At 35.1% G+C, this 144,179-nt stretch overlaps 2 protein-coding genes across 2 annotated transcripts in view; one reads left to right on the forward strand and one right to left on the reverse strand.

Moving 5' to 3' along the window:
* Positions 1-8,992: 8,992 nt before the first annotated feature.
* On the reverse strand, positions 8,993-118,648 carry ARAP2 (ArfGAP with RhoGAP domain, ankyrin repeat and PH domain 2). Its single transcript, XM_031504565.2, has 33 exons — positions 118,557-118,648; positions 117,251-118,266; positions 111,000-111,070; positions 109,992-110,071; positions 105,239-105,321; positions 104,097-104,444; positions 101,022-101,091; positions 95,817-95,937; positions 93,011-93,192; positions 66,935-67,050; positions 65,489-65,688; positions 64,644-64,729; positions 63,788-63,970; positions 61,947-62,121; positions 60,365-60,499; positions 56,670-56,814; positions 54,348-54,450; positions 53,523-53,721; positions 51,440-51,503; positions 43,762-43,925; positions 42,089-42,301; positions 40,401-40,506; positions 38,414-38,561; positions 37,644-37,712; positions 35,389-35,463; positions 34,265-34,382; positions 29,666-29,794; positions 23,902-24,041; positions 19,279-19,361; positions 17,839-17,874; positions 17,299-17,362; positions 12,658-12,789; positions 8,993-9,344 (listed from the first exon to the last, which is right to left on the reverse strand). Exons 2-33 carry the CDS (start codon positions 118,147-118,149, stop codon positions 8,994-8,996), a joined length of 5,088 nt encoding a protein of 1,695 aa, XP_031360425.2. The 5' UTR covers positions 118,150-118,266; positions 118,557-118,648; the 3' UTR covers position 8,993.
* Positions 118,649-133,739: 15,091 nt separating this feature from the next.
* DTHD1 (death domain containing 1) overlaps positions 133,740-144,179 on the forward strand; it is a 13,703-nt gene continuing 3,263 nt past the window's right edge. The window contains exons 1-8 of the mRNA XM_021533203.2: positions 133,740-134,016; positions 136,728-137,424; positions 137,929-138,256; positions 138,910-139,089; positions 139,885-140,129; positions 140,923-141,087; positions 141,633-141,922; positions 143,070-143,314. Of these exons, the coding sequence (XP_021388878.2) occupies positions 133,740-134,016; positions 136,728-137,424; positions 137,929-138,256; positions 138,910-139,089; positions 139,885-140,129; positions 140,923-141,087; positions 141,633-141,922; positions 143,070-143,314 (2,427 nt within the window). The remainder of the gene's footprint in view (positions 134,017-136,727; positions 137,425-137,928; positions 138,257-138,909; positions 139,090-139,884; positions 140,130-140,922; positions 141,088-141,632; positions 141,923-143,069; positions 143,315-144,179) is intronic.

Genomic DNA, 144,179 nt, shown 5'->3' on the forward strand with positions numbered 1-144,179 from the left:
ATTCTGAAACCTCTTTAAAGCAACACACCTCCTTCACCTGTAAATGGTTAGGGCAACACCAAATAAACTGATGAGAAATTCTTCTCTTCCACTGTGAAACTGGAGTTCCACAACTTAAAATAAAGCAGAAACAAATATCAGGGAACAGGAGAACAAGCATTTGGTTTTAAAAAGGAACATAAAAAGTGGCAACATGTCTCTTTCTTCAATTGTGTAAAATGTCTGGCATGCTGAATGGGGGAGGTGTCAGCCTTCATAGGAAAGCTTTCTCATGGTTCAGTTAACTGTTAAGTTAACTGATTGTGAAACAAACTAAATAATACTTTTAAAATAATAAATCCAGTTTGTTTCTAGAAATCCATAGCAAAAAGTTCTGATTCAGGGAAAGAAAAAAGTTTCTAGTCTACATATTAGTTCAAAAGTTGTTACTGAAAGCAGATGGTGATGTGAACTCTAGCTTCTTCATAAACTACAGTTATTGTCTGAAAATGGAATATATAAATAGCAATGTTCATGAGACATTTTTTACTCAGAATAAAGCCTATATAATTTTGCTTGCATTCAGAATTTTTACACCTGTTGGCCTACTAGACATTTTATCTTGATAATAAAAATATAGTGGGAGAAAGTAAGTAATTTTTTCAATCCAAGTAGCATATAAACTGGCCTTCTGTTTAAGACCTAATCATAAATACAGCTACATTCTTTCACTGTGCAATTTCTTTTCACAGTTCATTAATTGCAGAGAGATAACTTGAACGGTGAGTTTACAATCTTATAATAGGATCCTTTAAGGCCATGAGGGAAGGATCCATTTTTATGTGTTCGTCTCACTAATGATACATTAGGGAATAGAAAAGTGAATATCAAGAGCTAAAGCTGAAAACATTTCTAAAAAGAGGCAGTATACACTATACTATACTTTTGGAAGCAACAGACGTGTCTTTAATTTTTACTACTTATTTTTCATCTTTGAGCAGCTGACAACAGCCAGGATAAAGATTCTCTTAATAGTAAGGAGCCTGAGTGCACCAGAAAACAATTTGACCACTCTTTGTTTAACAAATAATAATAAAAAAATAAAGGTGTTGAAAATGGAGGTGCTAGGGTGAAATAAGGTAATACAACAATATTTCTTATCTATTCATTGCTTTTGCTTAGTGCAATCAGGAAAAAAACGAGTGCTGTGCCTGCTTAAAAAGCTCGAACAAAAACTTGAAAGTAAAACTTGAATGCATAATGTTAGTTGATTTGTAAAATATCTTTGAATCACCTTTTAATTGTAATGAAAGTTTTAGTATGAAAACTAAAGTGATATAAGAGCATCATCAAAAAACGTCACCAACAGGTAGCATATGACATGATTTAACATTTCCTGGTTTGTTACACACCTTCAAACACACCACACTGTCCACCAGAGATCAAATATCTGGCTATATGACATGTCTGATTAGCTAAAAAAAAACCAAATCACATCAAACCTCCAGTATCTGTGAGGATGGAGCTTCTATTTAAGGTAAACATTTGAAAGATTTCAACACTGTTACAAGTTAACGAAAATCTGGACAAAAATCCAGACAAAAAAACTTTGTCCATTTAAAACATGGCTGTTCATTTCAGAATATATCAAAAAAACAAATCAGGTTAGTTCCACAAAAAAACTATTATTTGGCCATAGATTTCATTAGTCTCTCTCAAAAAGTCCAGAGTGGCAATAAAACTGCAAACTCAAAGAAAATTTACTTACTATTAAGATATGGTTTTGGCATGGCTCAGGAGTGCAAGTCTCAGGTACAGGTCAGAGCACCTGCTTAAAAGTGGAAAATCATTGTGCTCTTTACAGAACTACAGTGTCCACAGGCTGGAAGAGAATTACAGAAAGTCCTAAATTCTACTACTTTGAACTGCCTCACAATATCTGAAATAAAAATTTGATGAAACCATGTAGACAACATTCACCTTTGAGGTCCTCAGCAAAACACAGGTGCAACAGCTCACCATTGAATTCTGACCTGAAGTCAAGTACTTTGAAAGATTTGTTTGATCACCATAACCCACCTGATGGAAAAAGAATTATTCTAAGGTGAATAGCATCCATCTACTACAAAACCGATTTGAATTTCAACATCAGTGCCTCTACCTCTGTTTTGTTAAATGGTTCTCAAAAATAATTCAATAAAGGAAGCTTTTGCAAACACATTAAAGAGGAAGGTTATTTGTTGTAGGTGGTTTGTGGTTTTATTTTTTTGTAATAGAATTTTCAAGATTAATTTCTGACTGTATATTTGGAATTCTAAGCTAATATCTTTTCTTGAAACCAAAGAATTCTGGAGAAATAGGAGATGGCTGCAAGAGACTCAACTGGAGATAAATTAACTGCTAACTGCAGAAATATCAGATTTTCTATAAATAATTTCTCATCGCTGTCCATAACCAATCAAGGTTGTAATATTTAAGCAATCAACACATTCAGTGCTGTTGAATCTCAATAGCAATATTTTATGTAATGTAACTGCAAGGTTATTTTTATAAACTCCAAGAGTAAATGGTAAATAATGTAAACTTGTATTTTTTGTTAATTCAGTCATAGGTGGAAAACTTTTGATTTTTTTTCACAACCAACATTAAAAAAGATCAATAATCATCACAATATATGCATCCCAGAAATACTATTCAGAGAGAACTAAACAAGTTAATGCTGTTATGATACAGCTAGCATAAAAGAAAGCAAACTTTTATACAAGGTAATTTTAAAAAATTACCTCTAGTACCATTTTTGTATCAAGATTTATGTTTTGAAAAATAAACTTTCTAAATTAGACTTGGTTACTAATACTGAAAATCCAAAGAAATCTCAAGCTAGTGAGAACTTTTTTCTAAAATCTGGAAGGAAAAAAACCTGTGAAAATGCATTTATTATTTAATGAGTAAAACCAGAAACTATCTTAAACTAATGGTCAGATTTATTGCAATGTTAGAGATGCTTCATATTTGACTTTCTGTTTTCTAGTTTTTAGAACAGATCCTATGCAAACATTTTCAAACCTCATTTACCTGGCCAAGCTGCATTATATGAGATCAAGAAGTGACAGAAAGGGAACCAATCCTACTATCTCTAGGTTATGGACAAAGTGTACTCTTGTTCCCCTCAATGATTTAACCAAGACTCCAAGACACATTCTCCTACATCAAAATTCTGTAATCTCTCATGAAACCTGATTTCCTCTAGAAGGAAAGCCTGTAAGGATTCTCATGTGAAAAATGTTCTACTTGTAACAGCTTGGGAAAACCACAGAATTTTTATATGCAGTTTAAAATATTTATCATTTAATGAGCTTTAATAGTCTGAATATGCAGGATGAATGAGTAAACAGTGGGAAAAAGAGACAATCTGAAAGCAAATGTAAGTGCTGGACACAATAAACTAAAGGCTAATGGCTACAATTTGAAGAAATATTTGAAGATATGGCATTTCAATCATGCTCTAATTTAAATAGACACATAAAGCCAATATAGTCAAATACAAAAAAATTACTTGCTTTTAAATGAAACATATTGTAAATGTGGATGGAGAGAAAACAATGTAATAAAACTCATACATAAAGCAAACCTCAACCTATTAGTTCTGAAACTGTCTGCAGTACTGGACAAACCAATGTTAATTAAATTCTGAAAGAAAACACTTTATGTAGCCAAAGGTATAGTTTGCAAGAAACTGTTATTACCAGGCACAAGCAATTATTATAGAATCATTACGGAACTGAACTAAAATAATTTAGAAAGGCAGAGAGAATACATTTCCTTTAGTTTGCCTTCTGACTGGCTGAGGAATACAAATGTAAGTATGTAGATCTTCAGAGGAGTGAGTGACAGAACTTTGGAATACCTATTGGCCAACATCTAAATCTCTCATGGTTATTTAAGCAAAATCCCTTTCTCTGCGGTAGCACTGAGAACAGCTCCAACAGAACTTAAAAAAAAGGTTAAGGCAACCTTAACGTGATGGTCTGGACTGTAATGAACATACTACCTGCAAACAGCAGAAAAATAAATATTTAGAGATGTCATGGGATCCAACCAGACATGGCTAGAGTTTGAACCATTTATTAGACCAGAGTGTGAGTGTGTATATAAGATACCTTAAAGATTAGGATATTACAGACTCTAAGATGCAGAACAGTCTAGAGCAAAAAGAAGCAGGATTCAAGCAAGTTCAGGTAGACTAAGCAAAATTCTGAAGTGCAGTGAAAGTACAGGTAAGCAGGAAGATACAGTTGTTTATTTGGCCTTAACATCCACATCCTCCTTCCTCATCACAGATCATAATGAATATATAGTGAAAAATGAGTGGCAAAGCATAACAGGAATATGCTCAAAGAAATTTCAGCAAAGACAATAACTAAACATACCTAAACCAATATGCTACAGCAGTGGTAAGAGCTAAAATAGCAGGATTTTTTTTCCCCCTTTACTGAGCTGCAGATGGATTCCGTTTTCAGTGGAGCCACAAGTAAAGCAGTGTAATCTCCAAACTGACTGTTTTCTGCCTTTCTAAATAGAACAGCCTAATCTCAAGAAACAGTGAGTTTGACAAATACATCATTTTTTGACAGCACAGAGAATTTCTCCAGTGGTTCAGAAGCAGGAATACTGTACTGGAGAATTCTGACTCTCCCCAGGAAATCCTGCCACTTCTTGCCCAGTTTTGCAAGTTAGTACATATTCTTGCAAACAATTCAACTTGGAATATACTCAATCCTTCTATCAAGGTAGCCTGTTTCTATAGTTCAGTTTTCTCAATGCAATTTATTGAATCCAAATTTTTCTCTTAAGTAGCCCAAATCAAAATAATTTTTAAAGCATTCTATGTTCTAAACAGGGACTCAAGTCAGTACTTGTTTTTGATTTTCTTTTTTTTTTTTTTCCCCAGTTTCCATTTGGACTCAAGCAGAAATGAAGCTGATGTAGCTCAAATTCAAGCAAAGCCTGATAGCTGACTCTCACACTGAAATAGACTGCACTGGAAAACATGATTTAAAAATCAGAGTGGTGATATAACAGGGTGCAGGTACCAGCTCCGTCCCCAGCAGAGCATGTAAATATTTTCTTAGACTTCCATTCTGGAATTTGAGTTGTGGAGATGGTGGAAACCTGGCAGCACTCATAGGAACACAAACCGTGCCAGCACTGTATCAGGGGAGACAAAAATCATAGCAGCGAGATAAAATTCCTGTAACTTTTACTCTCAGATAAACCCTGTATCTCCAGAGCAGGCTAAAACTATCCCCATACATGACAGAAAAAGGCACCCCAGGGGTGCCTCTGGCAAATAGAGCTAGAGGCATCCTAACAACTTGCCTTAGGCAGAACAGCCCAGAGCTCTTTCCAAAAAAGAAACAAAAATCAATGATATGGCCAAGCCTTTCCCATTAACTGAAGAAATCTTTGGGGATATCCTTTCCCCACTGGACCGATTCTCGGATAACATTTGCAAAACCTTTTAATGCAAAAATTGCATCTCAACCCCAGTAACTCAGTAAAGGCAAGTTCTGCACAAGCACACTCTGTATGTCCCAGCTGGTGAAACTGACCCCACACTAAGGCAATCTCCACTGAGGCACAAAACCTATTAGTCAAACTGCTCTTTTGAACTGGCATCCCAAAATAGTACCTCAGAAAGAGATCTGTTTTGAAGAAAAAAATCTAAAATAGCAGACAATATCCAGCTTAAGTAAAGAAAAAGAAAATGAAGAATCTAGCTCATATTTCTTCTTGGGTTTTCACTTGCTTCCCTCACTCATCCTAATAAATGTGGAAAAAAAATCCCACACACAAACAGAACACTGGCGTTATCTTAACAACAAAAACAATGGTTACATGTCAACTTTACACCTACCTGTCATGACTGTAGAAGTTTAATGAGGTAATGATGAACTTGAGATTTACTAAGATTTATTAAGATATTAATCTTAGTCTTCTAAATGTTATAGGCCCATACATAAAATACCAGTCGCCCATTTAACTTCATTTTGCAGATTTTTAACATTCTTTCTTTTTTTTTTTTTTTTCTGAAAAAATCCATCACCCAGTTCTGAGAAACAGCATTTATTCAATTACAATTCTCTAAAAATTACACTTTACCAGTTCTTAACATGGCACAGGAAAAACAAAATATCAATAACCATTAAGATATCACAACAAACCACATTTATTCTGCAGATCTTAGATCAGTCTGAAACGTGTAGTGCAACAATAATGTGTCAGATGTTTTGTTCAAAACTTTGGCACCTATATAAAATAATTTATTGCAAATTGAATTTCTACTTCCCCAAATGAATTTTACTTGTGTTAAGACTGTCACCATTCAGTGTGCCTCTGTGAATGCGCACATAAATGTGTTTGTATATGTATAAATATAACACCAAATTTAAACACATTTTATTACACATCTTCTTGATTTTTATGGCCTGTTAGCAGCAGCTATACAGATATTTTACCTGTGACATGGTTTTGAAATAGAACAAATGTTTCTGTAGTCCTTAGAACCAATAAAAATACACAAACCATTTTCTTCATGGATATATTCACTCCAATGCACAAAACTCTTCCACTGCTCCATTTATTCCATTAGTGTAGTGGCTTAAATGATGCATGAAGCATCATTTCAGCAGTGAAGTGAATGTCATTCTTAAGGTCCCAATAAAAAGATAAACAATATAAGAACCATAACTCAATACTGAGAAATAACTGCAAATAAAAGTACAACTGTAAATAGTACATTCAAGTCCAGCCTGACAGAAAGTAAAGCAATTTCTCCTGCTGACAGTAGTCCCCCCTTCAAATCAGCATTTAAGGATGTTTATTAACATTAAGCACCAGCTTTAATCAATAAAATTTGAGTTCAGGCTGATATGCTTTCTTGAGACAGAGCCTCAATGATTAGAAGAAGCTCAATTACAAAGTGAAGGTAGCAAAACAGTCAATAGGGCACTGGAACAATTAAAATCTACAAACTTGTTTCAGTTTTAACAACTGGTAAAATAAGGTAGATGCAAAGTCTGAAAGACTAGACTTGCTTTGTCAGTGCTACATTCCAGAATAATAAATACTACTATAAAATATTTGAGTTTGATCTCATTTTCTCTGTGCTTCCTAGCAGAGTTGCCAGACACATTATTTGAGTCACTTGTCTAATTTCTTCAATCAAACAAATTATTTTTCCAATTAAGCCATTCAATGTAATCAAGAGTGGAAGTAAATGATGTGAGAAATGTTAGGGCACCTGTGACTACCAAAAATAGAGGCAGGAGTAAGTGAGCATACTGCTTCTCTGCTTCCTCTCTCCTACTCTAAGAGATCTGGCCAATTCCAATCAAACACTAAAGGCATCAGTAAGTTCTTAAAAGGCTGGTGAAAATCTGTGGCAGTGTGACTAGTCAGACCACAAAAGGGACAGCAGCAAAAATGAGCAGATGCACTTATTAATGTCTCCCTTGAAGCAAAGGTGCTTTGTGAGCTCATTAGAGATCTGGTCTGCTGCTTAACCAGACAGCATCTACAACACCTGAGAACAGCCTCAGCACAGCAGTGCCTTCTGCCCATCCACGTGCTATGGAACAAAGTAAAATCAGCATTCCCAAGGGATAAGTGAAGATAAAATCTATAACTAAAAATTTCATTCCTTGAATAGGTTTTGTTTTGAAAAGGAATGCTGAATTTTAAACTTAAGGAACTCTGGATCTAAAAATCAAAGTAGCTGTACTTTGGTACTTCACTATCTTCAGGAACTGCTACCTTATATGCAGAAGGCAGCAAGCAAGGCTGTTTTCTCAACCCTGGCACCAGCCCTCTCACTCAGAAGAGCAGTGGTAAAGTTGTAGGACAAGCATTTGCTAGTCCCTGCAAACAGAATACTATTAACTTGGTCCTCATGGTAAAGAGAGGGGTAAATCTCTTCCCCCCTTTATAATTTGGCACTTCTTAACACTTGGTATGTTGGTACTGTTCTGATTTGTTTGTGTGGACACCATTTTTTCTTAAAGGATTTTACTTCTCATTTAAATACTAAATATTCATGGCAGGTCAGCAACTTTGTTAGCACCAAGCAAGCTCCATCCAAAGAGCAACAGAAAACCCTGCCTTTGTCACCCTGAGCTGAGCAAGGCCTGCTTAAAAAAGTACTTCAGCCCACTGAGATAGTGCTATTCTCCCAATTCACATACCCATTAGACATTGCTGTGAAGACTTTTTTTTTTGTTCTCTTCAACAGTTTCATTACTTAGATGTAATAATCAGATGTACACCCTAGAGACACAGCTTCAAGATACAAGAATTAATACATTGCCTCAACTACTACATTTCTCTCCCTTTTGATTCCTTCACATGATGCCTTGCCAGAGAACAATTCTCTGGAAGCAAAAACTAATTTTCTTCTTAAAAACAAAACTACAAATTAAAAAAACCAAACCAACAAAACCAACAAAAATCAATTTCAAATCAGATGTTACTAATTTTTTATACTGTTAAACAATTAAAAATATTGCAGGCCAACAGCATGAATTTCAGAGTATCTTGTCTTTTAAAAATATCTCTCCAGTATTCACAAGGTGGGACAGAGTATAAACAGCAAAACTTTTTGACAATCCTTAAAATCCTTGTATCAAATAAAATCTGAAACAAACAACAACAAAATAGACAAACCCTGGTGTCCTTGCACTGCACAGAAAACTTCCAAACTTCAGGAGTTTTACATAATCAGTTGTCCCAGTTCAGTCTTAAATTATAACACTGGGCATACACATACACAAAATCAATAGCTGCATATAAACAAATTCTATTTCCTTCTGCACTGTACAAATTAGATACATCAAAACAGACTACTTTTGAACAGAAAATACACACAATATATATGTATACACATATACATAATACAAGAATATATATATATATATATATATATATATATATAAGTATTACACTTCAGGCTCAGGAATTCAGCTGGAGGTTTCATGAAGTGCTCTGTTCTTCTGCAACACAGTATTTAGTTCCTGAATCACATGTGATGGCAATTTACTATCTAGTTCCAAAGTAGATTTGTTTGTTTTGTTTTTATTTTTCTTCAGTGTCTTATGTGGTATTTGGTATAATTCAGTCATCCCTGAGCCTGCATCGTCCTCAGAAGTCAAGTTTTGACGTATTTTTGTATGATTTCGCCCTTTCTCCTCCTTTCTTTCCAAACATAGTGCCACAATAGATGCTTTTTCTTTCAAGTTTTTTGTTTCTCCCAGAAGTTCATTATCATGACATTCACCAAATCTTGATTTTCCACCTTGTAGATCTATATTCTTACCAAACAAGCAAAAAGAAATAAAGTTCATTCAAAAAGTTCATTCACACCATATTAAAAAAAATATGCTTCGACTGCTGTTTTTGCTTAGTTTCACATAAGTTTTAAAGAAAAAAATTAATTTTACTCAAGAGCTGAGACAGCAAAGTCGGTTTTAAATTACCACAATTGTCATAGTATCATTTAGTAAGCATTTTTAGTGAGCAAATTCTCAATTAGCAATACTTCTGAAATTTACATAAATCATGCACCATGCCAATGAAGACATGAAGATTTATTTTCATATAATCACAATTTGATTTTTCATTCTACCACAGTAGACTAAATTTTAGCATTTTACAGCAGCTCTGTATACTATTAAAGACCTAGAACTGTTTGGAGGAATTAATACAACTGTATATTGCAGTTTTGATAATCTAATGGCTGAGCAACATGAATACATGAGAGAGAACTTTAAACAATCATGAAAACATTTTGAGCAGCTGTTAAATACTAACTAATATGTTATAAAGACTGGCTTCTTTTAATTTGCATATTGGTGGTCTGTTTTCAAGTTCTTAAGCTGTAGAAAATTAAAGGTAAACCAGATGCAGCATCTAATTTTGCATTGTTATATCCTGGTGGTGCAGCAGTAGGTAGAACATTCCTTTTGTGGGAAACCCTGGTAATTCTAAAGGAAAATTAGGTCCTGGAATACATTTTTCATGTGTGCCATCTTTCTTGACAACCAGAAGGCTGAGAAAGCTGAGGGAGACTTTGAGTCTTTTTGTATTTCCTGTGTGGAACTTGTTCAGTTCTACTGCATTTTTTATGTAGTTATTCACCCACAGCATATGAGCAACTTGTTCCTTGGCATCTTAATACCTCCTATATGTTAAAACAAACATTAAAAACTACTCAAACATTAGAGAGGAGCAAGTTTAGATACACAGAATTATAGAATGGTTTTGGCCTTTCTTGTATGACCTATTGTAAGTCAGTATGCTATTTGATCGTGCTTGAAAGAAAAGACTTTTCCTCCTGCAGATACACAGCAATATATTTCTATTTCAATTAAATAATTCTATATGAAAAATACACATATTTCAAATGCACTATCCACATGTGCAACAAGTAGAGTAGAAATAACCAAAATGTTTTGGTTCTATTTGTTATTAGGATTCTTAGTTATTGAGTCTCTCAAACCTTTGATATTATACATTTATCTTGATAACAGACAATAAAACTGCTTCCAACAATGAGGAAAAATCAGACATTCAATATAGACATTTTAGCAAAAAATATTAATATTAAACTCAATTTCTGGGTATTTTTGAGCTTATAGCAGTTTGGGTTTTTTCCCCCCTCAGTCATCTTTCTCTCACAAAGATCTTACTTTTTTCTATGTTTGGAAAATTTTCAGTCTCTTCTCCTGTCTGTATAAATTGATGACATTTCTACTACAAGTTTACTCATTGATCTGTAAATAGACCTCCGTTTTCCATAAACCAGCATATTTCAGAAAATGCTTGTTTCTGGTATTACTTTCTAATCTCTTAAAACTGAGATACTCTTGCATGTCAAAAGAGTACTCAAATTGATGGAAAAACTGAAGGCATGGTCTCCCAATGGTACATTTTTTTAAATTGACTCCACTGCTGTATAATATTTCTTCTTAATAAACTGTATCATATATATACATATACCTTCTACCACTGTTTTACTGTTCATTCCAGATTTAGCTTTCCATGTAAAAAAAGCATTAGTTTTTATTTTTCATTATGCATTTTTATGTTAACCTTCCTAAAGTATGCAAACACCTTTTCCATAAAAATTCTCAAGATTTAGTCATGCCATAAATAATGAAGACCATGGATTTCTGATTTTAAGTTTAAATTGAGACCTCCTCAAATTTGCGGTGTACAAAACATTGAGTCCTCCCTAGTAAAGCAAATTATCCAAAAAAAAAAAAAAAAGATACATACAGTACTATAAAGCATTAAGGATTTTTAATCATAAAGCTCAAAATCCAATAAGACTTTAATCCTGAAATCTCTGCATTTGTAGCCATCTCAAAGAATGTACTAGAGGTTTCAAGTGTACTTGCATAAAGAACAGGTAAGAGACACACCTAAGGGTTATGAAGTTTTTTGACTGACAAGAAATAAGATTTACTTTCATCAAAGAAGTATGAAAATACAAGCATCAGAAAGAACTTATTAAAAATTGCAAAAATACTTTTTGAGAGAAGGTTAAAAAGGATAAATTAAAATACAAAAGCTTGCAAACAAATTACAAAATACTTATATTCACATGGTTTTATACTCTTGTAGTCAGGCAGAGCAGAAATTCTTTCTTCAAGTGTAACACAAGATGGAGTTGTCTTTTATAGAAAGCATTATGCCTGCCTCTTGCTTTTGGTTTACTATGGAAAAAGTCAACTTTACCACTCTGTACCTGAACCACCATCTCTGTTAGTGGGGATAATATATCCCATATTAATTCCTCCTTTCAAAATGTTCTAAAATGTGCAAGAAATTATACTGCTGCAGTCCAAGAACCAAGCTATTGTTTCAACACTTATTCACTGCTGCAGTCAGGTTAGTTACTACTAGTATTCCCAAGTAGAACAGTGCCTCCATTGCTTCATCTCAGCTGAATTAAGGCAAGTAAGTTCTCTCCACAGAGATCAGTATCCCTATGTGGATACCAGAAAGTAATCTCAACCTAATATGATAAGGTTCAGATACATCACTAGTGCACGTAATGTAGTAACAAAGCTCAGTCTATTCAGAGAGTTGTAACTAAAGCCTCTCATTCTTCTTTGGGACTAATAATAGTACGACTTAAATGTATCAACATTAGTTCCATCTGAGCTTTTCCATTATATTCACAGAGTAGAAAACTAAAAATGTGCAGCTTTTTAGAGAGAAGAAAAAATACCATAAGATACACATGCAGGACAGTTTTCGAGGATCTTATTAAAAATAAAATCCATACTGTAATAATGTGCATAATATTTCCAGCTAAAAGTCTTATTTACTCCTAATGAACAATCTCTACTCAAAAAAAAAAAAACCAAAACCAAGCACAAATAAAAGTCCATTGTGATTTACTGAACATCCAGAGAGGTTATGCAACTTGAGACTACAATAGCTTTCTTACATTAAATTGTCCTAAATGTTCCTTTAATGACAAAATATTGGAAGGGGCATTGATAATAAGAGCATCTGCATTTTATATTTATTCAGCTCTAGGGAGTTAATTATTATTGGACTGCTTATTACAGCATTGTGGTTAAAAGTTCTATATCAAGTTTAAAACCCACTTACCTCTGTATTCCCTCTGATTTTACAAGTGCTCTTCTCCTGATGAATGGGAATTAGTGGTAAGCCTCTGATCTTTGGACTTTTAGTTATGGACTGTTTTCTTGCTTTCCCAGCAGGTGGCCATATATCTGCATGCTGAAAAACGAAATGATTTCTTATTTTCCATGTACAATTTCATAAATATACAAAATTCTTTGGTATGTAAAACTCCCTTGGAAAAAGCTATATACTGCACAATACCATGCCCTCCTCTTGAGAGAGAAAGGGAAAAACACTATGATGCTTAAAATTACATTAATATTTCATAAGTGCTGCACAATGTTGAGTGAAAAGAACCAAAACGTCTCTACATAATTCTCATGTATCAAACACTTTTTTTTCCTTAATATTATTCTCATTTTCCCCAAAAAATAGAAAATATCATCAAATGTGACATACATATTGACTTGTTTTACAATTTCAAAATTCCACAGAAGCATGCTTTCAGGAGTCCCAACAAAAGTTTCTGAAATAAGATAAAACTATCTCAATGTGCAAGCATTTAAAGATGTGTTTCTTGGTGAACAAAGAACAAAGTGCAGGGTACAACACTTGGGCCACAACAACCCAAGTTGCAGTGCTAGAGGCTGGGGCAGAGTGGCTGGAATGTGGCCCAATGGAAAAGGACCTGGGACTGCTGGTCCACAGCTGCTGAACATGAGCCAGGGTGTGCCCAGGTGGCCAAGGCCAATGGAATCCTGGCCTGTGTCAGCAACAGTGTGGCCAGCAGGACCAGGGCAGTGATTGTTCCCCTGTACTCAGCACTGGTGAGGCCACGCCTCAAACCCAGTGCCCAGTTTTGGGCCCCTCACTGCAAGAAGGACTTTGAGCGGCTGGAGCGTGTCCAGAGAAGGGCAATGGAGCAGGGGAAGGGTGTGGAGCACAAGGCTTGTGGGGAGCAGCTGAGGGAGCTGGGGGCTTCAGCCTGGAGAAAAGGAGGCGCAGGGGGACTGACGGGTCTCTACAATTGCTGACAGGAGGCTGTAGCCAGATGGGGATGCACTAGAGGAGGCTTAGGTTGGATATTGGGAAGAGTTTCTGCCCAAAAAGGGCGACTAGACATTGGAATGTCACCAGTCACCATACCTGAAGGTGTTTAAGAAAAGACTATATGTGTCACTCAGTGCCATGGTCTGGTTGACAAGGTAGTGTTGGGTCAATAGCTTTGACTCAATGATCTCAAAGTTCCTTTCCAAATCAATTGATTCTGCAATTCTGTGAAAATTTGTATTAATAATTTATACAAAATAATTGCTTAACCTATGGTAACAACTTTGTGTTATCCAAAGCACAATCTACAAATCTGGTTTCAACAGTAGTCTTTGCCTTAGCTCGATTGAAATAGGCCAGTTTTGGGGAAAAATGTGAAGTTTCACTGTGAATGAAAAACAAGACTGGGAAGAGAAGGGAAGTAAAAAAACATAAATTACTTACTGATCATTTCAAATTTGAGCACATGAGCTCACAGTCCTCAGGTAATGCTAATAAAAACCAGAAGGACAGATTTGAGGAGAAGGTATTTGGAGACTATTTTACTGAAAAATCATCAACAGGAGATTTTGTGAATCAAAGAGAATGTTCAAGGCCTACAGCTAAATCAGCACAACTCCAAAGTAAACTGGCAAGCCAAGACTGCAAATCCATTAAGCAAGTCTGTTGAAGACTGTATTTTAAAAAACAGCTGTGGGGCTATGATCATACTTGTACATGGTCTGCAAGTAAAAAGAGCATTACCATTAACACCGATCAGAATCAGTGATTGCTGACTCATGATGGTTGACTAGAAATCAAAAGCTTTGGTTCCAAATTTAGAAAAAGTATATTATAGGCTCATATCTTCATAGAGTAAAAAATTCTCATATATGATGTGACCAGAGTGATGCAAAAGTCTGTGATACAAGTTCTCTCCAGTGAAGAGTTCTCTCCATTGAGAACATTTTCTTCCAATAAAACGACAAGTTATTATCTGAACGAGCAGCTCTTGCCAACCAAAATCAGTTTATTGTGGATCTAGATACAACAAACAAACACAACCCAGAAAGTGATGGAGAAATTTTAATCAGCTTCTGAAGAAAACTGTCTGCCTTAATTCCCAGCAAGCCTAAGGAAACCATTCCTGTCAGCTAAGCAGCCTGATTTCCCTTTTGTGCCTGTGACATTTCTTAGAATAGAACTCTGAGAAAGTATATCAGAAATACTAGCAACATATTAGGCCACATAAAAAATGTATTTATTCATAGTTTTGACCCCTCTGTTCAACTGCACCTCATGGTAGTATAATGAGCCTCCAGCTGATCAAAGGCAAGAAAACTGGAAAAAAACTATTGTGTCCATCTTCATTCCAATTAATTACTTCCAATTGTATGCTATGAACACTCTTAAGAGATTTTGTACATAACTATTATAGAATTCAAGAATCATGCTTTTCAGGATGGTTTTGCATAGAACTGAAAGAAACCTTTCTCCTACTTGAAACACTTAGTATGTACCAGCTTGAAATGGAAGATTAATAACCTCTGCGTTAACTTCATTGCCTGTATCAAAGTACTCTTGTCACTAGATTACAGCAGTACCTACACTTTGCTATTTATATACTCTGCACTATTTATACTACAGGAATAAACATTATCAGACAACAGGGAAAAATAGTAACAGTACTACTATCTTACTGATATTAATTACTAATAAAACTTTAGTCTGCTCAAGCACTGAGGAGCACAGTAATATTGGTTTATGTCCCTCTTAATTGCACAAGATCATTAAATGTCACTGTATTAAGACTTCAAAACCAATTTTACAGTATTTTTTAATTTCCAATCTAAGTTATTCCACTCACAAAGATGTCCTGCCTGCAGTCTCTCTAACATGTGTGTTCAAATACATTGACAACATATAAAGTAAAAAAACAAGCTGACTTCCCTAGAGATGGTCTCAACTAAAAAATTATAACTAGAAATAATCTCAGTTGACATTCGCAGTTTTCTGGTTTAGAAATGGGATAATGTGGTAACAGTTGTCTGCTGCTGTATGGTATAAGACTTTTTAGAAATTTTACAGCAAGCTTTACCAATACAAGGCATTGCATTCTTAAGGAGACTTTCTCTGTAACGAAGTAGTAGATTGCAATAAGAACAATACACTAAATCTGCATCATTAACACATCATTTCTCATGTAGCCTATCAACTGACAACTTTACTGATGTCCAGAACACTGGTAAAAAAAAATCAACAATTTCCAGAAAAAAATCAAGCCAAACAAAAAAACCTTTCTATATACTACTGCTAATTCATTGCAGTTTCATTTATTGGAATAAAGCCTTAAAAATAATAGTATGAATTCATTTTAATGTACATGAAATAATTTAATTTTTTTTTTCTGTTAGGAAAAATTATCCTGGGCATTGAGTAATGGCTTCCAGTATTTTATCTATATTGTTAAAGAAACATTCTACATCTGCCTGAGTAGAATCCTAAGACTGTCCTTCACTGTGATTTTATGTCAAAAGGACTTCAACAGTTACCAAGCTTGCATGAGTTACTTCTAAGTTTCCTGTATCAATAACCTCTGAGCCTATTTGTTGTGATACTGCTCATGTTATGCCCATGAGATGTATTCCAGATGTTTCCATAGAAACAACAACTGTCACTTCAGCTAAGGGAGCTGAATAAGACAAGAATTTGGAAGTCTTGCTTTCAAGGCATGCATTATACTTCTGGCACTACTATCTATGAAAGTCAGATTCTGTTTTAGAAAGTCACTAAGTCTGTATTTCAACAGTCTTGTGCTCATCCTACTTTATGCAACACAAAGCTCCCAGGTAATCATAAATCTAGCAATGTTTATTCACAGTGATATCCTGCAGAGCTCCTTGAACATCATGGGGAAAAAGAAAAATCTGACACAGATACAAAATCCTGTTAAAACCTTAAACTATGTTCCAGTCTCCTGTCAGGCAAAATTCTTCCCACCTCACTTGCTTCCACTTCTCCAATGCAAATATTAAACTCCATTTCCAAGGATGTGTTGTATGCTACTCAAACATATACTCTCCTTACAATCTCACAGCAAGCAGAAGAGTACTTAATTCAGGATAAAGCCTTCCCAACACAATGAATTGCCAATGTTAATTAAACAAACCTGGATACCAGAGAAATAAAGCCATATTGGCACAGCTCTTCAATTGGGCTACTTCACACGACTAATGTAATGCTTTTAAACATTACACCCTTCTTTCATGACTACTTTAGCAGCATCCAAACTAGTGAGCAGAGAAATAGCACTTGGCTGGTGCACACAGACACACCCTTTAGGTCAATGGCCAAAATTTCACCCACAAGAGCTTTCCGTGAAGGAAATAATTGTCCTTCATTACCAAACTTCTCTACAACACAGCAGGGTGGGATGGGGAGATGATACCACAATCTAATGTTCATACTCACTCTCAGAGCACTCACAGTCTTCATGGATTAAAACACATCTTTTGGCATTTTTAGTGCATGAAGTATTCCAGAAACTTTGGAACCCAACCTTATATATAGCACATGTATATTTAAAGGGATTTTCATAACAGCAGAATAAATTACATTTTCTGATCAGGTTAGTACCTGTGCCATAAAAATGCTGATCATCCATTCCATCTGCACATCTTGTCCATCACAACATATATACCTAGAACACATCATTAACATAATTAACATGAAAAACAATGAAGACTCCTGCTACACTTAAACATAATAAAAAATAGGTTTCTAAACTACATCAAATAGTGCTTAAATTCATTCATGCTATCTATAAGTATTATTAACACCCAGAAAAAATGGGCATATATAAATACTTCAAATTATCACTTTACCTACTTTGAAGACAATACCTGTGTTTCCTTTTAAGCATGTGCACAGGATTAAAGTCTATCATTCTAACTTTATGACTATCATTTCTGGCCACAGAAAGAAGCCAGACACCTAGACCCAAAAGATGAACCAAACATATCAACTAAGAAAATTTCTTTACTTAAAAACACAAAAACAAAATTCAACATGAAAGCAAAATAATGTCCATTAGTTTTCAAACACTCTTATTTGCAATTGAGTAATGTAACAAATATTAGTGAAGTTAAACCAAGCATGTGTTTCATGTTTACCTACCACTGGTGTTTTTCAGAAAATACTGCAAGTCCCCAGCTGAAAGAAAAATTTTCCAAAATTAGTTCCATAGACAGGGATATATTCCTCAAACTGCAGAGATTAATTACCTTTATATAGTCCTCTTAATTTGAAAAAAAATAATTTGCAAAGTCTAAATGTGTACTGCAAATCCAGAATAAAGTTGTAGGTTTGAGGATGGATTTTGCTCATTTTCTTAGAATTGATTCACAGTTAATGAACTCCCTGTCCTAGGCAAAGGGTTATAGTAAACACTGCAGATGACAGCTGACTACTTTCCTCATTTTTGCTGTGGCTGTGCTTTCTAAAAGGTGCTGGAAATAAAACTGCCTGGAAAAGAGTCCACTACAGTGTGGAAATCAGAGAGAGAAAAGAGCTATGACTGTACTATAAACAAAAGAAATAACATGATTTTACAGGGATTTAATAATTACTAGGGAAATTAAAATGGAGTGGGTGCATAATGAAGCCTCTGAGGTGAAGCAGACACTTCTGGAGATTCAAAAGAGACATGGTAAACTCTTATTTTTAAAGCAGACTAAAAGAAAACCTCAAGGCAAAAAAAAAAAAAAAAAAAAAAAAAACAGCAAAGACACATTTACATAATGTTTTTACTCCTATTTTGGACTAATCTCCTACTCATTCTGCACTTGAATTAAAAAAAAAAAAAAAAAAAAAAAAAAGAAAACACGCAAAAAAAGCCACCAACGTTTTCTTTAACACAGATAAACTTTGAAATTCACAGACCTTTTTCGGGTGTTTTGATTTGCCAATTGTAAAGGAAATGTTCAAGCAGATCTGTTTAAAGGCTACAGCCAACCTAGACTCCCTCTGGGATAAGATCCTATGTGCATTGTCTCAGTATCTCAAAGCTTTGACCAAACAAGAACTGGAAACATCTGAGAAAAACAGGTGTCATTTTTCACTGCTCTTTTCCTGAGAGATAGTCACTCATGTTTGTAAAGGGCACTGTCATCTTCAGCTAGCAGAAACATCAAAATAAAGATCCTGAAAAAGGAAAATCCTCTGCTGAACAACAGGAACTGCCAGTAAGGGCCATGACTAACTGGTTTTCTCTTCTCTCTTTTTACTTGGTGCAAAGAAAGTGTGTCCACCAATGACATGCAGGACATATGCCACAAAATAAAGTGAGCCAGAAGCAACCATATCCACAAGAGATAACAAATGCTCTTTAGATTACGAAGAGCCAATCAATAAAGTAATTTACTAGCACACATTAGTTAACATGGAACATGAAAACAAATATAGGAACACAACAAATAATATTACAGGGGATAATTTAATTCAGCATACTGCTATAGGCTTCTTGACTTTTCCTTGTTCCACAATGTTCTATGCTACCCTTTATTGATGATACTACAACACTTTTTACTCAGTGTTTACTTTCTTTTCTGTTCTTACTTTGTTGGTGGCTTCATTTTCTTTTTCACTCCAAGATAAAGCTTCAGAGAATTGACAGGCAACACTTTTTCAGGTTTGCTAGCCTGCAAATAAAGTAAGATTCTAATTATTGTATCAGGAATGTGCCAAAGAGAAAATGCCACATGACTGATTTCACAGTTCAGTTTCTTTCACAGAGAGCACTCCTCTTTTCTACCAGATCATTAAAATATTTTGTCTCTTTCTTTGCCATTAACAAAGTGTACCAGTCACTATTACTGAAAGCAGACTGATTAAGAACTTATGGGTCACATGAAATCACAAAATTATAACACAATTAGAATAATGAGATATGGTGCTGTATATGAACACAAAATCTTCAAGAGACAGGAAGATGGGAAATGGGATTGTCCTCTGTTAAATAACCTCTCCTATGGAATGAGGAGAATTTTCTTCAGATCAGAGAATGGTTTGGGACTTTGGTGTTTGTAATGGACTTGAAAATCTAGTTCCAACCCTCCTCCCATGAACAGGAACATCTTTCACTAGGCCAGGCTGCTCAGAGGCCCATCTAGCCTGACTTTTAACACCTCCAGGGATGGTGCATCCCCAGCTTTTCTGGGTAACCTGTTCCAGTGCCACACCACCCTCACAGTAAAGAAATTTTCCTAATGCCCAATCTAAATGTACACTCAGTTTGAAGGCATTCCATGTTGTTCTGCAGCATTACACTCTTCTAAAATATCCCTTTCCATCTTTCTTCTAGGCTCCTTTCAGGTACTAGAAGGCCACAAGTAGGTCTCTTTTCCAGTCTGAACAAACACAGTTCTCTCAGCTTTCCTTCATAGACAAGGTGCTCCACCCCTGTAATTGACCTGGTAGACTCCCTAGGACTCAATCCACCAGGCCCATGTCCTCCCTGTGCTGGGGCCCAGAGCTGGCTGCAGCACCTCAGGTGGGCTCTCAGCAGAGCAGAGCAGAGGGACAGAATCCCCTCCCTCCCCTGCTGCCCACGGGGCTCTGGGTGCAGCCCAGGACACGTTTGGCTCTCTGGGCTGTGAGTGCCATGGCTGGGTCATGTCCAGCCTCTCACCCACAGCACCACCAAATCCTCCTTGGTAGGGCTGCTCTGCATCTGTTCATCACCCAGCCTGTGTTGGTATAATGAGTTGACCCAAACAAGGTGCAACACTTTGCACTTGATCATGTTAAAACTGCTCAGATTCCCATGGCTTACTTTTCATTCTTGCCCAGGCCCTTCTGGATAGCATCCTGTCCCCCAGGTGTATCAACCACACCCCCAGTTTGGTGTCTCTGCAAATTTGCTGAAGATGCATTCAATCCCCCTTTCTGTGTCAATAAGGAATACATTAAGTAGCACTAATCCCAGTAAGGACCTCTGAAGAACACCATGTATCACTGATGTCCATCAGGACTCTGACCCATTGACCACTACCCTCTGGATGTGACCATCTAACCACTTTCTTATCCAATTAACAGTCCACTCCATCAATTCCATCCCTCTCCAATTTAGAGAAAAGAATATGTGAGGGACCGTGTCAAAGGCTTTAGAGAATTTCAGATAAATGGCAGCTGCAACTCTTCTCTTGTCCACTGACATAGTCAATTCATCAGAGAAGGCTTAGGACTAAGTTGGTCAGGCAGGACTTGATGAAGCTGTGCTGACTGACTCAAACACACAATCCCTAGTTTAGACAGTGCTTCATCCATTAGGTCACTGGGGCCACTAAATCAGGACAAAAAAAAAAACCCAACAAAAAAAAAAGCCCAACAAATTATGTCTTCAAACAACACACAGAAGTGTCTGGATAACATATTCTGACTTTTATGGGACAGGGGATGGGGAAGGCACAGCTTTGTTCTTCCTTGTATCTGCATAAAGGGCAGCCCAATGAGACAGAAGGAATCCACTTGGTTTCTGCAGAACACCAACATTAGGACTTTCAGAGGAACCTATACATGACAACAAAATGGCACAATAGGAATCTCATTAAATTTAACAATGATATATTCAAACTCCTGCACAGGTCAAGGGAAAAACCTCTTCAATGACAGAGAGTGGGAGGCAGTTTTGCTGACGGGGACCAGAGCATGCTGGTACATGCCCAAGCTGGGCATATCCTAACAGCAAAGGTGGTGTAATTTTCCTGAGCTAGCAGAAGCAGTGTGAGTAAGTGGAGGAAAGTGATTGTCCTCCTTTCCTTATTATCTTTTGGGTCCTTGAGACAAAAAAAAGAGAATCAGTAATCTGGAGAGGGTTCAGCAGGGGCCCACCAAGCCATCTGGGGGTTGAAGCACTTACCCTGGAGGAGAGGCTGACCTAACAGCAGCCCCCCAGTGCCTACAGGGAAGTTACAAAGCAGACCAAACGAGGCTTTTTTATTGTGAGAAGACTACATCTAAGGACAGACAAACTTTCCCCCATGAGGACAGTCAGGTACTGCAGCAGGCTGCTCAGAAAGGTTGTGCTATCTGTCCTCAGGGTTTTCAAAGACTTTAACTGACTAAAGCCACACACATGATCTGACTTAAGGTGCTATCCCTGCTGTGCACAGGAACCTGGACAAGGATTTCCTGAGGTCCCTTGCTTGCTCCTTCTTGAACAAACTCCCTTTAGTCAATGTACTGAAGACATAGACCCACAGGTATGAGAACTGAATGTTACTGGAAGATGAAATGCTGAAAGGAAACAATAGATGCACAATATTACAGAGAAAAACTAATATTTAACACAACACAAAAGCATTCCTTTAGTTCTTTTAGGTCAAGTGTTTTAGCTCTCAATTTAGAAAAAACTACACCAAACAACTTAACAAATCTTATAATCCTAGTACACAAAGCTACTCCCTAATGTTTACTGTCCCTGGATTCTCAATTTCCCATTCTGCAGCTTTCAATTTCTAACATTCCAGTGTGGAAAAAAAGAGACGCGTAAGAGAACTTAAGAAAACAACAAAACACACAACAGTTTTATGGTTGGTATTCTTGTGTAACTTCCTGCTCAAAAGAAGGGTACTGCTGGGATGAAAAAATATCCCTGCCGAACATACTATTAAGTTAAACAACTGTATATTTCTCACAATAATGCACCCTAAGGGAGCCATTGCTTTGTCTGTGAGCTTATCTCTTAGCAACAGAACATTAAAGGGGTAAATTATTTCAGTCAATTAGTACAATATAGTAATTTAGCATACAGTATTCATGGAAGCTTTCAATGTTTTTGATAATTGCTCTTGAACAAGAGAAACACTGAACAGAATGTATCTCCACCTGCATATACAAAGTTAATTTGCTATTAATGAGAATTTATAAATTAATTAGTACATGTGGCCTTATTAACTACAATTTTCCATCTGCAATGTCAAGCTTTCTTACTATTCATTTCTAAATATGACTACAATTAAACCAAGATTATTCATGGTAGACTAATATCTCTCAAAAAAAGTAAAACAAACTCGTATAGTATTTGATCAGAATGCTATTGCCATTTGCATTAAAAAAAATAAAGTCATTTACAAGAAAGTGTTCAAAGCTCCTCCTGAGATGGGGAATTCAATTTTTTATAAATTAGAATAGCTTAAAAAAGGAGATTATAAAGTGGTAAAACAATCCTGTCATAAATTCTTTCCAAGATACTAATTAAGGTTTTATGGGCACATTAATTTATTCTCACATATGTGCCAATTTGAGTTTTAGCACTAAGTTATAAGACACTATTTGTCACATTCTGGGGTCATTCTAATTAAGATTGTATCCACAGTTTCACAAGAAGACAGAGTGCATTAGCTTATGTGAGCAAGGGATATGTCTTAAAAAAAGTACTTTAGGAAGGTCAGCAATATACATCTAAATTTTTTGGATGGGAAAAAAACTAGCAGTCAGCAAAAATAAAAGCACTTGAAACTTTGATTTTTTTTTTTTTTAAACCAGAAGTTATTGGAACTAAAGTATAGTTCTTTATTAATACTATTTGGCTTTATACTTTAATATAAGCTGCATGCACTCAAACCCACTGTTTTAAGAAAACTCCCCTGAAATATTTAAAAATGAACCCTTCCTGCTATTAATCACAACTAAATTCACTTCTATGGAATTCTGAGGTATAAGTAACCAAATTATCCATACTAGTTTTTAGAGGACTGAGAATACATCTGAAAAATGTTATGGGAAGCAGGGAAGTATTTTCCTAGTGTATTGAGAGTTATTGTTTCCTATAATCTCTTCTATCATGAGAGGTGTATGTATAAGAACCCTGTTGTTTGAATTTTTAAGAGCTTTGTGTGAAATAAATGGCATGAACTCATTTAATTTCCATATTACTTCTGCTGCAGCTTTCTACAGCAGGTTTTCAAATAATTTAATGTCAGCACAAAAATCCCATTGTTCTATTTTTAATTTTTAAAGCTTATAGTCATGCATAACTACAATAGTTAAATGACAAACACACACAAACTCCTCCTATTCACACCTGTGAAACAGCAAGACAAAAATCTTATACATCAGCCCCAGATTCTAGAAGTTACCATTTAATATGAGAAATGTTCATCTGTTTGTTGGTCTTTTCTTTTTCCAACAAAAAAGAAAGCTAAATGCAAAGTTTGTTAGAGAGTTTGTCTGCTGTACCTTCATATCCTTATACAGAAGCAAGTTTCCTTCCCGTAACACAAAGTAACGGTCTTGAAATTTGTTTCCAGACAGTAGTTTTGATGGCTCTTCCTTGTACTTCAGATTGCCTGCTTTCACGCTATTTTTCTCATTTTTCTCTATCAAGAAAAAAAAAAGCATTTTTTTAGAAGATTTTACAACAGTGGAAGCTCCTAGTTTTTAAGTATTACCGCATATCAAAAAACTAACATTACATTGGCAAAATTGATTTGGTATTATGCTATATATAAAAAAAAAGGATATTAATTATATAACATAAATACACATATATACACTATATACACATATATACACAATATACTACAGTTCAATTCATATAGCATATGAATATATTCTATATTCATAAGGAAGGCATTCTTAAATATACACACCATTATTATTTTAATGACTGGTGGGAATAATAGTCTTCTCTGTTTCATTTGTATGATAACATGCAAAGAATCTACCAACAAACTTTAATTCAAAGAATGCTTTCAGCGTATAATGTGTAGTTAAAACTAGGAGTATGACATGGATACTTTTAATCTCTGTGCTTGAGAGGCAAAACATTTCAATAAAGATCAGATTTGGTAATGAGTCTGTCTGGATTTTTTTGTTTGTGTTAAAATACACACAAACTCACATATATTTGGTAAAATTAATAAAAAACTCAAAAAAAATACCACTTCCCACACAAACCCAAACAGTAACTTTGCAGTCAGCTTTATATATAAAGCATTTATCTTTGTCCTGAGAAAGTTTTTATTTAAAAATAAAAATATTAGAGCTATCAAAGGCTTTCAGTGTTAAAGATCAGATTTTTCAGTGCATTCTCAGCAATTTAAAATCCTAAATAAAAAAATGCAAACTAGTACATATCAACTACTGTACCACCACTTCTAGGTATTTTCAGGTTTCCCTTGCTGCTCAATATCTGTATACTTTTTCACTACTTTGTCCGTTTTTCCCAGTAAGTACCCTTCCCCAGCAAAAACTTGTGGACAACAATTACAGTCATTGCCATGCTGCTATGACACATGCATATAAACTGTAACTCAAATTAAAATGGCAGTTAAATGTGAGGAAAAACAAGGGAAAATACAATAATTCCTACTGTCTTTATGACAGAACACAGAATTCAGCAGAATTCTGAAGTATTCTTCTCTCCCTGAGGTAAGCAGTGCTGGAAGCAGACTGCAGACATAAGAGAGCAGGCAGCCAGATGTAGCCTTCTCCTCCATTCCACTCAATACCATTTCACCTTGAAGAGGGAGCCAGATTAACAGGGCTACATGTAAGATTATTACATAATATTATTCCTTTACCCTCAAACACTACATGCCTACTATTTATGCCATATGTTGGCTTTCACCATCTATTACTTTTAGTTAAGTGTAGGCACCTCCTGTAAATCATGCATTTATTTAGGAAATACTGAACCAACTTGTTTAAGAGTCACAGCATGATACCACTAGCTTTTTACTATATTACTTTCAAGATAAGAAATTAAACTGTGATGTAAAGGGGGTGTAATGTGTATTGAAAATCTCATCCTTATCCAATTACTCAATTGGCTTTTTTCATTAAAATTCCACTTAGACTTTGAGCATCTGATATCAAAACTTTATTATTAAGAAGCAGTGCATTATAAAATATCAAAAAATAAGACTCTAAATCCAGAATCAATGCATTTCAGCAATTAAAATCAGAAATTACTTAGAAGTCCTCAGTTATATGTGCAAATATCTATGCACAGTTAAAAAAAACCCTGATGTATTGTCTCTTTGCCAATAAGAATATTTATTTTGTATTCAGAATAGAATATGAATCCTTATCCACACAATCATAAACACTTTTTATCTTTTTTTTTTTCTTTAACTATAGAAAATGTAGCAGAGGACTTAATGAGAGTAGCAGGATACATCTACATTTGTACCAAGCTGGAAGATTTTTACATTTCTGCACACAGCTCACAACATAACAAAAACTCATTCTAAACTTCCCAGCACTCTTATGGCAGCAAGTCTGTCAAACACTTGATACTTAAAAAGATATTAGAATAGCCTGAAGGAAGAGAAAATAATTCTCTAAACTGATGATACTCCATATACTTTAGAAGCCAGCATTTCATTAAATAAATCTAAGACAACTGGGATGTATCCTAATCAGAATGTATTTTTCAGACACAAAATTTACAAAATATGCTAAACTTGCTAGAACTTTGCAACTAGGAAGTAGGTAAACTTAATCCATGGACGATCAATCCCACCTATGGTTTAGAAGCTTGCATTTCAAAGAATCTCTCTGAATAACAGCCCCTGTTCTCAGAAATCAATACTTACAATTCAAATTATACAACACTGTACTAGAAAAATTTCAAGGACCTATATACACAGAATTTATAGTAAATTTAACAAATAAATAATATCTGGTTTTCTAACAAATAAAACTTTAATATGAGAAGTTTTTTTGGTAAGGAGAAGAAAATAGGTCTTGAAATAGAATTAAGCTGTCCTGAGTATCTTTTATACCAAAATACAGTGCACACCTTGCCCTACTGAGCAGTACTTGAAACAGTGTTCCTACAACAAGCATGAAAAGCTATGGAATAAATTGTCAGGAACTACCAACTAAAAGCTGTAATAAAGCAGTAGACTCACCACAAATTTGCTGAAACATATCAATACAAATGAACTAACTATTTTTTCCTTGAAAAGGAAAGCTGGTTTCCATACATGAGAAAACATACATCTAGACTTCAGTGTAAGGTTTGGATCATAGAATCACAGAAGAGTCTGAGTAGGGAGGGACCCACCAGGATCACAGAATCCAACTCTTGGGTCAGTGCCCCACATGGGCATCAAACCCACAACCTTGGTGTTATTGGCACCCTGTTCTGAACAACTGAGCTCATCTCAGTTGCAGAACATGAGAAAATAGTTTAAAATGGACAAGATGAGAGTAAGTATCAAAATTAAGAATGTACTATGTATAAGGGAAAAGGTGCACTAATAGCAAAGACTGTGATAAGTTGCCAAAATGAAATGAGGCTGAAAGAGCTGTTCCTTAGGCTCACTATTGAACCAACATTATTTCAAAAAACATTACAGACTCAGGAAGAAAAAGGGGAAAAGTGACGAGAATGAAAATCTCTCAAGTCATATTAACAGAAAAAAAAAAATCTGGAATATAAGTATTAGTCTTTCAGATTACTACATAAAGCAGGGAAGCAAGGAATATTCATGGGATTAAATTATAAACATTAAATGATCAGAGTCCTATCCATTTTACTGCAAAGTAGGAGGACATCCATCCACCCAGTTGCCCATTTGTATGAGCTGAATCCACTCTTAAAAAACATACTTGAAATCATAGTGGTTGGACATCTATCTGGCTTCAGCCCAAATTATTCAGTAACAAGAAGTTAACTACATATGGAGTGTAAGAGACAGAAAAGATTGAGGTCTCCCCCTCTTCTCTCAAGCTAGCAGTTATTTCTTGTGCACTTTGAGATGGAGAGCCTCGCCATAACTGTAAGTGCCTTGTACCCTAAACACTGGGAACATCCTTTCCCCAATGAACTCGTTCAGTATATTTTCTCATTCTGACATTCCATGCAGTGATGGATTCAAAAGATTACTCTGCCACGTGAAGTTTGCAGACATCAACACTGTAAGTCTGCAATATAGCAGAAATTTTCCTTTTCAAACCACTGAGAAAACCAACATAATTTATTTGATAAGGTTTTAATTACTTTAAAACAAACATTAAAAACATCAATAAATGTAAACAGTCAAAAGACAGTGTGTCTACACTAAGATCGAACTGAATGGAATTGATACAAACAATTACTGTAATAAGCGGGGGAAACAAAGGGATGTAAAATCCAGGAGAGAGGAAGGAGTGCAAATAGCAGCAGATCTCTTCTTTACTACATTTTGTAAATTGACACTAGCCTAATCTTTATGTGTCTCTTAGAGCAGTGATTTACACAATCCTTATGGCCCATTTCCTCTTCTGATCTCAACACATACCTAGTGAGGTGATGGGAGTTCATATATCAAGCTTTTAATGAAGTAGGCCATTTCTCTCCATTCATGATCTGCTATCACACATTTATGGACAGTGAAACCCAACCAATAAAAGTCATGAGCAGCACACTTGTTCAGGTTTGTTCACATTTGTGAAATATGCTTTTACAGGCATAAAGCATGGTGGAAGAAGGCCTCTACTTTCAGAAGAATAAGCACAGTAGCATAAATTTTACTTCTTGAAATCAAGACGAGATCTATAGAATGGAAAGATTAACATTTTCATGTATGAGAAATAGAGGAAAAGATATATATATTTGAATGAGTCATTAGATAAAATAAGATGAAGATTAAACCAGGCATCATGTGTTACCATCACACATTATATGGTGATAGCACAAAGGATTTCAACTGCTTGAAAACAGGATATAATTTTTGAACTTCTAAACTTCCACTTCTCGCAAAGCAGATAATACATATTACACAGGAGACTTAAAGCCAGGTATTATGTGGAAAAAAAATAGACTAAGGAAATGTGTAAACTGTGTATATTCACTATATACTTGATCTGTATTTTAAAAGTCAGCCCCCTTTTAAAGGCCATATACTCTCTGAATTGTTCAGTTGCTTGAGTATGTCATTCAAATGAGTATGTCACCTGGAATGGGGCAACCCTGGATGCCTCTGGACAGGCTGGGGAATGAGATGCTGGAAAGCAGTGCCACAGAAAGGGATCTGGGGGCCCTGGTCAACAGAAAGTTGAATGGAGTCACCAGCCAGATGGGCCAACCCTGTCCTGGGTTGCATCAGGCACAGCATCACTAGCTGGCCAAGGGAGGGGATTGTCCTGCTCTGCTCTGCACTGGGGTAGCCTCACCTCCAGTGCTGGGGGCAATTTTGGGAACCACAATATAAGAAGGCTATAATCCTATTAGAGAGTGTCCAAAGGAGGGCAACAAAGATGGTGAAGGGCCTTCAGGGGAAGCCCTCAAGTATAAGGAGTGGCTGAGGGCACTTGGTCTGCTCAGTCTGGAGAAGACTGAGGGAAGACCTCACTGCAGTCAAAAACTTTGTTGTGAGGGGAAGCAGAGAGGCAGACACTGATAAGAGATCAGGATAACAGAATGATCTGAAGTTATAGAAGGGAAGTTTAGGTTGGGTATCAGGAAAGCTTCCCCCAGAAGGTCATTGAGCACTGGAAAAGGCTCCCCAGGGAAGTGGTCACAGCACCAGTCTGAGAGTTCAAGAAGCATTTGGACAATGCTCTCAGGAACAGGTGTTATTCCTGGGACTGTCCTGTGTAAGGTGAGGAGTTGGACTTTGATTATCCTTCTGGGTTCCTTCTAACTCAGAATATTCCATGAAATTAGCTTTGTAGTTTGGAGGCAACAAATTAGATAAGAGAAATTTCTATTAGTATACCATAGTTATAGAAATATATTCCAATGATATGTCCTAGATAAGAGCAGTTTCAAGCTTCACAGAAGTTCACAAAGTGTGAACTAACTGAAGAATTTCTGTACACTTTTATGTTTCAATGAAACAAACATCCATAATCTCTGTGTTTCCATAGGGAGTCACCACAACACTCTGTAAATCTGTAACTTTTATGAAGTAGCAGTAATTCAGTTGTTCTGGGACACTTTGCTCCACTGAAAACAATTGTCATCCTCATATTTCCATGTAAAGTAACTAAATAAAAAAATACATACCACTGTAGAGATTCGCCATGTCTGCTGTTAGAAATCTCTTTATTATTAGGTATGCAGTGCCAGGCTCTGGTAGTGAACTCCAGTGAAGAACTTGTTCTAGTACATTCTCTGTATAATGCAGAGGACGCTCTGAAAAATGCCAAAGAAACACAACACAAAAATCTAGAATTAAAGTAAAAAGAAAACCCAACAATACTGGAGGCCCTCACATGTTATATTTGCCTGTACACAAGGTCTCATTGACTTTGAACTATAGAAGAAAAATACTGCTTTCAAAATAAGACAATTAGGCACTTCACTGACAATACCTTTGCTGGCAGTGTTTTCACAGGTAATGAATATAAAACTAAACAAGCAGTAGTCAAATGTTCAATGACCCTTTTGTAATGTTAAATTTTTAATGTAAAGACACTAAAGCACTGCTTTCAAATGAAATATAGAAGTTAGGACCTATTACAATGCATGCCTAAATATGATCAAGCAGAACTGAGACCTTCTGCTATACTGTGCTTACTGGCCTATGCTCAGTATGAAAATGAAACATCAGAGCTACCAATTCTCTGCATTCAAAGAACCAAAGAATTTGGAGTGATCACAGTGAAAAAAAATGCCTCCAACTGGTATGCATTATACTGTCTGTTATTGATCAAAACAGACTAAAACATTAGTTAGATCTGGTTTCATTAGATTCTTTTTACTAGAGGGGAAACACTGAAACATCTGGTTTCATTAGATTCTTTTTACTAGAGGGGAAACACTGAAACATCTGGTTTCATTAGATTCTTTTTACTAGAGGGGAAAAGCATGTGGTCTTACTAGATCTTCTCCCTGTTGCAGTGGCTAGGGAATATCCAAACTTGCACCTGTGTATTTCAATCTTGTACAAGAAGTGCAGCAAGATTTAACTACCACTGAAGGCATGACTAGACTGTATGCGTGCACTGGAAAACTTCAGATGCTCAAACACACATTTTTTGATAGGCATCATCCATCCTAGAAGAGAAACTGAGTCCTAGCCCAGAATTGGAAAACTGCAGGGATAAGAAAGCCCAGCCAGTACTCCATGCAAACCCCAGTTCACCTATCAAATGAAGGCAAAAAAGATCTTGCAAATTGTCCCTAAATCTGCATTATCAGATCAGCAGAAATCTGTCACATGAACAGCACAGCCTGATGCAACACTGATGTGAGTGGGGGAAGACACATTCACACCCCTGAAGGCTTTCACCTGCTCAGCACCAAGCTGAGCTTACCTGCTGTAATTCATGAACCCACAAAAACCTTAACAATGGCTTTGTGGGTTCAAATGTCATTTTATCTCCAAAGAGAGATAAAATATATCTGTGTTCCATTTGCATACTAATTTATGTGGGTCAGGTCTTGAGAAGAGCTGGGTACGACTCCTGAAAAGTCACACCTCTGTGACACTCTCATGTTGGGTCACACAGTCTAGCCATGTCCCTTGAGTACTGAAGGGCAAAGTATGCAGCCATAATCTCATTTTTCATTCCTGCTATGGTAGATGAATATGAAATGTCAACAGCTGCTTTGGGACTCTCCAGCACTACAGTCTAGCAGATAGTATTTTCTAGAACACCTGAACATTGGAGCCTCAGAAAGCAGCAGCCACAAATAACCCACTTACACGACAGAAAAAAACACTGCTATTTTGGGATGAAAAAATACCTACACAACCTGTAAGAGATGTGATACCACCCATATAAAGATTTCATTATTCAGACATGACACCAAAGCAGCCTAACAACAGCATCACTCTGAAAATAGCAGCCCAACCCCTATATTAACACCACTTCTTCCAGATCTTTTGTTTTAAATGGTCAAACTTCTGAATTTTTTGGGAAACTTTGGTCTCTGATGTGATAAAGCTTGAACACTTGATGCTTTTGTACAAGAGAGAAAATCCACTTTAAGGAGAAGAACTTTATAAATCAAAGGCAAGAGACTGGCAAATCACCACATTTTCATAGAACACCAGCACTCCCACAGTAAACACCTACTGTTTTATTTAGAGTTACATTTAAGACCATCTGTCATCATGGATTACATGGTACATAAATCATGCTGAAAACCATTAGCTATTTTACTGGTAACACACTTCATTTACAAACTATCCATCAATCACATATTATTAAAAAATTATATACACCATATTTTGTAAAAGCATATGGTATTAAATATTTTGCATTAGGCTTGATAAAATCATTAATTATTGCAGCTTTTCTATATGCAAATAATTTAGCTGATTTTTTAATATTGCGATTCTAGTATCTTGAACAGCAACAGTCAACACATACATTCAATTACCCTTTCTTTCACTTAGGTCATCATATGCTAGTAAATATTCTAAACCAGTCGTTTTCACCTTAAACAACATTAGTAGAAAATTACTTTCTATAAAATATTATTCTAATTTTCTTGCTTTCTCAGGGATTGCTCTCCTGACAGTATATATTAAAAAGTAAAATAAAAACTTTAAAAGTAAAAAAAAATCAGGTTTGAATGTAACAAGCAGAATACCACCATGTACTGGACAGGTAACAGACCACACCAGGAAAAATACAGAAAATTAATTTTTATCTGAAAGACATTATGATTACCGATGTACATTTGAAACAAATATGCAAACTTTTTTTCTGTCATTATGTGTAAATATTTCAACTAATTTGTAAATGCTTCATGGCGTTTGTCAAATGACACTAGTAGAATTAACTTGCAGGAGCAAGGACTCAAGTAGCGTTTTAGCTCTTCAGTGTCACATTTGGACCAAGTATTTTCCACAACTAATTTTGTCTGTGCTCCCGCCCTCTGCAAACCTGTTAGGTTCAGCCATAGGAGTCTACCTGAGTGTCTCTTTACAACAACATTATTTTTATTTTGAAAAAGCTATTCACTTGTTCTGATGCACTGATTCTTCCAGAAAGGGATCCATGAAGAACACAGTTCATCAACACAATTGCTATTGACAGAAGTCAGGTGATGAATTAGGACTTAATTTAGTTTGCTTTTTGGTTGTTTGTTTTGGATGTAAAACACTGGTGTACTATTTCACTCTGTGTTGAAAACTCTTCTTTCAGTAGGATACACTCTAACGTCCTGCCCATATTTATTGTGCTATGTAGGGTCTGTAGTGTCTCACTCCTAATTTTGTTTGTCTTCCATAGTCATTAGTTCAGACAACATTTGAATACCCCACTAAAACATCAGTTGTTGCACCTAAATACCTGAAGAAGCTGTTGTGGGGTCTGTTTATTTACTTTTTTGTTCTTTTGGCCATATCTAGTTTAATTTTTATGTTTCTGTAAGTGTCATATATCAAGTTTAAGAAAATAAAATTCAATTTTTTTTCCCATTATTCAGTCTAAAGAAATATGATTTGTACTGTACTAGTAGGAATTATCAGGACTCTTCTAAAGATAAGAGATGCTAGCATTCTTTTTCAGTTGTAACCCAAATCTATTAATCTGGAAATGAACTCTGCATTACATCTCTATACAGCATCACCAGAAGGCTGTAAGATATAAAGAGGGCCCAGGATAATTTATTTTCAGATGAAAGGGAGAATACACTTCCATCCTAGTTTTTTATACTGCCAGGCTCAGACTGAGTACATAAGTAATATTAGTAAAATGCATCTGAAAATCAAATACACAAAAGTAATAAAAAATATTTGAACAATATTTAGTAATCTTATTTTGTCCACTTTCTTTTTTTTTTTTCTTGACTTGAAAACAGGTATCTTCACTACAGAAATATACAGATTCACAGTCTTCCTCTGTAACATGAAAATATTTAAGAGCAGCAACTTAGTAGGAAATGAAAATAGGTGTTACCTATTTCTGTACCCATATACTCTTCAAAATTTCCCTAAGATTACCTTAGGGAATATTAATCAAAATATCTTTTAATTAACAAAATCCCTATTGCTTTATGTTATTTTAGTTATGTTTAACAATAAAATTCTCCAGCATTTTAAACATGCTCCAGCATGTATAAAGTATACCCAATGTTAAAGCCTCTTTACCATTCATGGTGTGGCCATGTGATATTTGCTTTTGTTAGCAGCAAAGCCATATTTCAAACAAATTTACACACTTTAAAGTGTGTAAAGAATTACACACTTTATGCCTCCTTTTTGTACCTACATATATTAAATATTTGAATAAGCAAAAGAAAAAAGATCCTTTCTCCTAAGTATGATGTGTTTTCTCATTTAATTTTTGGAAAGCTTTATTGCTTATAAAATCAAGTGCTGACATCCTTATGAAAATAGGGTTTTACTCTTAAGACTTACTAGTAAGACCTACTTTTCTATAGCTGATGATTAATGAACTGCAAAGCACTGGAATATAAAGAACACCTTCTCAGCCCTTAATTTATAAGTAGTTTTAAAACAATTCATCACATCTTTTCTGGCAAAGTGAAGAAAGAAATCATGCAGATGCCACAACAATCAAATGTAAAACATTGGCATGAAAGTGATTTTTTGTTTCCATGAAGTCTTTAAACTTTTGATGATATTAAATATTGAAAAACTAAGATAAAAGCTGATTGACATGTATACATTTAAGTGTCACTAACCTAATTCTCCATTTTCAAGTACTTCAAAAGCAGTCCAGATATCATCTTTGCTGGGAATAATTTTTTTGATTCCTAAAACATCATTAGTTAATTCCTCTGCTTCCATCAAAGGTGATACCTGTAATACAAATTGAGTCAGTTTACAATACATTTCAATTACTGATTTCTGATAGAGTTTTTCAAAGTCTTCCTCCCTGCAATTGCCCTAAGGGAAAATAAAAATTACAGTAAATATATGAGCTGGAAACCCATAAAATATCCTTCAGATTCAAGCAGGTTTTCCTTCTTTTGTTCTCTAAGACTGAAGTTATATTTTAAAGATGACTCTTAAATTGGTAGCTTTAAAATTGTTCTCTTTACTCCAGAAAAATATGGGAAAAAAATAGCTTTGATATATTTTCTTGGGTGTGGGAAGATAAATATTAGAGAAGCACCATTTTTTTTTTTATCTTAGCAATGCATATTCCCATTTTTATTCCTATTTTAAAAAGCATTTCTTATGTGCATATGTCCATCTATGTATACCACATACCCCATATATGTACAAACAAAAGTGTTTGAGAGCCATATGCTGAACAGAACAAAAAGGGAAAAAAAAAAGAGAAGTGTAATAAAAAATAACAGAATACTACTACATGGAGATGCAGGTGTTTAAATACACTGCTAAACAGAAAGGTCAAAAATCTCTATTATAGTTAGTAACAAGCTTTGGTTTCTTAACACTTAAAGAAGAGAGCCACAGCAACAAGAAAGGAGGAATGTCATTTTAGTGGTCATAACTAAAAATCAAATAAAACCAACATTCATTGTGTATTTGTTAATGTAGAGTTGGGAAAATTTATACTGTTTTATACTACAGCAAAACTAAAACAGGACATCTCCACTTTAAAATAGTATCATTTTTCTTAGAATTTTTCTCAAAAATGCAAAAATGCATAAAAATCAGTCTTTACATAATTTAGGCAACAGAGTAAATTCTAAAACAAAATATTCAAAAGAACAGTGATAAACATAAATTCATACTTTCATTGTGTTCTTATACAAAAACATATATTAAAATAAATGTGATACACTTCCAAAAAAAGTGCTTTATAAAAATCACTGTATAATTTTTACACACTAACCCTGATTATAATACTGCAGTCTGGCTCCTTTCTTTCCACATAAACTTCAATAAGCAAATCTCCAGCCTGGGAAACCTAAAAAGAAAGAATTTAAAAATTTGATTGTTAAAAATTAACATTTTAAGTAAGGAGAATATAATTATTTATCACAGATTCAGGAGAAAAATCCAACCCCTGAATAACTCCTACATAATCATATCAAACAAAACTAACATTAATTTACAAATATAGATTCAAGAGCAGGAAAATTAAGAGAGACATGGCATAAATGGAAATTTTAAATTTACATTTAAGACTACAAAGACTAAGACATGAGTGTATCTCAGTGTCTTAAACTTCCAGACCCGTAACTCTGATTTGAAGGTTACTCAGGTTCACTTTAGAATCAAAACAGATTAACAGAATTTAAAATAATGAAAAAGGACTGTAACTCCAAAATTACTTAGTTAAAAGTGAGATGAAAAATTACAAATAACAGACTATTTTCAGTCACACAGCCATATGGACATATCAAGAAAATAAAAATTCATTACTACAAATAATTATTTATGATTTTTAATCACAATAAAAACTTGTCATTACCTAATTAAAGAAAGAATTAAAACAAATACTCTTGATATCAACCTCTGTTAAATATAACTCTTCAAATTTGTTGGAGAAAAGGCTAGACTTTGCACACAAGGCTAATGGGGAATAATCAGCTAAAGTAAATTTATGACATGTATAATAATTTCATATACTCAAATATTATTTAAGAATGTCTAACAACAAATAACTCAAATTAGAAAGGAAATAATCCAACATCTTATGATCACAATAAAAAGTATGATTTATGAGAAGGGATGTAACAGTTTTCCATTGTTACTAGGTTTGCTCATCTATGACAATAAAATTACCTTCATGGATGAGAAATTATTTTTCTAAAGTTAAAAGTGTCTCATATTTTGCCTGCTCTAATTCCCTTTTAGTACAGTCATAAGCATCTTCAAAAGATTGCAATTCATCTCCAGTACCAAAAAGTATTTCCTAAAAAATAAGTGACGATCAGAGCATAGGGAGAAAAATTAAGGCAGAAACAGGGACTCACCAGGTGTACCATTCTATTAATAGGCAAATATAAAGAATTAATAATCAAATTAACACTAAGATAACAATTTGTGTCTTCATTTTTGAGAACAGTATTTAATTATTTATATACTACTACAAACAGAGGAAAAGGTTAAGAAAAGTATATAGAAAGACATATATTCATATATATATATATATATATAAACAGTTGAACTTTGGGATACATTTTGACCAATTTACAGAAGCTAAGATTACATTTCTATAGAAAAATAAGTGGCAGTGCTGAATTTTAAAGAACATTAACATTTTGAAAAACAGCAACTTTTAAGTTAGTTTCATCTTTGAGAATAGAAAACTAATGGAAGCATTTGTGAGGAAAAGCATTACAAAGCTACTTTGAAGAAAGCTGCTTAATTATAGTGGCACAGACTCAAAAAGGCTCATTTAGTTATAAAATTTGCTTTTCAGATGATATTACAGAAAAAGGTTGGAAATAAGAATGAAGCTGACACATGATTTCCACTGGGCTCACATAAACAACCGTATGGAGAGAAAATGTGATGTAAATTACTGCAACATCTGGCATAAGTATATGGTGGACAGAAAATGAAAAACAACTAATGAAGTGCCACCTGGAACAGAACTTCAGTGACATTTCAGACATGTGAACTTTGAGTAATTCAGCAGAAATTCAGTTGAGTTGTTCTCTGAACATTCTGCATCACCAGAGATAGTAATACTGGGGCAACCTATATGTTCCAAAGTATTAAGTATCTACATCACTGATGTTCCCACATATATGCACACATTTTGATGCCATGATGCCCAACTATCAGTTGTTAAATGTAAAGAATTCTTACAATTCTTAATCGTATCTGCTTGAGGCCTAAGTTGCAATTACCCATGACATTTACACAATTACAGTGCTGCTGTTACATCATCAATTGCACCACATCATTAGTTTTAACCCTAACTGGAAGCCTGTAGCAAACTGCTGCAGAGAACTGATGAGGAGAGTAAGAAGGTGAGCTGAGCCACTTTATCTCACACCTGGTTCAAGCATGACTTAGCAACTGTGCAGTGCCTGGGGTGATGCTGCCTCAGCGATGAACAGAAGAACACCCACACCTAAGTACAGAGATGTCAAGGCCTCACTCCCTTTTATCCATGCCTAACTGGACACTTACCTGAGTGTCTTTCCACTTGGTAATAAAACTGTTCTCTATGTCCATTTGTTTGACTTGGTCTTCATTTATCTGTATAAATAAATAATTTTGGAGTGATTAATAATAGTTATGGTAACAATTGCCAATACCACCAATCATCTTCTTATAGAAATGGGAATGCAAAATATTCTATCAATCAGAAACAGCTCTTCATTGATGGGACTCATAAACTTAATGGAATACTGAACATTGAAACAGAAGGGAATCAATGAAAAACTGCAAAACAATGTTATAGTGGCACAGTCAACTCCAAATCAAAATGGCCAATACAAAGTGCTGTTAGTAGTAGCTTTTCTGTCCAATTGGATTTAACATTATTACTGGGTCTAAGGAACCAAACAAATTGTAATCACAGCTCGGAGACTAAGAACACAAAATCCTTCCATGCTTCAGTTCTGATCAGACCTATAAAATTTGATTAGAAGCATTATTTTAATAATCATAATCATAAAATTTTCTTAAATTTAGTAAGCTTTTGACAGCAAGGAGAATGAGCATCATTTTGGAAAACAGTAGCTCATAGCATCCCATAAACAGTCTTTCCTACACAGGTTAAACTAACTGGGAAATAAAATCTAAAGCAGGCCAAAGAAAAACATCCACTGAATTAGAGTTCAAAAATCCTGTAAAGCCTCAGCTCTTGAACTAGTAGGAAGACCATTTTAAAGCAGACTTTTGTAATTTTGAATCTCTAACATCTGAGCAGGTAAGATATATATGAATATACCTACATGAAAAAGTTGCACATAATTTTTAATTAGATCTTCAATTACATTGACTTCTTCACTAGTTTGGCCTTTAGTTTGAAATAAGCAAGAGGAAAACACCACAGCTAAATTCTGAGGGTTCATTTGGTTAATTTCAGAACACTTCTGTACCCTGTTGAAGGAAAAAATAAACGTATTTAGACAGTTTCATTGTTCCTTTGATTGTCTGAGGCTACTTTACAGAATATGGAGAGCACTGAAGAAAAGGTAATCACATGAAATGCAATGAAAACATGTACTATTACTTATTTATTCAATGTGTGTTTATACTCTATTTCTCATTACAAAAATTAAAACTTTCTAACTGCATTTCAAGTGATATCAAAGCTACTTAGAATAGAAAACAACAAAACCAGAATAGAATACCTGAGTTAGAAGGGACCTATAACAATCACCTAGTCCAACTGCTGGATCGCTTAAGGGCTGACCAAAAGCTGAAGCATCTTGCTGTGGACACTGTCCATCTGCAGTGACAGGTTTGGATCATCCATCATCACTCTTAAAAGCCTGTTACAATATTTGACCACCCTTTTAGTAAGAAATGCTTCCTAATTTCACGTTGGTATTTCTCTGGATGCAGTTTTGAACTATTTCCATGCACCCTACCACTGGATACCAGGGAGAAGAGATCAGCACCTCCCTCTCCCCTTCCACTCCTCAGGAAGCTGCACAGAGCAATGAGGCCACCCCTCAGCCTCCTTTTGTCTGGAGTAGAAAAGCCCAGAGTCCTCAGCCACTCCCCACAGGCAATTTCTTCCAGCCCTTTCACAGGCATTGTTGTCTTCCTCTGGATGCATTCAAACACCTTTAACTGCAGACGCCAGAACTGCACACAGCGCTCCAGTTTCACTATATTATGTACTGCAAGTACATCCTACAAACTTGAGATCAAAGATCAAACAAACTGTGGAAAAAAATTAGGTCCTTCTTACTTCCTATCCCTATGGTAAAGCTTTCATATCAGTTCTGCTGTTTACATAACATGCCCTCTTTTAAAGGCAAATACTTTAAACTACCATAGAATTTTGGCTATTAAATGCATAAATTCATACTACTTTCAGAACAGATGCAACATCATATTAATATCTCTAACTAAACAGCTTAGAAACTTCTTAAACCCAATATGTAGTACAATCTTTATCCAAATAAGGACACCAATCAATTTCATAATCACATAAATATTTTTAAATTACATTGGCTATGTACCTATCTAATAATTGTAATATGTACCTGTCATAACTTCTGAACACAACATCCTGTAAAGAGAACTTTCTACACATTCTATACTCCCTGCAATTCACCAAAAATACAATTTGACTTGTTCAATAGATGATATAACATAGACCAGTATTATTTAACTCTGACACCTCAGAATCATCCTGTCACTTATTTTTTACACATTTTCTGCCCCTTATTTGATCTAGAAATAAGTCATGACCTTTGGTGCTTAAACAAGTTTGTATTTTGGATATTCTCTACCACCTACCTCAGTTGTAAAATGAAGCACTGATGAGAAACAGAAAGGGTATGTAATTCTCAAAGTTATTATGTGCAAAACAGATTGTGGAGAAGGACATTTTCACTGAAAAAAATATTTTAATTTCAAGAACCATTTGCAATAATCCTCTGGAAGACTAGCAGACTGGAGTAAAATAAAATTTCATAAAGAAGCTACATCAAAAATTACCCTATTTGGACACATACACTGGCAGCCCTCTCTCTCTGCAAGGCTGTTCCAATCCATTGATTTTTATAGATAATCTACTGCTAAAATACAACCAAAGAAAAAACACATTATCAATTAAAGGAATTCAAAAGTAATTAATTGCTGTAACTAGATAAGTTTTTGTGATTACTAGCTAATGAAACAAGCTACATTTCATATATTGTAGAGTTGTACTGAGAATGCATAATAAGAATTTCTCTGCTACAATGCACTATTTGCAATGACCTGTAAAGATGTTCAATTAAAGCAGCCAAAGTTGCTCTATTGACTGGTGGAAGACTCCGAATAAAAGCTCTGTACTTCCTCACACGCTCCTTTTCATTCTGTGTATCTGCCAGAAAATAATAATCGTTAAGCATTAATAACAATGCACACTAAAAACCAACAGCAGTTCTCATTAACTGTATCAGCATCATCTAGTCTTTTAAAATTACTATTTACCAAATCAACCTCTTTTTCAAAAAGTCAATGCTGACAATGTACTATTAAAAAAATCTACTATTGTACACCAGTTCAGAGAAACACCAATAAAGAGAGACAGTTCTATATTCAAGCACCATTTGCCACTGTTTAAGACTAAGGCCCAGAACAGCAATTGCATTTTCTCTCAAAGTATATTTAATTTGTAGTTTGTGCATGTACATGTATGAGTGCAACAGTGTATGCACATATGCCTATGTACTTCTAAGAGTTACCAGTAATGAGAAAGGAAAAGATATTTTTATATTTTAAATATGTGCTGGACAAGTGTGTGAAGGCACAAAGTAGTTTAAGGATCTAAGAATACGTAAGACTGATTAGAAAAGAGCGAGGGGAAAGGGCTGATAAATAAGCCACATATAGCTGAACAATGGCATGGCCAATGGCAGGAATTCCAGTTTTGGGAATGACAGTATCTGAAACACAGCCACAGCTCTCTACCTTAAGTCTGCTGCCCCATGCTGCCCCCTTATGCTCAGGGCATAAACAAAGTTAATGCAGATTGTATTTAGCTAGTTTTCTTTTCCCCCTCAGTCCCTTGCTTCTCTCAAGTTTCTCAAAAGAAAACACAGAAATCTTCTGGATGATTGATGGTGCTCTCCACTAACTACTGACTACGTTTTGGTGTCTTTGGTAAGGAAGAAAAAGTAAGTAACAAAACAACAGTTTAAAGGCCTTCTACTCCATTTCCTTAAATGTTTTAGTATTTCTAGAAGTTCCTTCTGTATCACTTAACAGGACAGGATTTTCTGTTGTAAAGCTGAAGAAGAATTTTAGCCATGTATACATATCAGGAAGGGGAATCATTGTAACACCAGTAAAAAGACCTGACAAATCTAAACTGCCTCAGAACTTATGTTTTCTGATGCAATTAATCATGTGGTAAGTGAATAAACGCTTAATATTTTTTTCCTGTAGTCTCTGAAATTGAGTTTAAAGGTTGAAAATATGTAATATTTTAATTTCCTGAAACTCTAGTGGCTCATATTAAAGCAACATCCATATAGTTGAACCTAAGTAAAATCAAATAGGAATATGCTTTTAATATTTCTTAATAAAGACAAAATGTGCCACACAGAAATATGCATATGTAACTCCTGTTCATTAAGATAGAAATTCATGCTCTGTCAGCATTTCCCATGCATCTCTTACTGCCGTGCCTGCAATTTTATAGCTCAGTTTGGCAAGGAAACCGCTTGTTTCTTGTAGTTTGCAAATATTTCAATATAGAGACTAACATTTTAAAAGAACATTATAAAAATCATCTCTGATTAACATGCGTCTATTGCAGCCGTGCCCCAAATATTTTTTCCTCACAACATTGTTTTGCCAGTTATGAAATAACATAGGTCAACACAGGGTAAGTAAATTAACAGCTCCCTCAAATTTGATACTGGAAATACATATAACATTTATTGTATTGAATACCTTACCTAATGCAGAGATCCAGAATGGATAAAGTTCTTTAGTGAGAAGGGCATCATCTATTTGAGAAAGAAAACTTTTCAGTACATCCGTCACATCTTCAAGTTGATGTTTTCCTGCTCTTAGTTTAACATTTCTTGCATCTTTTTTGAAGCTTTCCAGCAGTTCGGCCACATTGGAAGAATCCCCATTCTTAAGATAGATTTGCTTGCTACCTAAACCTAAGGCACAAAAATACAGAAGAGAAAAATAAATTAATGTAAAATTAAGTATTCTTTCAAAAAATTCAGACATCACTATATGAAAATTATATGTGGCTGCCAAACAATTATATGTGGTTGCATTTCCTAACAGGATCTTTCTAATCTTTTACATATGCTCCCTTTATTAGAGAAAACACTGCCAAGTCTTCTTATACCCAAGTAGACCTCTTTGCAAAAATACTCATCATAATAGTAAGCAAGCCTGGGATCACTATTGCAAGAGTAATCTACAGGCACTTCAAATCCCCAAATCTCTTCAGGGCTTCCTAAAACAGTACTTTCAAAAGGCACAGTAAAGAGAAGAAGTTTTGATTATAGATATTATATTGCACATAAAACACAGCTGCTTTCATGAGAAAACTCCTTTTATTTTATTACTCTATGGATGAACTCAGTTTAAGACTGAGAGTATTATTGCATTCATCCAACCTGAAATATTTTATTCTTAAAAGCCTCAGGTTAGTAGAAAATACCCTTTTTTCTGATTTTTCTCATTTCTGGAAGACATCAGTCAGCTACTATTCTTATATGTAAAAAAAAATCACTAAAGTCAAATTAAAAAGAAAATGTATAGTTTAAAACAAAGTCATGACTACCTTCAATCACTACATGTTACTGTAGTCAAAACTTTTGTTTTTTAAAACTTTAGTTCTATTGCTAATAATTAAAAATAATTTAACAAAAGCTTTATTTCTTACTTTTAGGCTCTAGGTGTAACCCTAATACTACTATTTACAATAGTGCTGTGTTACCCTATCCAAAGGTTATTTAGTTGAACTTCCATGACTCAAATAGAAATTAGGGATCTCATACTGAAAGAGGTTATAGACACATTATCCCAAAGACAGACATGTACAGGGTTGAAATGCATGTAGCAATCTCACAAGAAAACTCATGAATTTGCACTAGTAAAAGTACACAAACATCATCTGCATGTAACCTAATGCCACAGAAAGTTATGCTCGTAAAATTTACTTAAATAAATGGCAACCAACTATACATCCTTAGGTTATTTCACTGCAAAAACAGCAGCCTAAGACTGAACTCAACTCCACAGTTAATGCCAGCTTCCAAGATGTGTTCAGACCACAGCTTTTCCAGATTTGCAGACTTTGTTTTCTGGGCTGAGTTGTCTGCACTGGGGCAGTGGACCCCAAGGCTGAGTTTTGTAAGGCAAACAACACAAAATTTAAAATAGAAAAGTGTCTATAAAGGGCATTTACCATGATGTATTTCCCCAAAATGGCCATTCTCACATGTGGTAGTGTATTGCACCATCTCATTAAAGAACAGCAAGGCTAATGAGGGGCATAGTTATACTTTAAGTAATATATAAACTCATTCAATAGGACTTGGTACTAGGGGCGCTTAGGCATTACACAAATGATCTTAGCTTGAATAAAATCCACTCTACTTACCATACTGTGTAACAAACGCTATGCAGCTGTTCACTATAATAGGGACATCATTTTTGCTGAGCTGCTGATCTTGTAGTGCATTACCATCTGTACCTGCTGCTTTTTCAATTGCAGTATACCAGACCATGAAATCCAGCTTTGTATGGCCATGGATGTATAGCGTTCTGAAAATTATAAAAATATTTTGAGTTCAGGAAAGAAATTAAAAACTAATGTTATTGTACCATGGCAACAAAGCAGATGTTCAGAAAAGAAAAAAAATATATATATATACTTGGAGTAAGACATCATGGCACCTTTCACCACATAAAGCTGTGACAGTAGTCTATTGTTACAGCATCTTTTTTTTCCAAATTCATCTGTATTACCAGTGCCATAAAAAATGAAAGAAGATCCACAAACACTGTCACAAGCCTTTGAAAGAACCTGCCAGTATTTTAATAACTGTTCTTCAGTTTTGCTCCTACATTATGCATTCATATGTCCAAGCCATGGCTAAGAAGGAAACAAATTTAGAGACAACTTTCAACACTGTAAAAAGCTTTCCTTCTTTTGTATTCACACCTCAAAACACCCCAGACACCCACCAACCTCTGTCTATAGAGTAGCTGAGACATACTTCTCTCCTTACACAAATATCAAAATGATCACCCACTACCACAAAGCTAAGGAACATATATGAAAAAGCTATGAGCTGAAGCAGAATTAGTTAATGCAGCACTTTGCCTGTGTCTCAAAGCCCAGCCTTGTTCCGACTCTTTAAGCATGCTAGAGTAATCTCCTGTGTGGCACCCTGACAAGCTGGCTTCTAAGAGAAAATATCAAAATTGAAAAGTTTAAGGGGGTATGTCCAACCATATGCATGTGTGTAATAAACAGCTGTTTAAAGTGTTAAAATAGTAAGCAAACTTTTGTACATGTGTTGTCTTATCTTTCACTAAAGACATGTAAGGGATCAATTTTCTCTAATGACCATTTTTTTGCTAATTAGGATAAGTCAAAATGCTCTACTGAACTTCTACAAAAACAGTTTCATGTAAAGAGAAAATATATTTACTTTGATCATCATTTTATATGATGAGGGAATACTTAATTTCATTTCTTTTTGTTAATATCTTTCAATTTTGCTTTTATAAATGTTTCCATTCCAGCACTCTTATCTTGGTAGGAAGTGGGGATGCAATCAGTGTATTACATATACACAGCCAGGATCTAAACTTTTCTCAGGATCCACCATACAGACTGAGCCATAAAGCAGCAGAGTAGATGAAACTAAAATATTTCATCCCACTGGACCACATTTTTAGGAAGTCTTTATGTTAATGACCACATATGCTTGTATAGTAGAAATACAGTCTCTCTCTTCCACTAAGAAAAAAAAAATAATTTTCAAAAACTTCTATTTTTGCAGCAAAAGGAGTGTGCCTAATTCAGTGCTGTCGAAAGCTTCCTTAAGACTCGTCAAAACAGGTAGTTCTCAACCAATGCCTTCCAAAGAATACATCACCACATTTTCTGGTATTGCAACTGCCATACATATATAAGGAAAGTAAAAGGTTTTAAGTGAGTAGAAAAAAGTTTGACAGTGCAAGATACTTTAATCATTTCCTACTATTATTCACAGACCAGAAGAGGTTAGGACAATGATTTATAAAGATTTATGGTGCTTTCCAACACAAGAAATGTACATACATATGAAAATTACTGGAGGTTTGTTTCCCCGCAGAACAAAAGGATAAGTGGAAGTCTCAACAGATTATTTTTTATCCAAAAAATTATGATATATACAGAAAGCACATAGTGTAAAGTGAAAATATTATTACTTCTAAACAAGAAAAGGGCAACTCTGCTGCATATCAATGAATTGATACCAGAGGAGGAGAGAAAAAAAATACTGTACTAAACTTCAAAGGTCATATGAACTTATCAACATTTTTCATAGAGATACGAAAGTCTAATCATGTGCCTGCCAATCAATTGTTGTGATATATGAAATACCTAAGCTATGTGGAAAAGATCACCTTGTATTTTATGGATCTTTCCATCTTCCCTTCAATGTATCACATTAGAAAAAATATTTCAGAAATACAGAGTGATGTTCTCATTGTTTTCTAAAATTTAAGAAGCTGTTGAGCTCAATTCAGTTACAGGGGAAGAGGCTACTTAATAATTAGCAAAGAAATGTGGTATTTGTTGAAGTTGTAGTCCCATGGGACCAACACAGGCATGAAAGAGAACTTGCTGGTAAGAAATATAAATATGAAAATCATACCACTATCACAGAACCTGGATTGTTCATAGAAGGCAACTAATTATTTTTGAAAAAATTATACTTGCCCAGTCAAAAATTTTCAGAGTGGCATCATCAAAAAGTAAGATAAAACAGAGACACATTTGCACCACAAGAGCAAAGAAGGGAGAAAAAAAAAAATAAACTAGTGCCAGACACATTTGAGAACTCAGTCAATTTCCCATGGAAGTGGCTTAAAAAGCTCATCTCAAACCTCAATCATTTTTGGCTGACAGAGAACACACCTGGAATAAATTTAAAACAGAAAAACATAAAACAATTTAAAAATAAGATGTTTAAAGCAGTCCTTCTCAGTTTAGTCCTTCCAGACAAATGTAACAATTTTTTCCCCCCTAATTGGAAAGAATTTTTTATCTCCTTGAACCTGGAAGTAATGAAAAGAAAAGGGGAAATAATTCCCAGCAGAAGAGCAGAACTTTCCTCAAGCACAGTAGAAATCTTCTACAGAACTTCATGAAACAATGGAGATAACTTTGCAGATTTAACCTCTGTGTGTTCATCTCTTTCATAGAGTTTTCAGACAGAATTAGTAAAAAATGCATGCATTTCTCACTGAACTAATTGTCATTATCAAAATATAAAGTAATATTAAATCCAAGGCTTAAGACTAAGTATAAACACAGGCTAAAATATAGTGATGTCCCATGCAGCACAAAACTGAGGAATTTAAAGAACTTATAGAAACAATCAGGATTGAAAGAATTTGTACTGTAATGTTTATGAAGATCTACCATGCAGATTACCAACTATTTTCCACTCAAGCAAAATGCATTCCTTCAATACAAATGCACTGCCTTCTATAGTATGTTTACAAATGTGCTATTTTTTCAATTCTAAAAATTGCTAAAGTTCTCACATTTCATAACAAATAGTTAGCAATAATGACATGGTGAAAAATGAAGAATTTTTACTATGCCATGTGAAGCACATACATAGCCAAAAAATTAATAATTTAAGTACTCAAACAAACAAGGCAGTCTGCCAATGTAGATTTCTGCCTTAGTGAATTGAGAGAATTGAATTGGCACAAGTGACTGCAGCAGATCTATGAGTCTCAACACTGAGGAAGCTACAATTACCTACACAGCTTTATTGTTGACTATCAGCATGTCCTTCTGCCCCAGCAGTCAGACAGGCAACAAATGTGACCACACTTCATCCACAAGAGTGCAAAGGCTTCTCTTTAACCCATCCTGAAAAGTCCTCTAGCTTTAGCTATATCTATAAGCTTTGCTGCACAGCTGTGCAATGGGAAGCAGTGCTAATCGGTGATTTTGGGTAACAGGGGCAGAGAGAGTGAGGAACAGACATTGGCACAACTCAGTGCCTTCTGGCAATTACCACATGACTCTAATAATTTACCTGTCTGAAAACAGAGGTACTAAGAATGTAAATATCAATATGAAATTATTTTAGAAAATCAAATTGCAACTGAAGTATGGATCTTCCATTAAAAATTACTGTTAAATGTAACCAAGCAGTATTTCTTCAAGGGACTCTTCAAAAGGTCTTACATCCAGCACACTATATTGGAAGTACAAGTCCTTTCACCTGACTCTTAAGTTTATATTAATTCTGGATTTTAGAATTTTGTGCCCATAACTGCATTTTATGAGAAAACTTACTGCTATCATCAAAGGGTTAAGAAGAAAGCACTGAATGAGCCATCAGCCTAAAGAAATTGTGCCAGTATGTAGGGAAGGTTTATTATCCATAATAAGAAAAAGCTAACAACATCAGAAGCATAACAGGGGGAAAAAGCACCATCTGGATTACATTAAGGTCTGAAAACATTCACTGACACCTAGAGAGAGCTTAAATTATTTCAGAAGAATATAAGAAATGTTTGAAACTGAACTATCTGCATAACTGTTTCTTTAAAGTGCAGCATTAGAGATTTTGCATTAAATTCTACATATATAGAAGATATATTCCAAATATATAGAACATATATTTAAAAACTACTGTATACAGATGTTTTCAGACAACTTTCTTCTTTTCATTGTGCAGATCCCTCTGTTGGCCTCTGCTGAACTACATGGGAATAGTTGTTTCACCAATATGCTATGCAACTTCTGTTTGGATAGCAACAGGAGGTCAAGTATCACCAGTCACTTCAAGCATTTTAAAAATGCAGAGATCAAGAGAAAAAATCTAAACTGAATATGGATCAAATCAGATGACAACTCTGAGTGACAAAGGGAAGCCTCAAACACAGAAAACCTTAAAATGGTTTGCCACTTCTAGCAAGAAGTCAAGAAGCATTTTAACTACGAAACTAGAATATTTCACAATGAAAGTGAAAAGCAAGGAGAGGCAAATGGCCATCTGATTAGAGTGTAAAACTATATAGCACAGTGTTGTAAGAAGTCAAGATTTCCAGCGGAGTTAGATACAGTTCTAGCAGTGCAGATAATATGCTCCATAGAGACCAGAATGCAATAAAATTCCAGTAGGTGTTTAAAAAGAGCATGTTCTGTAATTTACTTTAGTGAAGATACACAAATACAGGCATTAACATGCATGAGATTTGAAAAAAAAATAATGCAGAATTAAAAGTCATCTAGCATTATCATGAAAATTTACACTGAGCTTCAAAACATTGAGTACATTGAGTTTCAAAAAAGACAACGATCTTTAAAAAAGATGAAGTCTTGTGGTTTCAGAGATCTTTTATTGTGGTTCAGCCTCTGATGATATGCTATTACCTGGTATGACTGCCACCTCTTATTTCTGAGCTGGTAGACATCATCAGCTGAACATGTCATATAGAGAATAAATGAACAGCAGGGTGCCAAGCAGAAAGCAGCGTAAATGAAGGGGTGGTAAAAAAAGAAAAGGTAGGAGTGGATTGTACTAATATTTAAGACATTTTGGGAAAATCTCACATGCCTTTTTTGGTAGTATTGTCTCTGAATTCTTGTATTTTATACAAGCTCTAAAGTACTACGTACATTATATCCCAAAATTAAGTGTAAATTCTTCTTCTGAGTAGATATGTATCAGATTAAGGTTAAATTTTTGTATCCCAAATTTATTATGTTTTTAAGAATTAAGAATTCATAGATTTATTACATTGTAATAATTTTGGCAGTAAGACTTTAAGTTTTTATAGTTTCTGACAATGTTTATTTGCATATGCAATCATTCATAAGTGAGAAGTCTATTTGTAACAACTGCAGTCATTCTTTTACCTACAGTAATTAAAAGAAAAGGTGTGAAACAGAAATATTTGACACACATAAATGTGCGACTTTTCCTAATTAAGCAGCCCAAAGACTGAGACGTGAAGCAAAAGCCATAAGTATTTGTAAGAAATGGAAAGTCAGCAGAAAAATACCTCAAGGAATTTTCATTAAATTTTCTAATAAAGTTTAACGAGACACGTTAAGATATTCCTCACATTTACTTTTTATGCAAAGGAGGGTGGCTTTTTTGGTTTGGTTTATGGTTGTTGGGTTGTTTTTTTTCTCCTGAACTCCTAATTCTGGAAAAATCTTACTTGTTTTATTTAATTCTTTCAATATTACTCTCTATTTATTTTATAATTTAGCATGGATTTAAGTGACTAACAAATTAACAAGTCATCAGCTACAGAGAGTCTCTTTCAAGGGCTCAATTTGCGCCAGAGTTGACATTAGACAAGCACTGATACAAAATAACAGACAGAATAGGAAAACCTAGAAACTTTGACATTTCATTTAGTTGATGCTGATGACATCTCAAGGATATTAATTTATCTAGAGCTTGGAGGAGCACAAAGAGGATTAGTGGCTTTATTTCCATTTACAGTAATTGAGTCTAAAGACAAAGGTGATTTTGTGTTTAATCATCTTCCACACACACATTAAATTGCTTATCACGTTAAAATGCCATCTAATACAACTGCACTGCACACTTCGATAGTTCTGAAGTAATATCCTAAAAAGCAATCACCATGCTAAGGCCTATACACCCATATGGCTTTCCATGCTTAAGATATTGTGAAGACTATGCATTTAAATTCTTTATGGCAGACTTCAGTAAAGAAAAATTAAATATATTCATGTCCACCTTAAATCAGCCAGTGTCCCTGTTGAAATTATTTTCAAATAGTCCAGAATTTCCCTTAAACTACTAAAGTGGTTCAGGGAAAACCTACCCTCACTTGAAAGAAATATTCTAATGAAATAAATAATAAACCCGGACTTGGAGTTAAAAGTTTTGCTCAGCATTAATACCTGTGAAATTATATGCATGGTTTATATCCATCTTTTGTACTGCACCTTGAAGAGGATACCTCAGGTTCCCTGTTTGGTGTATATAGCTTACTTAATGGTGTATCTTTCAAGATGCCTTTTTGAAAAAACACAAACCAAAACAAATAAACCAACAAACAAACAAAAACCCAAAACAAAACAGAATGCCCTCCCAAAAAGACAAGAAAAAATGTTTCCTTCTAACCTGCATAGCCTTACTCAGCTCTGAAACATATACAATACCCTAGAAAGAGTTAAAATTCAGAACACACAAGTTACAATGCATTTCTGACAAGATATTCCAACTCTGAATAGATATCAAAGGTATCTAGGAAGTTTTTTTGTTTGCCGAAGAGAAAAACACCCTTCATTTATTAACCTAATATTGGCTGCTCAAAAGATTATAAACACTGTACCACTGAAGACAGACTCTTGCCCAATAACCTGCCATTGAAATAAAAATAGCCTCAACCTATTAAAAACTAAGAATTTTCTTCCACTATTTTTACTTTCATCTTTGAATTTGTTGAATATTTGAGGCAGAAATACCTACCTCATCTTAAGTTCCAACCTCCTCTATCACTCTAAATATAACACAGTCATCTCAGCCAAATATTACCTACTTGGAAGAAAATATGGATCATGTTTGCTTTGTAAGTATGCTTTTCCTAGACAGTATATTTTTAACTGAGATCAGATATTACAATAAGATTACCAGCGGACTCATTCATATCCTCTCAAACCTGATCTAGGCAGATTGAGATACAGAATTCTGAGACATAAGAATGATTAAAATCTCAAGTAGTTTGTAGTAAAAGCTCCGAAGAGGTACTCTTTTTTTTACAAGTAAAAGGAGTTCGCTCCTTTTGAAGAAATCATTATTGGCAGACTAATCTGGGAATAATTTTGTAAGTGGGAAAACAGTTTTTAATTAAATAGTGCTTGTTAACATTTTGTGACACAGACATAAAATGTAATTAATGCATAAAGTTATTCCCTCCTTTAAAAACTCTTCAAATTTACTTTCTTGCTAGCAAGCCTAAGTGAAAAAACTCCAGAACTTATCAACAATAATGCTAAGATATCACTATGAAAGCAGATCAAATATTTTTTCAGATGGGAACCTCACCTTCCTTTTTCAACGAGCAGCAGGACATCTATTCTCTCTCCATTTTGCATCACACTGCTGGTTGCTGAAAACAAAACACATACACATTCATATGACCTTTACAGACATATATTTATAGACAAACACATACATGCCTGCACATACAGACAGACATGTCTTTTTCAAAATGATCTCCAGTGGCAAAAGGAGCATGGAATTCCTAAACTCTGCAAATAAAGAATGCTGCTGATGCAGAAACAAAACTCCACAAAATACCACACCACATTTGCATTTAAAAGAAAAATTAACACAAAATATTATCAAGAAAGTTTAAATGTACTTTTTAATGTGAAAACATGCTACAGTGTTTTATTATACTCAACTTGTAAATACAAGTTGTAGAAGACAATGATTCAAAAGTAAGCCAGATTTTGGAATCCATTAACTTTTTGCACTTTAATGGCTGCACATATTTACAATAAGATAATGCAAGTTATCTGTTTAGCATGAAGATCAGTGCTACCCTTCTTTATGTTGCCTTATGTTATCCCTGCTAAAAAAAGCAGCTTGTAAAACACCGACATTGTACATAACACATCAAATACATCTGGACAGCTTTCAGTTGCACCACTGAAAAACTATACCATGCACTAAACTAAAACCAGTAAATTAAATGTAACCTACTTACTAATTTGAAATTCTGAAAACTTAATTTCTCAAAGTGTGTGTCATATATAATCCACACCTTATTTCCCAGAGAGAGTAAAGTCCTAAATAGCAATGAAAATCTATAAACACATTGCATGTTATATGCTGGTTTTGTATCACACATACTCCCAGTCACATCTATATTTACTAAGTCAAATACCAAGAAGGTAAGTTGCTATACTTTCACAAATGATTTGTTAGTTTTCAAGTTTTATTTACAAAAATTAGTATTAATAGTGGAGCAGATATATTCTGGAGAAAGCAGAAATCAAAGAAAAGATTATGGATACATAATATTTCCAAGAAATACAACCAATATTAAAAACCCCAAGCAAAACAAATTCTCAACTGAAAGTCAAAAGTGTTTTATTTTTATACATGAGATATAATATACACAGATTTTGCATGCTCTTATGATTCTGGCAGAGGCAATTACAGTTGCATCATAAAAAAAATATCAGGAACAGTTCTCCTTTTGCCTAATCTTTTAATTCTGAATTAAGATCAAAAGTATTCACAAATTAAAAGAAACCTAGAGGCATAAAAACATTCCTGATTGATTAAAAACCACCTTCATGGTGTCATTTACACCAAATATAAGATGGCAGTAAATAAACAGTAGAAAACTCAATGGCATTTAGGCAGGCTCCTGCAAAACAGTCCACAATCTGTCAGCATTTGTAAAGAGTATCATCAACAAAGAGAAAAATTATCTTCTCTATGTTACTTTATTATAAATCTCAAATTATATGTATTTTTCTATGTAACATATTGCCTTGTTCAATATAAATACAAGTAGGGCAGATATGCTTAAAAGTGGGTTCAGAGCATAATTACAAACTATGATATAAAATTGGTCATAGAAGACCATTTGTACAAATATTCTTATCTCCACATATCGTGATATTGAGCAAATAACATTTTTACTATTGGAAAAAAAGTCTATTAGTCTGTGAAATAGTTTTCCAAGAGAACTATAATTTTCCAGTATGTTTGAGTATTTTAAAACTAGACCTGTCAATCATCTCAAGAATGTGTTCTGCCCTGTGAGTGAGTATTCTGCCCTGTCAAAAATATGAGACAATAATCCCAAAAGGTTGTATATTATTATTCAATTCTGTACTCTTGTAAGAAAGATACTGCTGAAACTGGAACAAAAACTGTCATCATTCATTTTAAAGCTGTGAAAAATTTCTCTGGCATGTGCCAAAAAGTAGGAAAAAAACCCCAAGACAGAAATTAACCAACCCCATATTTAGATAAAAATTGAACATCTGACTCATGTGAAGGGATAGTTACTAAGCTTCCCAATATTTATTACTTTGAAAGGTACTAGAAATTTCCTTAACGGTGAATTAATCCCAAAGAACATTTTCTGAATACTAGATGTTCTTACTTAGTTCTTGCAATCTTCTTAAATATATGGAATCTTCTTCAGCATCCTCCATTTCAAGACAGAAATAAAGGCTCGACTTCTCTATAGCAAACCAGCCTTTTCTCCACTGATCCAGGTTATGGCAATCTTTGTAGTACAGCTGCCCAATAAGGTCACAGTCTCGCTCCAACAATGATTCAGCCACAGGGGGAACAAAATGCTACCAAAGAAAATGGGGTGAGTCAGATGAAGAAAAAAACCCTCTGCCCCTAAAAAACAAAATCAAAATATTGCAAATCTACAGGAATCTAGGATGAAGATCACAGAAAAAAAACCACAAAACTTTGAGATATAAAACCCACATTCATAATCCCATAGATACACTAAAATTAAAATGTAAAATCAAGTTTAGCATTTTTTCCATTCATGCTCTACAATTCAGAAATTTTTGCTTTTAAACTACCATTGATTTAATTAGTAATTTGAGTCTTAACATTTGGAATAGTATAAAATATGACTTCACTTTATTAATTCCATTTCAGCAAATAAATTTAATAGAATTGCAACCATAAAAAGCTGAAATATACAGTATACTACTTTATACTTATATTCTTAAGGTCAGCTTTAAAATGCTGCTTCAATTCCTTTCACATTTTATTTTACTATCTTGTTTCAAACATTAAATCACAAAAGTTATTTCTTCCTGCTGCTCAAGAAACCTTTACATGCAGCAGAGATCAGTATTCATCAATAATGGCTTCTCAAAGGTTTTAAGATAACAATGGCACTTTATTATTTGTGCAAAGGCTCCTGACCTAACCTGAAGAAGATAATTATCAGTATTACCTTAGCTATTGCTGAAGTCCATTTTCTTTGTGAATGTGCAGTTTCAGCTCCAAACAGAAAAACACGTTCTGACAGTAAGTACATTTCAAATGTAAAGATGTCTCTAAAGCAAGTAGGATAAGAAACACAGATGTATTAAGTCTCCAAAAGAACAAACATATAAGTGTCTTATTTCACTATTTTTTCATTCTTTCATACGTATGGAATGGAATCCATCTGCATTTCTCCTCCAATATTACAAGTACAGCCTAGGTTATAACAAAGCACTTTAAAATACAACAGGATCAAAATACTTTGCAGGTCAATAGCACATATTTAGAGGCTATGGTGTAATAGGTTTTTGAATAATTCCAAAATGCATAAAACTGTTTACATATAGTCATTAAAAATGCATAGGGAATTCTTTTCTTTTGCAAGCTCGTGTTATTTGATCAAGCACATTTTTGTGATGCATTCAGATTTTTTGTATGTTTAATATAAGCTGAACAACTAGTTGAATGGGAAGCTGTAAACAAGATGAAATGGTGGTTTATAGGGACTTTTAGTTGTCATTTGGTCTAATCTCCTGCTCAAAGACGGATTATCACAATGAGAAGCCAGTCATGGATGGAGAGTACTATTCTTGTCACCAACTTGTTCCTGCCCTCCACCTGCCCTTTAATTGAAGAGCCTTTTCCTGTCAGACAGCCTGAATGTGCTGGAGTGAAAGACATGGTCACTGTGTATCACCTGCCATCAGTAAGAAGAGTAGGAATATTTTGAAGTTGCTGTAGCTCAAGAAACACTTAAAAGTTTTCTTGAGGGAGGTTATTGGTTATTTTTCCTTTTAAAAATTATATCACTATTTAAGTGGATGACCCTGTTTATTCAATTTTTAATGGACAAATAAGAAGAAAACGCAAACCAGTTTAAATTGGTGTGGAATCTGGAAAGCAAATAGCGTGCTGAAGTTGGGGTCAGTCACTCTTTAATTTACAAATTCTGGTTCACCAATTCATAGTATGATTTTGTCTGTGACCTCAGTAGATGCCTAATGGCAAATGGCATTTGGCATTCTTTTTCCTTTCAATGCTGAAGACTGAGATTTGTCTAAAAGTGGAGAACTGAGCATGAGTCACTTCTATAATTTTCAATAACCACATTGAAAATTATATATACACTTAGGTCTGACTAACAGAACAGGCATTTTTAAAGACCAGCTGTTTCACTACATGAAATATCAAATCTAAATAAAATTTCTCATAAAATTCCTCAATCACAGGAAAGCACAACAGGAAGTTAGGTATTTTCAAAGAGTGAAGTATTCAGCCAACATGGTTTTCAATTTACTTATTACCCTAAATGGAACCATTTGGAAATGCAACAAACTATAGGTTAGATTTGGAGATTGAAGAAAAAAGTGATCTTTTTTCTGGGTATCATAGAGGTGCTGCAGAATAGAAGGTCACTTCTCTGTATTTGATAGCATATTAAAATATCACCATGTTTCAGGATTTCTCTCCCATGTAGTAGTCCAAGTCCTTTACTCCCATTATCTTTTTCAGAAGTTTACTCAATAGACTATGCTTTCTTTGCAGACAATTTTGTTTTGTAACTAAAAGCATTACAGTATTATACTATAGAAAGTTATTTTTATTTTAGGTGCACATACACAGGTTCAAAAACAAAAAGATAGTGTTATGAAGTCTGTTAGACAAATACAAAGCATATCGCACAAATGTTACACTAAAGAATTTGAGTATCATTGGAATCAGATTTAGGTCACTCTCCATGTGATGTTTTTCATGTAAAAATGGGATGTGAGAGAGTTATAAAAGAACAAACAAGACCTCCCATCCCACCAGAAATAAAAGCTGGTTTCTTCAAATTAAAAATTTAATCAGTTACACTGTTGTTCTCATCTACAGAGCAGCGAAAGGATTTTCAAAAACCAATACCTCTGTGACCAAATCCAGAAGCAATGTGGAGAGCTCTTGTCTGCTGCATTAGAAGGAAGAAGCAATGCAAGAATTTTGGCTTGGGGCAGAGGTCAATCCCAGAAAGAAAAATTAGTATTAATTGTTAAATTTATCATCATGTAACCTTTCAAGCACTGAGAATATGCATTACAGATTTAAAAATAAACAGATGTATCTAATTTAAGCTGCCCTTTTAAATTACCCTAATATTTTCATTATATCACTATAAAAAAATCCCTAGATATCACATAGCACTAATGTCTTGAAGCCAAATAAAACCAGATTTTTTTCTAAAATGCCTATTTAAAATTCAAGAAAAAATGAACAGTTTTTTTACTGAAATACAAATACAAATAGAGCTTACCCTCTATTTAAAAAGAAGTCTGACTTGTGCACTACAAGACAGATAACTTCATTGATGTCAATCATACCATTAGGAGTGGTAGTTTTATCATTTTCATAGTAGCTCAGAAAGCCACTTTCCAAAGTGCACCATCTTTTGTTGCAATCTGTGATTAAAGAAATAATAGGAAGGTCAGATTTCCTTAAGTTTTGGGGTTTTTTTAAATAAGCAAATACAAGATGGAGAAAAAAGTCTGCAGAGCACCTTCAATATATCATTTGGTATATTTACTTACAACTGTTTACTTCCTCTAATACCTAAAATATGAATACAACACATGACATAGCATAGTAATGTCCATTTGCTACTGAAAATAATCACTAATTCATTCTAGCTTATGTCTAGCTCTTAGAACAAAATCTGACATGCATCTGTTTCCACTGCTGCAGAGTGGATCCTAAAAGAAAATAGTATTTTAATTTTCCACAGTCTAAAAATTACTGTACAGCAGAGAATTTGGTAAAACAGATCCATAAAAAAAAAAAAATTGGCAAAAAAAATCCACAAAAATCAAACAAAAAAAACCGCCTGAAATTTGCAAATACTATGTTATCTGATATTTTATCCAATTGCATTTTCTGTTCTTTTCTATATGGTTTATATTGATTTTATAAATATTTTGGTACTATTTAATATTTCTTTGTATCATGCTATTTGCTATCGAGTACTATCTAGATTCTGTCTAAATACACATGTTAAGTACTAAAATAAACATAATATAATGTATAGGTTTAAAGGAGTTGAGCACCAAATTTTAAGGTTTTGAATGTTCAGGGTTTTTGTCCCCCAGTTTTCCCTCCACCGTCTTCCAAAACCTATTCTACAAAACAGCTCACTACTTCAATATTCATTAAACTATTAAACTCTCAAGGACAATTTTGGAATATCGAGGCTTTTTAAAGGGCTCCACAAAACCTTTTACACTAGAAATGAAAGCAAAATCAAACTCGAGCCCCTAAACCTCTAAGCTTTACTTTTTGATCCACTGCATCAGAATAGCACCAGCATTTGAGCTCTCTTCCTGCTGATATCAACAGCTGTTAATTAACAACAACTCTCCTCAAAATGCATGCACCCCTGCTGAAAACACTGATGCCTCTATAATGAGCAGTACACACAGAGCTGGCTCTCTCCTGTACTGAGACACACATAATGAAAAACAGGGCTGCACTTCCAGGTGTTCCACCTGGCTGGTATAAAACCTTGGTTAATTCGCAGCACTGAATGATTTTGTCAGCGCCCTTTTACTGTTAGGGCCAAATCTACAAAGGGGTAACAATTTCCTGTGACAACAAGCGAGCACTTAAATTTTCAGCCCTTGGTGCTGAAGGCAAGGCTGTCAACTGCCTCAGAGATCCCTAACACTGAAGAAGAACTTAATTCTAATGATTAAAATCCTCAGGATTCTGAGTTGGAGCCCTGTCCACACGCAGCATTAAAAACCAAACTAACAAACAAAAGCCCCCAAATTTTTCTAAATGCTGTGAGAAAATGGTGCTCCCTCTCTGGCCTGCAGAGGCCCCAATTACTTCACAGCAAGTCAGAACCACTTCAACAGGAGTTCTCTTCTCTAAAACTAGATAGGTCAGATTTTTCACGTAACATGACCTTGTTTGAATATCTACAGGCGGAGGAGGGAACTGAAATTTTCTCCCACATATTAATACTCTAACCCTCAAATTACTTCTTAAAGAGAGTAAGAAGGGAAAATAATGTTTCCACTTACAGTAATTTGCAATATGAGTATTACTTCATGTTAGTGAGATTTAGAAACAATTCTGGATGTAGTGAAAGAAGAGAAAAAGAAAGATTATATATTTTATGTTTTGAATAGCAAGTACTTCTGTCATACTGCTTCTTAAACATGGCCAAGATAGATTAGAGTCTAAGGACGGAGTAGTTTCTCACCCAAAGTTGCAGGGGGTTTTGTTGTTTTTTAAAGGATGCCATTACATCTCGCTCCCTTGTTCCATTTGTCTACTTGAACTGCAAATGGTCAGGGAAACCTATCTTCCTATGTATCTGTAAAGAGCCCATCCCAGAAACACCAGTCCTGACAAACCCATGGGTAATTCAACATCAATACAAAAACAAAGCAAACAAAGGCCCATGCCCAAAAAAGCAAACAAGAGAGTGTCTACAATCTTCAAGACACAATCACAGTTTCAGAGAACAAAACCTGAGCTGAGAGAAATCTGGTTCCTTTCCATTTATTATATGTTCTCTCAAGTAGTAAGTGCAATGCTAAGCAACAGGCTGCAAACTTTCAAAGCAGCTTCATTTCTGTCCAATAAAGACTTGAAATGGAAGACAATCAAAATTTCTTGCCTGAGGGCTTTCCTCATAAATTTTAAGACATCCTAGTAACTCAGTTGCAGTGCATCTCCCCCAAAAAGGACTACAGAAGCCACTCTGTGAGCACTTTCAGCCAAATCTTCCATCTATACAGGTATTTACAAATATGCCACTTCTCATATGCCTTTGTGTTGGAAGAGATTGCCTTGTGTCTGCTCTCCACTTGGCTAGGCACTGACTTCTGGGGTTTTTTATAAATTTCTTTATGTCTATATACAGATCTGTATGTCTATATACAGATACCCACAGCATGGAAGATCAGGTCTGAATTTGGAGCAAGTGGTAATAAGGTTTGCAGTTATTACATTGTTTCCCAAATAAACTCAGAGCAATTTCAGAGCAATCCAAATTAACTCTATCCCAGCAGCAGTCCTCTGTCAAAAGAGACATGTTTGTTAAGAACTGCAAAGTTGCTAGGAAATGCATGTGATCAGGCATTAATTCTGTTATCACCCAATGCTTTTAAGAATTTGGAGCCACACTAACATATAGAGTCTTCAAAAGCATATTTAAACAGTTCTATGCTTTAGTATGCTTTTACTGTCCACTAAGAATCTTAAATGCATATGCCATGAGAATATGGACATAATCATACAAAAATATGTATACACCAGTGCAGGACGGCCTGTAAGGATTTCAGAAGCAATAAATTCAAGAATAAATCACCACAGATTTTAAAAAGCCATGTTATTGTTTAGATGGAAGAAAAATGTAGGAAGGCAAATGGGAACAAAAAGGGAAAAATTATCTGATAATATCTCTCTCAGAAAAAAAAAAGAAAAACAGAAGACTGATATGCACAGGAGGCCATGTATATCTACTGTGATATGCATGCACTATCACCCAACAAAGCTCAAGTTTTCATAGAGTCATTGTAGACAATCATTTCTACTTGGAAGACTTTGTAAATTTGTGAGCTTGAGAAATACCCTACTAAAAATTCTGTGCTACTTGTAAATTTCTGTAATAGAATCATTTTAGATGAAAATTAATTCTTGGCATTGATCTAAATATAATTAAAGCAAGAAGTGTTTATGTTTGTTTTTTATTTATCAATTACTGCGTTAACTGAGCAATTTTTCAGAAGCTCAGTTTTCTTCCTGTGTCAACTACTGAATGAAGAGATCAAGACAAACGGTATTTTCTTTATCTGAAAGAGGTCTACTTAATCCAAAGAAGATATTTCCTATCAAAGACATTTTATCTCAAAAAAAGTAATGCAAGAAGTTAAAAAGAATAAAATTAATCTAAATCATACATATTCATGCATTATTCAAATACATAAATTAAAAGTTAAATACCTTCTTTTAATTTCTTCTCTGTAGGAAGCTTAGCTGCATTAGAAGAAACTTTGTACAAGAATTCACAAAGAAAGGTGGAATGTGAAGAATCTTCAGAGAAGCCACTTTCAAAACAAGGATCATAGTTTGGGAAATCTATTCATAGACAAAGGAGTAAAAGACATACAGATCTTCAGTTATATCAGTTAATGCATGTCTTTAAATATGTGGTTACTCTGCAGTATCTTTACTACAACACTGATAAAACTTACTGGTTTCATTTTTATAATTAGAAAGCATATTCATTAAGAAAACTGGTTCACATTTGTTACAATTGTGACCACCTTGGCCACCGTCAACCACTGCTGGTCAAGGTAATATAAAATACTGTTTTCTGATATACCAAACTTTGATTTTCATCCCTTGTGTAACATAATTCAACAGAAGGAGACTGCTCCTCTTGAGGGCTTATATAGAGTTTACCAGAAACTCTGGCAGCAGAGAAGCAACAATTCTGGGAATCATCATCAATATACACTGATCTCCCCTTCCCTAAAGATAAGAACATGATGGTGCTGCCTTGGCTGGAGGCCCAAAAGTAGAAAAGACAGCGCCAAGACAAGCAAACTTCTCTCTCTATAACCTTAGGACCATAGGCAGCAAAAAAACCACCCCATCTACATGTCTGCACCTGACTGAACTCAACATGATCCAGTGCTTGGCACTGGCTTAAGCAATACTCAGGCAGAAGTTAAGACACTGCTTGCCCTTGGAAGCCATAATTCATTCCTAATTAATGCTTTTTTTGTTCAGCCTATGCAGTGTCACTTTGCAGAGTGATACAAGCCAATGGAAAGTCGACCCAGGACTACATCCACATAACCTTTTTGTTTTCCCAGTGTAGATCTGCATGTGAACTTTCAGCCCCTGATGGTTTCAGATACTGTCCAGTGCTTTTAAAAGAAAAGCTCAATCACACCCATGCACCTCAATATCATCAATATATTACTGCTAAGAGCAGCTTTCTGTTTCCAACAGCCTCATAGCAGGCACACACTGCAAACAGAACTCTTCACTTCCAAGCCAATGTTTATCATTTGCTCCAATCTGCAACAGAAGCTGTGATGGGAAAAATAGGTTTCTGGATAGATCATACTGCAAGTTCAAGAGGTGAGTTTTATTCTGGGAGGGCAGTTTGTGTGTGCAGTAGGGGTAGATATCAAATTAAATGTTCTTTAAGGAAAAGCAAAAGCGCTAGATGAATTCTTTAGACATATGTTAAATTTATGTACCCATTTTTTTTTCCTGGTAAAAGACTAATAATATTCGAAGAGAAAATAATGGGTTTTTTTCTGTGCTATAATTAAGGGTATGAGATATATGACTTATAACTATGTAGTCTAAGTCCTAAGTATGATGTCTGAGCAAAACAGCAAACCTGCACATAATTGAAACTGTACACTAATAAAATACAGTTAATGCTATCACAACTGCCCTTCTGATATACCACTATTCTTCAAAGCAAAGCCAATTCTGCTTCTGAATTATTTCCTTCTCTTTTTCATAATAAAAAATTAGACCAAAAGAAAGAAATGCATCATACCTGAGAACTTATTATGGTACAGAAATTCCATCTGCAGTCTTTGTCCAGCTTTCTTGGCCAATAAGTATGGGGTGCTGTAAACAGGGTCTCCAGTGGCACACATAGCATCAGCCCCACTGAAGAGCAACATCAGAGTTTCTAGCACATCTTGCTTGACTACAGCAGCACACAGGGCCTTATCACAGAGAGGGGGAAACAGGAAGTCTCTTTAAATTAGAAAGTGACTGGCAACAAATACATGCAATGTAGGCGCAAATCCTTTCAACTCTGATATAGCTAGACCATAAACATTGAGAAGTATCAGAAACCACAAAGTATGATCTAAATCTAGAAAAATTCAGCAACAAAAATATCCCAAATTATCACCCCAAACCCAGCAAAATGTTGCTTTCACAAACTCCACTTGGGAAGGATAACATGAGTAAATAGAATTGGAGGGCAACCTTGCTGTTTATTTACATCAAACTACTGAAGAAAAAGTCTTACTATTTCAGACCCCAGAAGTTCAACAAAAGAGATGAGATTTGATTCTTAAACTCCATTCCTAGGACACATATTGAAATTCCTAGGTAATTTTTTAGAAACCACCATCAGTCAGTAATGCAAACTACTCTTTTTATCAAGATATATTATTAAGATATATCAAGATTTAAAAATATTAAGATTTTTTTTACTCTTTTTATTAAGCTGTATCTTGATACTTGTTCATTTTCCTTGAAATTGAAACATCTCACCACACTCTAAATCATGAGTGTTTCCTTTTATTTTTGTATACACAAACATGATAAACTTACTTTTTTATTTCTACAAGACTGGTCCAAAAACCTTAAAGCCAAAAATAGCTACACAATTACAGCAACCTCTTCCATTAAAATTTCTATGATTTAAGTTATTTAGTCAAAGATAATTTTTTTCTTAAATGATTAAAGCAAAAGTCAATCAAAATCCTAAGATTACTCCTATAAAATTTAGCCGTTTTAATAAAACACATAAGAACCCTGGAGGCACAAGATAAGAGAGAAGACAATTCAATAAAATTTCTAGAATTACTTAGCAATGACTGCCTTATTACATAATTTCATGTCTCTACAGAGAATTTGGTAACTATCTCCAGTATTGAAATGATTATTTGACATATATCCTTCCCAAAAAAAACAAACCCCACAATCTCTGTATATCCTTTGAGACAATTTGACTAATGTAATTGAGTCCATTAAATTGCAAAATGCATTAAAACTCTTCTGTATTCATTAATCCTGAAAAATCATTATTCAAACCATCAGATCTTAGAATTCAGTCAAATGGACAACAAACTTTACAGAGACACTGATAATTAAAGTTCTGTTTTACAACACTAAAGAATTTGTTATTTTTGTAAAAGTAGAGAACACGTATTTTCAATCATTAATTTCAGCTTTTCCATTTCCAATATGCTATAAGCATATGTGTTTAGGAGCTATTTTCACCACTGATAACAATGAATTATCTACTGTATTTGAATGTTAGATGTCAGACAAACATATAGAAAGTAATCTAAAGAAGTGAAGTAGAAATTTGCATCCCTACACTACAGTTATGTTAAAATAAAGATCCATATTTTTATGGTTAAGGAAAACATAGGAAGAACTACAACAACCTTCTTCAAATAAATTAACAAGAAAAACAAACTAGGTAGTCATGCAATGGCTCCTGCAAAGGATCCTAAATAACCCTCATTCAGCTGTGTCAGAATGACACTCAGGACACTGAACTAATTTCTCATCAGTTTAACATGATGACCAAATTGCACATAGATACAATACAATCCAAAACACAGTACGGGTTCAACAATGCTATATTACCTTATTCAACTGTTCCTTGGTTTTGTAGTGGAAAGGTGTTTTCCTGAATTTTCCCTCTTTATATTTTTGTGTAATGAATGCTATCCTTTTTTCTGCAGGGTCATCAATATGCAATTCTTCATCTGGAGGAAGATTTCCAGCCCAAAAACTGTTTGCCCTCTTATTTCCAATGATGATAAAGAGCTGAATGAGATACAGGGAATAAATCAGCAAAATAGTATGAAGGACATGAAGCTAGCCTCTGAACAGTTTTCAGCTGCTAAAAGTTGAAAAAGAAAGTTATTGCAGAAAAGAAAATTTCCTTCAGGAGTCAGAAGCCTCTCTCAGTCACTGCCTATGGTCATCTACAGATGAATAATAAAGCCCACAGTCATCATTTACCATCAATAGCAGCTAAGCTTTACAAGACTAATCAGTTATAACATTTCATTATATATCAGAAAAAATTAAAGTTCAGAGAAGAGTAGCATATGTTTTAAAGAAAACACTGATGGCTCCAACCCTTTCTATTAGGACCACTTTTTAACAACCCAAGCGCCTAAGCTGGTAGTGACAATTTTCCTCTCTTTTCCCCTTTCTTCATCATGAGAACTCTCCAAAAGCATTTATTTCTTTTTCCCCCAAAATATTAGATACTTGGAGAAATACTAAGTGAAATTGTACATTTTGTTAGCAAAACAAGTTAATATTTGGAATTACAGAGGTACGTGATGAACAGAAACATCAGCTTTACTGTAACAGCACCATATTGTTTAGTACTTGTATGTTCAGTTTTCTTGTGAGTAAAGCAGTAAATTCCTCCTTTTCATGCAGTAAGTTTCAAGATGGAAAAAAGAGTTAGAATATCACAACATACCTCAATAAGTTCATTGCTCCAAATGCTGGCATCCATTTTTAGACTCCGGACCTTCGAATCTCTTGGTCCTAAAGATCTGTGTTGTCCTGAAAATCCAAGAGCATTACTTAACTAAGGCACTTAAACAGGGTTTCTCTTCTGCTTAGATAACAAAAAATGTGATGATGCCAGATTTATTCTACTTGATATTTTTATAAAAGGTTGGGTTTGACATTTGAATATTAAATAAAAGCGTCAAAAATACATATTTTTTTTTTTTAAAGTTATTTCAGTTGATAGTAATGAATAAACAAAGTAGGCTGTCTCATGTAGACTATTTCTGGGATAGTTTGGCTTGAAAGAAAGCCTAGAATTATAAAATATTTCCTTGAATCTACCGCTTAAGTGCATATTTCAATATAAAACATGACAGAACTATATTTAGAGTAGTATCTGAAAAATTTTACTATTGGCAGTAAAATATGAACAGATGAAATAAAATTAATACCCAAAATTTATACACTAAAATTGTTATTCTTTGGCATCTAGCCTTGCAAAAGCCATTCCTTTCCAATAAAGTGTTAGAGTGTCTCAATTTACACTAATTGTGAAGGATGATTCACCTGAGAGAACTCAATCACCACAGACATGTCATTTATGCATGGAAGTGCTATACAATAAGGATGACCTTGGTATTAAAAAAAAGTTATGCTCACATTTTGTTTTTTTCAAACCTTCCACAAGAAAAACACTTCAAAAATTTTAAAAAAAACAACAAAACAAATAACTGCCAATTCAAGGACATACATAGATATGCAAATATGACATTTTGTAGAACCCACATAGCTTGTCATTAATTACTCTACCTGCGCACTTCTTACAAATTACAACACAAAGATTGATGGATGCCCAGTCAGGACCGGGAGCTTTACAGTCAGCGCAGCTCCTGTTGGACTCATTGAACCAAATCTTCTCAGCTACTTCATAATCAGATAGAGTTTCTGCTATTGATTGCTGAAGTGCTTCAATCCAGTCTTGTTTCTCTTTTTCTGACTCTGCTGTAAAGCTGAAACAATTGACTTTTCTGTGTTATTGATCTTTATTTTAAAGCCCAATTAAACATGGTCTGTAGCCTCCTTATTTATTACATTTACACTTGAAATCACAGTCAAAAATCTTCCTCCACACAGACATAAATCCTAAGATGGAATGTATTATTTCGTATTTTTAAATTCAATGAAATTCCCTCTGTTTTAGTATTGTTTTCAACAAAAGCACTACTAGTATAAGGTACTATAGTATACACTACTAGTATAAGTACTAGTATAAGGTACTATAGTATACACTACTAGTATAGTATACACTACTAGTATAAGCTTTTGTAACATTATGTAACATCCCTGAGTTAATTTCAATCCTTTTATGTTACCAATTACCAAAATTAAATACTGAACTTTAATGAAAGCATAGAATGACATAAGGAAACATGAAGAATTAAATGAGAATTAAAAAAACTACTGAGAATTTTTTAAATTACTGAGAACTAAAAAAAATACTTGCTTTTCATTTAAATTTATCTTTTTAAAATTAAATAGTAAACAAACATCAACATGCCTTAAGAAAAAAAACAAAGAACTAGCTATCTACCAAGCAGCAACAGATTCAAATTGCTGAACAAGACTATTTTACCTGCTAGTTGACTGAGAGGGAAAGTATTTCCTAACATTTACAATCCCAGGAGAACAAAGAAATTCCCTCCTTCATTACAACATTTAAGAAACAGTACAACACTTAACAAAAGGCTTTTATTAGCATGCACTTTCATTTTCTTAAAAATCATTACAAGTCTCAGCAATCAGCCAAAGAGAAACTTTCGACTACTTTCAACCAAGGATATCTACAAGGGATAGCACATGAAAGCTTCTTTTCAAATAAACTGCATAAGACTAAATGGATGCAGCATTATTCCACTATTGAAATTTATTATTCTTTAGGATGAAGTCAATTTGTGAAAGTGGAGGAATTAATTTCTCTTTTTTTTTTTCCATTTGCTCTTGCACAGAACAAACAAAGAAGACTACATAAAAGTATGAACATGTGGGTATAATATACCTAGTCAGGAGCTAACAGATGAAGCACTCAACTAAACAAATCAAAGAAAATCCTCCTATTTTCCTAAACATTGCTGAACATCCTTAATAAAAACATTACCTTTTCATCCTAACTAGCTACAGCACTGCAGTACGAAACAAGTATTTGTTTTGTGCCTTAGTTAATTGCATATTTTGTAAAGTAAATATTCAAGTTCTTACCTAAAGCTTTTATAAGGAGTAATTATTTCAAAAGATTGCTTTGCAGCCCGATCCACTTGTTTTACATTTGCCACATTCATAGGGATTAAAGTGATACCAAATCCTGTCTTAAAGTCCTATGAAAAAGATAATAAAAGTTTAGGTTATCATTCAAGGATAAAACATATAAAGAAAAATTATTTCCTCATGGTCTGGAAAAAACAAGATCACTAACAGACATCTTTACCACAACATATAAGCTACTTCTAATTAATTAATGGATAAACAAACCTCCACTAAATTTTGTCCAAACAATAACTTTCCAACTGCTAGAATTGATTGTTGGTAGGAGTAAAAATGTATGCTCGAATTATTAATAAATGAAAGAATAATAATAAAAAGAAAAGTTTAAGCAATAGATTGCATTAAAATGTGAATGCAAAATTCTGGTAGGATGTAGCTTAAATCATGCTTAAGTGTCTAAATAAACTTTATACATCTAAATCCTTCTCACTGACAGCAGTTTTTCATGCTTTAAAGCTAAGTATTTTAACAAACTAAATATGTTTAAAATTCCTTCTTAAACCTTTGGTTCTTCAAGCTTTTGATGTAGTACACAGCTAAACATGTCTTTGAAAAAAGGTCCTATACAGCTGAAAAAATAGACAAAGGGTGAGTTTTGACTCAATTATAAGAAAGTATTTTTACCTTAAACCGAGCAAAATTATTAGGGTTTTTTCCTTGCTGCGTGGAAAAATGTACTAAAAATAAAAACTTTTGTATTGACAGAATTAGGAAATAAAATGTGAGCTCACACTGAGCTCCTGTGAGAGCCTCTCAAAATGTATGGATTTTGGAAAATCAGATGAATACATACGTTATTATCTATTTGAAATACCATCAGCATTTCCTTCTTTAAATTTATTTACATGTTCATCTCAAGGCAGTCACTTCCACAAGTTTAATTTCTGGAAATATTAGCATAGTTCTTGCAAACAGTAAATAAATCTGAAACAAAACCAAGTTGTATCACCCAAGCAAAGAGCCAAATTCAAATATCTTACCATTTACATGTTCACTGTTACCTCTCACATAACAAGTAGTTGGGTACAGACTGATAAAAATAAAAGCACTGAAAGGTAAAAGCTTCAGAGTTGCCTGCCTCTGAAGAAAGGATTGTTTTTCTAGTTAATGTATATTTAAACCTGCATCACTGACAAGTTTCTTAAGAGTCACATATTTTTGAGCACTAAAGCCTACATGGAGAACATACTTCACAAAACTCTTTATCATTTTATTTCCCTATTTCAGGTATGAGCAACTAAAACTATAGTTTTAGCCAGGATTGCTAAGGCTATATCTGACAAAATACACATACACGTGTGTGTCTATGCACAAGCAGAAGTATCAATTGTATCACACGAGGTATTGAATAGCATAGTGCCCCAAAAAGCATAATAACATCCATTATGAGATTTTTAGAATGACAGAATTCCTGTTATTCAAATATACTGTGAGATAAGTTAGCTAATGCTTCCTTGCCAGACTTCTTATTAAGAATTTATTTTTGTTGTTTTTTGGTTTTTTTTACATGCCATTACCTTTGACAGTAACAGTGAGGAACTAGGTGTGGATTCTGACAGAAACCTTTATAAAAAGCAGCTTTTCAATATCTAGTATATCTTAGCCACTCCTCATATAATTTATTTTAGAAAATAGAAAAAAAATATAAATATTTTTAAATATTTCCCCTTTTCTTCTACTCTCTTATCCTGTAACATAGACATTTTTATTCTCTCTCCTCATCTTCAGCCCCCACTCCATTTGCCTATAAATCAAGGGGGTTCATATTGACACACCTGTCTCAGAAGAGAGCAGAGAGTTCTGTTAAGCCTACACAGTCCCTAATTCACCCTCTATGGGAAAAGAGTGAGTAGAAAAACTCCTTTTGAGTGTGAACTTGACAGCATCCTCTGTAGCAGTGAAGCATTCTTAACTTCACATCACCCGTGAGAAAAAGAGGAGCAAGAAATACTAAAAAAGAAGAGATTGAGGATAGAAAAAACCAAAACTTTTATTTCTATAGGGAAATGAAAAAAGAAACCTAACTAAAACAACCCAAAACCAACACCTTTGTAGAATTAAATGGTTTATGCTTCTGAGATGTAAATTGGTTGCAAGTTTCATTTGTTGATTCAAGTATTTCATATTATTTAAAATAATTTGCCTTAAGAAATCCTGGTTTTCAAATGAGAGGTAATAAGCCCATCCCTGAACCTGCACAGTGGATTCTTTGTTTATTAAATAACAGCTGAAAAACCACCAGAAGACATGGTTAAAAGGTGCTCAATACACTTCTAGGTCCGGATTAAAGTTCACTGAAGGTAAATGATTAACAAAGATGACCAAAAGTTCCCCAGTAGAGCAGCATCCCTTTAGTCACTTCCTACTGGTGACAGTCATAAAAATAATGCAAATAAGAAAAGGTACAGGCTCATCTTCTCAAAAACACTCCCAGCAATCTAAGCACTTAAAAGCTCCTAATCAAACAGTTGCATCAAAAAAATTATACTTACTAACCAATGACAGAAATAACCTCAAAGAATTAAAAAGTCCAACAACATGCTTTGAGGTCTCTGCAGGATCTTACTTCATAAATTTCCTAAATACTGGTTGTAAAAAAAAGGAAGTGATTTTGTATATCTATATTGCCACCTGATAACTAAGAATTTTCAATTTTTTGCCTGACAACAGAATTTCATTACATAAGAGGAAAGAAACTATAACTAAACTTCATTCACCTAATTATTCCATAATGTTCCTTCTTGAAAATCTTTATTCTATATTGCTTTCAAACTCTTTCTTATGCCTTCCAGCAGCTGGTTGCACCTCCTTCCCTTGGAGCAAAATTGAGCAAGCTGCATGGAAGCAACCTGCCACATGAAGATCACACACAAACATTAACATCTGTGAAAACAGACGCCAACTTTGTTGTACTACACTCAACAATACAGAACCAAGAAAGCACTCTAGAAACCAAGTGCATTAATTTGAAAGTCTTTATGTGCAGCACCAACCCTCCAAAATTTGCACATGTGCCCACTGTCTGAACAATCCCATTAAAGAAAAAGTCATTATGCTTTACATTCAGCAAGGGCATGAGAACTTACAATACTGAATTCCAGTGTGAGGAATGTCAGGAACATTAAGAAATTAGAATCTACTTTTCAGAACAGACTATAGTGGCCAGTTAAGCAATTTCATTGGTACATTAGAGTGAAGTTATTTCTATAATGGTCCAAACAAACTGCACAACACTTGGCAGAAAACTGGCTTTGTGAGTGACAGGCACACTAGAATCTAATTTTCAGTGCTCAGAATTATATGCTTTCAGGAGTGCAGTCTTCTTCTCTACTTCAGAAACAGAAGTAGGAATTGGTACAGGGAAGAAAGAAGTGCTCCACTTTGAAAGATGAATTCATTCACTTTGAGTGCACAGAAGGACAATAGGGCCATTACAGAACTATAAAAAAATATTGACAGCAAAAGCAAGCGCAACTTTTCAGAATAAGAATTGTCTTGCTTCTACCCACTGAAAGCTCATTGTTTCAGATACACTGAACTGAACTACGCTTTCTCACAACAGAAGAAAAGTTTAAGATTCAAAAATGCACAGAGAAAGATGAGGGTTGGGATTTTTTTGGGGTTTTTTAAATTTAAATTTAGGTATGACTTAAATGTCTCTAGTTATACTATCTTCATGAATTCTAATAAAGATTGAAACATGAGTTGACAATAAGAACTTTTAAAAAACCCAAAAAGAATCTTTATAGATACATTAATAGATCGAAAGTATTCACTAAACAGCACAATTAACTGAAAGCTAAAAATACAAAGATGAGTACTGGCTTTCTGATTAGCTGTTGTTCCTTCCTGAAGGGTGAATGATTATAATGTGGGAGTGTTGCTGTCATTATCACCCCTGTCTGAAAAAGACTTAACTTATGAAAATCTGCCATCTGTATATAAATAATGAAATTTTTTAACCTCTATTTTTAAACGTACCTTTAACATGTATCTATAAAATGCCTCTCAGTGTACAAAACTGCCTTCTTTATTATCTTTTCATAGGCAAAAGCTGCCTTGTGACAGGCTTTACTAACATTTCTTCTATTTTGGATGAAATTCAAGGAGATTCAAAATTCAGTCTCATACCTCTTCTAACATACTGCCACTGTTTTACAGAGACAGAAATAAACACCAAAGCTACGGAACACTAAAGTATATATGTATAAAATCATGCAACTATATCTGAACAAGTGAAATTTTCAGAGCTGCTGGACACCTAACTTTTGGTATGTTGTCTTAAAAAGCCAGACTTGGGCACCTTTCTGCATGCAAATCATAAATAAACTTGTAATCAGAGGCTGAACCTTGTGACTCTCAGTGAACACACTTTCACCAAAAAATGGCACTTTTAAAAAAGCTCTTCTCCTACCCAGAGAGTATACTGGAATTTATTTTACTTCTTATTTTTTCCCTTCCACTTGGTTTCATTCCAGTAACACTAGGGCTGGAATTCTTACTGGTTTAGTCAAACCAAAATTCATCTGAACACAGAAGTTCTAGAGATGCTGCTTGTGTTCCCCAACATTTACTGTTTCAGCAGTTATTATCATGTCTTTGCATGCACTGTCTTTTATGGATCTAACATTAGGTCCTCAGTGTATGAAGTTGATTAAAAAAAAAATCTTTGCATCAAGAAAACATCTCAGAGAAATGAAACCAAAAAAATGCAGCCACAATAACTTTACCCATACTCCTCGCATAAAAAGTTAACTAACTTAAAATACTGAAATAAAATAAATACTATTAATAAAAGGTTAACTAACTACTACTTTCATATTAGAAATATCAATCCATATTTTTATCTCTTTCTTTTTTGGTAGAGGACTAACTGGATAACAGCAACAGCAGAGAAAAAGGAAAATTGATGACAGTTCAAGAGACCATGTTTCTACATACTCACACTTGCATATACATACTTAAATATGTACCTTAATATATAAATACATGTTTGCAGCTTATTTTGAAGTAAAAAGAATACAAAAGAAGTACAAAACTCCAAAATACAGAAATGGCACTGCTATGTGGTGGGAACACAGCACTTCCAGAAATTCTATATCAACAGAGTATTCTCACTGCACATCAGTTTCCTTCCTGTGTATTATGAGATCATGGTGCATTTGCTTTTTGTGTCTTTGGAGGTCAGATCTTGAGGACATGCAATATTTAAGCATGTGCAGGCAGATAGATATCTAACAGTGATAAGAGGTAACAAATCAAGAACATTAAACTACATATAAAGATATATTTACACACAAATGTATATGCTAATGTAAATGCTTATAAATGCACACTTTTTTGTTTCCTTTTTAACAGCTAAATTTCATACCACCCTAAGACTAATTTATAAAAAAATTATTAATATTTCTGAAATTACTTTTGTCCTCCTGCCCATACTCAGAACATTCTTGACTTTTAATCACAATCTCTCTGATCAGAACTCCAAAACAGGACCTTACATGGCCTTGAATTTATCATTTAATTTGCAACAGCTCTTTAGATTTACCTTGGGAAAGTTACCATTAAGTTTGTGACAACTACGCTATTCCTCCAAGATCTGAAAATTCCCTTAACAATTTAGCATGGTTTAGTCTTTTCCCTCATTCTTACCCCATGGTATTTGATTCCTTCCAAACAACCAAATTATTCCAGAGAGAGTAAAAGACAGTAACTAGAATCATTCAGATGAAGCATTGCCATTTTCTTTCCTCTCCTCATTATTTGGAGGCATTATACTTCAGCCTTTACAGCTATTGCGGGCTAATTTCTGCAATAGAAATATAGGATAAAACTGGCTTCCATATTAATGAAAAATGAAGACCCTTTTACATATTAAACAGTTTACGAAAGAGTGACCAGTAAAGCAAATTGCATTGGTGATATTAAGTTTACACAAGTTTATATTGATTTTCTTTCCTTCTATATGTACTGAGTTAGTATCCCCATTTATTTTTCATCAGGCTTCTCTACATCCCTCATCACAGCCCAAAAACTTTTAATATAGATTTCCAGTGATAATTACATATTGTGGACTGTAATACAAACCACACATATGTACTCTCTCTTACCGTCTTCTAATGAGGTGGGTGCTCATCTGTTATTATATATGAGGTGGTCACATCATCAGTTTTAAGTTCTTCACTTAACTAAGCAAAATTCTTTCCCCTGTTAGAGAATGAAAATGATTCACACTACTTTTGAAAAAAAAAATTGTAATAACAACCTGCCATCCAAAATTTTGGAGGCTACAAAGAAGGAAGACAGCAAAAGACAAGAAGGGCCACTTAGACTAGCTCTAGTCAGTGCCATCTAGTGAGCTCATCTGCAGTGGAGTATGTCGGATATACTGCTGGAATCCATCCCTCTCTGTATCATTCCACATCATTACTTTATAAAAAAAATGTAATATCTGTATTTTGAGATGGCTTTATGATGAAAGCCAATACATAAGAAGTGGGAATAACTAAGAGATTACTTTAAAAAAATACTTTCCTGATGAACACTCTAAGGTAGTTACAACCTTAGAAGTTACTTCTCATTTAAGTTACAAATGTCTCTATTCACTTACTACAGGAGCAATTCAGAATCCTCACTTCAGCAGTTATGTGCATGTATTTTGCAATATCAATACAATTTTATATTGCTTGATTATGCACCATCAGTCCCATGCCTTGCTTGTTGTATGGAATGGATCTAGGACACATGAAGATGAAAGCCCCCTTCCTTTATGGGCTGCAAAATACAAAAAAAAAAAAAAAAAAAAAAAAAGGAAGATCCCATAATTGAAGTGACTGAATACTATACTGGAGAGTTAGCTCTTATCTTTGCCTTTTCCAGTTTCTACTCAGTGTAAATCAAAGCCTTAGCATACAGTCATTTCACTGCACGTTTTTCATTTCCTGGTATCTGACTTTATGCTCTAGGGTTTGATTTGCAGAACTGCTGAGTAATTGGAACTTCAGCCAAGACCTAAGAAAGCAGTATTTTGAGCAGGTATAGTTTGACAGAGAATTATTCCTTCTCAACCACCCATAAAAGACTGAAAAAACAGATATTTGAATCTTTCAATCCTGTTTCTCAGAACTGTGCAGTCACATGGAGGAGACCATCATGCTCCTTTACCTTATAGGAACTAATGAAAAATAAATTCCTCATTGCTCCTCAAAGAACATTTCTTCATCAGTGAAGGAATAATTGGAATGTAAGGCACTTTTCAACACTGTGCTACAAAAAAGACATGGGCTACACCATGAAAAGAAATTAAAATTATCAAACAATTACTAAACAGGCAATGCACTGAAAGAGGTAGTGATAATGTCAAAGGACATGGACTGCACAATATCATAATTGGGTAAAATCAAGGTTCTTAGAAATAAGACCTGTTTTTTCATTATTAGAGGGGTGCACAAATTTGTAATTGAGGCAACTTTATCAAAAGTTTTTAGCTGAGCTCTTCAAAAAATTAGGTTTACATAATACAGGAGCATCTGTCTCTCCACGTAACCCCGAGTAAGCTCTTACTCTAGATAGATCCTTGGCTTCAATCAATTTCAACATAATAGCAGCCAATGAATCTTCAAGTCTTAGTAAGAATTAAGTAGATCAGAACAGAGAAGACAGAGTCTACATTTCCCCACTTCTTTACTGCCCAGTCCCATTAGAAAAGGCTTTAGTGTATGGTCACAGTGAGTTGAGACAAGATGATGCAATCTGGAAGGGGATGTTCAAAGTCACCAGCCACAAACACAATCATATAAATTAAAATCTTCTATTTCTTAATCCTCAAAAACAAAGAGAGAAGAAGACAACAGAGAGTAAAGATCCTAATTCCAAATATACGTTTCTCACCGTGCTGAAACATGCTAAAATGAAGGGGAAGAAACAATCCATGCTGCAACCATGCCATTACAAATAATTTTTATGCATGTAAATTATGTACTTCAGAAACAACATTAGGCAAGTTCAATATAAGAACCTGAATTCTACATAAAGATGTACATTTTAACACAAAGCAGCTTAAAGTGATTAGTGGAAAGTATATTTCTTGACTTAAAGGTACTTTAAATCATTTGCATTCCTGCTTGAGAAAAACAACGAAGGACCTGAATTCTTCAACTATTCCACAATTCAGAGCTCAGCTTTCTGAATCCCAGAAAGAGTGATTCAGACCATGTTCCATTCTTCAGACACATGCTTTCTTCTTCTTGTCACTCAACATATTAGGAAAGCAACAGTCTCACATCTGAGACACACAAGATAAAACCAAGCATCAAAAGCAAACTGCTAATACTGCACACAAAACCTTCCTTGCTGTCTTCCCAAATACCGACAGGTACCCAAGCAAGAGAGAGAAACCTGCTTTCTGTGTTATGTCCCCCACTCCCCCATCACACACACAGAAGACAAGTGTAGGCAAAGTTCCAGTCTGAACAAGTACAGTAACTCCCTTCCAGCAGGGCTTCTCTGCAGCACGGAGCTCCTTCAGAAATCAGCACCTTTTTAGCTACAGAGCATGAAGCCACTGCAGCTACCTGGGCTATGATCTTTACTTTTGCTGCATCATGAAAAATCATGTGCCGCGCTCCCGCCCCAGATCCCTGTGCTCTCAGCCCCGGCTAGCTCTCCTCCTGGGGCGACAGTGGGCAATGGAGGCACCCTCCGCTGCTCCCAGCTGGGGTTTGGAGAGTGCCTTTGTGGGTTCCGGGCAGCGCTGGCAAGCCTCGCGGCGATAAATGAAGAGCGGATCCTGCTGGGGGCTAAGTCCAAGTTTATTGTGGCCAACGGGGCCAAATATCCCAGAACGATGCCAGCCAACAGGAACAAGCACAAGGTGCTTGCACTGGCTTATAAACTGTAAGGGAGGGGAAGACCGGTAACCAATAGGGATAGAGGTAGGGAGTGGCCCCGGGATGGGGTGATACAACGTGGTTCAATGGGGGAAGGATATGAGAGGTGCCCCAGGCCCTCGCCCAATCACCCGGTGCCCTGAGTAGAAGCTTCTGGATGGATGGGAAGGAACACCGAGTGACAGACAAGGCACCTGGGAGGGGTAAAGGGAAAGACTGCGCCTCTTCCAGGGTGATGGATAGATACTGGAAAGGCGGGAAGGGAGGACAAGGTGGGAAAACTGGGGATAAACCAAGTTGTACATGGGGGTACAAAGGAATAAACCAATACATAATACAGGGATAATAAAACATACAAATAACGCAACTCCACATCTCCTCCTTTTTTGTTTAGAAAGAAAGAGAGGGGAAGAGGGTAAAATAAGTATTTAAACAGGGGCTTCACAGTCATGAAATGGCATAAAGATGGTACAGCTAAATAAATATGTAAATAAAAGTCAGGAGCAAGTACAGCCTATATTCAAGGCTTTCACCTTTAATTCCAATAGCTACTCATAACATTGTCTCTTCTTTAAAGAGGCAATCATTTTCCATAAGATGCACAACTTCTGACACATAGAAACTCATTCAATTTTAAAGCCCATTTCTTGCTACTCAATTCACATCTTTTTCACCCCAAAGGGATACCAGTTTAATATATGAAAATTCTAAAATTATATGGAAATGCCTCAATTTTAGTGTTTGAGCCCTTCTATCATTTTTTTTTTCATTTAGCTGAAACAGCTATCCGTATAGTCACCATCTCAAATTCACACACCATTTTAAACACTTCCCTGCAATAAGCACCCAGAGCAACTCCTGTTCATATGAAGGCATTTTTAAACATATATATTACTATTACAATTTTACATAGCCATCTGGACTCTTCTTTGGAAGTGCTTCACAAATGGAAACCTTCTTAGATTTAGCAAGAATGTTCTCTGGAGACCAGAAGGATCAGCGAGTTTTAAGATACCACATATAGCTGTAATTTTCTGAATTCATATCTTTATCATCTTACCAAAGCTTTACATACATACCAAGGATCTTGTTATGTATTCATAATCCAGAAAAACTAATAAAAATGTGTTTGAACTCTTAAAGGATGGACAGATTGTGACCATTTTTGAAATACCTTAAAATCTACAACAGTTGTCATGCAAAAATGACAAACCTTTTGATTGGCCTTTTAGTACAGTTGCCACTAGGTAAAAGAGAAAACTGTTATGACATCCCCACTGGCAAAATTCCCCTAATTAACCAAGAAATCCTCCAAATAAGGAGTGGCTGCTTTCCTCTAAAATTTTCCCATGGTCATAAACAAATATGATATTGACAAAAAAGTATTAATGACCAAGCACAGTGCTTTTACTTACTGACTACAAACAGTAAGGTGTTAAGACAAACCGACCTCACAGTAAATATGAAGACTTCTTATTTTTTTTACTCCCTCCTTCTGTAATAAATTGAAATTTAATTATATTATGTGATAATGCACAAGTAGAAAAAATTGATAAATAACATAATTTATAATATTTCAATAAACACAAGCAAAAATAGCATTTCCTGATGGAGAAAGTTTTCCAAAGCTTTTTATTCACAAACCAAATTTCCAAGTAATCTGCACAACTCAAAATAATTACAAAGGAAAATTAATTTTTAAAAAAGTTTCAACAGTTTTTAGAGTATCATACAAAGAGCACTAATTATTATAGACATTTTCACATCTTTAAAAAAATGTATTTATGGCTATCTGAATATATTCCAAACATACCCCATTTTATCATAACTGGATCCCTATGCGATTTTTCCAGCTGATGTTGATAAAATGAGCAGTTTAAATTTCTATTCCTATCAAACTGAATTACTCTTTTGAGATGGTGTATATTGAAAACACAGACACCCCCACACACCTTGTAAGAATAAATGAATGAAATACATGAAACATAGAGAGCTCTGGACTGTGCTAACCACTTTTCCAGCTTGGGAGATTTTAGACACCTTGTGCTTAGAGAACCATGAAGAAAAATGTTTCACTTTAACAGCTGACATTATAATCTTAAATTTAAAAGGAAAAATAAATAGCCATGGAGAGTATAGACCCTCACAAAAGCTTTTGGCCAAACAGGACAAACTCTCATCTATTTAATAAATATTCACCTTTGCAGGAAAGAAACATCAAATGCCATAAAATTTTGGTTTTGTTTAAAATTTGAAATTCAGAAATTTTTGGACTACCGGAACAAAAAAGATAATGTTTTACCTTGTGAAATACATAAATAAATATTTAGTAGATCTAAATTTTGAGAGTGTGCATACATATTCATCAACTTTGAAGACTGTGTCAGACTTAATGGAAGTTCAGACGTTCTCTAGAAGGCAATGTGAAGTATAAACTTAAAACTAATGCCTAGAAACAGAAACCTAAGGAGACCATATTATGATTTGTGAATTCTTCCCACTTCTGTGACACTTATTCTAAAACGGTGAATGGACAGCAGCACTGACAGTTTTGCCATACATTCTTCTGTTCCTGGACCAAGAGAGGGCTGATGCCATGACAACAGCAACGCTGCACCACAGCTTTTTATCAGCTAAATCCTTCCTAACTCACTCATTCATTTCAGTATTGTGTCTCCTGGGAAGATATCCTCCTTAAATTTAGTTAGGCCAAAAATAGAGTGGGGTGGGTTTGGGGTTTTGTTTGTCTGAGGGATTGGTTTCTTCGGTTTTGTAGTATTTTCTTCTGCTGACTTTAGATTCACTCATACTAATTTGTTTCTGTGTGACAAACAAAGATGAAAATAGCAGATAAATGCAGAGAAACTGTTTTGAATTTTTGTAAAGCAAAATCACTTATGGACATGCATACAGCTACTGCTTAGCAGCTATTCACTTTCATACTTGCCTAGGCTTTATGCCATGAAGGCAGTGAATCCACATTAAAAAAAAAGTTAGTATAAAAGTAAATATAAAAGAGAGCTTCAAGAATTAATACAGTTTACAAATAAGTAATCTACTTCTCATTAGTTAAATACTGAAGTGCTTACAGTGTTAAATACTTACAGAGATTACTGAATTCTTAGTAAATCCATTGTAAATAAATTTTAGTATGAGTCCATGTAAAAGCCATTGCCATTTAATTTTAGTGATTTTTTTTAAATTTTGATTTTACAATGATCAAAGTTAAGATAGGCAACTATCACATCTAAATAAGGATCCAGCTCTAAAATATCTAAAATATGTTTCTGTGTGTAGAATTAATATGCCCTTCCAAACAAACAAAATGTGTTCATCATAATGAATATAATCAAATTTTTTTATGAATATCACCTTCCATCAGAAATTTTGAGCTAAAAGCACCTTATGTAAAAATAAATTCAAGCTTTCAATGAAATTGTTTTCTTCATAATGAGGAGCAAAGACTAATATCTAATAGAAAAGGACAAATTATCTGTAAAAATAGAGAGCAACCATTCTCTAAAAAATGTACTTCAACAGATTACAGGTTAGAAAGGAACCAAAATCCTTTCGAAAAAGCCCTCCACATGCATCTTTCAAATAAACTTTATACTCTGTGTTACTCCCTAGACAGGCAGTTAATAGAAAGAACACTAAAAATTAAATCTTTAACAAATTATCTCTATTTACACATTTATCTTCTGTTTGTTTCTTTAAGCTTCTTGCTGTCACCCACTGAACAATACAGGAAGGTCTTTTAGGACCCAAAATAACTACAGATACATGGCTCCTTTGTAGTATACTGATTCCACCTGTTTACCACATTCTTTTCACTTCTTGAGTGTCTCACTCATGCCCAGATCCTTATAAGCAAGAAATAAATCTCACTCACCTGAATTTAATGAGAAACTGAAAAAACAAAACTCGTCAACAGCAACATTAACTCTTGCCTGAGAACACATTCTTGAGTAGGAGCAACAGGCCTAGACTACAACTTCTTTCTTTCCCAAATGTTGTGCTAGAATAGCCTTCAAAATCACACAGTAATCAAAAAATAGTAATTTCTGAAACACATATTGCTATCTTCAGATTAGTCAAGATGCCTTTACAAATCAGTGGTTAGTGAAGAGCAGCACCTGTAGTGGCAATTTGTTCAGGGAAAGTGACCAAAGCAAAGAGGGAAGCACTGATTTACAGACTGCTCATAAAGCAACATCCTGACTGAGAAAGTAGCAAACCAAACCCATATCATGTCATGTGGAAGCACAGTGATAAAAACACTGTTCTGGCTCATAACTGAAACCATGCAGATGCATCTCATCACACACAAGTTGCATCAAAATTGCAATGACTTGATCAGGATAACACATAAAAGAGAATGTCACAAACAGTAAATATAGAACTAGAATTACAAAATCACTCCAATTTAGGATATTCAGAAACCCAGCAGCAGCTTTTTGTACCATTTGTGGGTGGGGAGAGCTGTAACATGCTACAGTGATTTTTAAGAACAGGAAATCTATGAGAAAACCCTTCTATATTAGTAGGAATGGGCAACTGCAATCTGGAAACACACTGAACTTACAAGAAGGTATATTGTCTCAGCAAAACGTGTCATTTAAGAAACTAGACTGAAGAAGAATTCAGAAATGAAACAAAATACTGCACTAAAATGAAAAGGTGGCAATTGACATGAACGGCAAAGCTCCAATTGCCATTCAAAGATAAAATTCCCCCCAGGTATCTGTGTATAGATCCTACAAGAAACAGCTTTCCTTATACAGCCCCATAAATACTGAAAATGCAATGCATCTTTAACTTTTATATTTAAAAAGACAAGCAGCTACAACAAAATTTGCACATGCCTCTTCAGGTTCATTTTAAAATAGATCTATATGCAGTACAGGAGAATGAAATTTAGGTGTGAGGATAAAAGAGCTGCACAATTAGAAGACCTGAAGAGCACCACAGAATCACACAGAACTGTGATATCATCCTCTGGTTTTGTATCTACAGTGCACTCTATTAACCTTTACTTTTTCTTCTCCCTGTAAAATTCCCCCACATCTCCACTTGTACATATTAAGAAATAGGTTTTTGATATTCCATATCACATCAATGAGAGTCAGATGAAGAAACAGTCTGAAACACAGCTTGTGCAGATGTAACCTTTTCATTCTACATCATGCTACCATTTCTACATTAGCATTTATTGCTGAGAACACCAATAAAGACACACAAGTTTCACACTGCTAATTGCACATATTTACCATAAGCAAGTACCTAAGGATCATCCCACTGCACATTGTTGTTAAACAAAACCAAACAAGTTGTCGACCATCCCCTTTTTAGCTGCAGCACACACAAAAAACCAACTGATGCACTTATTCAGGTTGAAATAAACCCTTTCTAGGTAAGTCCCGTATAGAGGTTCCTGCCTTCTGCTGTGTGGTTTATTTTGTACAAAATAAGATGAAAGGTCATAGACTCCCCCTTGCTCCTCTTTGTGAAAAAAGAAGTGCAAGGTGAAACAAACGAACCTGGAAGTCAGACTCCATCTCCCACATGGGCATCGGTAATGACCAGTCACAGCACTGTCTCCTTCTCTTCCCTTAGAGCTACTCGGGACTAATGAATTTCGCCTTGATCAGTTTCTCAACTTTTGTTATGACCCCCATCTCCCATCTCATCAGTTTTCTTGCAGCTCACTTAACTGGCAGCTGCTCAGTTCCTTCAGGGGAAAGAAGCGACAGCCAATTATAATAATGGGCTGCAATTACTCCTGTGTTGCAGGAGCTGAGCTGCTGTTGCTGACTGCTGTCATTTTATCTGCCTTTGAACTTCTATATGACCCCATGGCAAGGAATAACAGCCCTTGGCTGGAAAAAGTATCATACATACAACATCCTAGTTCCAGACAGGCTGATTGTGAACCAGGAAACAGGACACAAAGCCATATTTATATACCAATGCAGCCTCTCTGCTTCAAATCTTTTTTAAACCTCGCTTCTGTAGCTCTAACACAGGTCTGCATACTGGTCTTAAACCACAGACAAGGATAAATGTGGGCAAATACAGTATAATGGATACAGACTCCTCTCTGCCTGCCTACGGAGCAAAGAAACATCTACAATTTGGAAACATTGGCTGGTACAAGACAAACAGTTTTGCAATTACTGAAAAAAAGACATACACACAGACAGCAGCAGGAGCTTTCTGTACTAGTTTTTTAATAGTCTAACTCACCCTAAACAAGAAATGGACATAAAATCTATTTAATGTAATAATTAAATACCGCATACCGGAATCCCTAAATGGATAAACAAAGTCAACAGTGAAAGTGTTTATTTCCATCAGTAAAACATATTCCTCAGCCATTGCATTATTTGGGTCAGCTTTTTATTTTCCAAGTAATTTTATTGAAAATGCCACAGTGGTACAATAAAATGGTCTACCAAGAGGAAAAAAAGAACCAAAGGCAAACCAAACAAAAATTACTTTAAATGCTCAAAACATACTAATGGACATCACTAGGCATGACTCACAAAACAAGCCAGAATATTTCTACATTTATTTCCTGAATCATAGCTTTCCATATATGTTCCTGAATATATTTTTCTTTCAACCATTGTCCAGGCCTGTTCAAATGGTTCTCTGGATGACCACAGCCAAATGTTTTGACAACCTTCCATCCTAAGCAAAGGCAAAAAAACTTGATTTTTTTCAACACTTCAGTGCATGTAAGATTTTTCACCTATTTCTTTAAAAGTATTAGATATCAATCAGTCATTCTGATGGATCTCTGAGGGGTCCTGGCCCACATGCTGAGATGGAAGCAACTTTTGAGTTAAGTTTTCTGGAAATATATCTAAGATACTGATTTTTAATGAATGAGATTTAAACATGCCATCCCTAAAAAGATGTTACTTTGTATGCAAAATATTTGAGAAAGAGAATTTCATTTAATAACCGTGACATTGAAGTGTTTCATGTACTAAGAATTCAGTCTGAGTTGATTAAGTTCAAATTTGTTGGCCTAGCAATTTATTAACTAGGGACACAAATTACTGCTGAGAAAGCACACTAGGGTATTCCCCACATTCATACTAAGCTGTAAATCATAAATTCTCTTCCTTTGCTATAAGGATGGTTAATTTATTTAAAATAAAATTTGTAGATATAAGATAGTGGAGTATCAAAAATAATGTTTATTACCTGAACAACACCATCCTGCACCAAACAACATAAACCAGCACAGATGAAGAAAAATGAAATATTTATGGCCCAAAAATACTAAAATGTCACTTGAGCTACAATGATATTAAGGATCTTAGTATTTTAAGAATAATCTCTATAATTCTTATTTCAAACTATTCACTTCGCATAACTAACAAAAACTCCAATGGCCTAATTATTTAGTAGTTCAATAGCAACTCCAACCTACTCTCTCTGCACTGACACCAATACTGCTGTTCCCATTTCCAGCTCACGCTGTGCAGAAGAGTTTTGGAGCAAGTGTCTATGTTGAATTAAGCATTTGTACAAAAAGGGGTGGTGGCTGAAAAAATATGAAGAGGGAAAAAAAGGTAGAGGGTACTACAAACTCTGGGTATTTTCAAAAAGTTGTAATGGTCCTTACTCTGATCTTCAACAGAGACTGAAGTAAGACCACCCAATCTCAAAAATCACCACTGATTAACTACAGAAATCCATGAATGCCAAAATTTTGTCTTTATGAACATGTGCATTTCCTGCATGATCAGCTAATGTAAGCTAAATGCATTATGATCAATCACTTACTTTTAAGTGCTTAGAGTTCTAAACATTACAGTGCTAGCCACAGGGCACATTAATGAATTGCAGACATGTTCTTTGGTCTCCTGCTGGTGCACACGAATCCATTTTATTTCGTTTTGCAACCAAGGAGAAAATTTTAACCATCATAAAGTGACTGTCAGTGCTCATCTGATGATACTTGTCATAGATTAGGCAAATCCTAGTCTTCAGCAATACTGCTTTTCCCCTTCAGTCTGGACAAAAGAATAACCCCACCTGCTACCTTGCACAGAAGGATATCCATACAACTTAGCCCTTTATCATATAGGCAACATACCAAAAACGAAAAATATCCTTCTGTAACATTACTTGTCTGAGCTCTGCCACAGGAAGTATAGACTGATTTCAGAAACCACATCTACTTAATTGAGTTGTAATGGATTTCAAACCTGGCAAATTGGTAACAGAATTTATATACTAAACAAAAATTTGCAATAGCATATTACAGTATTTTTAACTAATTATGATATGGAATTCAAATACACTATCAAGGAAGTCTGGCGACAACAGATGAAGAGAAGATTGAGATTTGAGACAGCCAGCTTCCCTTCATCAAGGAGAAGTCTTGCCTAAGTAACCTAGTGGCTTTTTATGATGGAATGACTACATCGGTGGACAAGGGAAGAGTCACAGATACCATATTTCTGAGTTTCTGTAAAGCCTTTGACACAGTACCCACAACATCTCTTCTTGAAATTGCAGAGACCCTGATTTGATGAGTGGACTGTTCAGCAGGTAAGGAACTGGCTGGAACATCACATCAAGAGGGTCCTGGTCAATGGCTCAGACACATACTAGACATCAGTGAAAAGTGGTGCCCCTCGGGGACCATACTGGGACCAGTGTTACTTAATATCTTCATTAATTACATAGATTAAGGGATCAAATACACCCTCAGCAAATTTGAGGATGACATCAAGTTGAGTGGTGCAGTTGAAACTCTCAAGCAACAGGATGGCATCCAGAAGGGCCTGGGCAAACTTGAGAAGTGTGTGCATGGGAATCTTATGAGGTTTAATGAGATCAAGCAGGGTGCTACATCTGGGTCAGGACAACACCCAGTATCAGCACAGGCTGGGGGATGAACAGATGCAGAGCAGCCCTGCCAAGGAGGATTTGGTGGTGCTGTGGGTGAGAGGCTGGACATGACCCAGCCATGGCACTCACAGCCCAGAGAGCCAAACGTGTCCTGGGCTGCACCCAGAGCCCCGTGGGCAGCAGGGGAGGGAGGGGATTCTGTCCCTCTGCTCTGCTCTGCTGAGAGCCCACCTGAGGTGCTGCAGCCAGCTCTGGGCCCCAGCACAGGAAGGACACAGACCTGTTGGAGGAGGGCCACCAAGGTGATTAGAGGGATGGAGCACCTCCTGTGAGGGAAGGCTGAGAGAACTGGGATTGTTCAGCTTGGAGAAGGCTCTAGGGTGACTAACTGCAGCCTTTCAGTACCTAAAGAAGGATGGAGAAGGACTTTTTACAATAGCATGTAGTGACAGAACAAGGGGGAATGGATCCAAACTGAAAGAGAGTAGGTTTACATCAGATATTAGAAAGAAATTCTTTATTGTCAAAGCGGTGAGGCACTGGAACAGGTTGTCTAGAGAAGCTATGGATGCCCCATCCCTGGAAGTCTTAAAGGCCGGGTGGGGGTTGGTTGGCTGGATCTTTGAGCACCCTGGTCTAGGGGGTAGCATCCCTGTCCATGGCAGGAAGGCTGGAACTAGATGACCTTTGAGGTCCCTTCCAACCCAAGCCATTTTATGATGATTCTAGGATGATCTTAGCATGTTTGTACCTAAGTTTGTGGGACAAATATTTCTGTGAAGATATGTTGTCAACACTACCTTAGAAATGCTCTGGTCTTCACTGCTGTAACAGCCATGTAATTTTATACAAGTACTAATATTTTAGCTATGTTAATTAGTTTAATAGTTGAAATAAAGTCTAGGAAAAAAAGGCTGAGGAAAGAAAGTAATCAGTAAACTAAACCAAATGTGACAAATGCATAGAAATAACAGAGGAATGTGGAAAATTGGTTTTACATTGCCTTCAATTTAAAAGAGAAAAACCAAACCAAAGCTACTGACTAGTTATTCAGCATGTTTCCTATGAGAGCTGACTAATATGTTTACAATTAAACGGAAATAAAATAGTGTTCTAGCTGCATTTAATTCAGCAGTATATCAAGCTATTGAAAGAAGGGAGATCCAAGTGCTCTTGAAAAATACTTTCTTTTTCAGTTTCATTGTCGCCTCAAACTTTCTTGTTGCACACACATACAAAAAAAGATGACTTATTTAAGGGTGTATATATACAGATATATGCCGGTTATACAACCTTGCTGATTAATTGAATGCAGAAATAACTTTCTCATGTGATTTAAAATAAAAATATAAATGCAAACCCAGTCTAAAATTATAAAAGGATGTTCCCACAACAATGTTCTGGGTTTCTCTATTTAGGGCTTTTGATCAAATACATTATTTTACCATGGGATTTGAAGCCAAGCTAGCAGTTCTTAAAAATGAGCAACATAATGGACAGCAGTTTTGGGAAATTCCAGTACTCTCAGAAGTAAATGATTTCCCCAACATTGCATTAATTGTGTTAAAACCTTATGGCAAGTAGACCTGAAACCTTCTTCTACTGCTTATGTGTGTGCTCTGCCACTATGTAAAATCCCATTTTTCTTCACAGTTAATTTTGAAGTGATTAAGGTAGGTGGTTTTATATATATATATATATATATTAGTCATCCATAAAGCTTGATGGAGCATTACTGAAAACTGACAACTTTACTCCAAATCAGATTACAGATTAATCAGGAAGCTTTTTATCATTGCGGAAGCATTAGGCTTTTTACCATGTTTCATGACTGCTTTAGGTGTAGTTACATCTCAACAAGATCTTAGCACAAGAACAAATGAGCACGAAAAAGATCCTCAAAGTTTAGCTGCACATAGAAGAACTTAAACTAACTCCCATTTTTTTTTTTTTTTGGACATAAGTCCTTTTTATGCCCCTCTCTGTGTTCTTAAATATTTTCCACAACCTAGAATAACATCACACAAAATTATTTTTGAATGTAAAATGAAGATCTTCCCTATGAAGTCGGCCATTGACACATTTTTCTTCTCTGATTGAGCCACTTTAGCAGCATATTGTTTTAAATCTATTTTTTAATCTTTTTTTGAATTGGGGGTGCAATTAGTTTAAGACTGAAGAAGTAATTGTCATAAAAACAAATCTTTTCCCCACTTGACACGATTTCTTGTAATCATTAATTTCCTATTATAACAACCAAGAACAAAAGATTTAAAGCTTTCTCACACCATTCAAATTATTTCCTGTTCACTTGTTTCTTATGTCATGTACAGCAATTGATTGTTGCTATGTTTTTGAGTGCAGAAAATCTGAAAGAATTTTTTGCAAGGAACTGCTAGAAAATTAGGGATGTGGCCTTAATCTATCATCCCAACTACACCTTGATGCAAACAACTATATTTAAAAGAGGCCGGATCATTCAATTCCACTACAAGTCACCAAAGTATCACTGTATTTTGCCTTAAAACACTTCTTCATGTTAGTCTTCCCCCCTCCAATGTGTTTGGTATATTTTTGGGTTGTTCTGTTTTTGCTTTTTAACATTTGCTGAGATTTGTATTGTTATGAAGAGCAAACCAGTAATGAATCAAAAAACTAAGAGCAAATGTTCATTTGTTTTTCTGTTACCTCTATTTAAGGCATTCCAGGACAAGCTCAGTTGTATGTTTGTAACCATGTTTGATCACAGTCTGCACTAGCAATCAAGTACATCACAGTTTCTTTAGAATTTCCCCGTTATTACAAAGAGCAGTTTTTCATCACAAAATCTCTAAAAGCACATGTTTTTGGGACAAGGGACATGAGGATGTGGGATAAGAATGGGGAACAGAAGAAACACAATTACAAGGACTGTGCTGCTTCTTGCTGTCTCATTCTCAGTAATCCCTCCTTCCACTGCCACACCCCATACACACCAGGCACTTCTCTTCCTTCTCTATCAGCCATCTACACAGTCTTCTTCTTCCCCCTTTACTCCCCTTTTTCCCTAGCCTGCTTTTCAGAGCTCATTTGCTTTTCTCAGGGTTCCTCGTTAGATCCCAAAACTTGTAACTTTTCCTTTCTGCTCAACTTGCATTCAACTCCTCTCACCAGTTTTCTCTTGTATTGCTGTTTCCATCACCTTGTACTCATAATATTCACAAATATAATCATGATGATACACCAAAGAATCTGCATATATTAATTAGAATGTCTCGTGATGCTTTAGCATGACAACCAATCATTACTACTCATCTTCAGGACTTTATTTAAGTGTTCTTTGGTAACTTTCGTTGTTAAACACTTTTGACTGTTCTTAAGAGACACTTTTTTTTAAAAGAGTTTCTCTCTCATTCATCATGTTCTTGATTATTAATCAGGATTCCATTTTCTCCAGGCAAAACCAGAACATTTCCTAGTAAACAATCCCCTTTGCAGAGTATCATTAAGATTCCCATTGCAATATACCAAAAGACATCAAGTCTGCCCCTGAATCCCAACCACGATGTCTCTGGCACTGTATTTCATAGTTTCATAGAATGGTTTGGGTTAGAGGAGACCTTTAAAGATTATCTAATGCAATCCCCCTGAAAAACGTACCCAACAGAGGCATCTTTCACTAGATCAAATTGCTCAATAATGCTCCACTTTAAGCATGTATTTCCTAACAGAGATAAGAACATATCTCTGCTCTTACACAGACAGAGATTCATGCACACATCCCTTCTGCTTCCTTCCACTGACATTCACATCACTTCCTCTCTTCCAAGATGACAATCTCAAACATCAGCTTTGGCTTTTCCTTTCAGCTATCCTTGTATCAGCCCTCTACATTATCCCTCCCTTTGCCACTTTCTGCCTATTTAATATCTCTTCTTGTAATCCATCATTTGGTATTGTCCAGTTTTGCTTTAGATGCACCATTAGCATTACAGATTAAATTAAAATTACTAGGCACCCTTACTGGTCATTCAACATGAATAAACATTTCCATCTGCCACAGAGCAAATCATTTAAATCTTTCACAAAACAAAATACCCTCTGAAATCAATAGGAATATTGACCCAAAACACAACAAGAGGTTTTAAATAAGTAATGTAATTATTGCATATGCATAACAGAGAGAATACTCATCACCATTGTACCTTTAACTTGGAGTCAGGCATGGAGAAAGCATGTTAAAAATTATTACTGCACCAGTCCCCCATCTTTACATTTGGCAAAGTTTCCTCAAATATCCTAGCTAAATAGATCTAACCACCCAAAGCAGTAACAAGAATATCCTGATTTCTCTTTTCAAAGCCAAATTCTAGCACAAAAATTATGACACCTAGGCTCTCCCTGACATTAGATACCAGCAAATCTTAAATACAATCTAACAAAGGGGATATATTCAAGCAGACCAGACAAGTATTTGTTAGAGCCCTTCTGATGGCAACCAAGGGAAGGTCGGCACTGCCACTGCAGACTGACATTTCAAGCCAATGTTTGAACTACCATGAATGATCAGATTGCATGTTTTTATTCAAGCAGGAATGGCTTTGAAACAGAAATGGGAATTTCAGCAAGCTGCAGGTTGAACAAATTGATCTAGTACGATTTACTTTTCACTTTTGCTCAAGAGAGGAAGTTTAAGAAATTTACACTACATGAGTCAAAGAAATTGATGGTTTTATACTAGCACTATATCACTGCCACAAGTTCAAGCTAAACCAATCACTTTTTAACTAGAAAGAGGACTGAGACATGATGTTCTGATCTCAATCTGAACTTCACAAAGTTCATGGTGGTAAAGTTACAATTTGGCATTTGCCTTAGGATCTTCTCCACTTTTAACACTGAAGAATTTTTTTTAAAGTAACAGCAGACTCTCCTCTATCAGGTTTATTAGAAATCAATGAATAAGCTCGATCCAATCTCATTTCAACATTGTAAGAAGTCTAAATAGGTGTCTTTTAGCACTGCAGTTATAATAAACCCCTCTAAGGCTCTCTGGGAGTCTGGTGTGGATGTGAATTCCAATATGAACAGGATTTGAGAACATCCCTGGACAGATTTGCCTAATAATTACTGGCTCTACTGCAAACTTGAGACAGGGAAGCATTTTTAGATCAACAGCGCCTTCTAATGGATTATTGCTGTATTGTGATGGTTTTCTTCAGTACTGCAGTAAAAATAATTCTGTTTTCCACTTGAAATTAAAACACAACAGGAAGCCAAATAATTTGGCTTTGAAAGACTTTGAAAGCCTAAAGACAGAAGATATTTCTTCTGATTCACAAACATCCATAAATTGCATGAAGAAAGGGTACTGTTCAAATGCAGGATCTGCAAATGAATATCTTAGGACCATTTGAATTTTCTGGGGCTTAGATATGTAAGCTTTGGGAAGAAGATGGTTTTGCACCATTGTTTACAATTTTCATACACACAGGAGGAGTTAACAGGCTGGCAGCACTTCCAACCATTCTGTTTTAGGGCTTGATTTCGGTTTGCCTTCTGCTGTACCGCAGTCAGTGATCTTTGCAGAGCATCCATGTAGTAGAAGGGAATAAATATCTATTAAAAGGACTGCATAAGGATATGCTTTCATGATCAGATAAAGCAATTCTGAAATGCATGATGTTGAAAGGGCAGAGCATACACAACCTGCCACACAACAGCACAAGCAATAGAACCAACACACATGCACACATCAAAAAATAATTTAGAAAAATCTGCCAAAACAAAGTGATGGGGGGGGAAGCACTCTTAGGGTATCTGAATCGTTTAATATGCACTCTGAAAATGCAGAAAAGAGCAATCAAGAACTCTTCAAGAGTAAATAGCTCAGTTTTGTATCAACATACAGTCAGAAAAACTGACTCAGCACAGTGGGCACAGCTGGGAGTGCCCCATGTCAACAGAGGAAGTTCAAAGCACTACTAGAGGCAAGAAAAATGCTCCCAACAATTATATTGAAGTAGAATAAGAACAAAGGAAAAAAACAAAAATTTGATGCCTGGTACTGCAACACTCAATTTTGTGGCATAATTAATTTCAAATGACCTATCACTCTGGAGGAGAAATTCCTCCACAAATCTGGATCTCTTTACTCCTTAACCAAAAAAGCTCAGAACATTCACAAGGACCACTCAAAATATTTAGGGGCATAAGATTCAAAAAGCCTAAGTCCTAAAAGGAAAAGTGGCTCATTAACAATGAACATCTACAAAAACAAGATTGTCATGGATAAGAATGCTTTCCATGGACCCTCACTGACAGAATACCTGGAAGTGCCATGACAGAAGAGTAACATTGAGCACACTCATGATGTGAGTCTCACAAGCAACAACTATGAAGTCAGTCAATTTTACTCTTTCTAAACACAAGAGCACCTCAGTGAAATACAGGGTCTCAGAGAGGAGGGGTGGTGCTTGCATCTTGGTGGTTTTCCTCCTTAAATATGAGCCGTGATCTTAAACATACTAACTGACAGGTCACCTATTCGTTATAATAAGACCTAAAGATTTCAGTATAGATATAGAGTATTGTGCTCAGCTATGAAGACAAATTTTTCTCCTTGATGAGCATTCAGCAAAACATATGCTGCGGGTTTAAATTCAAATGACACAGCAAATACACTTTTGGTGTCATATTACATAGCTAAATAATTTATGTTATAGTTTTGTCATAGATACAGAACAGCATAAACCCATAAACTGTATCATGTTTGTGGTGGGTTGATTCTAGGTGGATGTTAGATGCCCACCAAAGCTGCTCTATCACTCCCCACCTCCCTCAACTGGACAGGGAAGAGAAAATATAACAAATATTAAGGGATGAGGTAAGGACAGGGTGAGATCACTCACCAATTACTGTCACGGGCAAAGCAGACTCAACTTGGGCAAATCAGTTTAATCTTTATTTTATATTCTCCATCCAACCAGAGTAGGACAATGAGAAATAAAATTAAATCTTAAATACCTTTCCCCCACCCCTCCCTTCTTAATGATCTTAACTTTGCTCCTGATTTTCTCTACCTCCTCCCCACTCACCATCTTAGAGGGATGGGAAATAGGGGGGTTGTAGTCAGTTCATCACACTTTGTCTCTGCTGGACGTCCCTCCTCAGGTTTGCCATGCAAACCCAATTACAACATTCTTGATTTTTTTTGCTGTTGACTGACCTCAAAGAATGAGCCTAACTAAAACTTCCTTGAAGTACAGTGAGTAGAAAGAAAAATAGATCTTTCTCAGTCTCTAATTTCCTGCCATAGCCTGGGAAAGAATGCTAAGATTTTATATCAAACATTATGTGGACCCTCAAACACACCTAAATAATTTCACACAGAGAATAACAGGAGAGGAAGTGAGATCAACTCCAAGAGAGACACTTGAGACAGGGATTTGCCTCTACACAACTTGGAAAGAAACAGAACAAAGCAAGAATGTAGAAACACCTCCTTTAATGCCACACCAGGTTCCAGCTACTTGAGGGTAAACAATTGCCTCACAAAGAAATAGCACCTGCCATTTAATGCCTTGCAATAGATTTTTTCTTCCAGTAGTTCACACAATTATTAATTGAACTCTACTATCCCCATTTACTCCCTGCCTATGGCACCCTAGAGAATTCCACTTTATATTATCATATAGTCATGCCCAAAACAAAACTAAAAGCCCTAGATTTTGGAAGTTGAAAAGATAGGCCAACTTCACATTTTTCAATACTGCATTTGTTTAAAATATTACAGTGCACAATAGAATCTGGCCTGTCTCTATTCTTGGAAACAAAAAGAACATAATTTCTGAACATTTCCCTGAAGTATCAGTTAAATACCATGATGTGTTTCTACACAGCACACTCTCGAGGGCAGTGTATTATAAAACACTGAAACCAGTGCACAAAATAGGCTGTCTGATTAAGTTGAGTGCTTATGGCCCACATTTTAAGAGTGAATTAATCCCAGCCCTGACATTAACATGTTTTGACACTCAGAGCTTTTCACTTCACCTCACTATATATTCACTTTTTCCTATTGTAAAACAGACATAATGATTCTTTGCCTGCTTTGTGAAGCCATCTCAAAATTTCAGCAATAAAGTACTACATATAAAGATATGCATTTATATTGAAATGCAGCTATTCACAAAGAGCCATCAATTTCCAACTCACTACTTAAACCATTTTTATAAGCTTTCATTCACAAAAAAGCACATGAAAAATTTACCTGCTCATTTTTGCAGATCCATACAGTACTCCCCTGAAGTAGAATAAAGATTTTGGTTTTGTATCCTTTCAGCTCAAGATATCCACTTTTCTCAGGGGTGACAGAACTTTGAGACTGAGGGTTATTATCAGGCAGCAATTTCAAGGCATTGAGCATCGTATTAACCCAGTCATTTCTTTCTTCTAAACAAGAAAAAAAAAATTGGTCAAAGACAGTTAGTTAAGCAGCAGCTTCATTCTTCTCTACATATTGGTTTTCCCAACATTGTTGCTATGTTGGTTGGTGGAACAGCTATGCCAAATAAAACATCTACGTTGATGAGGAGGTGTAAATAAAAATAATGAAAATCTGTATCAGTGGAGCTGTTAGAAGGATAGTCATCCAACTAACTGCCAACAATCAACACACCAATCCAAACAAACTGATGATGGAGATTTTTCATGACTGCTAGTTCTGAGATACTTCATTCCAGACAGCTTAAAGACTGAGGTGGCAGACAAGGTGGCATGTTCACCTTCTGGAAGCCAGATCAATGGGAAAGAATTACAGCAATTTCATAAGCAGAAACCAGGGAGTCTAAATATGATCTGCCACTGAAGAGGCAAATCACCACCAGTGCTATTCCATGCTTGGCCAAGCTTTTAAGAAAAAATACTTGGTAATTTACAATCTATTCCATTAAGATGTGGTAGTTAAACTTGACATTGTCAAGGGTACTGAGTAATTAAGAAAGTGTGTGTTTGAGCACCTTTGCATACATTATTAATGTAACATCTTACAAATACATGAACACAAGGAGGTGAAGTAATAAAGTTTCTCTCAGTCTCATTCACTATGTTCAGACATTTGACTGGAATAAGATCAATACACTTTAATGCTGAGTAGTCTAAATGAATTAAGTTTGCCTTATGCAATTGGGATATAATTAATATTTCAACTGTTTGCTCTGAAAGAGCCCGATCACAAAAGATATTGGGGGAGAGGCAGAGGTGGGGAAAGGAGGGACTGGAAGTTCTATACACAGTATGTATAAAGCTGGCAAAATTAGCATGGAAGACTGCAGGTAGCACCATTGAAATAATAACATGCTTAGTTCATAAATGGCATATGTGCAACATACAGCAACAAATACACAAATTTAAGTATCATAAAATACTTTGTAGAAAAAGAAGACAGCAGATTAGCACAGGAAATGTGATCCAAGTGTTCCTGTATAAAATTTTGCTTTAAAATATATATATATGCTGTCTTGAAATACTCCAGTAATCTTTTCAAAGTACTTTAGTATAGCTGAGGCCACCAAATTACTCTAGAAGTGTTTTTTATAAAGGTATTTCACTCTACTGAAACAAAAATCTCACTGCATCTGAGTAATTCACTGCTATCCCTTGTTTGCTTATTTATTTTGCCCCCAAAAGCCCCTAAACTTTCCAAACCATTATATAGAGTGCTTTTCCCTCTGGATATTTAAATCCATCCAAAAGTAATGATATCTCAAAATACATGTAAAATTTCCATTTCAAAATATTTGAAAGAAGTTAAGTACCCTTTAAATAGTCCCAGAACAATTCCCAAACACAAATCCACAAAAGTAATAGCATCAAGTAAGAGTTTTGTTTTTTGCATATAACAGAAATCAAGGAGGTTTATTTACATACTTTACTGGGAATACATCATCTAGTTCTGGGCCACATTGCTTATATAATAGGCATTTCCAACCTTAAGTGAACAGCTTTACAGACATCTTACTATGTCCAAAGATGGCTATATACTGTATGAAAATGGAATTTCATGTGTAACAAGTGGTTGTTCTGAATATATTTTACAAGTCAGCATATTTTTATAATATCCAAGGCAAAGGTCTACAAAAAAAAAAGAAATTGCAACCCTCCAAAATGTATTGCACCAAGATGGTTATATTATAATTTATGAAAAAAATGAAAATAAATTTAGAAGAGAAATACAAAAATAATAAAGAAAAACATATTTTTAAACTCAGCTAAGAGCATAAAAATGACTGAAATTATTTGAGCCAAACCTGATAAGAAGGATTTGTTCACTGATGCTGCATTTCTGTTACAGCCTGCAGCAAATGTTTACTACCAACTATAACCCATAAAAATGGGATTTGATAATGGAAATGCTGAGAGACCCCAGAGCTATAATGGCTCTGGCATGTACTGCTGTAAATACATATTGCACAATTCTTTTCTAGGCATTCATTTTTATTTGTTTCCATAAACAAATCATACATGCACTGATATTGATTCCACATATTACAGCTGTAGGTTGATAAAGCATTCAATTAGAAGGCATATGAACTTCCTTGCTACAATTTAAATTTGTAATCTCTATCAATGCCTGGCTAAAAATACTGTATAGGACAAAAAATCTCAGATCACCTTTAATCACAGCAACACATCCCAGACATCATTCATTGTCTTTTTGTCAGTTTTTTATCAAGTGGTGACTCAGAGATGTCTGAGAGCACACAGGCTGTAAGAGCTGCTAGTGAGACTTGAGAAATGTTCAAACAAATTAATCTTTGGGAAGAATGGAGGAGGAGGAGGAAGAAGAGTTGGGAAAATAGCCTTATCATTTTGATATTTGAAAAAACTATTGTACAACAATTTACATTTTTCTTACAAAGTTTAGAGTTATCTCCAGTTTCACTTTATAAGCTTAAACCAACTGGATTCCAGAAATATTTTTAATACTATAAGAAGCTATATTTCACAAACGTAATTTATCAACTGTGATTACATGGCTTTTTGGCAATTTTTAGAAACACACATCTTCAACTTACCTTCCTTATCCACACGGAAAACAAAAGTCCTGTGGGACGTGACAACTTCAAACTTATTCTCCCCATGAACTCTTACTGTTGCTATTGCAGAGAGCAGTATTATTCCTTTTGAGAACACTTCCTGTAATAAAAAGACAGTCAAAATATTTAATTATCATGGCATTTTAAATTTCTCTGATGTAACACTACTTGTCATGATGTTTAGGGAGCTCACCACACTTAATGTAACTGACTGTGTTAACCCCTTCACTGCTTACCCCAGCACACCTGAAAGACATCCATACCACATGTTCAGTATATAAAGCTGGGGGAATGCTCACAGTAATTAAGCAGAATAGAGTCCTGCTCTCCTGGGGATGGCCAAACACCTGCCTGTCCATGAGAAGTGGTGGATGAACTCTGGTTTGCTTGTGCAGAACTTTTGCTTTACCTCCTGAAGAGTCTCTATCTCAACCCACAAGTTCTCTTGTTTATTCTCTGATTCTCTCACCATCCTGACTGTGAGAACAGTGAGTAGGTTGGGGCGTGGTTGCTGGCTGAGGTTAAACCACAATAATCTAGGGTCAGCACAAATTTTCCCAGTATTTTTAGATTTCCAACTAGGTATTAGGACAACTGAATGGAACACAAATGCAAGATGGGAAAAAGGAACTGCTACAAGTACTTCCTTCAAGTAGCTCACTTTTAAAGTAGTTAACCTAAGGGTTTGGGGTGGGGGTTGACAGGAAGGAAAGCTGAAGCAGACGTGCCTTTCAGAAATACATCTGTATTATTTCTGGATTCCAGAGTTAATGCTGCTCTTGTCTCCACTATGCTTTCATCAGTTCATTTTCAGAGCAAGACAACTCAGATATACTGGTGAAATTTGATTCAGATGCAGTAATAGTCTGAGTCACACCCCCCCCCCCCCCCCCCCATAAAGAAACTGTGCTGTAATAACTTCCCTTCCAAAGTATAAATTTTTGTAACAGACTCATACAAGCACTCAAGAAACATTGTGAACGTGAGGCAGGAAGGATGATACACTGCACCATTTTTTTGTTTACTGAGTTTAATATACTAATGTTGATTCACTCTGAGGTACTAATACATGTCAGAAAACGTAGTTCAGCAGATAAATAAATAGAAATATTGAAACACAGCAGAAGTACGCATGTTACTATATAGTTACACACAAGGAATAGTCAGAATTACCATAGAGAGAATTACATAGCTATTTTTATTATGGCTATATTTGTTAAAATAGTGATTTTAACATATTTTTAATGAGGTTGGATATTAAGTTAACTACTGATCCTTCCACGGTAAAACAAAAATTTTACATATACTGTTTCTATAGGTGTTCAGTTATAAATATGTTACGGTGTTTGCAGGCATCTACTGGCTGTATTTGGTACTACTGCAAGAGAATAACAGACTGCTGGAAGTTACAACTATTTGATTTCATTCACTCAAAAAGAAAAGTCAATTTCCTTTTAAGCTGAGCATAGTTTTGCTTTGCTATTTAAACAATCATCCATCATCCTTTTTAAAGCTTTGTTCTCCAAGGCATACAGATTTTCAAGTACAGTTTAAACCACAATAATTTTCAATCTATCTTTCTTGTGCAGCAGCTTTTCTTTCATGTGCAAAAAAAAATGCCTGTTACAAAGCTCTTGTAGATCAAGATACAATATCTCTCTTTGAAATACTCCAGACTAGAAATTACGTGAATTATTTAAGACTATAGAAAACAAACACAGCCAAGAACTTCACAGCCATTTGTTTTGTTACTGAGTGGTGTAAACTAGTTTTAGAGCTGCTAAGAATTCTCTGACAAAAAAATTTCTAGCAGGGAAAAGCAAAATGTTTGGGTGGGTCTTTTTAAATTGGCTGGTTCAGCATAAACTTTAATTTTCAAATAAAGCCCCACATCACTCCTTAATGGTTGTGATTCAGAGACGACCTAATGGACCCTGGAAAATACCATTTTGGACTACTTTGGTTTTACTTCCACAACTGATTAAGTATGACCTATTTCAGGAATGACAGTGATTCATCTGTTTTGCAGTGAATTTTGCTCTTGCTCACTTATACTGTGACACAAGAAAATGCTGAAGTTCTCCACTTGAAGAGTGAAATCTTTTTCCTAAATCACTAATGTATTTGTCAGGGATGCTGTTTTAAATAAAAACCTTCAACATAACCAGCAGTTTTTGCCTTACTATAAAGTGCATGGTAAAACATCAGATTTCTGTGAAAAGCAGGAAGAAATTTGAAACAAAACTTGTGCATATAGGGTAGATGAAAAAGCAACTCAAATTCTACCTTCTCCTTCTCAGTTAACCACACTCTGTTGAGACAAAGCCACAAGGGATGTTGCTCTGATTACTCAGAGCTTTCTCAGGACAAGGAACACACAAGAAATGACAGCAACACCGATTCAATCCAAAACTTTCCCTAGGTCAGATGCTATTTGTTAAAAGCTGAATCTTTTTTTCATGTATGCAGATACAAAGTAAAGAAGAGCTCTCTATTAAGTAGAAGTTGATACACAACTAAAGCAAGGTTAGAAAAAGATGTAGAAAATTGGTGCTTAAATCATTCAAAGAAGCACTGATATGGCCATTTTCAGGAATAATAGTCTCTGTGTCTTCCCTCTATAGTCTCTGGTTATTTCACTCTTCATTAGCCATGCAATAAACTTCCCCTTCTTGAGAACCTCACTCCTCTCTAGCTCCTAATTTGAATGACAAATAGAGCTATTTAATATTGGTAGTGTTTCTGGGTAAAATAAACAGTTCCATTCCACTGAGTCTAACCTTCTCTACTTATAAATAAGAAAAATATCTAGTATGATATACTTGAAAGAACTATACTTGAGAGAGTAGTATGAGAACTACTTTTAATTGATACATGAAACCAAAAGTATAACATGCTTGTCTGTGTTGGAATGTCCTAAGACAAACACAGATTAGAACAGAGAGAACTTGCCATTAAGTTCTAAAATTAAAACAACAACTTCCCCACTTAAATATATAAATGGCCAGCTATGTAGGTAGGAAGGGGGACATGCACAGCTTTGCAAGGAGCTCAAGGTGCACACAGGTCTTGATGGGTCTGCAAATAGTTGTTTATAATGTCAAGGTAACAACACACAAGCAACAGTAGGAAAAGGCTGATATCCATCTTACATGAAATATAACCACCCAAGATGTGGAGATAGTGATCCAGCAGAGACCACTGCACCAAAAACTCATTTTCTTGAGTGACACCACTGCTCATTCAGCACAGTCCCATTGGGCACTAAGAAATACTCGTACCTAACTATGTTTTCCTCCTATCTGCAAACTATTTTGAGTTTCAACAAATCCTCAGTTCCCAGAATTTGCTTCAGGCCTTGCAGTTCTCAGATGCAACATTTCTTCACCTTTGTGACTCGCCAAGTCAACAAGTCGGACACCCAGATTTGGTCAAACTGTATACACAGAGACCAAGCAGCTTTTCCTTCAATACCCAGAGTGAGGCTTGGAGTCAGATTTCAGGAAAAGTGAGACAAAGAGGCTTCAACACAAGTGTTTGCCAAGCTGCTGATAGCCTAACCTACCACACAGACCTTTTAAATAGAGGATGAAGAGTTGGTAGCTTCCTATATATCATGTGACACTCTAAACATTCATTTCAGCAGAAGGGAATACTTCTGGAATCTCTTATGACAAACAGACACATAACAAGTGCTATTCTAGCACAACTGACCTCCAAGCAACATTTTCAGTGACTTTCAAAAGGAAGGAAAAAAAATTCCCAGTGTAGATAAAAGACTAAGTTCTTTATTAGCATTTCTTTTCCCTAATTATGTTACAGATAGTGTTAAGCAAATCCCATTGCAGTATTTTTTCAAGTCTTTCTTAATGATTAACCCTGCTTTTCTGCTCCTCTGAAGCTGTGGGATCAATATACTGCAAAGGGGTACCACTTTTTGTCACTGTAATCCAAACATTATTCACCTTATTATATTGTTCCTTCACCTACAAAATCACGTCTTCTGCAAGTGAAGCGAAGTAAGCAAGTAAAAACAGATTGTTTTAAGTTTGCAGTCAGTAAACAGAAATACCAATGTAAATAATTTTTGAGCTTTTTCTTAGTTCCCCAGCCCCTCAGAAGATAAGAGTCTTATCCTACTTCAGTTCTTACATCCTCTCCCCATCATAAGCCATCTATAGGTCTCTTACCACCAATCAGCATATAGTTTCAGAACTTTTACCTAAAACTGTATTTTCCTAACGTAATATGCATCTTCAACAGGAAATGGTTTCCAGCATTTAAAATAACACATATGCACATGGAAGGGAACCTTAACTTCCCTTAACATGCATATTGTACAATCATCTATCACTTTTAAGTCTAAGAAGATCTTCACTACTTCCAAGAGGAAAAATTAATTAGTAAACCACAGAGCAAAAGAAAAAGAATTGTGTAGTGCTCTGAACGGCAAATACATGGAATTCCACAAGAATATACACTTTGTTGAAAACCATGATTTACAAATGCATTTTTGTATCACATATAAGAAGTGAGCTACTTTAATCAAAGCAGTTCATGAGCCTGCAAATGTTTCAGCAAAATTCAGTCCTCAGGTACAGAATCAAAACCAGCCCTACACACTGTAGTACTGTTTTTGAACATTCCCATTCAAACCTAACCTAGTTCCATGACATGCAATTATGCACAGAAGACAAACAGGAAAAAGACATTATTAATCAAAGAGTCGACAAGTGTATATGTTTGGGTTGTTTCATTTTTTTTTTTTTTAATGGTCTTCCATGCTACTTTTAATTTTGCTCTCACAATCTCCACTATGTCAGGTTCCCATGACAAGACACATGGCAAACACCATCAAAATAACATCTCTTAAAAGTGTTTAGCACGATCCTGTTCTGTTATAAAAACAGCATCAGTGTCAGTTTCTCACTAAAGTAAAAAAAAAAAAAATCAGATGCTATCTACCTAGAAAGGTGAGTAATAAAAGCCCTTCTAGGAAACAAAAGGATGAATACATGAAGACAAGGACACCTTAAAATGCTTAATTACATCTCACCCTAGCATTTTAGAATTGAAAATTAACCTAAGATGGATATTCATTTCTAATTATTCAGATTCTAATTACAGTACTTTGCATATTACACAGATGCATTTTGTTCTGAACGTGACCAAAACGTCTCTTACCTTTTCATTATTGTAATAAGAAATGCTCTCTCCATCAAATTTAACCCAGCGCTTCTGAAATACACGTTTCCTGTGAATCAAAAATTAACACAATTAATATACAGCTAACACTGATTTTAAGAATGTTTCAATCACAAATTATAGAAAGGTCAAATCTTGTTTAGCTTTCTGTTCAAATGAATATTCAGAACATAGAGCATAACTAAGTGCCACAAGCTCTATTAAGATACTGTCCAAAAATGAAAGCTAAGAACCTCAAGTGACCATCTTAGTGTTGTGCTTATGAAAAGGACATCTCTGTTTACAGGCTATGGTACCTCCAGTCATTCCATGTCAACACATCTCCTCAAGACTCTGTCTTCTGGCCAATGAAACAATAGCAGGACACTACATCTCCCAAAAAGTACAACATGAAATTTAATTTTCAATGTGTGTTATCAACTGGACCTCATTAATGGAAAACTTTCATTGTGCCATTAACTCATGCTCTATAAAGACATTCTAAAAATATATTTTTACATCAACCTGAAGTAGTCCATTACACTCACTAAAAATGTTGACAGCTTGTTAGTTATCACCTAAAAATGTCTCAGTTCTAAAATCTATTAAACAAGTTAATTAAGCAAGAACAAGACCCCATTAATGTATTTTCCCAACATTATTTCCTTTCCTTTTAAATGATTGCTCTGCATTAGGATTAGTAGACTGTGATAGCTTATCAAAACTTTAATCAAATAGCAGCTCTGGCTTAATTAATTTGCATTATATGACTACAATAAATCATCATTTTTCATAACCTGGAAAGGCCAATGTATCATCTACTTTGCATTAAAATGTCAATAAACTTCAAGATTATACAGGGACGAGTGAACCTAAGTACCACATACAATGTGACCAAACTGAAAGACTGTTCAATTATAGTGAATTAACTAAAAATAATTATAGTGAACTAAAAAAAAAAAAGAGAGCCCTTACTTTAATTACATGATTTGTAGCAATTTAAGAAAACAGTATAAATTATTTTCCCCAAAGAGTCACAAACTGCTGGGTGGAAATTGGAGCTTTATAAAAAGAATGGGAGGTGAAGAGCAGAAGAAAATATTCTGTTGACGGAAAATGAAATAAAATATGAGAGTGAGTTTGAAAAAATAGTTTGAAAAAAAATTATTTTAAAATTTTGGTTGGGTTTTTTTAATTCTTCAGACGTTTGAGAAATGGTGTTGTAAGTAAAAGAAACAAAAATGTATCATTCACTGAACCACCCCTGAGAAAAAGTCCTTGAAATGTAGCTTTGGACTGTCACTGGAACAAGGCTAATGACCATGCAACTTTTTTACTCAGTACTAACCACTACTGATTTTGTGGTTAACTCCTTATCTTTTCCAAATAATATATTCTCATGCATCACTTTCTTGAAGTTTTCGTAACTTGTTTTCAGCTCTATCCCTTCAAATAGAGCAAGACAAGCCAGCTGGAATCAAGAATTATACTTCTCATCACACTGCTAGTTAACTGCCAAAAGTGTTTAAAAGAAAATCCTGTAAGTAAAGTAAAACACAAGTTACAGCTAACTGCAGCTCTCCAATAATTCTAAAAAAAAAAAAAAAATGTGGAAACACTCTGTGGATAACTATTCTTTGGTAAATGGCAATCCATAAATGTGGAAGAAACTTCCAAAACAATTTAAAAAGGAAAGAAAATAGTTTTGAGCACATTGAAATTCTGTGATGGTAAAAGAATTTTATTAAACCTATTATTCCTTCTTGTTAATTACCTTCAACAATGCATCACTGTATTGACACAAAACCAAAATAAAAAAAGATATAATGTCAAATCAGATTCCCTAGAAAGGAGCAAGAAAAAATTGGAAATTGCTATACAACAGAGTTTCTTCCAGTGAGTTCAAATACAGTTGTATTCCAAAGCAATTTAATAACATAAATGTCTCACTAAAAATAAAAATTATACACTGAATTATATTGCTAAGGATTATTATGGCAACAAATAATCAAAGGAAAGGCAAAACACTTTAATAACTTTCAGCACAGCTCAAAGAACAGCCCTGAGAACAAAGAATGCAGATCTACTAAGGCTTGAATAGAAGTGCTGTAGGTGTATTATAGCACTAACAAATACAACAGTTTCAATTTCTAGATGCTAAGTCCTAATGAAGAGCAGAAATAGACTTAAAAAGTAAAACTGTGCTACTTTCAGTACAAAAAAGGATTCACAGAATTCATAAGAACATAAGTCATAAGAAAAATGGAAACTGAAAACTACAATTTAAAAGGAGGAGGTTAGAAGAATTTCAGAGTTAGCAACTATTTATGATGGAAGATCTGCTAATGAAGCATTCTTTAGTGAAAAACAGTCTAATGATAGCTGGAGTTTAAAAATCAATTAAAATAAAACAAAGAACTTATAACAAATCAAATATAAGATATGTTGTTGCTGTTATTGTTGTCATTTAACTCCCAAATGTGACAGAGAGAATTCATTTTCTATTGTGGTTCCTTCTCTTCATTATTTGAAATCTGAAGACTTAAGCTCAGATTTCTACCATCAAATTTTAGGCACAAAAATAAATTAAACAGGAGGAATTCAGCCCAGGTGAACTCTAAACTCAAAGCTCAAGTAACACAGACAGAAAGCAACAGGGCCTCCAGTCACACTAATTATTAAATTACAATCCATGGCCAAATTAGTAAAGTAATATTTCAAAATCAGAGTTTGTTTTCACTTACTTTGCAGCCCACAAAAAATCGGCAAAAATGTAGCAACTGGAAATACCAGCACAACTTCTTTCTATATTTTTTTCTCTATAGCTCATGAGTAGAGATCAACAATTTTAAGAAAAATATTTTTCCTGAACACATCTCCTAAAAAAACTTTAGGATAGGTAACATCATTAAAAAGTTTTAAATTCACAAAAGCCTGTTGGTCTTTCAATGAAAACAATTCCCTTTCCCTTCCCCTTCCACTATAAATACTAAGCAGTGACTAAATACAAACTTCATATCTCTCATGCAAACATTCATTGTCACAATTACACAAAAACCACTGCAAATACCATACCCTTGAGGAGATAATTTATCCAGCCATCCTGCTTTAACTTTCTTTAGTGATGGTCCATAAAAGCAAGCATATGGTGTTATTGATTCATTTCCAATCAAAGTCCGATCTCCACCAAATTGCCAAAAATTCATTTGCTCACTGGCCAAGTGATCAGAATCTCTACTTTGTATCTTACTGCAAGATGCTGAGTGTCTTTTGGTTTTATTTTTCTTTTTTTTTAAAGACAAAGAATGTTGTTCCACAGTAGAATATACAGATTCACTTTCAGATTCTTCTGGTGTTAACGATGGGTGTTCCTGAGACAAGGATTCATTTTTTGTAAATTCTTTTGTCTTCTCTTTCTGATTACTAAAGTAAGTGGAAAGGAAAAGTGAATTTTACTTTTAAAATGTATTACTATAATGCACAAGTACATAAAATTATTAATTAGAACAAATACTGGTAAGATGTAAGTATGTTTATAACTTGTATAATCACAGTGAACCACAGACCTGCTAAATACAATCTATCTTATAACTGTGACCATCTTGAATCCTCCTTTTCCATTCAACAGGAGTAGTACCATGATAACACTCCTTTGGAAGCCTGAACAGAAATTTAAAAGTAAATTCTCTTTCCTCAGAAAACTAGCTCTGCTCTTTTGAATACTTTTGATGGCTTGCATTATAACCTGTCTCTTCCCTCTCCCACCTCAACAGAACCTGGTGCAGACTGGAAAACTAAGAAGCACATTAGTTCCCACTTCATCAAACCACTGGCCACTGTCTCCTGACAGGAGTGGTGAATGTGTTTTAGTTTGTGCTTGTTTGGATGGGTTGGTTTTTTTCTTAATGACAAAGTAAATTATGACAGCAGTCAGACACAGCTACAAGACATATAAAAATGGATCTTGGTCTTCCTTATTCTATCTGGGGTAAACAGGGACACTCTCCAAATCGACAAGAGATTCTGTAACAGTTTAAAGAGTCTCAGAACAGCCACAGTTCCCAGGTTTGCCTCATACAGGATGGGGTAAAGCCTCAAACAGAAGAAAATAAATACAGTCATGGTTGTGCCCTCAGAGCCAGAGATTCACTTGTGACATCAGTAAATAACATTTTCTTCTTTACATTTTGAGTTTCTCAGTAATTCTTATTTAATACCATAGACTCTTGGAAGAATATTCTTCATTCATTCCTAGATCCAATTTATTTTCACAAGCCAGGGATTCATTTCCATGAAGTTCCTAGAAAAGAAATAGATTGTAACTAACATTTGTACTGAAGGAGTAAGTGATGTTTAAATTACTGTAGATACAAATCTCACAAAAACAGTCTAGCTAGCAATGCTGTTCTTTCCCCCATTTTCAAACATGCACTTGGAAGCTGATCTTTGTATTCTAAGAAATGTTATTTTCAATATTTAAGCATGGCCTAAAACACCTGATACAAACAAATCAGATAAAGAGATTCAGTATATAGAAATACCACTGATCTGATTTTTCTGAAGAAACCACTGACATCCTGGTTTTGGCAGGGACAGAGTCTATTTTCTTCCCAGCAGCTGTACAGGGCTATGTTTTACATTTGAGAATGAGAATAATGTTGATAACACACTGATGTTGCTGGGTACAGCTTACTCAAAGTCAAGGACTTTATAGTTTCCCATGCTCTGCCATCAAGCAAAGGAAGCCAGGAGGGTGCATGGCCAGGACAGCTGATCCAAGCTGGCCAAAGGGATCTTCCATAGCACAGAGCATCATGCTTTCTCCTTTCCACTAGAGTTCCTATCAGCATTAGTATTATTATTATTATTACATTTTGCTTTGTAGTAATTATAAAACTGGTCTTATTCCACCATCTAAGAGAACTGTTTTCCAGTTCTCACTGCAGTGGGAGTGAGCAAGCAGCTGTGTTCTAGTTACCAGCTGCTCTAGCTGAACCCAGTTAAACCACAACAACTGAATATTTTTTAAGCTCAAGAGACACTTCTTATATGCAGGTTAAGTACCATTTATGATTTGCCACTGCTAGCCTATCTTTCATAACAAAATTTCTTCTTGGAATAAATGTACAGCCTTCACAGAACACTAAAGATAAAATAATGGCAAATTCAAAATCCTAAAGCAACACTGAACCCAGACATACTCAATGTATCTCATTGGGTTTTTTGGGTCGTTTCTTGCTAAGAACTTCTTCCTAAAAGGCTCATCTATTAACTTTTTCTTAGAATTCTTTATCACACTGCTTTGTAAACTGCTTGCAGCGTACAAAATGTCAAGGTTAACACTGCTTGTGAACATTACATTTGACACTTACTAAACTTAATCTGACAATCATGTTGCACTCCTAAGCTTTTCAATATGTCATTATTCCTTTAAAAAACTCTAAATTTAACATCTTTATGCTTTCTGACAGAAGTGTTTTAATTAATTCATTTAAGGTTTTATGTGTATGCAACCAAGCTGAACAACAACACTGCCATTTGTTTTCTGAGTAGCAGCTCATAATCTTGTACTTGAGGACTGTACCTTGGCAACATGGGAAGGCAAGACTAAAAAAAGACATAGTTCAAAGCAAAGCAGAGGAAATGTGCAGCAAAAATGCAGAAATCAGTCTGATGCTAGGATAAATCTAGGTGAACTGTCTTCCTCTGCCAACCAGACCCATTATAAAAATAAAAACCCACCAAAACCTAACCACCCACACATCACAGTACTATGCTGCAGCTAAAGAGCTAGCTAAAAAAAAAAAAAAAAAAAAAAAAAAAAACCAAATAATATACAAACTCCCCACACATACAAATCCAACCTAAGAAACCCTACAAAAAACTAAGCATCAATATACCTTGTAAACAAATTAAATAGAAAACTCAAAAGCAATCTATCCACTGTTTATCAAGTATCTGCATTGCCTGGAATCTCCCAAAAGAAGGGGAAATGGCCACACTTCTGCACAGTAGTTAATTTGCAAATATCATGGTGCATGAAACATCTTCAGAGTAAAAATAGTCAGTATTCTTTATCTTCATTTGCTTATCAGGATCCAATTCAAATCCATCCCCACTGAAACTACATGGTAGTACCTCTTCCTGCCTGTCACAAACCATTAAAACAACAGTTTGATGTCCTGCTTGTGCTCACGCCATACTCTTCAGTACTTGAGTGAATTCAGAGAGCCACATAACTTCCAAGCAATAACTAAGAAATGCATTTCTATTGTCAGTAGTATTTAAAATGTAAAAGTCCACAAATGAAGAAGTTCTATTTACTCACAAAAATCTTTTTCAAACAAATGAAACCCAAGTATTTGCATTGTCCTGTTTACAGAAATATCCTGCAAGATGCTCAGACTCAATACAAGACAAAATCCCCACCTCCTTCAAGTGTCTGAGGTATTACAAAAAACATTTTCTCACTAAATGCAACACAGCCAGCCTTCCATAGTGTCCCAATACCCAGAAGTTCACACAATTTACTGAGCTCAGATTGCATGTTTAATTTAATCTTTCTACTGCAAGAAATAAAGCTAGTATTTCACTTATAAGGCCTAAACTCACTAGAATTCAATCTTCCTCTGGAGGAATTCTAATATACTTGACTCTTTTCGTTAGACACAACAATAAAATGTCACTAAAATACCTGGATTTTTGAGTGGTTTTGAGTGGATTTTTGTGTTGCTTTTAAATCAGCATTAAAAAAAAAAAAAAAAAAAACAGTTCCATCTCCAGGTTGCCCTTCAGAGGTTTCTCTTTATACTTATCTTTCTTCATGACCCAAATCTAACTCATATTTTCTTTATTAACCTTCATTCCCCTGTTCTCTCATGCTCACTTACTTCCAGTCTGTAGTGACTCATTACCTATTGCTATAGTCACTCCCTTCATAAAAGTCTACAGAAGCTTTTTCTTTACACCAATGAAACAGAAAGAAGGGTGATGGCTAACTTACAAGCCCTTAAAAGAAAATTTCAGTCAGTAAGTATAACTTAACACCTTTTAATATATATGAAAAAACTATAGTCTCATGACTTTAGATGAAGCAGCAGCAACAAGATCTAAAATCTCAGATACTTTACAGTGTTATCTAAATATTCTTATTTGTTCTTAGGATATTTTCTTCTACTGAAAAAAAAAAAAACCTGAAAGCGAAATGTATCTCAAGATGTTTGTTTTACAGTTCTTCTTTATGACCTTTGTCCACAATTAAGTGCTAATGGAACTAAAATCAGCTATGAAGTTTCCAACAGGCATGTGATAAACATAACACAAGAAACTGTTCACATACATGGAAGTGATATTAAACTCCAAATATTCAGATCAGGTAAAGGATGTCACAATATACTGTATTAATCATGATTCTACAACCAGCAAAATAGCAATTTAGTTTCAAGCCGTTAACCCAGTTTAACAGCATGGTATTTTTGTACTTTGTACCTTTGTGAGATAAGAAAGAGTTCTAACAACCTTTCTGGGTATGCTTTTTCATAAACAACCATTGCAATTAAATGTACAGAATAATGCTAAGAAGTAACAAGAAGGCTAAGAAACTTTTTCTAGAAAATCAGCTTTGACCATTGAAACAACTATAACAAAGTTAAATTTTGAATTTTTAAAGAGATTGGCAGAGACAACAATAACTAGCACAGACAAGGCATTGCATTCAAGGAAAGAAAATGAATACTCTAAAGTTAGCTTTGCATGCACATAACAAGAACAAGTAGGAAAGACACGGTATGATTTTATGTGTACTGTGTTAAAAGCTCAATAACAACAAAAGAGCATAGTCCAAAACAACGTATACATCAAAAAGAGACTGCTTTTATTCCTTTAAAACTACTCTCATTAGAAGATAAAATTTGAACCATTTACTTTTATTGATCAATTCTAAAGAAATTAGAATGGGAGAAAGAAAAACCCTAGAAATCCATTTGAGTAGTTTTTATTTTAGTCAATAGTTTACAATAATTTAAAAATGAAACATTAGATTGAAGACCAGGCCAGAAGAATTTTCTGTTATCTTTAGTTCTGTGGCTTGAAACTGGCTGGGGAAAGTGTAAGTAATCACAGAATCAACAATTTCTGGTCTGCTTCTTGCTAAGACAGAAGCAGGAGCTGGAAATTCATGGCATTTGGCAGATGCCTCACTAAGCTAATTTACCTCTCATATCTCCCTCCACGTGATTCAGAAGTCTGTCCACATATCATGTGTGGCATTCACATCATCAACCACTGACCCCAACAAAAACGTTCACTTCAGAGAATCCTAAAAGAAAAGTGACTTTCTGGGAATATAGCAAGTTTAGGAGATGCATGAAAAAATATCATGCAAGAACTAAAAAGACCTGAGAACTTTCATATACAGGAATTGAAAGAGGGCATGGCCAAACGTGACCATCATATTACCTAACCTAATGTACAAGCTGCTTTCACAGGATATGGAAAAGTCTGTGCAGAGATATCCAGTCTTGATCTGCAATTCTCAGATGAGAAGAAAGCCACTGTTAGCCTTCTTAGTAAATTCTAACATTTCAAATTTCAACAGCTTCCCCTCAATTATGCACAAAGGACTGTACCAAAATACGGCAGTTCTAGCCAATGGAGTTAAACAAAATCAGTTATCTGTCCTACATGGTTTAAAAAAAGAGAAAAAAAAAAAAAAAAGAAAAAAAAGAAACAACCAAAACACACACTGCAGCTTCCTAATATTGTTGAACATATACTTTATATTTTGAGATTAACAAAAGTCATTAGTCCTCATATACTTATGTCATAAACCCTTTGCATATACCCAAAATATCAGAAATAGTACCAGCAACTAAAAGAGCACAAAATAAAAATAAGTAAGGCCAGTATGAAATATCCACCATGAAGATTAAAGTGAAGACACACTATATACATTCAACTGTCTCAACTTACTTCAGCATCTTTAGCGTTGTCACAAATAAAGGTTTCCCCATATGGAGAGATAATGGATGGCTTTTCCTCCAGGAAAGTATCTTAAAGCAAATAAATAAATAAATAGATACAGTCACACAGTGCTCTACTAAATGCTCTGCTAAAGTCATAATAAAATCAGCCAGGGAGACAGATTTTTCAGCTTGAAATTTCCCTGTCCTTCCCAGAAAAAACTTTGAGGAACAAGAAACAATGTCCAATTTCTATGTGAACTCCAAATACCTTATTTTCACCACAGACATTATCATTATTATTATGTAATTTGAATATAACCTGCATACAAGCATTGTCTTCTTTCCTACTCTGCATCAAGTTGAAATAAAAAAAAACTTAACTTGTCTAGTCTAACAAGCAATAACTCCAAAACTCTTTATTCTGACTTAAAAAAAATACCAAAAGTAAACCACCACACAACACTTTTGTGCACTATCTTCATTTTGCCACCAAGTATATGCTTAAAATAAATACACCTAACTTCAAAAAAGACATATTTTTTGAATATGACAGAAGTTTCCAGCTGACTGTACAAGATTTCAAAACACTTCAGTAAACTATTTAATACAATAAATTTCGTGTTCTTTCCAGGAGCTATGAGCACTTATAAACAAATTAAGCAACATTAGTCAGGAATACACTCCTTATCTCTTCCAAGAAATTAACTCTGCTTCAAAAAATCTGGATCTAATATTAGAAACTTAAAACAGTAGTCTAAAAAAAAAGGTGTATTAAAATAAATGGTGCTTAAAGAGTAGATTTTCTAATTTCTACTTTATTTGGTTGTAACCAAAAAATAAGTAAAAATTCAGAACTGATTAAATACTATTTATGCTATCACATAAATCAGTTCTTCTAGATCTTTGAGATGCCCAATATTTCTTAAAATAGGTAAGTAATACTTATTTTAGACAACCAGTCCAAATTTTTTTCCCCTTAATATTCAAGAGGTAAATATCAGCATGCTTAACTCACTGTTTTGTGAAGTTTGCCTCCCAGTGCAAGAAATATTTACAAGGCCCATATTTCTTCTTCTCTGAAGGGAACTTGAACAAAACAAAGCACAGAATGAAAACATTAATTGAAATTTCCCAGAAAATAAGCAAAAACATTTCATGCAGTTGAACAAATAAATTTATATACAAATATAGAAACAATAGATTTAAATTTTGGGAAATTTTCTGATTTATTTTGAAATAAATATTAATCTAATATTAATTAGTCACACAATATTATGTTTTCCTCCCCTTATGACATTGAATACTTCTCTGATCCTAGCAGACATCTCAAATTTGGGGTTATTTTTTTGTTCTGAATTGACCTTAAAAACATTGAGATTGGTTAAAGAATAGAAATTCCTGATCCCCGACCTTTCCCTTCCCTTCACAATGATTACCAATGACTGTAGTTAAAAAAGAATGTACTATGAAAATCTACTTTAAATCCATAAGGGGCCTGAGAATCCAGACAAAACATGCTCCCAAGCACTGGAAAAAAAAAAATTACTGCAAAATTTTACTTTCCTAAGGTGAATTATTTTTCCCCACAAAGTTTTAAAACCAAGAGGTAAATGGCATTACATTGCAACTGACAGTGACAACCCCTACACAATTTATACACAGGTAAAAAGGTAACTCCATGCATAGCAGAAAAGTCATTTTATTAGTGGTGTGCTGGCCCCGTGTATTTCAGCAATTTCAGCAAGTATATTGCAATATTATTGCTATTATTAATATTTCAGGTTTATAATCAGAACACAGGAAGAAAAATATGTGAATTAGAAAATATCTAACCCACCTTCACTAGTCCAGTATTCTGGATTAAAGGTCTTCTCAGTCAAGCTCTGAACTCCCCCATTAACATAATTAGCAATTTTTCATCTTAGTTTCATTTTCTCTGCTTAAAATAAGCATACTGAAGGTCCTCATGCATCCTTACAGAATATTCTGAGGCTTATAAATGCCATGTAAGAGCTTGATTGGTTTTTGTAACAGTTTGTGGGTCCTCCATCCTTTAAAGCCAAAGGCAATTGTCTTCTACTAAAAATATAAATCTCCTAAATTTTGTTTCCTTTTTTAACATATTGAGAAATTGTATTATTTTAAGATAAGCTACATTTAGAACTTTAGACCTACTGTTCCATGAAGTCCAACTTGAATCACTCTTAACTACAAAATGATGCTTCTTTGTGACAGAAAGCAAGCATTCATGAACTACTATTTCACACGATTTTTACTCCACACCTAAATCTGCCTCAAAAATTTTATTAGATTAAATTCAAGATAGAAGCCACACCATGCAAAGTTACTTGACATTTCAAATGTTACCCAGGTTACATAAACTAAGTTCCCCAATGATTACATTTTAAAATCATGGGTTTAGAAAACACAGGGTGAGTTTGGCCCAGTGATCATGGATCATGGCCTAGCTCTCATATACAATTGCCTACTGTCCTGAGTCATAATTACAATAAATACTTTAAAAGTCTGTGTTTCATCATACATTTTACTAAAATTCATGTAGTTACACTTTTTGAATCTCCATTAGCAAACTAATTTCATGTATTTGTACGAACTTAGTATGCTTTAAAAAAACCAAAACCTAACCTCATGCATTTCAACACAGATCAGATTTTTTGCTGGTAGGTTGGTATCTTTTGAAGGGTATTAGCAGTATTAAACTAAATTAAGACTTACAGATAAACAGCTTTGACTTGAAAAGCTTTTAAAAGTATGGAGGCTTTCCTTGTATAAAACAGTGAGTCATTTGCTTAGTTTCAGGGTGGATGGATAATTTCACCAGGTAATGAAAAATAACAAGTCAGCTTAAAAAAAAAAAAAAAAAATCACACACACACAAAGTACCTTACACTTTTTTTTTTTTTTAAATCCATATACTTTTCAGGACTTGTGTATTCTTTTTGATCATGCACCTACATTTATGTATGGCACAAAATCCTGCTGAAAAACTAACTATATGTTTTTTCCCAGCATTCAAAAATACCTGTCATTTTTGGAAAGCAAATTTCTAACTTACATAAATTAAAAACTGCCTGAAGATATAAAATAAACTAAATGAGCTCACTTTGAGTATCTACTTGAAAAATTATGTGTCATAAAAACCCTACAGTACAAGGTATAAAATGATAATAATTTGTGAATGATTAATACAATAGTAAGCTAGTTGTTGTACAAAATAAATATCTGGATTTAAAGAGAGAAAAATACTGAAGACAGCTGTTGGAGGAAAAAATTTAAAAAAAAATCTTATAAAAATAGAAAAAAAAAATCTTATAGCTGTATTAACTGTATCAATCTATGACTTTTTCTTTGCCATTTCAGAAAGTGAAACCTGTTCTCTTTAATTTTTTCAATTCAAAAACTGAGTACCGCAAACAAGATTGATGATATTCTCTATTTTGCTCTTTAATGGAAGGTTGGTGCAAGCAGTCTGCCAATCAAAAAGTGCACCAATTTTTCAAAGGTAATTAATGATAATAATTTCAATTATTATTCAGTGTTGACTTTGTTACAGCTGAGGTGATTGAGACTCCCTGTTTTCATATATTAAGAGGTACCAGATACAGCTCAAGCTGCACACAGTTCTCTAGCACCCCATATTATGCATAAACAGGATGAAAAGATGTGATGAAGCAGTGACTGGTCCTGCTAAATGCTGAAAGGCTGGAAAGTTAAAACTTTGCACAGAACTTTTCATCAAGCTGGTTTATTCAATATACTCCTGTCACCTTGCAAGTAAGTGAGGGAAGGAGGTCAGTACATGCAGCCAGTGCCTCAAAGTCTTTACTTGGCATTCATCTGCTGAGTGTTTTAAATGAAAGAAGCTTTTGTTTTCAAACTCATTCAAGACAAGTTTTCACTTCTATCTCAAGACCTAACCCTCCCATAATGCAAACACATTAAAATTGCTCTAGCGGGCCGTGTTAAACCTTTGGGGTTCATAGACTGCTAGCAGAGGTAAAGTAATAATGACACTTTACCACAGGAAAAAAGAGGGACCAGTTTCTGTCTTCTACAACATTTATTTTGTGTGGCAGAACATAGTAGTGGTAGAACACAACTCCAGTCTTGCACCTCATTAGCAATCTTGACCACTTGTATGTTAAGAAAGAGTTTAAAGGGTATCGGCACCAAGCAAGAAATTCTAACTATAGGATCTGCCAGCTGCAGAAAAAAAAAATGGTGCCTGCTCAGGCCAAGCACCATTATCTATTTTTCTTAATTATATTGTCCCCCATATGCAGGATGCTGTCCAGAATTTTGGTCTTGTTTTTCTTACTTCTCTTAATAAAGAATCAGAACAATGCCACTACCACACAACACAAGTAACAAAGATGGATGACATGAAAAAAATCTAAAAACTTGTATAGTTAATCAGTCTTAAATTTTATCTGCATATCATTCTGTACAAAAATCAGATCTACCATGTTATAAGTCTGCTTCAGCTTTTTGTTTGAACATTGATTGCTTCCCAGAATGATGCAATGGTAACTATTTCACAGAGGAGTGACTGCTAGTTCACATTATCCAAAGTCTCTAAAACTATTTCAAAACTAATTACGTTTAATCTTGTCATAAACACACATTAGTGGTTAGGTCCATCCATTGCAATACTTCAATTATTTTCAATTTTTCACTTTGTGGTTTTAAACACCTTTTGGCTGATCTTTAATAATTCTCTAACAAGAGAGAGTTCATAATGATACAATAAGGAAAAGTCCAGCTGAAAATAATTTAGTATAACTACACATCAATACTGAGCAACAAAAACCAGTACTAAAATCTGTACAATAACTCCACTATTAAGAAAAAATTGTAATTCTCACTTTTTTCTTTTTTAATTCTGCACCCCCATTATTACAGTGCTGCCACACTGTAGTGCCATAATTCATATAAGAATTTGAGTATTTTCAACTTCTAAAATGCTATGGTGTCTTTCCAGATGCCAGCCTGCTTTGTTACAGGCAAAAGCCAGGTGCAGAAGTGAGGCACAGAGAAGCAGATAAAATTGGAAGGGAGGTAAGTGCATCAGTAGTAATAAAAAATGACACAGTCAGAGCCCTACTATGGGGCACAAGGAGACCCACTGTAAGAACTTTTTGTGCTAAAGGCACACAGGAGGTGATGAGAAAAGTACTCCTTGCATAAAATTTAATGACTAATATCTATGAATGACTAGAAGGAAATGCTGACTTCCCCAGATTTCAGCAGGATTTCTCTGCCTTTATATAATATAATAAGGATTACACCAGCATCTGCCAATAAGGCTGGCTGAGGCTGTTTGTCTATGCAATTCTGTGAGAAAGATACAGTCTTTCCTGAGTTTAAAGATGTTTGCATGATGCCATTTTAAAGTTTTGTATTAGTTCTCCACCCCTATGAAAAAGTTGTCAGCAAGGTTATCAAGAATGTTTCTGCAAAGTTTAAGTTTGGTTATGTTAGCCTCGATCTTTGGCAGACAGACTCAGGTCCCTCAGGATTTCCACACTGCTGTAACTGGAGCATAAAGACCAAGAAAAGATACTGGAGCTCACAAGTCAAAATAGTGGGTTAATGAAGTTAGTGACCCAGTCACATACCAATCACTAACAGACTGGGAATTGGAGGATTTACTCCAATGGTGGGAAGACTACAAAAACAGCATATTCTCTTAACTGGATGATTGTTTCTCAAAAGACAGTGAGAGTACTCTTTTAGTATGTAGTTATTATTTTTTAGGTTAAGAATCCCATTTTGTATCAGCATGAATAGCTTTATTAAATGAAGTAGGGATAATCACTCTACAAAAATTAACATAAATCTGCTCCTCACTGAAAGACAGGTATACTTAAGTTTCAATGAGCACAATGTTTTTGTAATTTAGAAGACATCAATGAAGCAGTTTTTAAGGCACACCAAAAAAATCACTAATTGTTGCAAAGAATCTTTGCCGCTTCACCTGATCAAACAATTGTATTACAAGATTAATTTTGACATCATTCAGTAATATAAAAACTTATAAATGCTGGGAAACCCCTGCATTTAGAGCATGTATAAACTCGATGATGTTTCTAACTGCTGAGATATGCAGATTAAAAACTCAAGATAAATACAAAACATTCTTAGACATGTCCCTTCCAGCCATAGCTTGTGGTTCAAAAAAAATTTAAAAAAAAAAAAAAAAAAATCAACCTATGATCTGGATATGGCCACACCAACAAAACTTTGCATATGCTTCTGCAGTAATTTTTCCTCTGTTTAACACACTTGACAACTTGACAAATGTCACCAGCATGACAACTAAAACTTACTTAATAGATCCAAATATATTACAAATTAACCTGTGTGGAGATATTTTTTGCTTAAAGACTGTAATATTGTATTGCGATTGACTACATATTCAGTGCCTATTATTTATAACATTCCAACAATTATATTTTTGTTAAGATAGGTCTTGAATTAAGTCTCAACAGCAGATATTTTTCTCAACATTCTATCATACTTTTCCCAGATGAGCTACAACTAATGCTTTTTCAAGAAATAAGTGCCACTCAGTAATTTCTGAATTCAAATTATGAACTCAACCATTTTGAAGGAAGAAAAATACAGTCACATCACCTGAATACTTAGAAATAAATTAAAAGGTTCCAGAAACGCTGAAAAACCTTTCACATCTATTATCTTTTTTTTTTTTCTTCCTTTTTCCACTGCTGTTTTCCCTTGCTGGAATGTCTCAGAAATATTTTAATACTAGAAATATCATTAAAAGCTAAGGTTTTGCTGTTATGAGACCACCAGCAAGAGCCAATACATAATATGAATAAATGGTTACTTTCATTCTCCAAAGTTAACAATTAAATGACTACCAGTTCAGAAATTAACCCAAAAGCCATCTTGAAGTTCTTGATTATGCTTTATATAAGGGTTTTGAGTTGTATCTAAATCAATAAAGCCTCCTTTCTTTGTTAATATGTAGCTGCAGAGAAAATTGGGGCAGTTTTAAGGACACACTGTTCTAAAATTTCCCTTTACACTCTCATTTTTGCTTTTAAAGTACACTGAAGCTTAATCCTTCTTCAATTAATTTGGCAACATTCATATCCGATCCCGTGTATTTACAGCATGTATTTAAAAAAAAAGACATAAAGAAAAAAAAAAAATCAAGAAATTCCAAACTTTAAGTTCTACCATGACAGTAATTTCTCATTAGTAATGAACAGCAATTACCTTGATGAAGCTTGAACTTTACTTGATTCAGGAATTTCTGGTACAGGTCGATGCCTTAAGATAAAAGATCGGCTTGCTCTTGGAAATACTTTCATGCAGTTCAGCGTACAGGAATCATATAAGTCATTGTCTATCATTTCTCCTTTAAACTTATAGAATGGAGAATCTGGTTTACTGTCATATAAATCACCCTCATCTGCAAACCTCTGTTTATTTTCCTTGCATTTTGTTTCACAGGAATGAACAAATGAAGGAGGATCAGGGAACAATAAAGGGCCAGTCAAGTGCTCATCAGCATGGTATGCAGCAGCTTCTGTCAGTGATGCATCTTGCTCAGTATTCGTCTTCATATTTCTACTTTGACTGACAGCTTTTAGTATGCTGTCTGAATTCTGGTATAAACTAGAAAAATCCAAATTTGTAAAGCTATCATCATTTGCCTCCATTGAGTTCTGCTCTGCAAGTTCAAGCCTTTCCTTATTGACGTAAGATTTTTTAAGTTGTTCTGATGATGTTTCAGGCATCCGATCTACACTTGAACTGTTTACAGGAGACTCCTGATCTGAGGATGAATACTGCTTCTCTTCCAAACCTTTGAATTTGAATTTTAAATTTTCACAGAAAAGAGAATTTCCTTGAATTTCTGAAAGACTGTCTAACTGTTTAAGAATCCTTCTGCGATGTCCTGTAGGCAACACTCCCATTTGCTGAAGCACACTGTTATTGATTCCCACACAATCTGTCACAGTGTTATAGCCATATTTTTTAAAGTTAGGAAGATACTGTGCAAGGTTAATGTTGATCAAAAATTCTTCAATATCAGTGCCATTGCCTGTGGATAACATGACTTCATTCCGTATATTGCCCCACACAGTCATGTAGAAATAGTCAGGTTGCATGCATGCTCACTAGCAAGAAAACTCTATTGAATTTGGTGTCCACCAGCCAATAGAAAATATCCGTTTCCTCATGACACCTCTTCAAGTTTCTTCACTTTAAACTGATTTTTTTTAAGACTGCAAACATATGGAAAAGAGAAAGTACATTAAAAAAAATCCTCACCTGAACCTCACAATTACCTTGAATAAAATTGTGAAAGACTCCCTGTCAGATAAACAGTATTATTTTTTCATTGTTTGTATACAATAATTTCAAAAAGAGTAAACCCTTCCTTTTATCTTAGCCTATATAAAGAAAATAGCAAAATCAAAGTCTCAGCACAAATAATACAGACTTAAAACACATAATCCTAGTAGTTAAACATTAAGATGAACAGTTAAGAAATGAACCACTTATCTATACACACTCTTATTCCACAGTACTTGGATATCAGGGAAAGAGTTGTCCAAGACCACAGCTGGAACCTAAAACTTTCCTATTTCCACACTAGCACCAATTAATTATGGAACAGAACTTCTACTTCCTTATCTTCCAATCTCAAAATCGTTTTAACATAGACACAGACCTGCAATGGAAGAAAGGAAAAACGACTGTCTAGAGCATTCTATGCGAACCATGCATTCAAGCCCTCTTCAACTCAGAACCCAACTTATCCTCAATAACATGGTTTGCAACAGTAGATCCAGCCCTTCAAACAAACTGTCCTGAAAGAACACAGCAAACTCTTGTTAGAGTTGGTAAGCACCAACTCTAACAAGGAAGCAGTTTTCTCTTCACCACAAAGAGAACAGGCATGACCCCACAGGCAAGTTCTGGCTGTCCATGAATTTTTCCTTAGTATTTTCCAACTCAGCTCTTATTCTCCAGATTTCATCTATTTGAGTTATTCTTTTTTTCAGGGCCATGTCTAAATTCACAATTTACAAAAACCAGATGCTACTGTTCTGAAAGTGTTTGAAACAGTCTGAAATAATATTTCAAGGTGTAAGATCAGCAACACTCAACAGGTTTTTCACCTCTCTCTTTCTGTAGAAAAAGTAATTTGGCCTTGGGGAAACCTGCTGACTGTAACAGCTACCCTGGCATGCAGGTACTAGCCTTAAGCAGTCTGGAAAAGAAAGAAAAGCTTCCGTGGAAGAGCATTAAGATTTAAGCAGCATTTAGAAACAGGAGAAATGTTATGCCCAGAATTTGTCTGTGGTAGTAGGCATTGATACCTAATTCTTCAAAGTATTTCATGACAAAAACATGCAGTATTTATGATCTAGAATTTAGGCTTAAAACATTGCCTACATTTTTACTGTATCAATTGCTATAAGTTTTCCTTTATTAAAATAAATCATTGGATTCTCTCTAGTCTATAGCTTCATTTTTCAGGATATATTTTTTATCAGCTTTGATCACTACCCACAATTCTGAGAAGTGGCTTATCTTGAATATTAAATTGATATAATTAAAACCTTTTAGAGAGACAACTCTAAAGTAAATCAGATATCAACCTCTCAGGAGAGATAAACTTTTTTACAGAGTTAACCCTCAATTAAAGATTCCCAAGTCATTTAAATTCAAAAAGCTCATTTAAAAAATTTTAAGTCATTTAAATTCAATTAGATTGATCTAAACTGATTAACAATCCACTTTTGTATTTACCTTTGTCCCATCCTTACCTGCATGCTTATATAAACTTTCATCATTCCTTAAAAAAATTGAAAACTCAGCATTTCCTCAAAATTTTCAAGGCAGCCTGTAGTCATAAGGGATAAAATTCAACAGTATGGCCTCCACTCATCTCTAAACCCTGGAAAACGTAAATGTATATCCTCTTAACTAGATGAATATATATTCTCAGATTCTGAGTACAGAATGAAAAAAAAAAAAAGTACAGAAATTAATTACCAGGTGGAAAAAATATCAGAAAGGTACTGCTTGGGCCAGAAAATTGTCTTTCAGATACCCAGTAATTAAATAAAAAGCACAATAAAACAGACTACAAACAAAAGGGGGGGAGGGGGGGGGAGAGAAAGAAAGAGAAAATAAACAAAAAAGCATCAAAAAAAAAACGAAAACAAAACACACAGATATTAAAGTATATAAATCCCTTACAGTGTTAGCATATCAGTCTAAGACTTTTAAAGTTGCAGTTGCAGGTGGTTATGTCAGCCATTTCCACCTTCCTTGACAGTTCTGGGTTTCATGATAGAATTTGGCTACTTTTTCCCTAGGATGTGAGTGTTCATTTTCAGACAGTATCATCTTCTCAATCCTTCCACCTTTCATAACAAAAAAGGCATCTGGGAAAGCAGCTTTAGCTATATATTTATAAACAAATATATATCTGTTATAGATAAAAATATTTATACCCTCACATTCTCTCTACCTTAATACTGTTTTTTCTACATGCAATAGCTTTGTCTACACCTTATTCTGGAACACCTCCAGTGTTGTTTCTTCAGGAACTCAAATAGGCATGTGTTATCAGCTCTTTGGATTATAACCCATCTTTGTACAAACCACATACCAGAGCAAAGGGTTACCTAGCAGAGAACAGACTTTGCGTCCAAATCTGTAAGAATGATTATGTTTTGCTGTGTATTTTATGAACAAAGCATGCAGAGAGGAAGGAAGGAACTGCTTGCTGAGAAGACATTTTGACCACAAAATGCCAACAGAGCTGCAAGATAAAGCCCAAGCTACTTTCTGTTTCTGTAGTTGACTATGGCAGAAGCTATCAGTGTAGCCATCAAGATTTCTGAAGACACGTTACAGACCTGGCCTAGCTACACAAGTGGTTAAATACCACTAAGATTACATATTTTGTGGGTCTAAGCAAAGGGTTATACTGACCACTGATTTGGCTTCGTTACTTACGTAAAGATTAACATAACAAACTGCTAAACAAATGTACATATACTGGTGAGCATTTTGCAGGCTAGAACATAAATATGTAATCACTTCTTAAAATGTTTTATAAAGTTTGAACTCAAGAATGCAGAACTCAAGGACCACCTTATTCAATACATTATTTCCTCCTTAATTTTGATTGCAAAGTAATTTATAATAAACCATAAAGAATGTACAATATTAGAAATGGAGTGGCAAATACACATTTATACAAATACGTTCATTCTCTTTCGCATCCATATTTCTACCACCACAAATTCAGCATTTGTAAACAACATTAGTGCATATAGCTTCATACACTCCGTAAAACAAATCTCCTTTCAGAAGCAAGGCAAAACAGATTTCTCCTACTTAGAAATAAATAGGGAAAAAAAACCAGCTAAGAAACGCAAGGAAACACAAGGGGACTTTGAACTTGTTTAAATAAAATTGATTCTTGTTGTAATATTATACTCTCTTAAGTAGTGTAACCAAGAAAAAAATCACCATTCTTAGCATGGTTACTAAAAATAGGAAAATGCTATAATGGCTATTAAAAAAAAAAAAAAAAAAAAGAAAAACATCAAACTTCTTGGAAGACACCTGACCATTCTATTTTATTCAAATAGGGACAAAACATCTAAACTGCTATGTGAATAAAGCAATACAAGAAAAACCACTTGGGCTTTTCTTCTAAGAAAAAAGTTTCAGCAGGGGAAGAATTGCAATGTTTGTCACACATCTCAAGCCTTTTATGGAATTATCCAACTTTCCTTCAAAGAAGATGTTTTTCACACTTCCTTACAAACTGATTGTCATTTTCTTCCTTTTCCCATCTTATGGAAGGGACTTAAGACAAGGAGTGGCAAAAACACTCAAGAGTGGCCTAACAGTTCTTTTCTTTTACTAAAAGTGACAGCTAAATAGCATCAAAGAAAAATGGCAATTGTAATTTCTCAGAACCCTTCCTCACAGTAAGCACCTGCATCTAGCATTCTGTAAAGCTATATCGACTAATTTTAAAATTCTGTCATTCTGATTTTTCAAGTTGAAAAAGTGTTGAAGACAAAATTGACTGGGAGATAGACAAATCTTTGTTGAAGCAAACAAGCAACCCAAATTTTAATAGTGAAGTAGGTGAACAGTAGTTAATAGGTGAACACAGAAACACTCAAGTGGGACTAGGCTTTTTTTTCCTTTTTTAATATCAATATAGATACATGCCTGAAGAAATTATCAAACCTTTAAAAGTACATGGCAAGATAATCACACTGTGAGCAATCAGTTCAACAAACACAAGCAAGTTCAGGCATGATCCCAACTTCTGCTAAACCACATATTAGATTAAGATCTTAAAAAATTTAAAAAACCCCAACAAACAGTACAGCAGGTTTTACCATGGAGAAGAACAAAATCTGCAAGTAGTAAATTTTATCTTCACATTGCAATTGACGTCACACAAACTGACAAGATTAACATAGAAAATATTGTAGATTAAAGTCTTTCCCAAAACCTACATTATACAATCACCATATAGATTGCTTAAAAAAAAAATAAAAGTTACTGACTGCAGCAATTGCGATAGAACTATTGCCTCTACCAATACAAGGAAGTTACTAAGCATAGGTCAACCTAGAGGATAGTTACAAAATAACTTTAATCACATCCTCTGTCGAAGTGTTTCTTTATTTGTCTTTTTCTTTTTTTTCTTTTATTTCAGAGCACTTGCCTTCTAGAAATAGGTTCAGCAACTTTCTTTACCTCGGAGTCAAACCTCATACTGCAAGAAATTCCAGTGGAACAACTTGCAGAGTTGCTGGAGTAAGGAACTGCATGGCATGAATAAGCAAACTCAGGGTGGAATTGGAACTTTCGGAAGTTGCAGTGGCAACACTAGGGTGCTGTACCCTTCACTTGGTATTCTCCATCCATTACGTACTGCAGCTTCTTTAACTTTATGTTTTCTGGTAAAATTTCCAGATCTATAATGGCAGCTAACATGAGGTCTGTTCACTTCTGCCTTCATAAAAACGACTCATAGAGTAAAAAAATACACAACAGTAAAGCACCGTTCTTTAGCGAGACATTTACATACAAATAGTTGAAACAATTGAAGCTACAAAGAAAACAGCAATACACACCTTATTTTCTACCTGCTATTTCCAGTCCGATCCCAACTTCGGCATGTGTGGCTCATCTGGGACATGCCCGTCCCCAGCCCCCGTGCCCTGTCCGGCGGCAGCGGCAGCCGCAGCATCACCGCCGGCAGCGCCGGCCCGGGAGCGGCCGGACCCTGCAGAGCCCCGACAGCGAGCCCGCCTTACCTGACCAGCGGCTGGCGGGGACGGGGGGCAGACGAAGGACGCGCGAGGCTTTAGCTCGCTTCAACTTTCAGTTCTCCCTCCGGCTCCCCGCTCGCTCGCTTTCTTGATGGCTTTCTCTCCTTCCTTCCTTCCTGCCGGGCTGGCTCCACACCCCACCCCACGCCCGCGCTGCTCCGCGGCAGGCCGCGCCCGCGGAGCTCCCTCCCTGCCTGGCGGGAGGGGCCGCACCTGGGCGCGCCCCCGGCCCCCGCCCCGGCTCAGGGCGTTCCGGCCGGGCCGCATATTTCCTGAGGAGCCGCGGGGAAACCCGCTGGCCGGCTTCGGCGGGCTGTGTGCCCCGGCGCACCACAGCTCCTCAGGCCGGCCGTGCTGCCCAGCGTTTCCCTTCGCCCGGCCCGTGAGCAAAGGGCGTCCGGCGGAGCCGCGCTGAGGGCCAGCGCTCCCTGCCAGCACTGACAGCCGTGAGCACCGGCTTTAAAAAATACCGAACTAAAGGTACTAAGCCTTACAGTAATCGCCAAGAATTCGCCCATTCTTGGAACGCGCCCATGTCTGTGAAAAACTGCCATTCAGATGAAATTTCAAAAAGATGACATTTTGTTACACAGAATGATACGGAAAGTACTTTAATGTGGACATAGGCATCTTCTTGAAGTGTCAATTCTCACCTTGCCTGAATCCAGAGAAGGTTTCAGAGGGTTTGCAGTGTTGCAGCTGAAGTGTGAGGTCTGCCACTCACCCCACCAAAGAAAAACAGAAGCAAAAATATACTGAGATAAAGAGGCCAATTATAAAGGTGCTAATTTAGAAGCAAGTAAACCTGGGTTCTTTTTAAGACTGCTTCCTACACACTAAATATAGCCTTATTAGTAAGGGGACTATTAAGAACTGTTGGTGCCATGGTATTGAAGTGAGGTTTCAGGATAACAATATTGAATGCAAACAGCTTTTTCACTCTCCAGAACTTCCAGATTAGAAGTTTGAAGTTCAGTATTACAGTGCCAATTCCACCAGTTCCCAAGCACTTTTGAACATCCAGCTGCAAATCTGCAAGTTCTAAGTATTAGATATGTAATCATCTAATAATTACAAAAAAAAAAAAAAAAAAAAAAAAAAAGTTAATTTTATCTCCTAAACTTTTTATACGCAAGCACATTTTTGGACTTGCCTTTTTTTGACAGTCTAATGTAATTTATTGTGTTCTTGCTTGTCCTTTTATTAATGCTTTTGCAGCATCTATCCCAGGAGTTGTCATTCCCAATTATTTGCTAAGGGGCTGATATGTTTCCAAACCAAGTGAGTGCACAGATGTGATTCAGGTAAGTATACTAACACCCCTTTTTGTCATAGCCTTTCTGGATTGTAACCTAATGACTCACAGAGTCATCTGATCACAGATTTGCTTAACATTTCCAGCTAAGCCTAGCTTCCTTTTAGAACCCTAAGAATGCCAAAGAATACTGACTTTGAAAAGGAATTTTAACCACAGTAACTTAAACTATTTGAAAGATTCAGGCCTTGTAAACAACAAAAGATTCAGGCCTCCTTTGCAAGGCTTACCTCACCATGCAAAAATTCAGTTAATTAGCAGTTTGTGGTGTGCTAGAATTTCTTTCTCCTCAAGTCTAAGGGTATGGTCATTGATTAACACCCTTGTGCTCCTCTGTTCTCTGTCAAGAAGTTTCCAAGACCTTCTATAAAGCCCACTTTTCTTCCTCTTCCAGGGACCCATGTGATTAGCCCATGTCACTGAGCCAGTGGCAGAGAATATAGATAACAGTCTGCTCAGCATTTGTCTTTAAAAAATGGGTGTCCTTACATGGAACTCTGAAAGAGATTGCCCTCAGCACATTTATTTATACCTATATAGTAGAGGTATCTTCCCTCAGAGCACAGCATGACACACTGTTTCAGACAGAGTTTTACTAACTTAGTTTCCTTGACCACAATACTGGATCACAAGAACTGAGATTTTTTTTTTTTTCCAGCATGTTTTTTTGGGAGAAGGAATGGGAAAAATAAGCATTACACACATACCCAGCTGTGCTTACTTCTTTCTGCTTGCATTATGTCCAGAAAAACTGCAATATACACAAGATCATTTTAAGTCACGGTGTGCTATTAGGGGTTTAGGGGCTTTTCCTTACATGTTTTGTATGTCTAAATTACATTACTGGTACCACACAAACCCATATGATGTTTTATTCTTTGTTAGAAATATAGTATAATTTTATATATGGTGTTTTACTCTGTTAGGAATCAAGTAGCATAATATATAATATTTTTAAAAAAGCTCTGAAGTCTCTAATTTATCTACACCATATAGTTCTCTGATGAGCAGAGAATGGCAGCTTTCTGACATGACAGTAAAAAAGAAGTCTTACAAAAATATAGCAGGAAATTGCATCTTACTAATTTTGGTGTAATTCAGATAAGACAGAGTACTACCCTAAGACTTGTTGATAAGACTGAGTTTTGAAAAGTCTGCTGATAGGCCTGAAAACTGCAGAGGTTTTGTTATCTGATAATTTCCTCTTCCTTTGAGTTTCTGTGGGTTTTGTGTTGCTGTCATGAATAAGTGTTAGGTAGGCAGGCTTTTTTAGTAAATCAAGACAAAATTTCAGTCTAGAAATTAATTATAAATAGGAGCTGCGTGACTTCTGCTGTATTCTCTGAAAGACACTAGGGCTTTTGTATCCTAAAATACATTTAACCGTATAAGAATGTCATTCATTGTAAACATGCTAAGTACCTTCCAGCTCATATTTATCATTACAAAACCCTTTAAAAAGCCCGTTTTCCAGTGATTGATATTAACTTGTTTTTATTTATGTTTTGTTTTTAAATCAGTCCATAAGAATAACCCTGAATGTCGGTAAAAATGGAATAATATCACCAAACCGTACAGGTGCTAATCCTTAGGATATAAATATATCCCAGATTTCCACACCCTGTGTGGTTTGTCATACATCAGAATAGATGTTTGCCATATTTCTAGTTGTTCATTAAGCTTATAATGAAACTGATTCAAACTAGTCACACTTTTTCCAAATTCAAATATTGTAATTTTTAGATGTGCATATTTTTAAAACTAGAGATCAATTCTACTTGCTGCATATTTGTCTATATAAGAACTCCAAATCCAGCTGCACAAGCAGCCAATTGACAAGTTAAAATAGGGGAAACAACTGCTACTCCTTCCTTTATGGATGGCTTACAAGTAGCTCTGATATTTACATGAAGTTTGTCAGCTACCAAAAAATGCACAGGAGACCTGAGTTTATTTGTGAGGGTTTATTTTTTATTAATGAGATTATTTCACTTTCTCCTAGACAAAAACCAAACGACCCACATATTCTTATTGAACACAGTCCAAGTAGGTCTAAATTCTAAACTTGGTCTTCTGTGATTGGTTCAGTCTCATTTGCTCCTCTTCAAAGGAGAAGTAATAAAATTCATCCACCAGGCTCCTCAAGGTGTTGAGAAGGTTAAATATTTAGATTTTGGAGCTTATGAAGAATCATAAGAAATTAAATGTTAGTTACACCTCAATCAACTAGCAGGTGAATATCGAGGCCTTTTATGAGTTGAACCTCACTATTATTGTTATAGTACAACATCAATATTAGTGTTAATAAAATATCAGGAAAACTAACTGTGGAAATTAAATAACGCATTACAATTTTCATAAGCAGAGTTCTATCATGAGGTATATTTCATTCAAGGTAAGACAAAATGACATAAAGCTTCAGAAAAATGATAGTACTGCAGATAAGAATAAGCACTAGAGTTAAATTCAGTTTTTGCATTTTTATCATTTGTATATGTGTCCTTGGGATTCCTCTCAGCCACTTACTCAATGCATTATAGGTCAGTTACTTTTGCATGTCATACTGAATACCCATTTTTATTCAGACCTGTAAGCCAGTTTGACCCATACCCCATATTTTAATGTAATTAATAGTCAGTTTGATTTCCAGGAAGCTTTGTAAAATAGTTCTCTGTACCATATAATAGACTTTTAGACTATAATTTTATAAGCTATTAATGTAATTTTATAAAGTATAATAACACAATGATATTCAGTTTTGCCATCTTCTTTTAATGGCTGTTTTTGTTAAAACTACTGATGGACTCATGAAGTAGTCCCTCTAGCTATTTTGATATTGATTTATGACTTTAGAAACAAATGTGTACAAGTGATCCCACAGAGTACTGTTTACTAATTACTTTTACAATGTATTGATCTTTTTTCTTTCCTGTACCAATGCTGGTAACAATTAAGTCTGAATTAATTTTTTAGCTTACATATTGTATACAACAATCAACTGCACATGCAAAATTCTCTCAAGAAGTTATTAGATTAATTGACATACTCTTAATTATCACAAAACTACTTGTAAGCCAACAGTAAGATTTACTCTAATTAGCAACCCCTCATATAGTGGTGATGGGTGAATTAGAAACATTCAACTTGACTTCTCTTTCAACACAAGTCTACAAAGATAGAAATTCAAAATACATTCCCTGGGACAACATGAGGTTCCAGGAAGTTAAGAAGGCTCTATTTGCTGCCTTTTGCCAAAGCACACAGTCCTGGACAGACACTTGCCTGGACTAACCCACACTCCAAGTCCTATCCTAGGCCTGCACCCAAACCTCTGGATACAGCCCTATGGCCTGATGATCCCCCACTTCCCTAGGAATTGGTACATGTTTTAAGCTACAGAAAAGCTGAGACTCTTTTCTGCAGTACTCCTTTATTGAATTCACAAGCCTAGAAATGAAAGCAGACAATTTATTCTAGCAGTGCAAGGGAATTAAGCTCCTGCTGTAAATGAAAGGCTTCTAGCTGCTGACTAGGGTTTCTCCAAGAAATCTGTCATGAGAAAATATAAATCTAGTGGCTTTAATACTTTTTCTCAGAGTACCTGTGTTCCAAGTGGGACCTAATGCTAGCTCTTCTGTCCCTCATTTATATTTAAAGATTTTTGAGTAGTTTTTGAATACAAATACATCTTCAAAGCATGTGGCATGTTCAGGGTTTTTGGTTACCTTGACATCTCTTTCTGTCATGTTTCAGAAGTTTAATGGAGCATTCTTTAACTTATTTGAAAATAAATCCCTCTGAGGAAATTTCTTGCACATCAAAATGCTAAATTTTCCCCCATATTTATCTTTTGCACAGTTCATTGAATTGTAATGAATCACACATCATTAAGATTTTATCTCCACAGCACTGGCTTATCAACAGAAACCACATTTGACACTTTTAACTATGCTATTAGATTTAAAGGTCACCATTTCAGACACTTGTTTCTCTCTTTCATTTTACTTGTTGCTTAAGCAAATTTGTCATGGAAAGTAATGAAATATAATAGACATCACAGAACTATTTCTAGAGGAAAACAAATCCACAGTACAATCACAATTGAAATTGTCTATCGTTAAATACAGTTTCACACTGTTATTTAGGTCTGATTAAACACATTATCATAGAATCTTAGAATTGTAGAATGGCCTGAGTTGGAAAAGACTTCAAAGACCATCTAGTCCTAACCCCTTGCCATAGGCAGGAACACCTTTCACTAGACCAGGTTGCTCAGAGCTCCATCCAAACTGGCCTTGAACACTTCCAGGGATAGTGTTCTCTGGAATAACTTCCCTGGTCAACTTGTTTTCTCTCTTCTGTTTTCTCTTTTCCTCACTGCTTTCTACCCAACCAAAGAAAGCAACACATGATCACTAATTCACTTCCCAGCATTCTGATGCTATCAAAGGTGCTAAAGTGGAAGCTTACTGTGTATACAAATAACACTTGAATAGAAAACTCAAAGTGAAGATACCCCATCAGTCCATAAATAATTTCTTGTAAAGTTACTTGGTTAAGTTAGAAGCTGCATAGTGTCAAGTCTTTGACGTTTTACTGTATACATCCCATTTCACAAACAGTTTCCTTGGTTTTCTGTCTCTTTTCTAAATACCAAATTGAGCAACAGCCTCAAAGGTAAAATGCCAGTAGTTTAAAGTAGACAAGCTGCCTAGGTAGTACCAGGTGGTACTGAAGCTACCAGTAACCTTTGTTATTTTAGATAAACAAATGATGCCGTAAGTATTCTGCCTACAGTTTTGAATTAGATTGCCATTTAAGAAATCTCATTAAAATACTCAGCTTATGTTACAAACTCTACTAAAATTGATGACAGCACAATATTCTATATCTAGGAAATTGTTTCTATCTTTTTCACCTTATTCTGTACAGAAAGTATCATGCTTCCTTCAAACATTTCTTTGTACCAAAAGTATCTCTTAAGAGCAATGAAGGTCTAACTCCAGTATTGAGGACAGCACTATAATTTCTCATTAAAGAAAGAAACACTGTCAAGTGAAAGCAAGACTTTCATGTAATATTTCAATAGCCTCTCCCTTTCTAAAATTTAATTAACATTGCAATTAAAGAAGTGTTATTCAATGTTGGCTAAAAAAGCCTACAGTTTTTCTGTGTTTAATAACTACAAAATAATATTGCTGAGCACATGAAAATTTTTTCTTTCAATAATTTGTTTTTCCTAAAGCTTATAATTAGGGTATTACTTACACATTTTACAGATCAAGAGGGATTTCAGGCAGATAAGATTTTCAGGTGGCTTTCCAAGATTCTTTCCTGTAGAAGACGGTAAATAGGATAATGCAGTTTATGGGTTTGAGTATGTACTGATACTTTTATCTTCTCCTTCATTCTCACTATATTTTGTAGGTAGCTCAGACTTCCTTCCCTCCTCAGCTTTGGAGTTTTGCTTTTCCTAATATGAGGATCACCTGATTTTGGAGTTAAGATTGTTTAAAGTAAGTCAAGTCCTGTGACTGCACTCAAAGAGAGATACCTTTTTTAATTACTTCACATTTATGTATTTCAAAAGGATTGTGTCAGTGACTAGCACTGGTCACTGTAATAGAAAACTACATTAAGTGTTTACATGAACATATGATAAAAATTCTACGTCACAGTGCATCTGTAGCACTTTCTTAGTTTTTCTTATACTACTATTGCTTTTTAACTCAGGCCTTGGAATACCAAAGATGGAAAGAATAACCATTATATATTTTCAAATTTGACTAGATCAATAAACACACCAAAATACATTCATTGTCACATATTGAACTTTGAATTATATGCAGAGTATTTAGGCAGAACTTTCTGGATCTGCACCATAAACTCTAATCTCTTTTCCTAGCAGAACAAAGTCCACTTCCTTTGCTATCAGCTATGCAACACTTCTAAAGTATTCTGAAAAGAACATGAGTATCTACTAATGGGTAATTTAATTTGAATGTATGATTTGATCCCTGTTTATCTAAATTGGATATTTTGTTCTTCCTATATCCAAGGCTATTATTTAATATGGATGAAAAAGATCTTTTTTAAAAGGACTTTTCAAATACTTAGAGGATATAGTTAAATGTGAATGTAACCCAGGAATAAGAATTGTTTTAAAACAAAACCAATCACAAAGCAAATTTTTCCAATTTGTTGCTTGTTTTTTTTGTTGGTTTTTTTTTTCTTTTTTTGCTGATGTAGCTTTGCTGAAGATTGCTCTTTTAAAAATGAAATTTCAGTGGATAACTAAACTTTGAAAATGAGTACACAGGTCTTTTTTTATTGGTCCTTTCACATGAAATAAATAAATACATAACATCACAAGACCAGAAAGAAACAAAATCTAGTAACAATGCTATATTTATCACAATTGGGTTTGCACTTTTATTTCTTACATGTATGATATTGAAATTATATTCCTTTTTTTCCTTTTGCCTTACATTACCCTCTGGACATAGGGCCCTACTTTAACAGTTGGGTTGCTGGACACCCCTGTCTCTTGTGTCTTTTCTTGTAATATTAATTAACTCATGTCCATGGACAGTGGATAACATGACAGCTTGTGTCTTCATCCTACCACTATGGGCCTGATTCTTTCTCAGTTAAAGGATGTATTTCAGTCTGGCAGGGATTTCCAACGAAGCTCAGATCCAGTAGTGCCCATATCTTAGAGATACCTCTGATCAGATGTCCCTGGACTGGCGTTTTGGGTCTCTTTTTACCCATGTCTTTTTTCCTCTGTTTAGATTTTCTGCAGTAAAGGCTGAAAGAGCAAACTGCAATTTCACTGTTAAACTTGACTGCCAGAGAATTGAATATGGCTGTACTTATCAAGTCTGCTTATTCCTAAAGTCTCAACATCCTCATTGTAACTGGTGAGCTGCACTGTACATCATCTCAGTAACTAATCCAGGCTGAATTAACTTCACAAATTTACAAGATTAAAGTGACTCCAGCATTTACTGTATGATATAATTTTTATTCTATCTAAATAACCTTTATACTAAATTATTTATCATCTTGCATTGAATTCACATGTGATATTACAATATTATTTTCTTGAGTGTACTCTATACTATATATTAATATAGGCAGTCATATATTTTCAGAGAATATACACTGTAGTATATACGCTGTAGTGTATACATTGTGTTGCCTACTTTATTTACCCTTCCTGTCTTCCAATTGTAGCAATTGTTGCTACTAATTGTAGCAACATATTCTTTTGCAATCTGTAGTGTTCAGAAAGCTTCAAAGCGTGTCATAGCTAATCACCTGCATTCACTAGGTGAGGCTGATCTGGACCATGAAACTCCACGGGGACATGCAGAGCCCTGAAAACTACTACTGCACCAACTGTATCTCTTTGGGCAGAAGTTTGTGTCAAGTAAAAGCCACATGACTGTTCCCAAAGACTATAGTTACATTATCATGATTACATAACATATAGTTAACATTACATTACATTGATAGGTTACATTACCTGTCAATATGGTACATAAACCTGAGCCTTAAATTATAAGACTATTCCATGAACAACATCAAAGATTAAGAAATTCCATTTACATAATTGATCATCATTCTTCAGCTAAGGAGAAACAGAGAATTGATAGCAAAATATAATAAATAGGTTTTCATAGTCCAGTACTGGGGCTGAAATAAAGACAGGATGTGGGGCCTATTTTTTTTTAACTAAAACAGAGGTTTTCCTATATTAATCACTGAATTTAGAGACATTCAAATGCTGATCATCAGATCACCAGACAGTCTAAATATACTTTCTCTTTAACACTGCTGAAGTGTAAAAACCTGGAAAAGTCAACTATAATTTAAGTGGCCATTACTGACTTATTTGCTGTCATGAAATCTGGTATAGAATCCTGTGTTTAAAAATGAAATGTCTGGGCATACTGTTGACTGCACATGAGCTAGCAGTGTGCCCTGGTGGCCAAGAAGGCCAAGGGCATGATGGCTTGTGTCAGGAGTGGTGTGACCAGCAGGAGCAGGGAGGTCATTCTCCCCCTGAACTTGGCACTGGTGAGGCCACACCTTGAGTGCTGTGTCCAGTTCTGGGCCCTCAGTTTGGGAAGGACATTGAGTGCTTGAGTGCATCCAGAGGAGAATAAGAATAATGAGGCTGATGAGGGGCTTAGGACACAAACCCTGTGAGAAACGACTGAGGGAGCTGGGGGTTTTTAGCCTGGAGAAAAGGAGACTCAGGGGTGACCTTGTCACTCTACAACTCCCTGAAAGGTGGCTGTAGTCAGGTGGCGGTTGGTCTCTTTTCTCCAGGCAACAACTGACCGAACCAGAGGACAGAGTCTTAAGCTGCACCAAGGGAAATATAGGTTGGATATTAGGAAAAAGTTTTTTACAGAAAGAGTGATAAAGTACTGGAATGGTCTGCCCGGGAAGGTGGTGGAGTCACCATGCCTGGATATGTTTAAACAAAGACTGGATGTAGGACTCTGTGCCATGGTTTAGTTGAGATGTTAAGGCATGGTTGGACTTGATGACCTTAAAGGTCTCTTCCAACCTAGTGATTCTGTGTGTCTGTGTTTCATTGTTGGTGAGTATATAATTGTAAATAGCCAATTAAACTTGATTTCATAAGTACTAATCATTTGTAGCCACTGAAGTAAGAAATTGCTCAGATATCCTGAAATTTTAAGTCACTGCTACATAACTGAGTTACGTAACCTCCCTCAAAGGTGCATGGTGTACATTGATGTCTCCTGGCAATCCTTGCCTGTGGTTACAGAACAGCCACTCCTTCCTGTAACCTAGTAACTTTTCAATAGTCAACATCAACTCAGAGTTTCTCAGCTAGAGTTTGGTTTGTGGAATACTGTACTTTTAAAATTTCTGTTTAGGCAAGAAATGCTAAACAGTGTAGTAGCCTGAACCAAGGTCTACAGCTTGTGAAAGAGTTTGAGCAAAAAAAAAAAAAAAAAAAAAAAAAAAAAAAAAAAAAAAAAAAATTGTAGTAGCATATTCTGAAAATAAAATGGATATAGCTGAAAGTAAGATTACACTTGCAGGGAAATCAGAACAAGTCCTAGGAAAAATCTCTTACCTGAACTTTCTAGCAAGAGACATGTTTCTGAAAAGTGATCTGGATAAAGGAGGTTTGGAGGAGTATGTGCTTGGACTCACCTCTTTAGCAAAAGACTTGAGCAGATCTCTCAGCCAGCAGCTGGGGAATGTTACAGAAATTATTCAAGACACCTGCCACTTGCTGAGTGCTCTCCATGATAAACCCAAGGAACTGACTGGAAGTCCAGGCAAGTATGGAAAGACTTATCTGTAAACAGGCTCACTGGGTATGTCAGATGCTGAGTTCTGCTGTCTGATGATGCTGGGGGACCTTAATTTTCATTTGTTAGTCTTTCAGTGCTTGGTAATTCATTTGACTAAATTAATTCATATTCTCACAGTTGTATCACATGGGTTTTGAGTCCATTCCATGAGATTCAATATGAAACTCATAATTCTCATTCTGCAACCAAAAAAATTATTAAAGTAAAATTAACTAAACAGAATTGTTCAAAGTTTGATATACACTATACTTTAGGGGGATTATCTTGGCCAGACACCAGATGCCAACCCAGTAGTAAGTTACTGGGGCCCAGTAACTTACTATCCCCTCTTCAACAGGAAAAGGAAAGAAAATAAGATGGGAAAAAATCCTGAGTTGATGTAGAGAAAATCACTTGAAATTACTATCATAGGCAAAATAGATTTAATTTAGGGAACAAATTTATTTAACTTATTTTCAATTTAAATATATTTGAATAGTGAGAAGCAAAGGCAAAACATTGAAACAAATCCTTTCCTCCACCCCTTATTTTTTCCATGCTGAAGTTCACTTCTTCATTCCCAATTCTTTTACCTCCTCACCTTCCTGAGGAGTGCAGGGCAATGGCAAACAAGAGCATCAGTTTTTCCCTAACAGTTCCCTATACACACCTTCCTGGAAAGAAAACTAAAATTTCTATCTAAGGTCTATCAGCATTAAGCCTCAAAAGAAGAGTATCCAACAATCAAGGAAGGAGATTCTCTCTCTCTACTCCACCCTAGTGAGTCCTCGCCTAAGTACAGCATAATGGTCTGGAGTCTCCAGCACAAGGATGTGGACTTGTTGGAGCAGGTCCAGAGGAAGGCCATGAAGATGATCAGGGTATCTGTCCTCTTAAGAGAGTCTTGAGAAGGCTCTGGGGATACCTTGTTGCATCCTCCTAATTCTTAAAAGGGCCTTTTGAAAAAGAGGAAGAGTGATTTTACATGGACACTATCACATATAATGCAAGAATAGGAGGGAAGAGTTTTAAAATAAAAGAAGAGAGATATAGATTAGCTGTTAGGAAGAAATTCTTTACTTGGAGAGTAATGAGCCACAGGAAGAGGGAGAAGTAGGCAGAGAACTTGCGGATGTCCCATTCCTGAAAGTGTTCAAGGCCAGACTGGATGAGGCTTTGAACAATCTGGTTTACTAGAAGGTGTCTCTGCCCATAACAAGAAGGAAGGTTGGAAAGAACCTTTAAGATCATCTCCTTCCAATCCAAACCATTCTGTCATTCTGTGATGATTCTATGATGCAAAGAGAGAGAAAGAAAGAAATTACAATCAGAAATGTTTACATATGCTTGTGCTTTTGAGTTTTAACCCACAGATTTATAAAGTCTGTAATAATCACAAAACATTTGGGTTTAAAAGACCTCCTTCTAGGCTCCAAGCAATGTAACTGTCCTGTTGGCCTCATGGTTTTTTGTGATTTTTTAAAAATCTTCTTATGTCAGGTTTCCAAGAATCATTTTCCTTCCAAAACTACTATTCCTCACCTGAAAAATTCCCTTAAAAAACACTCAGAAAAGACATTTGGAGACAGTTGCGTATAAATGACCTCTTTATTCTAAAGCTGTATTATCAAACATCAGAAAAAGCACAGAAAACAAAGTGTTAGGAAAGAAATGGAGGAGGGGAAAACCACAAAAGAAAACTTATTTCATGGTTAACCTTGTAATTGAATGGAAAAAGTGTCTTTCCATGTGACACAATTGGTTAGTATATGGTTACAAGGCCGTATCATTTCTTGCCCATATTATAAAAGTCACATTTACAGCATAGGAAAATGCTGTTGTTTTGAATTACCCTCTTATCTTCAAATTTGATTTTAGGGAAGTTTAAAGGGCTATACAATTTGCTTGAGGATTTTTTGTTTTGTTTAGAAAATGCAAAATTCAGGGGGAAATGTAAATTTTGGCAGTCTTGCCTAAGCTTGAACTCTGCCTTACAGTGAAACTGGAAAGTGGTCTTTTACCACCTCTTCTGCAAACAAAACTCGGTTATTTCCAATCCTTTTATTTCTCAGTCCTGTTAAACTGTCTAGGATTTCTTCACTACTGCAAAAGTGCCTGTGGAAAAACAGTAAAATAATATTTATTTTTTGAAACTACCAGTGTAAATAATACTTTAAAAATGTATTTGCTTCCTCTTTTTTTTTTTTTTCAAATATAGTCAAAGTCTAATAAGTCACTTGGAAACTGAGGAAGTATTAGAAAGGAATAATAATCTTACAGGATTCAATTTCAGGAAATATCATCTTTAGTTTTAAAGATCTTCCCAAATTGATTCAACTATATTTTATCCATACCATACTTTGGATTGATTGTCCTTAAGCATTTAGCTAGTGTCTGATCATTAGAAAAGTGTTCATAAAGAGTTGCCAGAGTAAAATTTTGACAAATAAACACAAAGTTGTTCTTAGACAAGTACAAAAATGTACTTTTCTATTTTCATTTCTTTAGAAATTGACTTCACCTGAATAGCAGTATATGCAAAAACATTAAATGGAAGCTGGAAAATAGAGTATGCCTCTTATATTGAATGGTACTGTGGGATTATATGGAATTCAATAAATATGTGTGTAATAGTTTTCATCTTTTTGTTTAGCTTTCATAGCAAAATGTAACTGGTTATTTATTTTTTGCCTCAGAATACAATGGAGTTATAGATTATCTGCAGAAAGTGAAGGAGGATTTGACAAATACAATCTTACACCTTCAAGAAGCAGAAAACAAATTTTATGACAAGAGCTGCAGCCACGATGGTGATTGTCAGAACCAGACTGGTGAAAATGTTTTTGGACAAACAGATGTGCATTGTTCGGAAGGAGAAGCAACAGAACCTGTGCAAGCATCTTCCAGTTCCAGTCAGCAATTCCAAAGAACTCCTACTCTGAACAAGCCAGAAAGTCAAAATGGTAATCAAACCCACACAAGTAAAATTAAAACTGCAGGAAAAATTGCATCCTTAGCTGTAAACAAATCTGCCCAAGAAGAGGACACTATTACTGAAAAGCCTCCAGAACTGGCTTTTCAGGATGCTCTTACAAGCAGTGAGGAAGACATTCTTTCTGGGTCATTGAAGGACATTCATGACAGAAGCATCACAAATAATTTTGAACAGGAAAAAAAGGAAGTAGTCATGGACAATTTAAAAGTGCTAGAAAGTGAAGACCACAAACTGACAGAGAAAATGGAAGACAGTAAAATGGAAAAAAATAATGATATTTTTAGAAATTACTTAAGTACCTTCACACCTTCAGCACAAACCTGTGATCTTCCTGATGTGAATCCTTCTATGAGTGATTCAGAAGAAGTACAAAAATCTAGATACTGGATGGACAAAGAGTGAGCACATATTCTTCCTTTTTTTAAGAACAGATGTACATAATTATTGCTTATTAACTTATAAAAGTGTGAGTGCAGAAACTCAATACACATGTACTGAACAGATGCTGGTTTGCACATAAATAGCAGTTTACAATTTGAATACACACAATGAAGATCTTTCCCTTTGGTCTAAAGTAAACCCAAAGTTTCTATTTGCATAATTTTATTTTTATGCCAGAGAAGGACTGAGTCACAGCCAGAAAAGTCAATAATCCTCAAGTTGTTGGAAATTAGTAGGAAAGAACCGCCATTCATCAGTTTTACAGTAATTTATAAGCTCTTCTGAAACAGGCTAAACAGAAAATTTTTTATAATTTTCTCATTTTTATAATTTCTCATTCTTAAAATTTTTTTTCTGCATTGTATTCTTATGCTTTATTTTAGCACATAATTACATTGAAGTATTTAATTAAAAATACAAGATGCTACCCCACTCAAAATACAAATAATTTTTTTTAATAGATTTCTGGTCAAAGGGAGTGGAAAAAACCCCCAGGAAATAGCCTGTTTTATTAAAGCCCCTGCAACTGTTCTGGAGAATCTGAAGTGTAATATACTCAATTACTCTAGTTCCTTGGTGGTGGACGATTCTGAGGAGCTGGTCAGCAATGTCATCAGTATTGAATGTTATGATTATGAAAAACTACTTTTCCCTATCAACATTGCAATTCCATTTATATCATGCTTCAGAGGAAATTATCGGGAGATTATGGTTAAGGTGACAGATACCAACTTCCAATCAAACTACTTAACTCCTATTTCTTTTCAAAGATACCAAGGAAACCATAAGGTGAGTAACTCTCATCAAAGCTTGCAAAAGCATTGTCTGAGGTTCCCAGTTAAGTCTCTGGAGTTTTTCAAGTAGAGTTGTCATTATTAAATTATACTGCCCACTATGTGTGGTTAAACAGAACTTTTCTTTCTACTCTCTCAAGCACTATTTGAAAATTAGTATTTTATTACAATCTTTTTTTCACTTACAGTGTTAAGCAAATGCTTGATCCCACAATACTAATGGTTGAGAAATATTTCATAATTATTGTAAATAAGTGCAATGCATTGCATTGTTTGATAAAAGTAAAATTTAGGGGGAATAACTGTCCTTTTAGATCACAACAGAGTAACACAGTTCCTTGAGTATAAATAAGTACAAACTCTATATCAAATGAACACAGGATTGTTCCCTTTTTTTAAATGCAGAAGTGTTGTATTGGACCAGATTCATCACCCAGTTTCTAAGTCTATTTCATTTCACTCCAATCATACACTGGAATATGAATAACCTCACATGATGACTAGAGATCAGGTACTTGGGCATACAGGTGGTAATAATATTCAATTTATTTTCATTTCAAACTTTGCTCTATAGAGAATGTTGCCTTCTCAAACTGTAAAACACAGTTTCCTTTTCCAATACTCTAACCTCACTTTCTCTTTATTCAGGAAAGCTTTGCAGAAGTGAAAATTTATCATCTGGGTGTTTTTTCTGTGTTGTCATGCTTAAAGAAGGAAACATTTACTGTTCCAAAGGTAGGACTCTTGCAAAAGCTGAACATGGATTCTAGAATCTCTTTCTGTTACCATCCAGAAGCATTCAGTTCTCCAGCACCTATGCAGTTAAAGGTAACCTTGAAATACATGATATTTGTTCCATAAACCTGTTATCTGATCAGCTCTGAAGTGAGTATGCTAATGATGTTAAAGTGCAATCTCTTCCAATATCAGAAGTCTACGAACAGTGGTTGCAGCTTCACATCCTGTACATGCAGATTTCCTGTTAGCTTTGTTAAAACCACATGTCAGGGATATCTTTAGCTAAAAAATATCTATCTACGTTTGTTTGTTATGGTTCATAAAATATAGTCATTTTCAATATAGATATGTCATCTCAAAACTTTAATTGCTTGGCCCAATGGTCAAGTTAATGGAACCATTTCTCTCACCTGACTCATTTCTCTCACCATTTCTGTCCTTGGTGCCAGCAAGTGCAACCAAAGGTTTTTATCATGTATTAGTCTTAGGCTGAGTATAGTCTCAGTTTGTTATATTTATCACTTTCCCCATTAAGATGTTAATTTGGAAGTATGGAGAAACTAAAATTATGAAAAAATACAGATTAGAAAAAATGTCAGAAAGTTTTCAAAATCTGAGGAAGCTCATGAGTTTCAAAACTTGAACTCACATCAGGAACAAAACAATATAAATATTTTAGGCAATATAAGTTCCAGTTTTTGATGACTTCCAAGCATTTTTCTGAGCTATGTATAAAGTGCTGTTACTTGGGTAAGGTTCTTTTTGGGTTCAAGAGAGGATAGCCTAGCCAACTCCAAAAGATAAACCAATTCCTTAAAAAGTCCAGGTATGTAATGGAAGATTTATTTTTTGCAAGTTGATTGTACAATTTCTTTCTATATTTAGATTCAGCCAATTGAGCCATCATTGGTTTCAGCATTGAAAGCAAGACATGATATGTATCACTCAGTGATATCTACTAGTGCACTGGTTCATGTCCAGCACCCTTCAGCCCAACCTTTTAACAGCTCAGTCACTATTACTCTACCCTGTCCTCCCAACCCAGACAAAAAAAGGCAAGGAGATGAGACAGAACATGCAAGAGCCATTAGTGCTACAGTAAAGAGGGTTGGTGCAGCATACTATACTAGGTAAGAGCCTCACTTCAAATTCACCACTTTTTAAAACATCAAAATCAATGAATTTTAATAATTGTAGTATTTTCTTGTAGTAAAAAATGTATTTGTTCTTTAATATAGACTGCAATACCTATGAGCTTTTTTAGAAACACTAGAGCAAACCCTCAAAATTTTCATGCTATAGTTTCACCAGAAAAATTAATACAGTATTTCATGGTTATTCTTTAAATATGCTGACCACTACATTTCTGGCAGGCGTCAGAATGAAGACTTAAGGTCTTTTCACCAATAAATATTCAGGCATTTTCACCAAAGTCAAAAATTGAACACAAAGAATAGACATGACTTAAAGCTGCTCTGTTCATAACACACCAAGTTGATTTGAGTCTCATTTCTACTTCTACACATTCCAATAGTTGCCTGAATCAAAATGCATGGCACAATGGTTCATGGTAGGTCAGTTTTATGCACTAAACAAAAGTCCAGATTTTTCCGAAGTATGCAGTACAATATTTCTAAAACTTAGTCTTTTTGACATGTCTTTGAAAAGCATTAAAACATAGAGACTCCTGGGAAAAAAAAAAAATATGTTTCAGCAGTTTATGCAAAATTGAAGAAAAATCCCTAAATAATTTTATCATTCACATACTCTGGAGTATCTTTCCAGATACAGATTTTAAGCAAGGTCTATAAACCAGAAAAAGTCATCAAGGACAGCAGAGGGGAAAACGGCTACAAACACAAGGTTACTCTTTCTGCAGAACTATTTTAATGTTATTTTTTCTGTAATTATCTGGCTTTCCAGGGCTGTGAGCACTTCTGTGAGAAGAAGTGGGGACAATCTCAGTGAAACTTTGAAATTATTAGGTCATGGAAACAAAAAAGAGGGGTGGAAGGTGTTTGATGATGTTATTATCCAGAATGCACAGAATGGGCTTGTATATTTTGAAATAAATGAGCATTTAGAAAGGTAATGTATGAATAATTTAACAAAATTTTATTTATTAAAATATTTAGTTCCATGCTTACAAATAAGTGGAAACTAGTAGTGTTAAGAAATCATCAATTTTTAACCATTAACTTGCTCCTAGAGTTGTTGCTCATAATTAAAAAAAACCCTAACTTTTTCATTTATAGAATGTACACAATGTAGTACATGGAAACTTGAAACAGGAAATGCAGATATCAATCTTAATTGGCAAATGTGATTTAGTTCTCTAACTAAAAAAACATTTTGTTTAATTCTTATTATGAAATATTATCTTACTTTCATGTAAAATTAATATGTATTTTAAATCATACCTACATAGTCTCGTACTCTACACTACAAACACAAGCAAATTTCCACCTCTTCATGTGTTGAAAACAAGGATGAAAATAAGGTAGCAAAAGTTCCTTTGGAAACTGAGCCCCATATTATTTTTAAGAATAAATTATTAGTTGATAAATTATTTTAAATAAAGCAGTTTAATTTAATTTTTTTTCTTTCTTTTTTTTCTTTTTTTCATAATACAGCTTTGTGGTCATCCGCCTTGCATTCCCTTTGGAAAACAGGTATCTTCTCCTCTTTGCTCAGGCTCTGGAAGAAGCTCTCCGTAGCACGATGGCTAATGTGATACTGTATCAGAAAAGAGAAGACCCATACAAAATAGTAGTTTTGCTGTCTGCATCCAGAGAATTGACCAATGAACTTCAAAATCTCCATGAGGAGGGTTATTTTGGTCCCCCAGAACCTACACAACAGTTCCCATTAAGACAAGGAGAGCAGATTCATTTTATATTTAGAGGAAATATTTATGCTTCAGGTAAGGGAATTGATTAATGCATCTGTATGGGAACACATGTAGATTGAAGTTACTCACAGTACATTTAGTTATTTCAGTGTTTTGTTTCTTGTCAAAGAAAGGAATGTGGAGCTTAATAGGAAATTGCTCCAACTGTAAAGAAAATGTACTACCTGAACATGCTCCTGAGTAATGGTGACCCTGCTTTGAGCAGGACGGTTGGACAAGATATCTTTAGCAATCTCTTAAACCCCTGTGAATTCTGTAAAATCTGGTTCCTCAGAAACACATGGTATTTTAAGAATTATTTTAACAGGACAGGTTTCTGTCTGCTGTTTTGTTTGAGTAAATTCACTTTGAGCAAGAAACCAAGGCAAAATATTGCCTGATGTGAGTTGCACTGTGAATTGAGGTGATGAGAGAGAGTTATGCCATTTCTGTTAGGAGCCTAGAAAAGAGCCTAGAAAATTCCAGGTCATGGCTGCCACCATTCAGTCTTGCTTAAAGGGAAAAGAGATAAGAAGCCTCTGAAAGGTTTTCACCCTAAATTGCATATAGTCTCTTCTGTCTTAGAATGAACGTATAAATATGTATTTGGTGCTCTGAACATTTTGTACATAAACTCTCTCATTGAAAACTGCATGTACCCTAAAGAAAGGAATATTCTTCAACAAGAGAAGTCTCCAGCCCATGAGAAATGGGCTGCTCATATATACAAAGGACAGTGTCTATAGATGTATCAAATAAATAGATTTAGAAAACCTAAAAATGCATCTACCCCTCTGCTCCCATTCATTTTGTTGCTACAGATAGACATCCATCCTGAATAACCAGAAAGCATATACTTCTAATTCCATTCACAGCACCCCTTTATTTTTATTCTTCTCTATATTATGTATATTTCTCCTTTTCTATTCCTTTATTTTCAACTTTTAACACTGCCTTCAGCACTTCCTCTTTAGGCCAGCTATTAAAGGGCTAAGAAAGCCAGCTACAAAGATAGGCCTACTACTGAAGCAGGCTGAACTCAGATGTTCAATAAAGTAATAATAATGATAAAGAACATAATTACTTTTATTTGACTTATGCTAATAAATCATTTTTAGATGCCATGCAACTGAATGCAGGGTAAAAAAAAAAAATTAAAATTTTATTATATGGACTGCAGAGAATGGAGAAGACTTCAGGAAAGTCTACAGACTGATTTTTCATTCACAAAGACAGCCAAGGCTGGAGCTCCAAATCAAGGAAGTGGATGAATTTGGTAACCACAGTTCACCTCATTACAAAGGAACAGCAGTGTTTTATAAAATTACCAAAGAGATGATACCAAAGAAATGGGAACAAACCTTACCCTATGATGAATATCAACACCAGTATCCACTGTGCAAATTAGCATTAACATTGCCAAAGGTGCGTTTCTCACTCAATAATATTAGAGACATTTCCCTTTTTGCCTTACCATATATTTATTAGAAAAAGGATCTTGGTATGATTTTTGATTTACAGATTAACACAGCAGTCACTGATGGACTTCTGGAGCATCATCAATGTGCAAACATTCTCAGAATTTCTCTTAGCTGTAGGGAGGGACTCATATCCAAGTATAAGAATGGAGAAATTTCTAGCAGAAAATTTTCACCCATCTACTCCCCCCAGCTGGAAGGGAGAAATTATTATGATATTGTGAATTATTACTGAAGTTTCAGGTGTATCATTCTTGTTTCATTATCTTGGGAGCACAGAATTGCAAATTTTAGGATCATTAAATGGTTTGTGTAACCTGTCTTTCACCTATCACCTGATTATTCTGTTATTGCTGATTAGCCTCTGCAGTACAGTTACATGGGCAATTATCTCCATCTCTGGTGAAAGCTAATGCTATATAAATTAATCGTTAATATTCCTGCAATGAAATCTCATTGTAAACTTTTCAAAGAGCCTGTGTGCCAGCACACTATACTGCACAAAGTGCTGCCACTAAACTGCTGCTATCAAAGTTGCCTACATTTTAATATCAAAATATCTATAGAAACAGTCTAAATCTCTGATGACAAACAGTAGCATTTTTCTCTTTTTGAATTTGACTTCACACTTTTCTCATTTTTTTTCCAGATAGTTAAAAGAATCTGGAATGTCTGGTTTTGGCTGTGACAAAGACAGATGGAATCTTTTTAAGGCAACCATTCTGATACTACATTTTCACTAATTTCTGTAAAATTCCCATCTAAATTTCTTCTGTAAAGAAGGCAGTAACTGTACAATCATAAGGCGTTTC

The sequence above is a fragment of the Lonchura striata genome, chromosome 4 (assembly GCF_046129695.1).
Source record: "Lonchura striata isolate bLonStr1 chromosome 4, bLonStr1.mat, whole genome shotgun sequence".
Taxonomy (NCBI): Eukaryota; Metazoa; Chordata; class Aves; order Passeriformes; family Estrildidae; genus Lonchura; species Lonchura striata.

Bases quoted from the DNA above. Each gene is read 5' to 3' on its own strand.
- ARAP2 (XM_031504565.2), bottom strand. From the start codon at position 118,149: ATGCAACCTGACTATTTCTACATGACTGTGTGGGGCAATATACGGAAT. The intron at 104,445-105,238 runs GTATTAAATAAG...CACTTACTTTAG, and splicing joins TATTCTTCCAAGAGTCTATG to TAATCAGAAAGAGAAGACAA. The intron at 35,464-37,643 runs GTAAGTGTCCAG...CTTTCTTTTTAG, and splicing joins CCAAGTGGAAAGACACTCAG to GTTTCCCAGGCTGGAGATTT.